This window comes from Arachis stenosperma, chromosome 7, assembly GCF_014773155.1.
Source record: "Arachis stenosperma cultivar V10309 chromosome 7, arast.V10309.gnm1.PFL2, whole genome shotgun sequence".
Taxonomy (NCBI): Eukaryota; Viridiplantae; Streptophyta; class Magnoliopsida; order Fabales; family Fabaceae; genus Arachis; species Arachis stenosperma.
This window is the reverse complement of record NC_080383.1, coordinates 3,785,646-3,902,716: the sequence shown is the minus strand read 5'-3', so window position 1 is coordinate 3,902,716 and position 117,071 is coordinate 3,785,646. Positions and strand designations below refer to the sequence as shown.

The 117,071-nt window shown below is 33.2% G+C and overlaps 16 protein-coding genes and 2 long non-coding RNA genes across 25 annotated transcripts; 6 read left to right on the top strand and 12 right to left on the bottom strand.

Annotated features, from left to right (window-relative positions):
* Positions 1-5,513: 5,513 nt before the first annotated feature.
* On the top strand, positions 5,514-6,671 carry LOC130940569 (uncharacterized). The gene is made up of 4 exons (XM_057868744.1): positions 5,514-5,635; positions 5,733-5,889; positions 6,126-6,180; positions 6,500-6,671. Exons 1-4 carry the CDS (start codon positions 5,531-5,533, stop codon positions 6,540-6,542), a joined length of 360 nt encoding a protein of 119 aa, XP_057724727.1. The 5' UTR covers positions 5,514-5,530; the 3' UTR covers positions 6,543-6,671.
* A 1,261-nt stretch (positions 6,672-7,932) lies between these two features.
* LOC130942155 (uncharacterized) lies at positions 7,933-10,741 on the bottom strand. 2 transcript variants are annotated; one of them, XM_057870848.1, is made up of 6 exons: positions 10,496-10,741; positions 9,565-9,678; positions 9,181-9,463; positions 8,990-9,107; positions 8,510-8,674; positions 7,933-8,194 (listed from the first exon to the last, which is right to left on the bottom strand). In XM_057870848.1, exons 1-6 carry the CDS (start codon positions 10,586-10,588, stop codon positions 8,158-8,160), a joined length of 810 nt encoding a protein of 269 aa, XP_057726831.1. In that variant the 5' UTR covers positions 10,589-10,741; the 3' UTR covers positions 7,933-8,157. The 2 variants fall into 2 exon arrangements, with proteins under 2 accessions (XP_057726831.1, XP_057726832.1); XM_057870849.1 differs by having other exon boundaries at positions 8,990-9,104; positions 10,496-10,740.
* A 1,068-nt stretch (positions 10,742-11,809) lies between these two features.
* On the top strand, positions 11,810-18,092 carry LOC130941579 (probable sugar phosphate/phosphate translocator At1g06470). Of its 3 annotated transcripts, none has more exons than XM_057870136.1 (13): positions 11,810-12,047; positions 12,731-13,385; positions 13,486-13,655; positions 14,089-14,174; positions 14,327-14,376; positions 14,486-14,553; positions 15,160-15,260; positions 15,457-15,469; positions 16,159-16,343; positions 16,728-16,814; positions 17,073-17,167; positions 17,261-17,398; positions 17,817-18,092. In XM_057870136.1, the coding sequence occupies exons 2-12, from the start codon at positions 12,868-12,870 to the stop codon at positions 17,373-17,375; spliced, it is 1,488 nt and encodes a 495-aa protein (XP_057726119.1). In that variant the 5' UTR covers positions 11,810-12,047; positions 12,731-12,867; the 3' UTR covers positions 17,376-17,398; positions 17,817-18,092. The 3 variants fall into 3 exon arrangements, with proteins under 3 accessions (XP_057726119.1, XP_057726120.1, XP_057726121.1); XM_057870137.1 differs by having other exon boundaries at positions 17,814-18,092; XM_057870138.1 differs by having other exon boundaries at positions 12,699-13,385.
* A 362-nt stretch (positions 18,093-18,454) lies between these two features.
* Positions 18,455-20,461, bottom strand: LOC130942222 (KIN17-like protein). Its single transcript, XM_057870930.1, has 2 exons — positions 20,272-20,461; positions 18,455-20,053 (listed from the first exon to the last, which is right to left on the bottom strand). Exon 2 carries the CDS (start codon positions 20,016-20,018, stop codon positions 18,813-18,815), a length of 1,206 nt encoding a protein of 401 aa, XP_057726913.1. The 5' UTR covers positions 20,019-20,053; positions 20,272-20,461; the 3' UTR covers positions 18,455-18,812.
* Positions 20,462-25,384: 4,923 nt separating this feature from the next.
* Positions 25,385-28,954, bottom strand: LOC130939124 (uncharacterized). The gene is made up of 2 exons (XM_057867220.1): positions 27,976-28,954; positions 25,385-25,779 (listed from the first exon to the last, which is right to left on the bottom strand). The coding sequence occupies exon 1, from the start codon at positions 28,839-28,841 to the stop codon at positions 27,990-27,992; it is 852 nt and encodes a 283-aa protein (XP_057723203.1). The 5' UTR covers positions 28,842-28,954; the 3' UTR covers positions 25,385-25,779; positions 27,976-27,989.
* Positions 28,955-29,892: 938 nt separating this feature from the next.
* On the top strand, positions 29,893-33,439 carry LOC130941035 (glucose-6-phosphate/phosphate translocator 1, chloroplastic-like). Its single transcript, XM_057869391.1, has 5 exons — positions 29,893-30,751; positions 31,109-31,334; positions 31,657-31,879; positions 32,339-32,552; positions 33,041-33,439. Exons 1-5 carry the CDS (start codon positions 30,221-30,223, stop codon positions 33,050-33,052), a joined length of 1,206 nt encoding a protein of 401 aa, XP_057725374.1. The 5' UTR covers positions 29,893-30,220; the 3' UTR covers positions 33,053-33,439.
* Positions 32,338-33,821, bottom strand: LOC130941036 (uncharacterized). Its single transcript, XR_009070517.1, has 2 exons — positions 33,622-33,821; positions 32,338-32,833 (listed from the first exon to the last, which is right to left on the bottom strand). It is a non-coding gene; the product is annotated as an uncharacterized LOC130941036 (long non-coding RNA).
* Positions 33,822-34,677: 856 nt separating this feature from the next.
* On the bottom strand, positions 34,678-39,020 carry LOC130941465 (septum-promoting GTP-binding protein 1-like). Of its 5 annotated transcripts, XR_009070647.1 has the most exons (7): positions 38,509-39,020; positions 38,184-38,304; positions 37,717-37,813; positions 37,124-37,163; positions 36,545-36,628; positions 35,548-35,815; positions 34,678-35,042 (listed from the first exon to the last, which is right to left on the bottom strand). XR_009070647.1 is itself a non-coding variant. In XM_057869979.1 (6 exons), exons 1-6 carry the CDS (start codon positions 38,848-38,850, stop codon positions 35,648-35,650), a joined length of 819 nt encoding a protein of 272 aa, XP_057725962.1. In that variant the 5' UTR covers positions 38,851-39,020; the 3' UTR covers positions 35,156-35,647. The 5 variants fall into 5 exon arrangements, 4 of the variants coding, with proteins under 4 accessions (XP_057725962.1, XP_057725963.1, XP_057725961.1 ...); XM_057869979.1 differs by lacking the exon at positions 34,678-35,042 and having other exon boundaries at positions 35,156-35,829; positions 36,545-36,581; XM_057869980.1 differs by lacking the exon at positions 34,678-35,042 and having other exon boundaries at positions 35,161-35,815; positions 36,545-36,581.
* Positions 39,021-46,528: 7,508 nt separating this feature from the next.
* Positions 46,529-50,547, bottom strand: LOC130939233 (uncharacterized). The gene is made up of 3 exons (XM_057867352.1): positions 49,674-50,547; positions 48,380-49,597; positions 46,529-48,192 (listed from the first exon to the last, which is right to left on the bottom strand). Exons 1-3 carry the CDS (start codon positions 50,545-50,547, stop codon positions 46,529-46,531), a joined length of 3,756 nt encoding a protein of 1,251 aa, XP_057723335.1.
* A 5,667-nt stretch (positions 50,548-56,214) lies between these two features.
* Positions 56,215-58,909, bottom strand: LOC130939232 (uncharacterized). Its single transcript, XM_057867351.1, has 9 exons — positions 58,516-58,909; positions 58,393-58,419; positions 58,097-58,137; positions 57,865-57,960; positions 57,668-57,763; positions 57,425-57,571; positions 57,224-57,322; positions 56,964-57,023; positions 56,215-56,256 (listed from the first exon to the last, which is right to left on the bottom strand). Exons 1-9 carry the CDS (start codon positions 58,880-58,882, stop codon positions 56,215-56,217), a joined length of 975 nt encoding a protein of 324 aa, XP_057723334.1. The 5' UTR covers positions 58,883-58,909.
* On the bottom strand, positions 58,908-60,565 carry LOC130939230 (microtubule-destabilizing protein 60-like). Its single transcript, XM_057867350.1, has 2 exons — positions 60,544-60,565; positions 58,908-59,548 (listed from the first exon to the last, which is right to left on the bottom strand). The coding sequence occupies exons 1-2, from the start codon at positions 60,563-60,565 to the stop codon at positions 58,908-58,910; spliced, it is 663 nt and encodes a 220-aa protein (XP_057723333.1).
* A 28-nt stretch (positions 60,566-60,593) lies between these two features.
* Positions 60,594-63,021, top strand: LOC130940642 (chloroplastic lipocalin). The gene is made up of 5 exons (XM_057868848.1): positions 60,594-60,716; positions 60,927-61,068; positions 61,238-61,477; positions 61,716-62,006; positions 62,561-63,021. The coding sequence occupies exons 1-5, from the start codon at positions 60,652-60,654 to the stop codon at positions 62,837-62,839; spliced, it is 1,017 nt and encodes a 338-aa protein (XP_057724831.1). The 5' UTR covers positions 60,594-60,651; the 3' UTR covers positions 62,840-63,021.
* Positions 63,022-64,128: 1,107 nt separating this feature from the next.
* Positions 64,129-66,873, bottom strand: LOC130940794 (uncharacterized). The gene is made up of 2 exons (XM_057869033.1): positions 66,684-66,873; positions 64,129-65,798 (listed from the first exon to the last, which is right to left on the bottom strand). The coding sequence occupies exon 2, from the start codon at positions 65,714-65,716 to the stop codon at positions 65,207-65,209; it is 510 nt and encodes a 169-aa protein (XP_057725016.1). The 5' UTR covers positions 65,717-65,798; positions 66,684-66,873; the 3' UTR covers positions 64,129-65,206.
* Positions 66,874-68,213: 1,340 nt separating this feature from the next.
* On the top strand, positions 68,214-69,194 carry LOC130939229 (uncharacterized). Its single transcript, XM_057867349.1, has 2 exons — positions 68,214-68,270; positions 68,370-69,194. The coding sequence occupies exons 1-2, from the start codon at positions 68,214-68,216 to the stop codon at positions 69,192-69,194; spliced, it is 882 nt and encodes a 293-aa protein (XP_057723332.1).
* Positions 69,195-70,044: 850 nt separating this feature from the next.
* On the top strand, positions 70,045-71,408 carry LOC130942099 (UPF0481 protein At3g47200-like). Its single transcript, XM_057870788.1, has one exon. It carries the CDS (start codon positions 70,053-70,055, stop codon positions 71,334-71,336), a length of 1,284 nt encoding a protein of 427 aa, XP_057726771.1. The 5' UTR covers positions 70,045-70,052; the 3' UTR covers positions 71,337-71,408.
* A 3,825-nt stretch (positions 71,409-75,233) lies between these two features.
* LOC130940345 (uncharacterized) lies at positions 75,234-77,551 on the bottom strand. The gene is made up of 3 exons (XM_057868457.1): positions 76,847-77,551; positions 75,653-76,737; positions 75,234-75,569 (listed from the first exon to the last, which is right to left on the bottom strand). Exons 1-3 carry the CDS (start codon positions 76,982-76,984, stop codon positions 75,524-75,526), a joined length of 1,269 nt encoding a protein of 422 aa, XP_057724440.1. The 5' UTR covers positions 76,985-77,551; the 3' UTR covers positions 75,234-75,523.
* A 22,805-nt stretch (positions 77,552-100,356) lies between these two features.
* Positions 100,357-101,031, bottom strand: LOC130940672 (uncharacterized). The gene is made up of 3 exons (XR_009070356.1): positions 100,880-101,031; positions 100,732-100,786; positions 100,357-100,645 (listed from the first exon to the last, which is right to left on the bottom strand). It is a non-coding gene; the product is annotated as an uncharacterized LOC130940672 (long non-coding RNA).
* Positions 101,032-102,218: 1,187 nt separating this feature from the next.
* LOC130940425 (uncharacterized) lies at positions 102,219-104,580 on the bottom strand. Its single transcript, XM_057868556.1, has 3 exons — positions 104,232-104,580; positions 103,660-104,071; positions 102,219-103,387 (listed from the first exon to the last, which is right to left on the bottom strand). Exons 1-3 carry the CDS (start codon positions 104,409-104,411, stop codon positions 102,219-102,221), a joined length of 1,761 nt encoding a protein of 586 aa, XP_057724539.1. The 5' UTR covers positions 104,412-104,580.
* Positions 104,581-117,071: the final 12,491 nt, after the last annotated feature.

The following is a 117,071-nucleotide window of genomic DNA, read 5'->3' as shown; positions in this document are numbered from 1 at the left end:
ATACACCAAGCATACAAGGCCACACAATTCTCAACCCAATCATCAATTCACATTACATACCAACTATGCATATTAGCATCAACCATTTACACAATCCAAACTTAATCCTAGGGGCATCTATCCTAGGAATTCTCATCACACCACACGGTACTTAAATGAAACTTAAACCGTACCTCTTGTAGCCAAATCAATTGAGTCTCTTCTTTGGAAGTCTCCACCAACCTTAGCCCCAAGCCTCACCAAAGCTCCTCAAGCAACACCAATCTCCCAATTGTGCACCAAGATCATCAAATACACTAACATAACCAATATCACATACATACATCAACCTAGGGCTCATAAAATCACAAATCACAAGGGTTTGAGCACTTCTTACCTCAGCCCATATGAAGTAGGAATAGAACCCACTTGGAATCCATGTTGGAGTATCCCTAAACACCCAAAACCATAAGATTTCAACACTAACTACCCAAAAACGTGTAACAGTGGGGAAATTCGAAAACTGGGCAGAGATGAATGGAATACTCACCACAAAACTTAGATAGAAATGTAGAGGATGAGAAGAGCGACGCGTGGCCGCAAACGGCTCGTCAATCGGAGCTCCGTAGCTCAAGTTATGGTGGTTTGAAGATCAAAGAGAGTTAGGTTTTCTCTCTTCTCTTCTCTCTTCTTAATTCAGCGCCCCAACCCTTCTTTTTAGGGTAAAATGAGCTGAAATGCTCATAACTAATGTTTATATATGTTGGGTCTTGGGCCCACTTAGGCCCGGTTCACTTATTTTTGTCCGTTGGCCCAATTTTGGACCAAAACCTTTAAGATTAGCGCTCTAAATCGCACTTCAAATATTTCTACCTCCCCTAATTATAATTCCTCATTTCTTAATCTTATTTACTCATAATCAACTTTCTCAGCTGCATTACCAGACAGGTCTCAGCTGGTACTACCGGTCAAAATTCCACTGCGCACTTTTACGCAGAAAACTATGTCTTCCGACTCGGAAAAATTCACTGAATCCAAATATCATATTGAAATCATCAAATTCCAATTGCCAAATCTTCCAACCATAATCGCTCCTACTTACTCATTATTTAATTAATTTCGATTAGACCGGGTATTACACCAATAAATATTATTATTATTTTTTGTCTGTATTTAGCCATCAATAAATTGCACTTATATTATATACATTTTACATACAAAAAATATATAATTTGAACTTATGTTTACTAGAATGTTACACACATAAATTAATATAATTTATACCCATATTTTTTAGAATTTACTCACATAAATTAATAAAATTTATTTGTTAAAAATATTTTAGTAGTTGTACTAATCAAATAACAAAAAAAAAAAACTAAAATTGACTGATCCCAAAAAATTTCTCACTAAATATTTATTTATTTCTTTTAGAAATAATATAATCCTCCTAAGTATAAAGTGATATTAAGTCTGGGGAAGAAAAAGAAAACGGACAAATATATATTCAGCCCACTAGCTAGTATTAATTATTAGTTGACTTTCTCTCTCAATTCGTAAATAATCCCCCATAATTCAGTGAATTCGCAACGACATTAATTATTATGAAGTAATTTGAATTTTTTAGAGTATATACTAGGTTTTTAGAAAATTTTGTATTGGACATTTTTTTTTTAAAAAGTTTTTTTACGATGTCGTTTTTGAATGTAATAAAATTTTTTTGGAACGAAAACGTTCGACACAATTTTTTGAGAATCTATTTGAATGTATACTTTTTTTTATTATTTTACAAAATAACTTATCCTTCCTTAAAAAAAAAAAAAAGAAAACCACTTCAGTCTTCTTTCATATTATTCAAGGTTAAAAAGATATTTAATTCTTATCCCGTTATTTGATGGTGTAATTTGTTTATTTTATTCAAACGCTTGAGGAAGAAATATTTATGCAAGAGATACTTGAAAAGAATGTAGAAATTCAAGTGCAGTCGATTTTATGTGAAATTGATATATGAGAGCTATTAGATGATTTGACTGATTTGAGTAAATTTTTATCTAACGGCTCTCAAATATCAACTTCACGTAAAATCGACTTCACCTAAATTTTCACCCGAAAAAAAAAGGGTTAAAACTTAAAACCATCTCCATACCGCTGCCAAAACTGCTGTTAAAGTGTTAAGTGCTCTCGTGATGCTTTGACTTGGTGACGGTTCTATATAGAACCGTTGTGAATGCATAATTTTATAATTATACTATATATGTATATATTAAAATTAGTTATTTATATAAAATAATATATATTTAAATATAAAATATACATTAAAAAAATAAAATAATACACATATCTATATACAGATATAACTGATCTGATAGTAAGTTTTTTTTTTGTGTACATACTATTTTTTTATTTTAACAATATTTTTAAAATTGTTGTTAAACCAGGAATAAAATCTTTACTAAAATGATTAATTTAAATTTTAAAAATTATTTATTATTTATAATTTTTTATTTATTTTGAAATTACATTATTATAACTAGTTCTATTTTGACATTTTTTTTATCATATATATAGTTTATATATTGCTCTGATATTGAGAGAAATCTTCTTAAATGAATATTATGATTTTATCAGTATATAGTTCGAATTATTTTAATATCAATTAAATATAATTTTTCACAAAAAAAAATACAATTAATATTTGGAATATCGGTATTTAATATTTACCATTTATTGTATCTGATAGTCAAAAGTAATATTTAAAATTATAACAAACATTAAATTCCCCTAAAGAAGATTTCTTACCTTATAAAAATAAAGAGAGTTTAATTTAGTGTACTAACAACATAAAATATTATATATATATATATATATATATATATATATAGTCGTTCAATTATATCTATTTATTTAAATGATCATTTACGTAGATATGTAGTCAATATAAAAAGTAATATTTTTGTTGATATAATATTACATAATTGGATATACATATAAAATTATTTTACCTGAAAGAGCATATGAAAATTAAATTCTAATAATAAACAATATATAAATTAATAAAAATAAACATAAAAATTACTCTAAATTTTTAATTAAGTATTTATATTTTAAAATTTTTAATTAAATTCTTACACTAATTTTAAATTTATAATGATATTTTTTAATAATAAACATTAAAAAAAAGTTTTTATTCATCTCGCACCACTAGCGAATATACTCAGCATATTCCGTTGAATTAAATGTTTTTGAACGATAATATTAAGTGTTTATGAATTTAAAATTAATGTATGAATTTAATTAAAATTATTTACAGTATAAAAATTTAATTATAAATTTAATAAAATTATAGGGATAAATAATTTGTTTAAAATTTTGATATAAATAATTTTTATGATTTTTATATGAGTTTTGACCATTTTTTTATTTTTAATAAGAAAAAAATTATGATGTAATTTGAAAGGATAAAAACAAATTACAAGTCAATAATAATGCAGAAAAACTGGGAAGCATGCATGAAAGGAAAGTATCAAAATGGTGTTATTTAATTTCTGCTTCTCATTCTCACTCATTTTTAGAGTTCTATGCTTCAATTCATCATCACTCACATTTCAAGTTTATTTTGATCCAAAAGCTTTGATTTGATTTCATTCTCTTGAGGCCAGAAATGGATTTTGGTTCACATGATGATGATTTGAAAGAGAACCCCAAGATTTCACCATCAACAAGTTTATTCAATGAACTGGTAATGTAACTTAACAATTGTTTGCTTCATCTCTCTTTAATTTGATTAATTCATCATTGTTATAATTATTTTGTCAGCATATTTTTTTGTCAAAATAATTATATTAAATAATATAATTATTGATAAAAATATAGGGGTATTATTTTTGAATCGCCTCTTTTTGATCATCTGTGAGGCGATCTACAACGAATATTATAAATCGGTGTATAATATCTTTTGTTTCGTAGTATTCGATTTTTTTCATATTTTGTTGTGGGTTAGATTAGGTTACAATTAAGTTTTTTTTTTATGTATAAATTTTGTTATATTTTTTTCACTATTAAAAAGGAGTATGACAATAAAATAGTGAGTATAGATTACTACTTGTGATTGGGTTGAGCTACTAATTAAGATTAAATTAAATAACAAAGACTTACGGTCAAGGTTATCAAACTTTCAAGTTAACTCGTAAATTCGCATGAATTTATTAGTTTAATTTTCCAAACAAATTTATTATTTTCTAAGTCAAATTTTACTATTGAAGTTTAGATAACCTTTATTGATTTATTATTATTATTATTGTTATTATTATTATTATTATTTAATTATGTTAATTATGTTTATTAGGGTGAGGCAGATGCAAAAATATTTGAGTTGATGTTTGGTAATGTAGAAAAGAACAAGGATGGAGCCATTCCTGCCATTCCATTGTCTTATTGCCTTCCATCTCAACCTTGCAACAATATCTCCTCACCAAAAGAAAACAATAACAACAATAATAATAATAATAATAATAATGATGTTAATAATAATAATAATAAGAGAAAGAAGGTATTCTTGATATTAATATATCAATGTCAATATATAATGGTCATTTTCTTTTTTAATTTCATATTCTTCATTTTTTTTAATTTGGATTATTCAGAGTGCAAGTAGTCCATCATCAGGTTCAAGCTTATCATCAAATGATAAGAAAAGAGCTAAATTTGAACAACAATATGGTGCCAATTGGAAGTGTGTTCCTAGACAGAGAAAAAATGGAAAATGGGATAAGGTACCTACATATATACATCAATTTTTGCAATAATAATTAAGAATTTCTTCTTTATATACAGGTTTCTAGATTGAAATACATATCTTATTTATTATTGATTAGAGGTGGTCAAATTCAAACCGATTATCAAATCTAATTCAAATCGAAAATCGATTAAAATCTTACTAATAATTTGAATTTGATTGGATTCTATTTTTTGCAAATCTCCAGATTGGATCGGATTTCGGATCTACTTTTTATAACCGATCCAATCCAATCCAAACTGCACAATGTGCTATAATATTATTATTTTATTATTATATTTACAATTATACTTATAACATGTTTAAATTGTTATATATTTTTATATTATTCATGTATTATTATTATTTAAAAATATTTTATGTTCAAAATGTGATTTATTTGTTTATTTTAACTAACCTATAATTTTATTTCTATTGTTATGTTACCGTTGACTTTTTAAGATATTATTGAGACTCGTTATGTTATTGTTAGTTATTTAAAATTTGATGTTAGAGAATTGTTATATATATTTAATTCTTTTAATTTATAAAACCGTAAATCCAATCAAATCTAAACCGTTTGAAATTTGATTGGATCGGATCGGATTTTTTTTTTTACCCAATCCACTGCAAGTAAATTCAGTGTTCGGATCGGATGCGTTTTTTATTCAAAACCGATTCAAACTGTATCGCGAACACTCCTATTATTGACAACTTATATTTATTTTTTAAAAATTTTTATTTTTGTAGTTCTATTATCATACGGAGTCAGGAATTATGTGTAGATCTTTAAAAGAGGTTGAAAGATTTGAGAAAGAAGGCACTCGCCCAGGTCGCAAGCCAAAAAAAGTGAAAATGGAAAATGTTGAAACAACAGTGAAAGTGAGTTTACAAAATTTTGATAAATATAAGATTATATTTTAATTCATTATTATTCAATGTACAAGTTTTAAAGGTTTATTGCTAAAATTTTAATTAGGAAATGGGTGCTACTGTGACTGAGGAAACTTCACCCAAGAAAAAAGAAGAAAAAGAAGAACCACAAACAAAAAGTGTTGAGGTTGAAAATGTTTTGGTAGATGCTAACCAAAACCTAAATCAGCTCAACCCTAATGATCAACAATACTTTTCAGAAGGTAAGTTTTAATTCCAATGATATATCTAATCTAATTATTTATAGTAAATGATAAAATATAGCTTTAGTTTATTGTTGCTATTACATCATTCAATTGTTTGGATTGTAACTTTAATATTAAAAAGTGAATCTATTACAATACTTGTTCAATTTGCATGAAATCTTGGTTGGATTGTAATAACAATTAGTTGAAATATATTATTGATCTTTTTTTTTTCTCCCTATGTTATGTTATAGATTCTGAGAGAACTCCTTCTCCACCATGGTCTCTGTCTCATGTGGTTAGTCCAAGGTAAGATCATATAGTTTTTGTGTTATAAAACTTGAACATATATTATCTATTTTTTTTTCTTAAATAAAAAGCTCAACACAACAAGGTAGAGCATCAACGTCTCAATAGAAAAGTATTAAACAGATAAAATAAACTAAATCGTAATCATCTTCGACCAAAGCCATTAACAATCCAAAAAATCAAATATTACTCTATTATTTGCAACTCTTAATTGACCTGTTAAACACCTGATTTTAGTATATACTAAATATAACTGATATTATTTTCATATAGTGCAAATACTTGTTATTTATTAATATTAAAATTCACATTGAATCAGGGAAGGAACTAGAGCTAATGCTTGGTGGAGGAAGCCAACATGAAAGGCATAACTTGAGAGAAGGCAAAAAAATAAAATTAGGGGAAAACCTAACTCTATAATGGAAAACTTTTAAGTTATGAATAAGGTGGTCATTGTCCCCTTCCTATGTATTAAGCTCTGCTTCTGCGCTGAAGATGTTTTTATGAGTTTTATTATCAAATTCTATTTAACTTAATTAAGGGGAAAATTTTGGACAATTTTTAACTCATTATAGGTTACATAAGCTTTCTCTTTGACTATAAACTACACTTTCCAACATTTTAATCTGATATTTCGAATGATTCAAAGAGAATAGTGGTGTGTTTTGGAACTCATTTGCTTATTAGGGTGACTGATTTAGTTGTTGATTTTTTTGTGCATACACAACATAATTATACTATATATATGGAAATGTCATGTTCCTAAGCATGCAATTTTTTTTCCCATGCTTAGAGTGATTAATATGCAAGGGGTGTTTATGGGCCTAGTTTAATTAGACCTAAACCGCCCTAAAAAACATCAAATCTATTTTGATTCGGCCTAAAAACGACTCAAAATAAATCAGATCGATCTAATATAAAATTATTATATATAAATTTGTAAATTTTATATACTAAGTAATGAAATGTTACTTTTAAAATTAAATTTTTAACAAATATTATCTCATATTTATACCAAAATAAATTATTTTAAAGCAAAAACAATATCGTATAATATAAAATATTAATTGAAGTATAAAAGTATAATATAATATTACCAATTTCACTAAAAAATATTTTTTTTTTACAATAAAGAATTCCAAGCCAAGCGACCCAAAAACCAACCCAAAAAAAGAATTAGGTAAAACTAATAAACCCGAACCCGGCAAAATATGTCTTGGATTCGGATCGGATCTTGAACACCCCTTTGAATATGGTGACTAATCCCAAGCATGGTCTAAGTGAAATTGAGTTTGGCTCTCAATCTGAGTGGTCTTTTCTTTTTGCTTATGTTTTATGTACATGACTATGATTTCTTCCGTCATTTATTTAGGTTACTCCAAGGATATATTGAAGGGAAAGAAAAATAATTACAAATATTCATATATTTCAAGTAGCTATTTACCATAAAGTTTCCTTAGCCAGCGTTGGTTTTATTATCATTTCCTTAATTCTTTTTACTTACAAGATTGCCCGTGTTATTTTGCAAATTAGATCATATAAGATGTGAATCCATAGTCTGGTGAAAGGAGGAGAATGATTCAGTTGCTGCTGCATAAAAGTTGTCTCTATATTTTGAAATGTTAACTATTCAGCTTAATGATACTGAATATAATGGATATTTTAACTTTGGTTTTTATGCATTCATCTTATCCTGTAATAAATCTTCAAATAAATCAACATACAATGTAAAATAAGATCAGCAATAATATCTTGATCAATCAAAATTAAGCCATAAATATGTATATACTAAGGATCAGCCAAATTCTTTTGTTTAGTGGCATATAAAATAAGACATAGATAGACATAATTGGTACAGAAGAAGTAAAAGCATTTCCAAAGCACAACATAGCCTATCTTATGATCTATTTATGATATGATCATAACCAAACAAATGCTCCAAAATATGTTTTGGCTGCACTCAACATTATTGCTCATTCAAATCTTAGGAATTATTATCTGAAGAAATCCATCCCTGAAATTTCAGAAACAAAGAAACAAGATTAGAAATATCAGCTTCAATTCACATGTGTCTACTATTGATGAAGAATGTTAACACAGATTCAATCAAACACTAACACTTGTTTTGTAAGTTCAAATGAACTTATGTGATTGTGAGATATTGAGTCTTTATGAATCATGATTGTACTTAGTTTTCTAGCTGAAATTGAACATTTGATTTTAGAATACTAACTCTAATGAACTATGCATCAGTGGCTAGTTTCAAGAGTTATGAATCTTAAATAGTCAACAAATAACAAGCTAAATAACACTCTAAGGTTTCACTCACTGGAATTCAGCTGATATATGATCCTTGTTCACGCCGGAAGGGAGTGGCCAGACCGCCTCGCATGGTCCATATAGTATCTCGCGCTTGTGATACGAAGAAAACGAGGCATTCGGAGACCCTGCAATTGTCAAGTAGCTAGTAGAGCGTCTACCTTTGACAGATAACCTGCCACACAGTTCACATAACCAAGAATGTTAATTATTGTTAACATTTTATTTTCTACCTACCATTCTTTCTTTCACATTTTTTTATGAAACATATATCATAAGAAATGGTTTAAACACATACATTAACATAATTTGATTTGATCAATGTAGCCGATTCCATCTAGTCAGATAAGACTTACTTTTCGATGCGTATGCATAAATTGGATCACATATGAGACTTCAATAGTGACTTGAGTAAAAAGATTATGCAACATTTGATTAAGCTTTATCCTTTCCTTCAGTTGAGAAGATTATAACAGAAATGGTTACTTACTTTTGATCATCAACCTCCACTCTTATGTCATTGATCCTAACTCCTGGAACTTCAACTGTGATAACATATTTTCCTTTTGATTCCGCGACATCCATCCTCGGAGACCACTCAGTTCCTGCTAAGGAAAAAGTTTATAAATGTAACATGCTTCTATTTAATAACTTTTGGGTTCAAATCTCTAAGATACTAACCATTAATTTCAGAATGTAGTTGGTCTACTCGCGGTAGCGGTTTCCTTGGCCTAGAAAATGAAGGAGGTTCAAGAGTACTAAATTCACCACCCTGCACTGGAGCCAATGGTTGGACCACTGAACTTAAGTAATCCGATTCAGTTCTCGCCGGTCTAGCAAAACACGGCGCTCTTTCGGGTCTGGCAAAACAAGGTGTACTTTCGGGTCTAGCAAAACATGGTGCTCTTGTGTTAGCAGGACTCTGATCAGATGCAGAACCAAAAGTTTTAGGAGCTGGAGCACCCTGCAAAATTTTTCATATTAATTATGCTACTAAGTTTCTTCTTCTGAAAAAGAATCACATAGAAGGAGTATTTCAGCCAACAAGAAATTTGTTGTTATTACCTCTTCAGCTGAAATCTGCCTCATGAAATAACCATAAGATTCAGATGATTGGCGCGCGAAATACACCTTGTTATCGCATCGCCGGAGCACAGAGTTCAAACTACCACTGCAGTTCTGATGAAAAAGGGAATGAAAATGAATTAACAAAACAAGTTGCATACAAATACTAATGATGAATAGGGTAAAGATTATTATATAAGACATCATAAAAAAAATGCTAAAAAACAGAAGCACATGGAAATTCTGAATTAGTATCTTAGAATAGAACTAATTTAATTCCTTGTCTTTATGAAACACATAGAGATCTGATGTTAAATCCTTTTAAATATGTCTTAGAGACTTAGACAAGAGGAGAAAAAATTCTTTGGTTTTATAAAGTTGAAAGTTGCTAGAACTCTATGCTAAGCTTAGGAACTTTTCACATCTTGGATTTCAAGTTTTCAACAATTACTACTACCTATGAATGCAGATATGCAATTATAATGATGTCAAACTGCAGAGTCACAAAGAATTTATGAAAAGCTAGATGCACAATTACATCAATTCATCCAATCTTAAAACCAAAAAGGGAAAACATTATCCAACCTAATATCAATTTATTATGATATGTGTGAATCTCACCAACTGATTTAAAGAATAAATTTTCCCTATCTCCCTTTAGAGAGAATCCAAAAATGAAACAAAAGAGAATTTACTTTACATAAGATACCCAAATCATATTCAGTTAGTTAGATTCTCTCATGATAAAACATGATCCTAAGATTCTTATCATATGACCTCAGTGAGGAACACAAGTTCACTACTCTTGCTCCCTACCTAGTATCAACTTGTCAAGCATGTCAATAAAAATCCATAATTTCAATTGATCAATTCAAACAATTTCTTCAATAAAAAAAATAATAATAAGTAAAGAGGATGATAAATTAATTACCATAGGGAGAACTTGAGTAGCTGAGATGTCATCAGTTGATGCAAAATGGGAAGCAATCAAGTTAACTCTGCGCCTCACCAATTCACTCTCCATATTTTTTTGCACTAAAATTCACTAAACCAAGATGAAGATGAATATGATGAAGTGTGTGACACTGTGTGGATCTGAAGATGAATAAGATTATAAGCAGTGAGAAGCCAATCATTGAGCACTGTGGAAGATTTTTTGGTGGAGCAAAGGAACATGTGGGGCCCATTGAATCTAAATATCTTTGAAACTGAAGGTGTAAAGAGTTAAAGATGCCACATGGTCCTCACCACTAACCTAAATTATCAACTTTAGTAGAATAGAATATTGCTGCTTCAAATTAGTCACATACTCACATGTCACCCCAACTTGCTTCTATTGCCTCCATTTTTGTCTTTGATAGGGGCATTCTTGGGTGAACATTTTCTCCAAATTATCCAATGAATCAAAAATGAAAAATAAAAATTGAAAAGTATAATAGGAAAAATTGTCATGTACTCTTGATATTGATAGTGCACACTTTTTTTTTAAATATTTGTTATAATGTCTAAAATTACAGGGTTTAATTATAAAAAATAAGTTAGATAGTTAATATTTAATTAAAAAATATAAAAAATTAAGAGAAAATGATAAATCGATCTTTAATTTTTTGGTCTGCAGATATTTAAGTCTCTGAGAATTTAAAAATACATTTAAGTTTTTGAACTTTTCAAAATTTGGACATATCGATTCCTAAGTCTAATTTGTCCAATTTTAAAAACTCTCACATGTGCATTCATATTAACTAAGTTAGTACAACAGGAGTCACGTTTGATTAGACCCAAATAAACATGGAAAATCAATATGTCTAGATTTTAAAAGGATAAAGACTTAAATATATTTTCGAACTCTAAAAAATTTAAATATTTGCGGATCAAAAAGTCAATGACCTATTTTTTCTTTTTTCAAAAATTAATAGATTATAAAAACAATTCGGTAAAAATTCAATCCTAAATAATAAGCACTATAGAAATAACTTTAAAAAATATATGTTAAACTTTTACAGCATTTTTTTTGGTACATGTGTAAATCAACTATGTGAATATTGATAGTGATATTCTTTTATATATCTTTTAAATTATAAATTCTATAACTATAAAAAAATATAAATACTGTCTCTTATTAACAATTCTACAACTAAACAAATGAAATTACTAAATATATAAAAAGGGAATATTTGCATATTGCAAAATGTACAATTTAATTACAACATAATTTTTACAATATAATGTAACTAAAAATGCAAAGTAGAGTTATCTTGACATTGTTCAAAGCTGAAAGCATTAAGCTTTAGCAGCAAAATGCAAAAATCGGAATTCACAAATATGAACAATGAATTTGACGTTCATATGATTTGAGGTGCCGTCTTCAACAAACAATAACGACATTCAATCCAATTCCATCTCAAAGACCGATTTTTTTCCGCACACAAAAAAGCTTGATCGCACCGACCCAGATTGGATCTCTCTCTCTCAATCTTCCTTAGGTCAGTTTCATTCATTGTTCCCCGCCAAATGTTCATTTCAATAACTAATTCATCGTGGGTCTTTTCTTATTGTTATGGAATTGGGATGGATGATGATTTCTATATACAAACAAAAGATACATTAATAAAAAAAATAGTTTTTGATCCCAAAGTTTGCATTTTTATCATATTGGTCGCGTGCGAGCTAGCTTTAGCTCGAATGGGTCCTTGTATCTTTGTTTTCAAGACGAATAGATAATGGTCCCAATGATTGAAGAAAATAACCACCATAATTTGTATTTAGCTTCTCTTTCTCTCTGACACACACATTCCGTATTTTGTTATTGTTATTTTCATTGCATTGTCTAACATTGCATAGTTAGCATAAACTAATTTCAATAAAAAATTTGAAGAATTGGTCTTTCCTAGTAGTTTCTAAACAATCAATGTTTATATCATTATTGCTTCATTTAGATGAATAGGGAAGATGTACCTGTCTTCTATGAACATTAAGCTTAATCTAACTGCAAAATGGTGGTGTCTATCAAGGAGCAATTGTTTCTTTTGGTTTTTAAAAATATCTTGGCTTATTGTTCTAAGATGTAATGACAATCAATGTTTAATTTGTTTATTCTTTGATCACTGATCAATGATTTTAAGTCCATCATGCAGGCGTAATTTGATGAATTTGATTATGAAACCAGGTCCTGTGCTAGAAAGGCAGCTTATGCCCTGGCTTTGTTATGCACCCAAGTGAGGTTAAGTAGTTGGTTTTGGTCAAAGAGTATGCTGGATTTGTTGTGGAGTATATAAATGGCAATAATTCGACATACAGAAGGAAATGGTACAGAGTGAATTGGATTCTGACAAGGGCAACTTTGCTAGGATCACTGGTGGCAACAGTGGAAGAGTAGGTTCTGTCTTTGGCAGAGAGCCTTCATTTTCAAGCTGGTGTGATGCGGACGAAGAAGTCCATTTGAATCGGGAATTAGGAAATGCAAGGAATGATCTTGTGGACGAAGACCCTTGTTTTGAATTATTGTTTCATCAGGAGCTACAAAGAGGGCCTTTAGAAAGGGAGAGACTGTTTCACCTAAAGTTTCAGCATAGCATTTTGTATGGTGCTAGTAACATGGATGAAGATTCAATTCATCGGAGAGTAAATGGATCTGAGAAGCATGTGCCTTTTGATATTGAGAACAGGCCTACAGGGGGACTGACTCATGTTGACTCCTCCATGTCCTTGGAAGATCATGGATCTTTGGCGAAAAGCTCCCGCAATCCTATTTCTGTGGGATATATTTTAAAGACCTTTTTTTTCATTCTTATTTGGTACACATTCAGTCTATGTTTGACCCTGTAAGTTTCTTCTTGATACAAGTGGTCATCACATGCATAGATACACTATGTAAGGTTATTTACGATTCACATTTTCTTGTTTTTCTACTAATTTGAACAGGTACAATAAAACTCTATTAGGAGCTGATATGGGGAAGTTCCCGGCTCCTTATATGATGAATACTTTCCACTTCATAATGCAAGGTGTCCTATCAAGGATTATTACCTGGTGCTGGTCTCATAAATTTCAAACTGGTGTTGTCATGTCTTGGAGGGATTACTTTTTGAAAGGTAGCCTTTGAACTCTGCTATCTCATTATCGCTATTGTTATCTGCTCACTTGGTTATGCTGATTGGGTATTCCATATTAAAACTTCTAGATACATTTTTTATTTTTGGTCATTAAGTTTGTGTAATTGACTGTTATAGTTCATTGCTCTTTGTTGTAGTTGTTATTCTGACTTGGAAAATACTAACAAAATGTATAGTTATAACACTACTTGGGATATTTGAAGGCATGCCACGTTTCTGTTATAGTTACCCCCCCCCCCCCCCCCAAAAAAACAAAAAATCCTTCCCCCTTCCTTCTTTTCCTTTTTTTTTAAATTTAAAAAATCTTGTGTCATTTCTTTACAGTGAAGCTGTTTTTCATGCAAAAATCTCATCACTCTTTATATTAACTTTTCTATCAACTAATGCCACAGATGGACTTTGCCTTTCACAGTTGTGCCGACTGCTCTTGGAACAGCATTGGATGTTAACCTGAGCAATGCATCTTTAATTTCCATCTCTGTCACGTTTGCTACAATGGTAGGTGATATTTCTATTCTTCTCTATGTAACCTGAGGGAAATATTTGTTTAAATTCTTTTGTAATGTCACATCTCATTTCACTACATCGCCCTCTATTTTGTAGAAGATATTATTCTTCTTCCCTAACTTCATTGTCCTTTCCACTGGCAGTGTAAGTCTGGGGCTCCAATTTTTCTCCTTCTGTTTGCTTTTGCATTCCGGTAATTTTCTCTTTTCCTCATATGTCATCTGTGTGCGTATTCAAATATAAACAAGTCAATCGTTTCAATTCATGTTTTTGCCATTGAATTGTCAAATATTTGTTGGAAGGTTGGAGGCACCAAGCTATAAACTATCTGGCATCATCGTAGTCATCTCTGTCGGCATATTACTAACAGGCATGTTCAGTCTAAGAGCTTCTCGTTTTAATTTGCATTTATTTGCACTTTCAAAATCAGAACATCTGACGCAATATAGCTTCCAACTGGCATTAACAAAGATTAGCTGAATATGGATGCTAATTATTAATAGTTCCATGGTTCCATCATATTGTTCCATGTTGAATATGCGATTTCTTGAAACATTGTAATTTTTTATGTGAAATAGCTTCTGGAGAGGAGTTGATCTTACATTGTTAATTTACTTAATTTGCTTTTCCATGATATTTTGGAATGTTTATCAGAATTTATAATGGCCCCCTATGTCTTTGTGTGCTCTTGGAAGTTCCTAGTCCATTCTGAATTTTGGTTTTTCCAGTTAATACCTCAACATTGTTTAGCAAACTATTGAACAGTGAACCAGTTAAATATTTCAACTAATATTGGGTTTTGATTCTTTTTTACCGTCATGGTGAATGTTTCTCAGTTCTATATAGTATCACGATTACAAGTTTCTTGATTTTAAATTTTCAATTGGAGCTTGCCCAGCGAACTTTTCAAGCATTAGGAAAACATACCACATTGAGAATTCACACACATACCCATCTTTATTTCTGTGCACTGCAGTTGCAAAGGAGACAGAATTTCAGTTATGGGGGTTTATACTTGTTATGCTTGCTGCTGTTATGTCTGGGTTCCGCTGGTGTATGACCCAGATCCTTTTGCAGGTATGATATTTGCATTTTTTTTCTTTTGCTTAAAAAGTCTGTATGTATAAAATACAAGTGAGCACTTGCAGAACCACATTAAAGTTTCATTATTTTTCTTTGTGCCCTTAGTAACTAGTATTCTTACCTTGTTTTGTTGCCGCGGAACCTAATTTTCATTCTTCTTGTGCATGTTGACACAAAAACCAAATTGAAGAAAGAAACCTATGGTAAGTTCCCTGTATAACTCCACATGAATCATTAGGCACATCTTCATTCATAATAGATTTTTTACAATATATTTGATAAACTTTATTGGTTAAAATAATCTTTTGCTTATTTATTTCTTGTTGGTTTCAGTCAATCAACCCTTAAATTTAATATAACTTAGTGCCTTTTTTTTTGTTCCTGTATAAATTGATAGTAGAATCTTTGTGCGAAAATGCAGATGTACTTTAAAAAAAAGGGTAGATGTGTACTTTATACCTAAGATATCATAAATATTCCTAAGCATGAGAGATCATATGATTGCTAGAAAACTAAAGCAGATGTTTAAGAGATCATTGTACACCATTTGTAGTTGTAAATAGCAATAAATTAGTTTACATAGGTCACTACTCTCTCCATTATTTATTCATTTCATATGTTGAACTAAATCCTCCATACTCCTTAGTATATTTAGGAGATGAAGGCAAATATATATAGACCTTAATGAATAGGCTTAAAATCTCAACCAGGATTGATATCTAGGAGATAGGTAATGGCAAGGATAATTTCATGAGATAAATCAAAAGATATTTTCGATGTTAGAATCTTAGATGTAAGTAGTGTCCTTTATCCCTTACTTCACTAATACAAATTTTATAAGTTCTATTATAGTCTCTAGCAAAGCCTTTATGTGCATTTTCAAATGTTTCAGGTCTAAAAGATCCACTTACGCTTATGAGCTATGTGGCACCAGTAATGGCAGTGGCAACTGCACTTCTCTCTCTTGCATTAGATCCATGGCATGAACTCCATAACAACAAATACTTTGATGATTCAAGGCATATTACTCAAAGTTTCTTCCTGATGATTTTGGGGGGCATTCTTGCCTTTTTCATGGTAATGGTATTCCCTTCAAGATTCATTTGTGCTCTGATCTAACACAACTAGCTTCTTATTGACTTTTTTGAGATACGCTTTGTTAGAAATAAGGAGAATATCTTGTAATGTCTCTATCATATTTCAGCATATCAAATCATATCTCCTAGGATTACCTGAGATATCTACTTATTTCATGATCATTTCCTTAATCCTTACTTAACTAGGATTAGGATTTCACTTCGTTATAAACAGAGATAGTATTCCTCTCTCGTAAACACATCATGTTCTATCAGAATAATACGTCCATATTGTTTAATAATCTTTCTTCTTCTCTTTTCTTTCTCTTCTGCTTAAAACTTACAGTCTCAACAGGCAACTATATGATATTTTTTCTTGTTCCAGGTGTTAACCGAATATTTTTTGGTCTCAGTAACCAGTGCAGTCACAGTCACAATAGCAGGGGTAGTCAAGGAGGCCGTCACCATATTGGTATGAACTACGTTTCGATATTGTTCTTATCTTTTGATATGAATATCCAGTGGTCTCTCTTAATCTTGTATGTTTATTACCAGATCCTTTCGGTATCATTCTGTCAAGATTACATTGCTTCAGTATATGAATTAATTTAGTACTATATTTTTTATAACTGTTGCATGTTATGTTCGAATAGGATAGAGGTTTCTTAGTGTTGCAGTTGCTGATTGTAGATTTACTTGCACTTTCTGATTATATGCTGTTTATGTGTAGGTTGCGGTATTGTACTTTCATGATAAATTTACATGGGTGAAAGGACTCGGTCTCTGCACTATTCTGTTTGGTGTCAGTTTATTCAACTGGTACAAGTAAGTCATCAACAAACTTGTCTTCCAAAATTCTTTTTCCTTTAATTTTATTATGCTTATTTATATGTTTTTTCGATCTTTTTTCTATTTTAGATATCTGAAGCTTCAGAAGGGCCATTTTGGTGAGGGCGAGGTGGCAGTACTTCACACAACAGATTCTGCTGGCAAATATGTTATTCTTGAGGAGATGGATGAGCAGGATATCTGAAACTTCATAGCAACATCTTCAAAGTAAGTCCCTCAGTTGGACTGTTGTTAAGTGATGCATGAAGCTATAATAACTTATTTATCTACAGATATATATAAATTGACTTTCCGTTTTTAATCATAAGATCATTAGTGCTTGTCTTGGCCATCTCAGGGCTTGAATGTTGATGTTATCAACTACTACTGCTATATGGCACTCATTAATACTTTGTCAATGGAGAATTGTACCACTTTTATTGTGCACCTTTCTTGTACACCTTTCGTTTATGATATAAAAGACAAATTTTTTATCTTCTCTCACTTTTTATCAATCACTTTTAATAGGTATATAAGAGAAGTGTATACTAACTACTAAGTAGTGCATATAAGAGCTCTCAATTGCTATATTTGTGTAGCTCCTACGACTCGCCTGCTGACCGACTTCATGTCATGTTTTCAGCAGTTACCTCTTGATGCTTCCATTGGATTTGTGATGTGAAGGTGCTTTCCAAGTTTGTCAGACCGGAGGAAACAAATCGCCCGGCAATGATCAACATTTAAGCCCAATCATTCATCACTTCCATTTTAAAATTTTGTAATTGAATATCTTGTATTCTGTTAGTGTTTCATCGGTAGGACAAATTTTGGTATTCTTGACTTGAGTTGTCAAGATATATTTTGTAGATTAAGGCAGCAGGGTGTAGTAGATCAAAGGTTTATTTTTGTTTTAATGTATCGAGTTACATGTTACTATTTTTTGTTCTTATGTAATAAATGTAACTCTTTGATATTGTTTATTCTTACCTGATGATTCATCTAATTCTGAGTCATGTTCAATCTTATAAAAGGGGAAGTATAGATTCTGAAAATAACTGAGTGGCATCAACGCTTCTCTAAGTCGTCCTGTTCCATACTACATGGTATATACAAATTGGCGTGAAGATTTATCTTAATCAGCTCATGATGAAATTCAATAAACTATGCATGAAAAAGTGTAGTTTGGACACCAAATAAACCTTATAAATTTGAGTAAGAAATTCTTTTATATCTTAATATAATGAAGCAGAAGAAAGAAATTCATAATCATATCCTTTTTCTTCATATGTGCAACTCATAACCTTTTTCTTTGTATGTGCAACTGATATAAGAATAATCGAATGTATATACATGTAAGCAGAAGACAACACCTCAACCTTAACATTGAACCATTGCGTTCTAAAATTGAGTTGTTCATTAATTGCACATATAACATTGTAGTTTGGAGCTTATAATCACCATCTCCCCACAATTTTCTTACTACCGGAAAGTAAAAAGATTCTCCTTTGTCAATAAGCACGCATTCAATCTTATAACAGGGAAGATTATCGTCATGATTGATCTCATATAGACAAATACATGAGAACAAACAGTTATTCAACCAACTTAACACAGAATCACTTGGTTATTATTCTCACCAAACTCATTGTGCTATTTTACAAATGTCTTCATATTCCACAGTTTTGAGTACCCTGCCATCATAGGCACCTTTCTCTATCTGCACCTTTGCGCAAAAATGATCCGTATCCACCCCCAAAAGTTTCGCAGTTGATCCACGATATGCACCATTGACAATTTTTACACGGCCCCCAACTTGTGGAATCACAGTTTCAAGCTCTTCCTGATCGACTCTCAGCACATGCTTGCTTTCAAGCATCTCAATTTCCCCAACATATTTGTCAATCACCTTTCTCACCACACCCTTTTGCTTGTAGTACCCCTTCTCTGCCAAGGCCTTGCTCATAACCTTAACAATGATTCCCTCATGCAACCAATAGTCCTTCCTGTTGATTTTCTCCTTTTTCTTCTCCTCTTCCCTAATCAATTCTTCCAAGGTCGATTTTCCTCCACCGCCACTCTCTTTTCTCTTCAAACTATTTCCTGGATTCCTTTCCTTGTATTTATCTTCCTCATCCTCATCAAACACAACCTTCTTCGATGACTCGTGTTTCTCTTTGATCACAGGCTTAGCCGATGCGCCAAGAGAAAATCCTATCTTAACTCCATCTTCCACATTTAGTTCCCTCGGAGCCTCGACCCTTGAAGCCTGATCAGCCTCAGTGGTATCTGACCGTTGCATCAATTGCTCAGCTTTTTCGATCTGTTTCATAATCTCCTTCTCTTGCTTCTCTTCCTCCACCATATCTGCCTTGATCCTCTTATTCTTCAACCTCTCCTTGAAAAGGGTCTCAGAATCTCTATCTATATACGTAATGAACCAACCCTTAGGTGTTTCCTCAACCTTACACTTCCCCGTTCGACCCAAGTACTTGACAAACTCTGTAAGAGTTGCCCACTGAGTGGAGTTCATATGAACATGATGCCTGTCATTGATGTACTCATTATAAACCACGGTGGCAGCAATGCGGCTGAACCGATGGCTGCGCTTCATGTGCTCAAGGAAAGATGTCTCAAACTCCTCGGAATAACCCTCGATAATCCGATGGGGGTTTTGGCCAAAAATCTGCATCTGGCGCTGGTGGCTTTCACTCATGCAGTGGCATTTGAACCCATTCTCGTCTCGGCATTGCTTCTGGCACATCTGGCAGTACCACCTAAGCTTCTGCAGCCCTTTTGCCTTGATTCGATTCGCGATCGCTTTCGGTGTAAGAAATTCGTTTTTCCCCATGGATTATCCGCTTCAAATGTTTCAGACAAAAAAAACTAAAAACAAACAAAAGAAACCCTAATTCAGTGGTTGTTTTCAGATTACAAACATAACAGAGAAATTGAATAATTCAGGAATTAGAGTCACATTATAACGGTTGCATACAAAGAAATATCAAATCTCTTATCCATAGGAATCATAGGGAATCAGAGATATATAAAAGAGAGAGAGAGAGAGAGAGAGAGAGAGAGAGAGAGAGATTCTAAGAACGAACCTGAAAAGGGGGCTTCGAGATGACTTTGATGGCGGTGGCTAGGGGGGCCGAGGATTTGGTTGTGGTGGCGATTGGTGGCGGAGCTCGCGACGGAAAGGGCGGAGGCTGGAAGATAGATTGGCTACGCGGTCTCTGGATAGTTGCTTTTCGTCGTTGATGTTGTGGGTCTGGGCCACTGGGCCTGTTTGATATAAACAAGGAAAACTATAGGAAAAAGATGATAATTATAAAGAGTTAATAGTGAAGTTAATCCTTCAAAAATAGGTTATTTTTTAAATTTATTGTTAATTTTTTTTAATTAAATTAATTTTTTAAATATTATAAATTAATTGACTCTATTAATAATTTTAAAACAATGATTGTTAACGTAAAATGTTAACTAATAGTATATATGATATTTAATATATTTAATTGGTTGAGTTAAATCCTAAAATGGTTCTTGAGATTGGCGTCTTACACTAAAATCGTCATTGAGATTCCAATTGCACAAATTACGTCCCTAAGATTGAAAAAAGTGCACCATATTAGTCCCTGACCCATTTTTCATTAACGACGTCATGACATGGCATGATGACGTAGACTGTAAGTGACACGTGTCATTTCATAATTTGACCACGTGTAATGGTATGATGATGTGGTGAACAGTGATACGTAGCATGCTGACGTGGATGGTTGTGCCACGTGTCACAATGTTATTTGGCCACGTGTCCGTTTGTGCCATGTGTCGTAATAGTATTCGTCCACGTGTCATCCATTATGTCATCATTGTATATGCACTAAATTAGTCCCTCACTTTGCATTAACTGACTCATTTTAGTCCCTGAAATTGAATGTCGTGCACTAAACTAGTCCCTTCACCAGTTTTTTCTTATTTTTTTATATAAATTCAAAATTCTCAATATTTTTTAATACATTAATTTCAATTCTATTTTTTCACATGTTCTTCAAATAAAAGTGTTTTTATAAAATATTTTTTCTCTTGCGAATACCCTAACCGTCGACTTAGAATTGACATGAAGACATTTCAAGCACCTTCACTACCATCCCCGACCTCTTTCAGTGCTTTTATAAAATATTTTTTTTCTTGCGGATACCCCTAACTGCCGTCTTGGAGTTGACGTAAAGACATTTCAAGCTTCTCTCATTACCATCTCCGACCTCTTTCGTCTAGACTGCAGAGGTCGGAGATGGTAATGAAGATGCTTGAAGTGTCTTCAATCTAGCTCATTTACACATAACGAAAACGTGCATTTCATAAGAAAAAATATTTATTTTAATTATTAATTTTTTGTTAAAAACACATGTTTTTTTATAAAAAAATGTGTCTAATTAATCATATAATTATTTTTTTATAATAATATACTTATAAAATCTACCAATGTTAAATTATTAAAAAAATTATATAATTAAAACTAAAATCTTAAATTTTTTTTATGAAAGCACTTGTATTTAAACGATATATGAAAAAATAGAATTGAAATTAGTCTATTCAAGATATTAAAAATTTTAAATTTAAAAAAATGAGAAAAAATTGGTGAAATGACTAATTTGGTGCACGACATTCAATTTCAGGAATTAAAATGAGTCACTTAATGCAAAGTGAGGGACTAATTTGGTGCATATACAACGATGACATAATGGATGACACGTGGACGAATATTGTTGCGACATGTGGCACAAACGAACACGTGGCCAAATAACATTGACACGTGGCACAACTATCCATGTTAGCATGCCACGTGTCACTATTCACCACATCATCATACCAGTACACGTGGCCAAATCATGAAGTAACACGTGTCACTTACAGTCCACGTCATTATGCCATGTCATCACGTCGTTAATGGAAAAAGGGTCAGGGACTCATATGGTGCACTTTTTTCAATTTCAGGGACGTAATTGGTGCAATTAGAATCTCAAGGACGATTTTAGTGCACAACGCCAATCTCAGGGACCATTTTGGGGTTTAATTACTGACGAAATATGTTTATGAAAATTTATCAATTTAGTCGTTAGATCATAATATATAGTTTATGCAATTGAAAAAATGGACTAAATTAATAAATTTTTATGAATATATTTAGTCAACGTTTAATTAGACATGTCAAGTATTATGTATATTATCAATTATGTTTTATATCATTAATTGTTGACAAAAGTTATTAATGAAATCACTAAAAGATAAATATGACTATTCATAATATTTAAAGAACTAATTTAGTTAAAAAGATTTTTATTAACAAATTTAAAAAATATTCCACATTTTAAGATTAATTTAATTATTAACCTGAATTATAATGTGAATAATAGAATAAAAAATAAAAAATTAAAATTATAAATTAGATTATTAATTAATTATTTTTAATTTTAAAAAGAGGTGCAGCCATAAGAGTGTATCTAAGATATGAATAAAAAAACACCGAACGTCTGAAAATAGGAATGGCAACACCACCCGAACCCGCAGGTACCCACCCCGTCTCTACCTGTTCGGGGCGGATAATTACCCGTCCCGCATCGGGGTGGATTTTTATAAGGACGGGTTCTTGTGCGGGGCGGGGTGGGGTCGGGTTTAGGTAATACCCGCCCCTACCTGCCCCGCTATATATATAATACATATAATTTTAATATATAATCTATGTAAAATAATTAGTAAAATGATTAATAATATTATATTATATTTAAAGTTTTACTTTAATTTATGTTATGTATGTGATGATGGTTATATAAATTTTGAAATTTAATTTTATTTATTGAATTATAATAATTATAGGGACGGGTAGGGGCGAGGCGAGTACCCGCAGGAGCGGGTTAGGGTTCAAGCTTTTTCTACCTGCGGATAGGAGTGGGACGGATTTTATGCGAATTATTGTTCGGCGGGACGGGTTCGGGTAGAGCAAAAACCCGCCCCTACCCGTTCCGTTGCCACCCCTGTCTGAAAATTTTGCATGAAGATGACAAATGCAATTCATAAATTCAATACAAACAAAAAATCACCGCAAAAAAGAGAAAGAGAGAGACAAGCAGAACAAAACATAACAGTGCCATTTTGCAAGCCGAATTCAAATTCTCGAGCTAAAACAAAAGCTAACATATCAAGCTGATCAAAAGAAACAAAAGGAAAAACTGAAAAACCTCGAAACCCCACGATTCTTTTATAAAAAATTTGATTATTTGATGCTACCCCAGATGATGAAACCGTAAGAAATAGATATTGAAACGACGAAGAAGAAAAAAAGACTCGAACTTTGGAATGCCCATAATGCAAAAAACAACACAATGGAGAAAGAGTGAAAAAGCAAGCACCTGGTTCAACTCAGCTCGCTGACTGTGACTCGTTTGACTCGGCGCGTTTTAAGATAGAAAACAGAAACCCCTCACTGAGTCAGTGTCTATCTCTGACTCGCTTAGTGATGAAGGAGGAGTTTGAAACATAAATAGTACTCGCTCGGTGTTGTTTTGAATTTTATTTTATTTTTTGTTCCCATCTTAAAGATTTATTTTATCATATTGTGACACGTAATTGATTTTTAACTTTTTTTTGCGAGATTTCATGGCGGTTCTGGCTTCTTTCTTCCCTCCTTCCTCCACTCCCTTCACCCTAAACCTCATAACGCCGCACAACATGGATCCAAAAGACTACATCTACAACATCATGTTTAGACGCACAGGTCGATGTTGTGAAAAAGTATGCAGTGAGAAATTTTATATATGCATATAAATGTTTATTTTCATACAAATGAGATATTTATTCTTAATGCAAATAAAATGTTTATTTTTCATACAAATGGAATGTATGTTCTTGATTGGTGACGAGATGGTGACACTAGAGAAGAGGTTTAGATTAGAAGATAATGTAACAAAGGCTAAAAAGGAGAAGGTGGTTAAAATTTCCAATGATACGGTTAAAATAGTTTTTTATTTACTTGAATTGGGGTGATTTTTTTTAATCCTCAGTAGACTAAACAAATTAATCCATTGTTTACGTTGTTCAGAATTTTGATTCTCTACCTAACAGAATTGAAACAACAATCATATGTAATTTTAATTTTAATTTTAATTTTATTATTTATTTATTTTTCATGCACACTTGAATCATCATATAAAAATGAGTATTTTCTATACATAAAAAATTAGTTGAATTAATTAACTGTATGAAATATTTTAAATAATAATATGGTGAAAATTCAAATGTAGTCAACTTCACCTAAAGTTGATAGGTGAAAACGGTTAAATAATTTGACTAAATTTTCATCTAACGGCTCTCAATTATCAACTTCATGTGAAGTTGACTGTACCTGAATTTCTACCTAATAATATACATAAAATTCTAAATTCTAATTTTATTAATAGTAATTGACAACATAAAAGGTGGTACCGTGGTAACATTCTAATCAAACTTCCCTATCAAGTCAATTCGTGTTTGCAAATGTGTTTGTAAGATGTTGGAGACAGTGATTTCTGATCCTTGCTTTTACCAAATTGCATCTTAAGTTCAAACGCATTGGCAATTTGGCATGAAACAACCAATTTTACAAACCTCTTAAACTCAAAAGTATGATTTAAGAAAGGTTCGACAATTATGATTTGAATTCTTTTCTGCTATCGTATAACGGGGAGGACAAGAAGATTCATCTTAAGTGATGCGATTATGTGACTACACTAATCATCTCAAATTCATATAAATGTTTTCCAGCTATAAGTTGTGTTATTTTTAATAGTCAACTATTGATTACATTTTTTACTTATTTTTTGAGAGGATGGAAAATATTGGTAAATTAAGAGTTTTGTACAAGGGTGCAAATTATACCAAAAAGATCATTATAAAAATCCAACTTATGCAAATATTAATTGACGGCAAGACACCTATGATGTAAAGTAATGATTAAAAACAAGAAATAGATAATGAAGAATGCAATTAATTCTGCACTAACGAACGTTAACAAATATACATCCTGAGATTTTGACTAACCTTCCATGCTCCATTTCTCTACTTATGATTTGGAAAGATAAATGTAACGAGTTTTATACCCAGAAACAGAGATTTATTGATTCATGTACCATGGAAAACTACCTTAAATATGCAGTATAATTTATAAAAACAATAGCCAAAAATAATTGTAGATAGCTAAAAAGATTGCTCAACATTACCCAAGTCATAAGTATATTATGTAATCAGAAATATATGGGGGTCACAGATCGGTCCTACACTCACAAATCAGTACACTGTCTTTGCAATCCGGCATCATATTTTTGTTCCTTTCTTGACAATCTACACAATTGATTTATAAGTCTAATGCTCAGGCTGCAATAGCATAAGCTCCCCGAAAACATGATTTTCTAACATAGAACTTCTCATCAACACATTTAAAAAAATTCCCTAACAAGAGAATGATCTAGGTTGTACAAGCAACAATCACCGCTTAACTACAAGATGGTTTGCAACATGCACATGTCGAAGGTCCAAATCTTCAATTCTTCAGAGCACCAACAATAACAACTCGAATTTAGCTGCACAGTAATTTAAACATCTCTGTTTAGTAGAGAAAAAAAAACGAGGGATGCTAGTTAACCATAGGTCAGAGCAGATAAGACAAAAATGAACTACAAGATGCTAATACAAATCCAAGTTAAAGATTTAATAAATTAGTTGTAACAAGTGACCATACAAAAAAATGGAATTCTACATAAAAAATTTAGCCCACAAAGATTTTACAATAACCAGTGAACTGGCTGAAAGTAGTGTTAACATGTCAGCAAAAAATAAAGGTTGCTGAAAATGTAGATAGAAAAAAGCAGAGGCACATAATTCAATGGATATGACCGTACAATTAAAGAACAGATTGGTCACAGAGAACACCAGGTAACAGACAGCCCCACTTCTAACTAGTGGGTAATACTTTTATATAGAATGAATAGAATGTACTAGTATAATAATATTAATACCAAATTATTCAGCTCATGTAAAAGTACCCAACCAAAATGAGATAAACACAACAATCTGTATCATGTTTTAATTTAACGAAAGTATAGAGAACCACCTTTTAGTTAGCCAACATTAGTGTTTAGGTTTATAATTTAGGATTTAAGGTTAAAGATTTACGAGTTAGCGTCTAGATTATAAGATAAACAAAATAATTTTAAAAAAGTTGGCTGATGTTGGCCAAAAAAAGTTGGTTACCTAGAATCACTCTTTAATTTATATTCCAAATATGTAGTCTAAGGAGTCAATCAGTTAATTCAGCTTCAATAATTTCTATTATTTGATTAATGAAATGCATTTTTCTATAAAAAAGAATATGATTAAGAATGAGAGAAGATAATAAAAGGAAATGGAGGGTAAGAGATCCTCTATGGAAGATCATGGGAAAAAAGAGAGAGAGAGAGAGAGAGAGAGAGAGAGATTTAAAGTACTTTCTATGAAGTGTAGCTTACAAATCTCAACATGTTTAAGTGGGAAAGTCCTCTAAAAAGAACATTAGCTTTATGCCAAATAGATGTGACAAATTTAATCACATCCTATAAAACATGCTTGTTCTGAAAATCTGTTTTATGCAAGGCAATGAAATATATTCGACAGAAAATGGGAACATATGTGACAGAAGTATACTAAGTTATTCTAATTATCTTCCCCCTCCCCCTCCCTCTCCTTCTCTTTTGATTCTGTTATTTGTCATCCACAGAGAGACAAAAATATTAACCAAGTAAATTTTATTCCGTTATTTATTAGCAAAATACCATTGACTAGCATTGAAACGCCCAAAATAAAGCTAAACAGTTGTGCTGACTAGAATCCTGCATGAAAACCACAGAATGAATCCAGACTTGAGGATAAAGGAGAATCTTCAGCAGGAGGTATCGAGTTTGACCTTGGAATTAATAACAACTTCAATGGCTATGGAAAAGTGAATAAGAGAATAAAATGAAAACTGAAATCTAAGATACATGGTCACGGGTTCAGCTCAACTATGAAAAGTGAGAGACAGTGTATTTCATTTTGGGGGAGAACAAAAGCATCTATAGATAGTTTATTCATAGTAAAGTCATCCATAGATAGTTCAAATTAGCTACATTATTATTTAAATAAACCAAAATTGTTTGACAATGAAGGCTACCTAATTCAATTAGCAGGATTCACAGTCAAATCACAAACACAAAGGAAGAAAATCCATAGAAATTCCCTATAAATAAACCCACATATACAAAGGTACAAGTGAAAGACAAAAGGTTTATCACAAAACTCATGTAAGTTGCTGCTACCAATTATACTAATAAACTTCATACCAACTAACTGATTTCCTTCTGTTACTCAATCATAAACTAACAAAATGATTGATTAGGACTATACCCTATATCCAAAAGTAAACTCATAAACTGTTTATGAGTATGACTATGATATGCCAAACACTGTCTTCGTTGTCTGCAGCTAATTGCTTCTAGTGATAGCATTCTAACATATCTACAAATCATACTACCAAAATACACTATGAACAATTTCATTTTTATTTCAAGACTGAAAATTCCCATCGTATCTTAATTTCATGAACTTCCACGAACCACTCTTCGTCCATCAAGACATCACAATCTTAGACAAAAACAAAAAGAAAAATATAATCCTACACAAATTATGCTAGATAACCATAAAACACAGGCTATATCAGTTATCACAAACAAATCAAAATAGAAGAAGAAAAGAAAAGAAATTACCTAGTTCATTACCACTACTGCTGTTGCTGGTTTTGTGGGTTCGGTGGAGGAGGCATGCCTGGGCGAGGAGGTCCAAACACCGGAACGCCGCTGCCAGGTGGAGGAGGCATCCCAGGACGAGGCGGAGGCGGGGCGGGCATCCCCGGCCTTGGCGGAGCAGGAGGCCCTCTCACCATCTGACCAGGTGGTGGAGGACCCATAGGCCGCTGCCCAAACTGTGGCGGAACAGGGAAAGGCTGTGGAGGCCCACCACCGGGCCTGGGTGGTGCAAATTGCCCAGGCGGCATCGGAGGTGGCGGGCCTCGTGCCATTTGCGGTGGACCCTGACCAGGATACCCCGGCATCTGGCCAGGCGGCCGCATAACCGGTGCACCGCCGGGATAAGAAACTGGTGGCGCCGAAAGCTGCGGCGGGCGCGAGATCTGCGGCTGCATCATGCCGGGAGCTGGTCCACCAACACCACGGACAGGCCCAGCCAGCCCGGGCTGGGCCTGGACAACTGGAGCTGCGGGGATACCTCGGCCTGCGGCACGGCCGATGCCAGGACCGCCCATTGCGGCGGCGTTGACGGCCTTAGCACGTGACTCTTCAGGCGGCGGAGGACCCTCGACGGTCATGGAGATAACCTCCTCGCCGCGTAAGAGAACCAGGCCAAGTGTGCGGCGGTCCTCGCGGTCTTCTCCTGGCGCGGTTTTTTTTCCCTTGGCCGGTGGAAGCTTCCGGAACTCTTCGCAGTCACCGAGGACGAGGTTCATGTGGCGGTCGAAGGCCATAAATTTTCCGACGAGCTGACGGCCGTCTTGGATAGTGACCCTCATTCGGTAGTTAATGTATTGAAGCATCTTGGAGCTCTTTGACATCGACATTGTTGCGGTTTTGAGTAAGGTTTTGCTCTGAATCTGAAGTTGTTAGGGTTTCAGAGCATTGAAAGTCGAAGCAGCATGAGAGAGAGAGAGAGAGAAGGTAAAAGCAGCTTCTCAGTGTAGTAAACTAGTAATAGTACTATACTAGGGTTTAAGAAAATTAGAATTTCAAAAATTTTATTGGGCCTATTGCATAATGGGCCCAAATTCACAGTACTCATGGCCCAATTATTTTATTCTACAAAAATTGAAGACCAAACAAAATATCTACAAAATAAAAAAAGAGGAACGTCCACCACCTACTGTATGATTCCAAAATTGAACGAAAGAGAATATATGAAAGTAGACTTATATTAATTCACCCAAAAGAAAAAAAAGTAGACTTATAAAGATAATATATATAAATATACATAAATACATAATATTGGATTGAGAGATACTGTTAAAAACAAAAAAAATATAATAATTAATTTTAATAGAATATTTTTTATCATAAAATCTATACAAATTTTGGTGGGAACATGTAATTAAACCTAAAAATTTAAACCAAATATTGATTCAAATTTAGTGTTCTATTTAAAATTTAAAATGTTTCAAAACTTAAATTAATTCAATTCAAATTTGTTTTTTTCCTCAAATTTGAACTAAATCAATCCAATTTTATTTTTATGTTGTATAAATATTTCTTGTAGAATGCAACAGAACCACCAAATCCCCTAAACGCCTCCACCACCAAACCTCACAAGTCACAAATCACATCACAATATAGTAATATAATTTGGTTCGTTCATGCATCCAAGCTTGACAATTATTTATTATAATGATAGTACCAAATAGATAATGTAAGCTATCTCCAACCCTGTTTGACCAACCCCCTATATTATTGTTTACTTTTGTTCATTCAGATTCCAATGTACCATTTCTTTAAATAAACTTACAAATTTTCCCTATAATAATTAGATGCCTGATATTTTCCTAAATTAATAATCAATCATTCAATAATAATATATATATTATACGTAATAATGATCTAATTTATGTGTGTGCATTATTGCAGTACACTAACTCTGGTTTTTGCATACACCGTCAGAACTGCATCAAGGTCAAAACCTAGATCATAATAGAGTTTAAGAGATTCTTAAATACCATCATCATCGCATTCACAAATCACAAGTGACAACAGTGTTTAAGGGACAGGGTCCGTGTGTGTGAGAGTTCAGTTCACGGTTCTGACACTGACACGCACATAAAAACAGATCCCTTGTTGCTTTTTTACTGTTTTGCATTCAATCATTATTTACAACAACAACAACCCATTAAGCTTTTGATCGGAAAGTTTTGATTTTTATCATTTTTTTCCCCACCCCATCATCGATCACACAATGATCTGCACGGTGAAACAACCCGGAATAACAGGGATCAGAGGCTCCGGGCTTGTTTTCCGTGAAAAGGGTTCAACCCAGGTTCAGTCACGGCGTCTTGTTTTGCCTTCCATGATCACAAGAGAGAAGAGATCACAGAGATCTCTTGTTTCGGTGCAAAAGCCACTGCACCTTTCTGCTGTTATTGGTGGTGTTGGGAACCTTTCAGTGAGGCGTGAGAAGAGTGAGTTTGTGACTTGTGGTGCATATGAGGCTGATAGATCAGAGGTTGAAGGAGCAGGAGCTTCTTCTCCTAAGGTTCCATCAGAGGCAGCTAAGAAGGTGAAGATTGGGATATACTTTGCAACATGGTGGGCTTTGAATGTGGTGTTCAATATATATAACAAGAAGGTGTTGAATGCTTACCCTTACCCTTGGCTCACTTCAACACTCTCACTTGCATGTGGTTCTCTCATGATGTTGATTTCATGGGCCACAAGGATTGCTGAGGCTCCTAAGACTGATCTTGAGTTTTGGAAGACCTTGTTCCCTGTAAGTGATGGCTGGACTTTTGTTTCTTTGTTTGTTTCCTGAGAATAAAATTAAATTTTGATGGCAAGAAGTGAAAGCAATGTTTTTGTTTGTTCATGCATGGAGTTTTGTTTTGTTCTGTTTTCTATTTAACAATTTTGGTCCCATCTCTGGATTTCTATGTGGTTTGACTTCAGACAAGGTTGCTGATTCTAATTCATTATAAACTATGTAGATCAATAGGATGGAGTTTTGTCTGAGAATTTTATTTTTCATAAATAGTTTCAGCTTTTCCCTGTAATTTTTATGTATATATATATTCATAGATGAACAAGGACCTTAGTGTTTAATTTTTTCTTTATTATTTTTTGGCTTCAGGTTGCTGTTGCACATACAATAGGACATGTAGCAGCAACAGTTAGTATGTCAAAGGTTGCAGTATCATTCACTCATATCATCAAGAGTGGGGAACCTGCTTTCAGTGTACTGGTTTCCAGATTTATCTTGGGTGAAACCTTTCCGGTGCCGGTTTATTTGTCTTTGATTCCGATCATCGGTGGATGTGCGCTTGCCGCTGTGACTGAGCTCAATTTCAACATGATTGGTAAATATGCAACGTTTCTTCTGAAGAACTTTTGCGAATTCCACCATGTTCTTTTGCATTTTGTTATTTTGTCATAGCAAGAGTTTGGAGATAGGATGATAAACTAACATGAATTTTACTTTAACTCAGAGAAATGAAAGTATGCTTTTAAGTTATTGAGTCAACATTCTTGTATTCCTATTAACACAATTTACATGTGCTATTATATATTTGAGTGCATATGCCTCTAGAGGATGTTGTCATGAAGGTAGTTCTCATAAGTTACCAATTAGTAGTAATTTTTCGCCGTTCTAACTTCGATTTCTTGACCTTTTTATTACAGGTTTTATGGGGGCTATGATATCAAATTTGGCATTTGTTTTCCGTAATATCTTTTCAAAGAAGGGAATGAAGGGAAATTCTGTCAGCGGAATGAATTACTACGCTTGTTTATCTATGTTGTCATTGGTAATTCTCACACCATTTGCAATTGCTGTGGAGGGGCCACAGATGTGGGCAGCTGGATGGCAAACCGCCCTCTCGCAGATCGGACCTCAGTTTATATGGTAAATAAAAGTTGACTGCTCAATCTGATGTTATCCCTATTATGTTTGCTATGCCAGCTTCAATCTTCTTAATCTTTGTCTCTATATTTTCAACTGAACATAAGATGATATCTTGAAGTTTTCATGATCTTTGATTAGATACAAACAACTATTGCCTTCTCCATTTCTTTTTTTGTCCTTTTAGGGAAATTCCAAATTATTTGATATTTCTCAAACAGTTAGCTATTTGCTTTTCTCCATGTGTGAGAGTATATAACTAATTTTTTGTTTAGGAGCAAAAGACATGTGATGAGGTACCTCACTTATGCTGCTATGCAATTAGAATTAAGTAATAAACCTATTCTGCAGCTAACTATGAAGTTGACAAGATCTGTTTAATATGTTTGAACTTTTGATTTGGAGTTATCTACTCTTTTGGTTCTATAAACTAAATGTATGGCTGATAACTGTGTTCAACAGGTGGTTGGCGGCTCAGAGCGTATTTTATCATTTGTACAATCAGGTGTCCTACATGTCTTTGGATGAGATCTCTCCTTTGACATTTAGCATTGGAAACACCATGAAGCGTATATCTGTTATAGTTTCTTCAATCATTATCTTCCATACACCAGTTCAACCCGTCAATGCACTCGGAGCTGCCATCGCTATCCTTGGAACCTTCTTGTATTCACAGGTAAACCCAACAAACAAACTTCTTTTTAGTCAGTAATATTGCCATCCAAGGTAACCTGATTAGTTTCTGTAGTTCGAATTATCACCTACTTGCGATTGGTTTGAACTTTAAACCCACCATTGTTTATTACTTGCCTATTACCATCTCTTCTCAAGCTTCAATGGTTAACTTCTCAAGAACATGAGTGGAGAATATGAATTGGTTCCCCTTTTAAATTTGAGGCTTATGATGGTCCCTCATCTGTTTCGACATCTTCAAATGGAGTTGCAAGTTGCAACCACCTTGGAAAAATGAAAAATAGAAAATTGCTTGTCAATATAGTAGCATTATTGTATAGATGGAAATTATTAAAAGAGGTTTAAATATAAATGGTTTAAATGCAGATATGGTTTATGATACGACACGAACTGTTGTTTGATCTATATAGCCGACTTCACTATTGGTATTTTATACTTGCTCTGATTTTCATTTGTACTCGCATTTTGCAGGCAAAGCAGTAGGGTGCAAACTGCAAAGAAGTCAAGAATACTCCAAGGACTCTTTTTTTTCACCTCTATCAAACTCAGCCAATTATGAGAATGTTGGTTTTGAATGGCTTGATTTTGGTAAGACTGGATGATCCGGCTATTTCTCTATTTGTGTATATAGATATTAATAATGATATGCTGAGGAACAATGTCAATTTAAAGTTGGTTAGTCTTTTTTTTTTCACTTTTATTTTGGGGGGAAGAAGGGTGGTTTTTTCAGTTTCTGCATCATCATCATAAGTTGGAGGAGTCCAAGTTTATATTTCATGTAGTTTGAGAATAATTTCTCAAACACACTGCTTTATAATATGGAATTTTTAATAATCTTAGTATGATGCTATTGATATGATTTGCATAAAAGACTATCATCTTTTAAATTACTAGTAAGAATTATATGTAAATTACTTACAATGGCATCAAAGTGCTAGTATATATGAACTATATATGAAGGTGCATATTAAACAAAAATAATTCCAATAAAATTCAAAGTATAAGAAGCATGCCTTTAACATAAGTTGGGGAAGGAAAGAAGAGAGACAAACCAGTTCAATGCTGGAAGCATCAATGGAAGATTGAAGGTCCTAAAATAAAGCCATTGAGCTTGAGCTAATATTGTTTCAGAGTTTCATATGCTAAAGTTTGTAGTAGTTTGTGGATGTCTGGATGATGTTTTTGAGGCCATTGAAGCCCCAAAATAAATTTTTGTGGATAAGGTTTTAAGATGATTATGACAAATCCAATTAGTGCAACATAAGAATAAGTAATTAGAGAAAATCAGATAAGTGTTGAAATTGTATATTGTGATAAAATTGAGTAAAATCTTTAATTGGTTTTTAAACTTTTTTTTTTTGAATGGTCAATTCAATTTATGATCTTTGTTTGTTAGTCTATTATTCTCTAAACTTACACCTGTGAAACAAATTAGTAATTTGTTTACAATTTTCAAGGCATAGAAACTTTGAAAACATATTTAACCTGCTAATAATTATCAAGGTTTATTTAATTTTTTGTATTATTTTTGTAAATTATGGGTATGAACAACCAATTGACAAGGACTATAGAGATTTTGTAACTTACATCATATGTGAGCCTCGTTATCTTAAATTTTTTTTGTCAACGATATTTTTCAGTTTAATAGGTTAAAGATTAATCCGTTATAAATTAAAGATTTATTATTTAAAGATCTGTTGCTACCAATAAATTATTGTATGTACAAGAACTAATCTTGTTATCTTAATTTAATAGTGATTAAACACTAATCTTTTTACTTTATATTATCAACCTCTTTTGTGTTAGAGGAGACTAATCCGGTATTAACAACCAATTGACGAGTACTATAGAGATTTGACTTAGTTCATATCAAATTAGTAGTTAGTATATATAGGATAATTTGTATCCATACATAATAATATAAAATCTACAAAAATAATTAGTATATTTCAAGTAATAGATTATTATTTCATATGTAAGAACAAAGGAATCATGAGGACAAGAAGATAGAACCCAAAAATTTGCCGCTTTGTGACATTATTATTACAAGACAAGATGATGGGTAAGGTAGAAGATAAGGTACTTAATTATCAAAGTTGTAACCACAAATTTATATTTCTTTGAAATGATTAATGATATCAATAACAGAGTTTGTGATCCAAATTCCAAAGTATCCGAAGAGCGCTACATACACATACGTACTTTAGTAATTTTTAATGTAGTTCGTTGTGTACGTATAAATATAATAGATCAAAACGAGGTTTGAAACAGTAAAAACACACACTTTAGCCACAGTTGCCGTACTTGAAAAAACTGTGGCAAACATGAATTGGTCACGGTTATATATATAGAGGATAATAAAACACAAAAAGAAAAGAATAACATAAAACTGGATACAAATGAAGCCAGCAAAGATTACTGCCATCTTGATCTCCATCTTTCTCTCTGTTTTTTGTTTGCTTTTGGGATGATGCTATAAACATTTAACAAAACATACGAAGAAAAATTAGAGTAAGACTTATTGTTAAAAAGATGATAGAATTTCGTCATCAGGTAGTTTAAACATATGAGGAGAAGACCGACAAAATATCTAATTTAGACAGTGAATGTATAAAAATTTTACTGTAAAAATAATATATGATCACACAATAAGAAAATATTAGTGGGTCATTCTATAATATGACTATATTACATGATTATAGTATTTTAAAAAGTGTTGCTAAAATTAAAATAACATTTTAGTGTTATTTTAAAAAAGTAAAAATATAAAAAAGTGTAACTTTAATTTTAACACACTTATATAATCACTATAATATAATTATACTAGAACCTACCACCAATATGAGTAGCTGTTTTGGCTTAGGGGGAACTTAGTGTAGTTACTAGCCCCATAAAATTTAGTCATACGATCTAACCTACCCTCTAAATAAAGATGTAATCAAAATGGCCTAAATTTGAAAAAGATGTAAATTATATACTTTATATAGTGAATGGTGATAGACTTTAGTCAACTTGCATTGATATATTTTTTTGTTCTTTTTCCTCTTGATCCCCAGGTATGTACACACACGAAATGAATCAATAGAAGTCAATAATGGGCTCTCCGACAGTCACATTTCTTTCTACCGTCCATGGCAAATTAAACAGCTTAGCCATGATGAATTTGAAGATTTTGTTGACATTTATATTGTGTGTTGCACTTGAAAAGAATAGGGTTGCCTTCATTGCCCTTGCATAAGCCCTGGCCTGTATCAGTTGCACTGTACTTAGATTTAGAGAGGAAAAAAACAAGGTATATAATATAAAAATAATTTTAAATGTTTCTCAAATACCGATAGTCTAATAATTTTAGCCATTAATTTTAATTATAAAAAATATATATAATATATATTAATTAAAATTAACAGTTAAAATTACTGAAATACTGATATTTCATAAATATTTAAAAATTTTCTTATAATATAAAAAAGTTTTTAAATGTATCTGGAATATTGATTTCAGTAATCTTAATGGTTAATTTTAACTAATATATATTATATATATTTTTTATAATTAAGATCAACAGTTAAAATTATTATAACATTAAAGTGTTTAGTACACTTAAAATTCTTCCTATAATATAATATATACATGTATGGTATATATGATGATAGAAAGTGACAATCTACTTAAAATAATAAACATGTAGGACCAAATTTTTGTGCCAAACGCGGAAACTCAGAGAATTTGATTTAGTAAATGTCAACTAATGATGCTGAGTTTCTAAAAAAGACCCTTGTCCATTACCAAAAGAATTTTTCATCATCTTCACAAGTCAATTAAAGGTTTTTATATTTATGCAAAAATATCATATAGGATGAAGATGAAGATGCATGTCAAAAGTAATAAGATGATATATCAATATATCCTATAGTTGTTTTTTTTTTTATTACCAAATTTTAACATAAATTGCAGCATTATTCTTACATAAATTACCTGTGTGACAATTGTCCATTGTAAATCTGGGGGGAGCCTAACAAAATCATCAAATTTTGTTCCAATTAGAATGGGAATTGCAGTCTGCATGGATAACAATAATGATCATATTTACAATAATCACAAAAAAAATCAAAATAATAGAGTTTAATTTTGATACACTAATAATATAAAATGTTTAAATTAATGCGTTTAAATGACTTTTTAGTAACAAATTTAAAAATTAATTATTTTTGTTACTATAATAACATATACTGAATTATTTATGTAAATTTCTTTTATTCTTATTCATCACAATACATATTAAATAATTATTGTTTATTTAGTCACCAAAAAAAATAATTATTATTTAGTTATTTAGTAGAGCCTCATACATCAATAATAATGTGTATTGTACTTGTTCCTTTGAAAAAGCTTTTGATGCACATGTGAAAAGCATATGAGACTATACACTTTAATTAATGATGATGTTAACTTTACGAAAGTGAATTGAATAATTCACTGAAGAGAAGCAATTCGAAAAGTATAGACCACGTAAAATTATAGTAATTAAATTTTCTAGTGGCTGGTGTTGGGTACCTGATTCCACTTTCTTGCTTCGCTATACCATCCAAAAACACTGCAAATTAAAAAACACACACCCCATTTATATTAGGAAAAAGAAACTCATTACTTGTTCCATCACGTTACTAAATTAAAAAGCTTCCACATAATATAAATAATATTTTGAGTTATTTTATGGTTTAATTATTTTATTGGTATCTATAGTTTGACCAAATTTATAATTAGATTTATATATATATATATATATATATATATATATATATATATATTTTAATTGGATTCCTTTCCGACTTTTAATTTAGTAATTAAGTTTTTTTCTGTGTCAAAAACGGTAAAATTAACAAATTTTTTTTAAAAAATATATGTTCGAAGATCTAATGAAGTATTTAATTGTAGGTAATTTTAATTTGCGAAAAAATATTCTATTAATTCTAACATTTTTTATATTAATAAAGACCTAATTATAAAATTAAAAATAGTGTAGGAATATAATTAAAAAAAATACAAAAATCTAATTATAAATTTAATAACATTATTAAAACAAACAAGAATAATTAAATTTTATTTTATATATATAAAAGAGAATAAGATAATGTTTCTGAATCTACCCATTGAGTGTACAACGACTAGTAAGATCAAACATTATCAAAACTGCATCTGCGTCTTTGCAAGCCATGGGAATTTGATCCAAGGATTTTTTATCACCTATCAACAATAACATACATGTCACAATTAACTTGTCATCAATAACAATTATCCATAAATATATATATTCTTTTTTTCATTCTATTTTTTAGAATACTAATAAGTTAAGTCATGTATTCTTCCTTCATTATTATTAGAAATATTAGATAATACAAATTTGTTTATAAATCTTGTGACAAAATTAACCTAACATATTTCTTAATAAAGTCATCACAACAAAGAACAAACCAAGAAAAAAAATTGAAATAGAAATAAAAAAATGCAAAGTGTAGCAGAACACATGCAGAGAGAAACAGAGAGAAACAGAGAAAAACAGAGAAATGGAATTGAAGAAGTTGAATTAAAGAATAAGCAAAGTATATATATGTACCTGAAACATCCCATATACTAAAAGAAATACGAGCTCCTTGAACAAACAATGTTTTGTCCATTAAATTTAGCCCTTCCATCTGCAACCCCTTCTTCTCTTGTTCATTCCCTACATATTTTATCTGATCACAAAAACCAAGAGTTGAAATGTCCATATCACATTTTCAATGAAAATAAAAATAAATTTGAGTCTAAAGTCTAAACCATAGTTTTGAAGCCTATAAACTAAACACAATTAATAAAGAAGAGTTTGGTAAAGTTAGGCAAAGAGAAACTAATTGAACTAATAATAACATTATTATTGTAATTCATGCTTAGTTGCTTACCACAAAAGTAGTTTTTCCAATATGGCAATCACCCAATAAACTGATCTTCAAGTTAACCAAATCGGAATCCGTTTCATACCCACTTTCGCTAACCAATGTGTGGTGGAATCCCTGGTCGTGGTCGTCTGACACGGCCACGGCCAGAGAAGAATCCCCAAGGGGAAGTCTCGTATACCGAGACGACTTACTCTTCTTCCCAACAGAACAAACAAGAAGCCTATCCCAAATGAAGTGAAAAAATTGTCCAACAAAAGATACCCTTTGCAACACACCCCACCTTATATCAACCTCAACAATTCTCTTGCATAGTTGTGACATCTTCCTTCTAATCTTGTTCGCCATGGAAGAAGAGAACACCAATAGTATTATTCATAATAACAAGTAATTCTTGATAGACATGGAAAAAGAAAAAAAAGAAGAAGAAAACAATAGAAGCTATATTGTTGTTTATGGTGTTGTTATGGTGTGGTGTGGTGTGTTTGGTTTTTTTTCTCTTTTTAGGTCCCACTAACTAACGCAAGGACCATAAGGGGGAGTGTTTATGTGTATGGGACTTTGTGTGTCACTGTTTGATTTAAGGGACAGTTGACCGGTATTTTTCTTATTTGGTTTCCCAAACACTCCCTTATTGCCGGCTACTTTGTTGCTATGTGCACAAGGGTAGTTTGGGAAATTAACATTGCCGTTGGTGGGATAGCACAGGAGGAAAACACCTAACGAGTATATGTTTAAGAGAAGGAAAATACTATTATTAAGAGGTTTTAAATAAAATGCTTATAGAAAAAAATTATGATATAATTTTTTAATTTATTAAGTTTGTGTATGATAATATATATGATACAAATCAATATAGTAAGTATTTTATTTTTCTAATAAATAATTTTGAATTCAATTAACTTAAAAATTAGAAATATATAAAAAAATATTATTTATACACTAAACTCCACTAAATTTATTTATGTAAAGAAGAAATAAATGAATGTGATTTAAATAATACCATGTCAATTTAATGAAATTTATATTATTCAATTTTTATAGGATATATATTTTTTCAATCCAACTATTGAATTATATATAGATGATTTTACTCAAATTTCATTAAAATTAGACATTAATAAATATACAATTGAAGACTTATTTTTTATGTATATTTTGAATAAATTTATTACACTAACTTTCAAATATATAAAAAATGTAATCAATAATTTTGGATTGATATAAATTTTTAACAGTGCTAGAGAACTAGTACTTTTTTAGATTTTGAGCCAGTAAACAACCAGTATTTGAGAAGGAATGAGCGACATAAGTAAAACTTCATAAGGTGCGTGTGAGACATTTGAGAAAGAATGATATTTGTTGGTTAAATAATGACTAAATTTAATTAAAAATGCTGATTAATAAAATTTAAAAAAAATTTAAAATAATTTATAACTTATAATGTTTTAAGTTAACGATTGATTTTTTAAAAAATCACAAAAGAATAAATGATTAATAAAATTTATTAATTTTATTTAATATTTAGTCGATTTTAAATACTAAAAATGTTAATTAATATATATATATATATATATATATATATATATATATATATATATTATGTTTGTGTAGATCCTGGAAGCACTTTGTAATGTTTATATGTGATGAGGTGCTTCTAAGATAAACAATGGAAAGCGATGTTGTTGTGGGGGTAAATATCTGTTGTGGTGAGGATCCATGGTAAAGCCACTTGGCGTCCTCAGTCCTCAGCTCCTCATGGAACTTGATTACATTCTGGCCCCTCCCACTTTATTATTCAAATTTTTGTTAAAATTTGTTTAAAATTTGTAGCCATTTATTATTCTGATTTTGTTACCGAAAAGAATCATTTGTATATTTAGGTAATATTTAGAGGAGAGACTGATCGAGAGAAAGAGATTGAAAAACAAAAATTAAAATAAGTTTTAATATTAAATTTGAGATAAAATGAAAAATAGAAATTGAAATAAGAATGAAATTTTAATTTAATTTATATAAATAATAAAATTAGAATTAATTGCAGGTATTTTAAATATAAAATATGTTTGGGTTGTTCGCTAGAATGATGAATCGGATGGTTGGTGGGTCAAGAGCAACGAGTTGATCGAGGATGTTTTCTGAACTTGAGCCAAGTTTTACAGAGAAGTGTTGTTCCGAGCGTTGGTGGATTGGTGGGTGAGTCTACATATAATGATACTCTAATGCTAAAATGAGCATCCGTACAATAAAGCTTGTTAATTAAGATAAGAGTGGCATACTTATCGAGGGATAAGTCCCTCCCAATTTATACTTTGTATTTCAAGTAACCCTTTGTTTTAGATCCGTCCTTCTGAAAATTTTTACCAGTTATTTAGGTCTCCATCAAGATATGAGATAACACGTAGATTACCTTTGCATGCGGGTCAATGACCCATTAAGTCGGTAATTCGTATGGTGGACCCTTGCCTTTTGTGGTGTTGGATTGGAATAAAACAATGTTATTAAAGTTTCGTTATCTGTTTTTAAAATTTTCAGTCTCGTCTTTATCCTAATATTTCAAAACAAATACTACCTTAATTTCAAAAGTCATGTTAATTAATTTTGATCATTTTTAAATTTTTATTACTTTTTCATATTTATCATTTGTCTTTTCAAGAGAAAATGGATAATTTTTTCCCCTTAATTTGGAGTATATAGTCCTATTGGTGGCACTTTGAGAACTCCAATTTTATATTAGAGACTCATGGAAAAAAAAAAAAAAAAACCTTCAAGATCAAGTTTAATTATGGTTTAGTTATAGATATGAGTGAAAGAAGGCAACTATAAATGTTTTTCCCAAAGGGGAAAAGAGAAAAATATAGTAAAACTGTGTATCGTGCTTGATGATTTTAGTGGAGGGTCCATTAACTATTGAGGCCTTCAATAATCCAATTATCCACTTCATACTCAAATGCTGCATAAATATATGCATTATAATTTCATTAATTTGAGTAAATCATATAGAGATTTTAAATTTAATTAAGGCCATATACCTTGTAATATAGAAAACGTTCGTTTCAGGTACTTCATATTATAAATAAGTTATTTTGTGTTTGAATTTTTAGCTTTAAAAGTGTTTATTTTATAGAAATGTGATAAAAAGTAGTAGTATTATGAAAAAAATTATTTTTTTTATTTCTCTCTAAGCTTTTAAATAGTTTCTTAAAAAATTATAATTTAATTTTAAAAATTATACTAAATATTAATACTATTATTTTGTTAAGTAAAAAATTTAAAATAATTATTTTTAAAACTTTCCAAACTCCCCTAAATCAATAATCAAACTCGTAGCATCAAATAAAGATGGATGTTTACATTTGAGTATAGCCCTTTTCCTATAACTACAGTGACAAATAAACCAATAATTAGGTATAATCATAATAATAATAATAACAACAACAACATAACATATATTAAACGGTCAATTAGATTATAGTATTTAATTACTAATTTCACATTTGAGTTTGCTAATACATAGAAGACTCCATATTGTTTATGTGAGTTTAGTAGAACATCAATATCTTGGTATATATGATTAATGACAAATTATGGAAAAATATAAATGCTTAATTATTTGATTGGTGGATCTAAATCCAAGTTAATTAACATAATCTTCTATTCTATTGGGTAAGAAAAGGTAAAAGCTGCCATGAGCCTGCAAACCTTGCAGAAACTTTATGATTAAAAAACACATTGCACATAAAATTAATTATAAATATGTCAAATTTTGATTGGTTGTCTTGAATCTCCCTCTTAACATATAATATTTTCACTTGTATGAATATTTTTTAAGACTCCATCATTTGATGCACCAACCAATCTCCATGTTATTATTTGCTTTGCCCATTTTCTACTATATTGTTCTTGCTAACAAGTTTACACAGTCTTTTTACTTTTTAGGGTGTTATAATATTTAGCAAATTAACAAAAATATGTGAATAAAAAATTAAATAAAATGTAAAGATAAAAATAAGAAGTTAATTTTAATGTAATAATTTGTAAAGAGTTATACATATTTATCTAATTAAATTTATGTATTTATATGATTTTTAAACTACTAAATTTAAATATTAATTTTTTTATATTGATGATATATAAAAATTAAATTCTAAAAATAAAGAGAATCATCAGTTTAACTTTATGGTAAAAAAAAATATAATTTGACTTGAGGATTATATATTTTAATTTAATAAATTAAGGACTAATTTATTGCGAATTAAAATTTTATTTAAAAATTTATTGTTAGATTGTGAGTTTTTAATTTATATTATATATATAGATAAGATGAGATTCAAATTTTCAAATTAATTATATATATGGGCAATTTACATAAATAAATTGTTTGTCCTTTAAATTTACGTAATTACATTGTTTTTAAAATGAAAACGCAAATACATTGTTTTATATATCTATAGAAACCGTCACAACACAGAATCTGTTGTTGTCAGCCACGGATTACATACAAATGGGACAGTACAGAAACTGCTAGTCGCAGTTTCTGTTTGTTAGTGCTTGGTCATAAACCGCTACTGCCAGTAGCGGTTTATGTGCATAGGGAGACGTGCGTATGGTGTTACCATAAACCGTTATGCACATAAACTGCTACTGATTTATGATAAAGCACCAACAAATAGAAACTGCGACAATCTTTAGCGTTTTTTATGTTGTTCTATTTGCATGTAATCCGCGACTAATAACAGTGGATTTTGTATTTACATAAACCGCTCATTTTTACAGATATATAAAATAATGTATTTACATTTTTATTTTAGAAATAATATAACTGCATAAATTCAAAGGATAAATAATTTATTTATGTAAATTGCTCAATATATATTGTTCAAATAAGTTGGTAGGCTTAGCTTCTATTCCATGGTGTCTTATTCTTGAAAAGATGAATTAATTGTGATTCACGAAACAAGCAACCTTAGCACGAGACGAGTTCGTGGAAACCAATTTCACTTTTTCCAATCTTTCTCACTTTCTGTAAGAGAAAAGCACCACCACATGTCTGATTGTCTGTACATCACATATCTCAAATCTAAGTAGTTTTAATTTATTATTATTAAGGAATCTTACTCCAAACAATGCCCAAGTTAAAATACAATACATCAAATTGAGATTTTCATTTAGAGTAATACTATATGTATAAATAATTTTATAATTAAGTTTAATTATGTTAGTATAAAACTTAATGAAAAAAAATATGCATATGTTATTTTTCTTCTTCTTTAGTGTTTTTTCTAGCACACAATTTTTTGTTAAAGACTACAAAAAAATTTTTGATATAACACATGAATTTTTGAAGTATAATATAAAAATTTTGTACATAATACATAAATTTTTACTGTGAATATATTTTGTTAGTTAGGTGCTATAAGAAAATGAAAAAGACGAAGACGATGATAATAATAATAAAAGAGACTGAAAAAGAAAAAAGAAAAAAAAAGAAATTAAACAATAACAACATCAATATAACAAAAAAATATGTTTATTTATGTCTGAAAAAAAAAGCGCGCGGAAATTTAGTTAAAAACTTGGTTCAAAATATGCTTGGACGCTTAGCATGTCTGTTTCATTTATTTTTTTTTATTAATGGTATTTTAAGATCCAAATATCATGTTTGAAAAGATTCTTATAAGCAAAAACAATATGACATGCCCTTTGGTTCTTTTTATGATCATATTGTTGTATTCATTTGGTACTAAGCCTTTAGATTTGTATATAGATTAAAGGTTTAGTTCAATAAGTATCAATAACTATAAAGATCAACTAAAACCACCAACCTAGCTAGCTAACTTTTATTCTATTTGTTTATTTATTTAATTTTATCTTGTTAGTTACATAGATTGTGGAGTTTGGATAATGAAATGATGAAAAGTTTCCCACCAAACGCTATAGTAAATATAAATAAATAACTCATCAGAATAATTATATTCCACTATAAGACTAGAGTTCCACATATAAAAGTAGTTTGGTATCATGGATAATGACGTAGATTAAGATTCTCGTAACTCATGATCATTTAATTAACTACAATTGGTTTTTCACAAAAGTAGTTTTATTTGATAACATAGTAGAACCTTAACACACGTGTTAACAAAGAGAAAAGAAAGTGAAAAGCACACGAGAATTATTAAAATGATAGTAACTTGAATGAAGACTTTGTAAATGGGTTTTAATTTGAGTGATTAATTAATTCATTAATGGGGTCATTATTTCATTTTTTTTTATATATTCGTGGAAGTTTGGCATAAAGTTATATAATTGTAAAATGCGTGTGTGGTACGTGAAATACTTTCGGTGAGTATCATATATTACCCTATCTAACTAATTAAAATTTGTAATTAGCAATTTTTAACATTCTTAATTGTTTCTAGAAAGAATATCAAAAGATATAATATAACAGTTAGATTTTCATGAGTGTCTGTACTTAGTTAAATTTACCAAATCAAATCCAACTAATTAATTAATTAATATCTTGACAAACTTTCGATTGTGTTAAAAACTTATCGCCAAATAGGGTTAGTTTGGACATTATTTAATTTCTCCAACAAATTAAAGTTTCTGCCTAATACGTGTCCCTGATTTAACCCAACATGAACAATGCAATTGGGAACTAAAATTTGAACACAGTCCATTTTCTTATATTAGAATTCAATCATTAATCTAATGTCCTTCAAAGCTTCTGCAGAAACATGATCACATGTTATAAACATGTATTGTGATTTGTGTGTTATATTTTTTCACTTTTATACTAATTTTTCTCCAAATTCAAGTATTATATACTTCAGATCAATTCATACTTCATCACCATGCATTGTCCTAATATGTTCCATAATTCAATATTTGAAATAATATTTTTACCTTTAGATCTTGTTTAGTAAACACCCATATGAATGTTAAATAACTAGTGTGAAGACCCGTGCAATTGCACGGTCTTATACATGATATGAAAAATAAATAATTTGATATTTCAATTAGAATAAGTAAATATAATTAGTTAAAATAGAATGCGTATATTATTTTATACATTTATAAATAACCAAAAAAATATATATAACAAAATGCATACATATTAAAAAAAATAATGATCGAAAGGTATATTAAACAAAATAAAAAAATTAAAAATTAAAATATAGAAAAAGAAAAAGAGAAAAAAAGAAAAAAAAATTAAAAGAAAAGGATGAAAAACAGTAAAATGTATATTTAGTAATATACATTCCATGAATTTTTTTCATAAATTCAAAAATCATTTAATTTTTTTAATTTGATCAATTTTAAAAAGTGTGAAAAGATTATATGTAAACATGTAATCCATTAATTTGCTATTTTTTTATAATTATCTTTTTTTATTATAAATAAATTATACTATAACATTTTAAAATGTTTTTCAATTATCTTTTAGCAATTTACCACAAAAATATAAATGAAAAATAAAACGGATAGAGAATCAAAATTAAAACGGTAATAATAATTGGTGGAGAGTGGCTTCTCTCTTTTCTCTAATGTGGAGGTGAGAGTGGGTTTAGGATTTCAGGATTAGTGGGTTATTGATTTGAAGGAATTTATTTTGTTAATTATTTATTAGTTCATTAATTATTATTATTAATTGTTATACATATAATATTGATAAAAAAATTTTATTTAATGTTAAAAAATGTGCATTATATTAGGAAATTAATAGTAAAATATAATTTTTATTAAAGAAATTTTGGTAAAATTAAAATTTAATAAATAAAAAATTATTTAAGAGTATATTAAAAAAAAATATTTTACCAATTAAAAAACTTTTTAAAGATAATTTCATAAAAATACAATTTAGTAAATAGAAAAATAATTTTTTAAAACGTATTTGAATAAACTGAATCATATAAAATAAGTTAATATTTTAATTTATCTTTATATTTAATACAATAAAGCAGTATCATTACAAAAAATAACCACCACATAAAATTACATTAATATAAAAACAAAACAAAATAAATTATAAAATCTTATCAAATATTTCTTTAAATACGACATTAAGAGTTAAAGTAGAATCATCATTTTCCTCGCCAGATACCAAAATTCTTAAACCATCTTTGCTCTTCACTCGAGAAATAGCGACATAGAGTTGACCATGAGAAAATACCGGTCGACGCAAGAACAGTCCAACACTGGATAGAGTTTGACCTTGACTCTTATTGATAGTCATTGCAAAACACAAGTTTATAGGAAATTGTCTCCGTTGAAATTTGAAAGGTATCCCAGCGTCACTCGGAATTAAATTCATCCGAGGAATGAAAACTTTATCTCCAATGTGACTCCCTGAGACAATCTCAGCTCCAATCACATTTGTTCCTAGATCTCTAACAATAAGGCGAGTACCATTGCATAAGCCACCAGCTGGATCAATATTTCTCAACAAAATAATAGGCACACCTTTCTTCAATTTCAATGAGTGATTCGGTAACCCTGAACATTTTATTTGATTCAAAAACTCAGTATTTATCCAATCAACATCAACATCACAATAAGCATCACTACCACATATAGAATCAGCTCTTAGATACTCTTTTTCTGTCCCAGGTAGCAATTGAACAATGTGATCATTGATTTCTTCAACAATCTCTACTGTTGGAGCTAATATGGCTCTGTCTTGGAAAAAACCAGTATCATCAAAGTTTCTAACTATCTCAGGATAAATTGCATTTATAATATCATCAATTGGATTATCAGAAGGAAAAATCAGAAACTCATTTGGAATTTGAACTAAAAGCTTTTCGTTAATTATTGTCCCAATACGCCCTTCTCCAATCTGAAGAATCCAATCGGAAAACCTTTTCAATTCTTCCAGATTTGATTGATTTGTAGCACTTTCTAACCACATATTTTTTGTCAACGTCAACACTTCAAAGTGCTTCCAAAGAATTGAATAATTGATTGATGCCATAACAATCTCAGCACGAGAAGCTTTAGGAATAACAGGCAAAACCTGTCGAAAATCACCTCCAAGAACAATGATTTTTCCTCCAAAAGGTAGATCTTTGTTAGACACTGAAATCGACGTCATTATGTCTCGAAAACTTCTGTCTAAAGCTTCAAATGCCAACTTGTTAGTCATTGGAGCTTCATCCCAAATAATTAGCTCAGCAAGTCGAATTAAATCAGCCTTAGGACTATCTTTCGGAATTCTACAAATAGTATCTTCATTCAATTCAATTGGGATACCAAACATAGAATGAGCTGTCTTACCACCAGGTAACAATAATGAAGCAATTCCACTTGAAGCAACATTAATAACAATTCTTCTTTGAGAACGCAATTTGGCAGATAAGAGTCTATACAAAAAAGTTTTTCCAGTCCCACCAAACCCATAAATGAAAAACAACCCGTGTTCCTTGTTAGTAACACAATGTATAATCCTATCATAGATTGACTTCTGTTCTTCATTCAACTTTAAAAAATTTGAATCGTGTTCTTCAAGCATCACAGAAATGTCATATTCTAATTCACGCAACACCAAAGAATTACTAAATTGTGAGACCAAATTAACATTAGGAAGCGGCATACCAGCAAAATCTCTTAATGATTTTCCATTGGCCTGTAGCAATTTCTCTATCTCTATTAGACAAAATGTTTGTAACTCTTCGTCAGTCATTGTTATTCCTGCAATATATTTTTTTTCAGTTAGTAAATTCATTAAGATATCAAAAACTTGTATTGTTTGAAAATTTTTTCTATCATGCTATGTATGTATTCTAAACTTTCTGCATATCATTTTCTATTTATTTATTGTTAAGAGTTTTTCTTAATCCTATAAATAAAAAAGATAAACTAAAGATTAAGTAAATACCTGGAAAATGAAGCTCACTTCGCCTGTAATAAATGATATCATCAGATAAATATTTCCAAGTTTGATTCCAAACTAAAACGGGCCTAGAGACAGAACCAGATATTAACAATGAAACAAAAAGTTTTCTCAATTGGGTGCCAGAAGATAACTCAGCCGCTTCATTAATGGCCAAGACAAATTCATTATCATCTATTAAAAAACCCATGGCAGAACATGCCTCTTGAAATGTATCATATAAAACAGAATTGACAGTCCTTATACTTCGAAAACTGGTGCATCCTCTTTGCACATTGAGAAGCATACGCATATAGAACAGCTCACCAGTTGAAGGATGAACAAAACTTAATCTTCCTATAGAAAATCCCCTTCTTCTTGGTTTCCACTGTCGAGATTGTAAATCATAAACGAATTTACTTGGGAACTCAACATATGTTAGTGTTCGTCCTTCAACATATGTTCGATTAGCCATCATCCAAGCAGTAAACATTGTCATCAAATCTCTATTTCTTATTAAAACAGAGCCAATAGCATCATGATCATCGAACACAACATGCTGCTGATTAGGTAAATGAAATCTGAGTCTTTGCACAGGTGGCCATCTATGATGAATTTCATATGCAAAAATTCTCCACATAGATTCACAAGGTGAAAGATACCGACAATCATAATACTGTTTGATCTCATCAACCACTTCAAAAGAATGAGTTGTCTCAGTTGAATGACTAATAGTTGCAGTTACACGATCTGGACCCTTGTTAATGTACTTGAAAAGATACTTTATAACATTTGACTTGTTGCAAAATTCCAAATTAATATGAGCCTGGTACTTCATCAACAATAATGGATTATATGGAACAACAAATCTATTATCAAGATCAACACCATGACTTTTAACTGTAACACCAATATCTCGACGCTTGTAAATAGGATAACCATCTTCATCAAAACTCGTATAATTAACAAACTGCTTCGGATAAAACTTGGAGCATCTTCCATCTTTCATGCATGGAGAAGTTGGTCTTACCCTACCACAAGGGCCATGAATCATGTATTTACTAACCACACTATACAAATGTGGAAACTTCATAGGATTAGGAAGTTCCGCACAAATCAACTCATCAACAATTTCAATATTCTGCAATCTATTCCTTCCATCAAGCCAAAGTAGAATATGTGCATGTAGCAAACCTCTTTTTTGAAACTCAATTGTATACATACCTAAATAGTAAAAAAATGTCGGTAAATATAGAAATTTAGCATAAATTCAATATAGAATTGTCTATATTCGATATACCTGCATTAAGAGGACAAAAAAAAACACCATTCTTAAGATCATTAAGAAGACACTTCATCTTAGCATGAAAGACTCGGCAAGCAATGTCTGGCCGATCAGCAATTGGAACTTGATCACGATTAGTATATCTTTGAAACTCAAGCCAGTTAGGATTGCAAGTAAGGGTAAGAAATAGATCTGGATACCCAAAATGCTTACAAATAGCCATAGCATCTTGGCAATTATTAAACATGTAACGTTTACCACCAGTGAAGGAAGAAGGCAAAATCACTCGAGTACCAATTGATGATGCTTCAGTATCACCGCGTCGCATAGCTTCTTCAATACCTTGTAAGACTTCTCCTCTAATTGTGCTCTGTTTTTTCCTGATTTCATAAAGCCTCTGTGACTCAATCATAGAGAATGAATCAACAACAAACTGTTGGAATAATCTTCTAGACTTATGAATAATGCTATCCTCATCCTCTCTCATTTGCAAACGAAAACAGATAAATTCTCGCATGGATACTCTAGTCCTTCTCCCTGCAACATTTATATCTTGAATATCTCGATAAGGAATACCCAATTGATAACCATCTTCCCCGTAAGGAAAAATCAAGGGATATTGCAATGGCCAGTATAAAGCATGTGTCTCATATATTCTTTGAAGTTGGCCAGCTGCAGATTTAACAATGACATCACGACCAGTATCAGAAGAATCAAAATCACCAACAACCAAAGCAGCAACTTCATCGCACGAAGGATAATTATAAACTCTTCGATCACGTTCTCTTTGACTAAACAATTTCAAAGAAAACATCTCAGACGGGTGATTCTCATGGAATTCCCTCACTCTTCTAAATGATTGTGCTATGGGATTGTGTTGATCAATCATTTGGGTTAAATCAATTATCAGCTGTCTATCTATATTTGAACTTTGCCTATAATTAAGAAAAATAATAACACAATATTACTAAATAATTTTACTTAAAATGAAGAAACATGCATTTTTTATAATTAGAATGAATCTTAACAACAATATTTAAACAATAGGATACGAACATTTTGATTATAATAATCAAAGTTACATCCATATTAGTATCTTACCAACTAAAAATGAAATTGAAAATAAAAGAAACAAATTAAAATTACAAACAATCATAACAAATTTTTGTAAGAATTGACCTTACCCAAATATTCTTTCTCTATGCGTTAACTCATGTTCTGTGTCATATATGTATAATTGGGCAAATTTCGGAACTTGACCAGCCTGAGGTAATAAACTTCCAATCTTATGATAATTTTGACCACTTATGATGAATTGTGGTGGGCCAGTTCCATCATTCACCGAGTCTATTACTTTACCACCAAGAGAAGTGAAAGCAAACATACTATTATAATACCGAATTTTCTTCTGAAACTGTAAAGACTTACTATCATGACCATGAATCAAATTATATAATAAATCTGGAGCTTTCTGAAGATACGGTAATTGAATTTTTCCTTGAAAACAACAAAGTGTAAAAAGAGGCTGATTAATTCTTGACTGTTTTTCAACCCGCTCTAGTAACCAAAACGACGCACCACAATATAGACAAGTATACACAGGGTCACCAATATCGAGACAACCTACAAAAATGAATAAAAAATTTAAATAATAAACAAATCCTTACAAATTTAACTAAGTAAAAAAATTATATTAAATAAAGACTTAAATGCTTCTTAATTTTTTTTTACTTAAGAAAATATACCAGTAAAACAATTAAAGATTCAGAAATTATTCACTGGATACTCATTGTCTACAAATTGAAAATATAAATATTTGATAATAATAATAATCTAACCAAATTTAAGACACTTGTATTGAAAGTATTTAAAATCAATGAATACTATTTTTTTCATATTATATTTGGTAAAAAAATGTCATATAAATTTTATTACGACCAGAATATTAAAATTATAAAAGGAACATAACGTGACTAAATATACTGAATGAGTAGATTATATCTAAATTAATACGAAAAATGCAAACTCCATAAATAAATCAATTATAAGTATACTGAAATACCTTGAACTTCACTTTGTGAAAAAAGTGGATGATCAACAGGAGACCGAAGCTCATTCCAAGAATTTACAGTAGGATCATATATTTCAGAGTCATCTTGATTTGGGTTTTTATTATGAAACAAAAAAAAAATTATTATAAATAAATCAAATATAAAGATATACACGTCAAAGAAATATTTAAACAGACAATCATGAATTATGAAGTTATTAATAACTAAATGCATAATAAACAACATAAAAAAATATACAAAAATTAATTCAATAATGAAATATATAAACCACAATAAATAGACAAAAAATATAAACATGATAACAATGATTAGAAAAGAGTCCTTTTTATATTTTAAAATAATTGAAAAAATAATGTAAATAATAACTATACTTTCTAAGTTAACGAAGAAATTAGAAAATTTAAAACAATAAACTCATACCTGATAATATAAAATTGGCATTAATAATTGGAGTATCTTGCAAAATAATTGATCCCCCTAAAGAAAAAAAAAGAACTTTAAATGTAAAATTAAAACTATGGGAAGAACAAAAAAATTAAATAGGTAGATTAATAAATACCACATACCAATATATTTGAACTTAAAATAATAGAAATATTAGAAGTAGGAACAACATCAAACAATAAAGCATAGAAATCCAACCAATAATATTAATTGAACACCGATTTTATAATAGTAAAAAGCATTTGTAATGAAAAGATGTAAATTTTAATTTCTTTCAAAAAAATCCAAAAGTGAATATAGCAAAACTGACCTCTTCTATCTTCAACTTGTTGTCCTCTCTTTCTCTTTAAATAATCTTTTCTATATAATCTTGCAGTAGCATAAGATTGAGACATTTTATGAAATTTTAACCAAGCTAAAGAAATTTAGAACCAACTAATGTTCACTATAATGGTATTTCGAATAAAATAGTACTTCCTTCTTAGACACCACTTCAGTTATATATAACCCAAAAAAAAAAAAAATCAAAGAACCTCCATAAGTTCATTTCAAGAGAATGAATGAGAATGAATGAGTATAACTTGTTTTCTCACTGCATACACTTGTAACCTTGACTTTCAGAAAATAAAATCAGAATAAGTAGAAAGGCTTTTCAGAATACTCTTAAAGCATGAAAGTAATGCAGCAGACTTGTGAAACTTAGGATCCAATTTATAGACAGAGAAATGAAACCAATTCAGGATGTAAATTAAAAAATTTGAACCATGGAGGAAAAAAATAAAAGATCATTGTGTATATAACACTCACTTTAAAACCAATCAAAAGTGGAATTGATATATTCATTGGAGGGTATATTTCTTAAGGGAATATATACATATATAAGGACTACGCTGGAAAGAAGGATGAGCACTGATTATGAGGCAAAACAATATGAATGACCATCACATCATCGAAAATTTGACAGCAATCAACACCTACCAATCGAATGTGCAGAAGGCAGATAATCATCCATCGGAAGAATGAAGAGCAGGAGATCTGACGTGATTTGTAGAAGGGGAATGTTTTTTCTTTTTGAAAGAAAACCTATAACCAGAGAGGCCATGAAAGTACCTGCTGATGGGATTGATTTGCAACAAATGACAAAGGAGAGTTAGTCACAAGTAACGATACCTACTCTCATTAACCAAATAACTTTTTTGATAGAATAATAAAAGATAGTACTATTTATTATAGAAGATGATGTCATTTCTCCAACCAAACCACCAAAATCTGATTTTTCATGTGAGGGTACACTGAAAAACAGGGAAGAGAATCACTTTCCCCACCTAACCACATCCAATCCATCTTTTGTTTCTGAAGAAAAATTCAAAAACCAACATCCCATCATAACTTCGAAAGTGACAAAATAAAATGAGGAAGCAACAACTTTGACTGACATCAGAATCATGTATAAAAGAATGAGATGAGATCACAAATAACATCATTCAAACTAACATCCCATCATAACTTCAGAAGAATGGAATTCACATTATATTTTCAACAATTTGAAGCATAAAATAATAAAAATACAACCTGACCTCCCTAGAACTGATTGAGAAACAATCTATACATACTATGATTTGATGAGCACTTTAACAAAAACCAACTCCCATCACAACTATTAGATCTAAATTACTAAAAAAGAACCATTAAATTTGTCTAATTACCACTCAAAACTGATCAATGAAGTATAAAATGAGAAATTGAATTAACTATAATTTGATGAGCACTTTGACAAAAACCAACTCCCATCACAACTATTAGTTCCAAATTACTAAGAATAAAAGAACACCAAATTTGTCTAATTACCACTCAAAACTGACCAATGAACTATAAAATGAGAAACTGGATTAACTAAGAAGCTTATACCCTAAACACCATAATACATATATACTAATGATATCAGCATGACAATGTGCAAAACCAACAACCTTATAACAATAATCCTAATCCAACCATAATTATCAAGAAAAACATAGGATATATAAAAGAACTGATTTTGAACAGATAGATAGTAAAACATATGATGATATGAAGGAACTACATTATTCATAAATGAAAATGAACATATAAACCACATTCATATCAAAATCACATGATTGTAGCAATAAATCAATGAAGTTGTGGGAATCACAAAGTCATCTATGCATGGCTCCCGAATACAGATCCCAAAGCACCAAAACATGATGAAATTTCAAGAAATTGAATAAAATTACAAAGAGGAAGCTGAAATTAAAGAAAACAATAGGAGAATATGACAGAACCATATTACATTCTTCTTTAATATTTTTATAAAAATGAGGAGAAGAGAAGGATGAAACTCTTTTCTCAGTCAAACAGAGAGAGAAAAAGTGAAGTACAATATGAAAAGAATGAATGAAGACATTCTCCTAATGCATCTAAAACAACTTTGCATAACCTAATAAATAGCATACATGCTTGAAATCACATGAACAGAATCCTCTCTCACACCAAAGACCATAACAATAATAAAATTCAATAAACGTGTACCTAACCAATCACATCAACTACACAATTTTCAAGGTTACTTTCTATCAAAATGAACTTGTATCTATAGAGAAAAACTACCTACCTTAACTGTCCTAACCTCCTAAACTATAGTTGACAACTCTACATGAACACTGAGAATAAACAGTTACCCTAAGAATGACTTCATCCTAAATTTCACAGCAATCAACCACTAAAAATTTCAAAAGGCTATTCACTTAGCCATAGCTGATGAGATACTGGGTATGATATTCTCATTCTCATTCAAAAGGAAAGTACACTATTCATATGTACTTATCTCAATTAATGTGATATATTAGCATATTTAAATAAATGAAATGACCTTTAACCCATGATCTGATTTAGCTCTTTCACTTAAATAAAAGAAAATTGCCTTCCAAGACACAAAACTTATATCCATCTGTATTTAATCTGTAATCTCTAGTATCTTATAATAGATATTGATACATTGATATCGATGTCAGAGAAGGCATTTGAAAGAAAACTAATAGATTCCTCATAATTCTTGATATAAAGCCATGCAAGAATGATTAATATGGTAATACTTCTGATAAATAATCCAACATAATTCCTAATATTTATGTAAAAGCAAAACACAAGCCACAATAACCATAGCAAATTAGATTCAATTGGTAGAGAAAAGAAAATGCAGTTAACCCAGAAAAAATTGTTAGCTATCTTCTGTTAATTTTTTGTATAGAAATATAAAGCTCCAGAGATATTGATTTTGAATAAAAGGAAAAGATCATAAAAGGAAATCAATGATAGAATTAACCCACCATACCTTGGTCTTCAACTTTCAGCCTCATCAATCCCCGAATTTGCCACTCCCCTGTTCTTCACAGACCGATAGAACTCCTCACAAAACTCATGAAACTTTGTGTCGGAATCGATAATTTCTCTACTGGAGAATAATCCTTCAGGAGCCTCTGAATCACATTGGAGTAGGTGGAGCATCAGTGGCTGCGGCAAACCGGAAACAATGCACTAGCGGGGTATCGAAGGCGGACGGCATGGAAGAGTTCAACGACGATGATTGCGACGAGAAGCATCGCCAAGGGAGGAGAAGGTGTTGCCGGTTGAGCTTGAAGGGGAATTGTTAGAGATGAAGGACCTGAAACAAAAAAGGTTTAAATAAAAAATAAAATACAAAATATTACAAAATAGAAAGAAGACCAAAGAGAAGAAGAAGAAGAGAGCTACCTACCGTTGTTGATGGGTGAAGAATCAGAAGCCATAGCTGTTTTTCTGTCTTCCTCACCTCTTCTTCTTCCTAACCTCATTTCTTTATTTCCTTCGTTGGGCTCTTGGGCTTGAACTCTGTCCAAAAAAGAAAAATCAATGAAGTATAAAATAGGAAATTGAATTAACTATAATTTGATGAGCACTTTGACAAAAATCAACTCCTATTACAACTATTAGAGCACTTCATATATAATTCACCGTTCTTCTTCTGTGCGGAATCACTGCAATTACATCCCAAGATCTTCATCAAATGAAAGAGACAAAAATACCTGAAGCATTATAAAATAACAAACATCACTCAACAGCTTTATGCTGAATGAAAAACCTTCCACAAAAAAATTGATGAGTTTTGCAAAGAGCATTTATGATTCTATCACTCTATCAGTTTATAAAGCGCAACATCAACTTATTAAAGAAATAGAAAAATGACGAAATACAGGATTCAAACACAAAATAGAACTAAATGAATTAGCAACTCCCATAAAAAATGAAACCCATTCAATGGAATCAGGATGCAACTGACAATTATTAGCCTTGATATAAGTTAACTTTTATAAAATAAAACAGCGCAAAGCCTGGCCAAAGAAAACGCAGCTGAAAACCCTAAATTAAAAAAAGATAAAAAAAATTCAGAAGCAGGGTTTGAAAAGATCCGTACATGAGGGTGCGCCGGTTGAGATCTCGGAGGAGGAGGAGAATGTACCAACCAGGTTTCTTGAGGTTCCAAAGAGCGTCACTCGTTCAGAGTCCCCAGAATCCCACCGGCGTCGTCGCCATCATTGTGCTCTCAGATGATGCATTCGAGTAGCTACGGTTAGGACTGTGGGTGGGGATCATAACGATTAGTGATCTCAGAACAATAAAGGAAGAAGCCCATTGCGGCGCCGGTAAGTCGGTAACGGCAGCACCGTAGGGGATGGCGATGATGTCAATGGTAGATTAGCATAGGAGTTATCTGAATATAGTAATATAGTACCTTTTGTTGCCTCTCCTTCTCCAATTTGTACTGCTCTATCAAACTCAATTTTTCTGCAACCTACATGATTCATGAATGGTTCAACATTTATCAAACAGTGTTCTATTGTCTACCGATTTGTATTTTTCTAAAAATGAAAGATGCTTGCAGTAGCGACAAATCTATGAAATATGGATCCAGAATTTACAATGATGCTGCTCATGACACAATATTACACTTAATGAAGCAAAATTAAACAAAATGAAAATAAGAGTTGGTACCTGATGATCAAACTCAGCACGATCCATTGCCCGCACATCACTGTGAAGCTGCAGGTCAATCGGCTGTGTGATTTCTTTGACAGGAGGCTTTACCAAACACTGAAATATTAGCACAGAAGATAGTTGAGTAACTCAATACAGTCTATACAGCAAATGCAAGCATGTCACTGAAATGGAAAAAGTATGAGTTGTGAACTGAACACAAGATTTTGAGAGCAAAATGGGCACATCAGGTTCATCTGTTGTCCATGGAAGCCCTTGGGCTATTGGTATCCTTTGCTTCTCTTCCTCTGTCATCATTTCATGTATCTTCTTCACAAATTCTTCCTCTTGCACCTTCCCCCTTTCCTGCATTGAATTACAGTATCCATGTTATTATCCAATTCAAAAATCAATGGAAAATTGATTCAATCAATCAATTTGTTGCATTAGAATAGGCATTACCTCAGTTCTTAGCTTGAATGGTTTTTGGCTGGTGACTCTCAGCTGCTGCTTCTTCTTCCACCTGCTTCCCCCAAAGGTGCTAGTTGATTCCAAACTCTGAAAAAAGCAAATCCATTCAATTCAAATTTAGAAAACCCTCATTTGAATCAAATCTTCATTTTTTTTTCTCAAAAAAGGTAAGCATCCAGAAGACTTACATTTCTTCTGCTTCTTCTACCTCCATTAGAAGTCCTGTTAGATACACTGCAGTTTGAATAAAAAGTATAACAAACATCAACACAAACAGATAAATGCTATTATTAAATAAGTAGTATAACATAGATACATATATATCATTTTGCACACACATCTGTATATCATTTAATTGGTAGATATACCAAAGTGTCTCTCTGTTTTTAATTGGTAGATAGTTCTAATTGTATTAGGTACCCAAAAATCAGAACGCATGTAGAGCATATAGAATGAAAACACTATAGAGGAAAAAAAATCACGTTTAATTTTCCATTATCCACAGTCCGTGAAAAATTAATAACAAAAAAAAATAATAAAACTACAAAATCAGGTATGGCTCCTCTTATATATGTCTAAGCATGTGACCCCTCCCAAACTTCTTTTCATTTTACAAATCGAATCAAATTTCAATTAAATCCCACAAATCCATATTCCATAAAATGCTGCTAAGAATCTAAAATTAAAAATGGATTATAAGTGAGAAAGAAACATACCAGGAGCGGCGGCAGGTGTTTCAGACACTGCAAAAAATAAACAAAAAAAAGTCACATAAAAATGAAAACTTTATCTGAGAGAAGATTCGAAAACAGGAAGAAGGAAGTTATAATTTGACTGACATCCACAGTTGGAAGCGGAAGGGGCGGAGACTTTGCATGCAGCGGGGAGAGCGAGGGCCTTGGTGACATTGAGAACGACGCCGAACTGAGCGCTGCTCTTGAAGGCTTCACACAGACACTGAGGCGCTGTTTTCAGAACCGATTTGAGCCCGGAGCAGCAGTTACCTTCCGGCTTGGTGGTGGTGCTGCCATTGGTGACGAAGGACAAGCAATCCGCCATGGTTAGAACCAGGGAGGAGCAATCCACGGCGGGGGCTGGGGCAGCGTTGTGCGAGTGGGACGGTGAGGCTCCGTTAGCTCCCAAGATGAAGACTGCACAGAGAACAATGAGAGAGAAACAGAAACGGGTTGGTGAGTGTGATGCCATTTTTGGGTACCTAATACAATTGGAACTATCCACCACAATCCTCTCCTATGGCTTCTTGTTGTTGTCGTTGTTCTTCTTCAATGATCACTCTCTCAATCTCAGCAGCTCCATCTTCTTGATCTTGCTCTTGTTCTTGTGCTTGCTTGTTCTTGAAGAACTCTTCCTGTGACTTCCTGAGATTCTGGTAAGCCACACAGAGACACTTGTTGTTCTTGTTGCTCTCTTTGCACTTACAAAACGACAGCGTTGAGTTTGAACCCTGATCACCATCACCACCACTCCCTTCGAACTTCTTGTTCTTATTCTTCTTTGCAACAACGAACTTCCTCTGCCTGATCTTGTTCTTCTGAACGGAATTCACAGAATTCACAACACCCTCCTTTGCTGCCGAGGATTGTGGCTTCTTCTGTGACTTGGAACACGATTTCTTCACAACAGGTGAAGAAGAAGGAGAAGAAGAAGAACCACAAGGATTGGATAAGGGTTTGGAAAATGGAGTGGTATTACTGTTAGGGTTGACATTCTCGGAATATTTGGAGGGTTCTTGATTCTTTGATCGGAAACCCTTGGCTGGAGTGGTTTGTGAAGTGAAGAAGAGAAACACAAGATTGGAACTGAGAGTGATGTGAAAGGAAACCACTTTCTTTGACTCAGACCATGTGCTTTCTATTTTTTATTTTAAAGAAAACTCAAAAATTCAAAAAAATTCCACATCAGCGATGTTTCCTCCTGAATTCTAGTATGTATAGATAAACAAATGTATATACATGATTGACATTAGTTTTTTTTTTTTTTTTTTTTAAATGGTGCAAGTCATAATCTTTCCAATTGTCAACAACTCACAATAATTTTATAGTGCTAATAATCAAAATAATTTCTGAAGAATAATGTATACATCAATTTAGTCCTTAAGACTGCATTTACTCACAGGGATAGGATGATAAAGATACAGAAATACAAAATCGTATTTGGTAAATGAGACATGAACAGAGATATTATATCCAAAGACATTGATTAGTATATTTTGTGTCTATTCTAATAGGAACGACATAAAGACACTAATAAGGGACACAAGTCACACAACTTATTTTTTCGTTTATTATTTTTGTTATTTTTTTATAATCGTACCTTTTATTATTAAATTTTTCTTAAATTTTTTCAATGAAAAAAATGAGAATAAATTAGATTTTCATAATTTATTCTACTTTATTATCAAACAGAATACAAGAAAACTAAATTTTATATCTATGTGTTTTATATCTTGTTCTTAGTGTTTTGTCTTGTCATATTCTCAAAAACTAAATGCAGCCTAAAAAATAAATTAGGAACCATTATCATTTTGTAAAATATTATATTTATATTTTTTTAAATATGTTACATTATCATTTAACTGATAGCATGATCAAAATAATTCACAGTTGTATCTTTTGTTGACCATGTTGACCATTAATCCAAGTTTCATAACATTATTAAAGAAAGACTGTTTTTCTTTGGGTTAGGTTAAGTGTTTTAATGTTTTTCTTGGTGTAAGAGTTTAGGCTTAACCGCTTAAGTTGTTTTTTTTTTTTCGGTTTAGGGCTTAAGTTGTTAAAAGAATAAAACGTTTATTGGGCCTTAAAAGCCCAAATTTAAAACATGGAGGCCCAGTTTGAAAATGAAACCTCGGAAAATGATGTTTGACATTGCTAAAAACTAAAAAGCAGTAGAAGAGTAGAAAGAGAAAGATCATGAGAAATGGGACAAGAGAGTGAAGTGAGAAAGGCAAAGACATGGTAGAGGTTCTTCTAGCATCATCACATCTACTTCACTGTTCATCTTATCCTCCTACATCTTGGTAACAACATTTATTCTAGTGATCTTGTTTCCCATTATTGTGGAGTGAATTTTACTTGTTAATTCTTATATGCTCTATGAATTTTTAAGGTTGCACCTTACCTGTTTGTGTAATTGCCATCATCTGTCTATAATGGAAGATATAAATATTTAGTGTTGTGCATTTGAAGTGTGTCCAAATATGGTGAAATTATGGTTGCATATGATGCAGGAAGGTTTCAGGAACAGGAAGAGGAGCATATTTGAAGTGTTCATTGGAGCTGAGGAGGAGTAGTAAGGTGGTTCTGACCAAGAAAGTTTTGTTATCTGGCCTTGCTGCTTCCTTCATACTTCTCTCTCCTACACCATCTCAGGTTTCTTGTTATGAGATTGCATTCAGATTTTAGTTTTAGAGCTGCTAAAATCTTTTTGTGGAGCTACTTCACTCTTGGATGTTTTAATTTTTTATATTCAACATTTTGATTTTTTGCCTTATTGAAGTTCATATAAAAGGGTGGATTTACCTTCTTATTTCATGAACAGTCTGCTGCTACAGATTTTTTTCATCAACAAAATATATGCCAGCTTGCCAATGCTAGTGAAAATTCAGTTGCCCTACCCTTTGAGAATGATTCTGATGGAAAAGGTGCGAACCTAATGATGATGAGAGGTATGACAGCCAAGAATTTTGATCCTGTAAGGTATTCAGGAAGATGGTTTGAAGTCGCTTCGCTTAAACGAGGATTTGCCGGTCAAGGTCAAGAAGACTGCCATTGTACTCAGGTGTGCAATTTAGGAAGATTATATTGTTAACTTGTTAACAATCATTGAATTCTAAGGGATAGACAGAACGTAAGGTTCTCAATTTTGATTGTTTATTGGAAATGAGTTCAATTATGTCATTCATGAACCATGATAACATTCTAGTGCATCTTAGACATAAACTCTGTCATTTACTTGGGTTGTTATGTTTCTTTGGCATCCATAAAGTTCTTGATATTATGTACTAATGACATTTCAGGGTGTATATACATTTGATAGGGAAGCTAAGGCTATTCAAGTTGATACATTTTGCGTTCATGGAGGCCCTAATGGATATATAACCGGAATTAGGGGGAGAGTTCAATGTCTATCAGAAGATGATTTGCAGAAAAATGCAACTGACCTAGAGAAGCAGGAAATGATTAAAGAAAAATGCTATCTCCGCTTTCCTACATTGCCATTCATCCCTAAGGAACCTTATGATGTCATTGCTACTGATTATGACAATTTTGCTCTTGTTTCAGGAGCAAAGGACACTAGTTTTGTTCAGGTATTAGTCAACTGCATAAATATAGCCCATTTCAAGTACTTTTCGTCATTTGTTTTCCCATGACATATCCGAATTCAAAGGCTAAATACTAATCTGTCACGGATCTGAACTCCATTTAAGGGTTTGTCATTGTCTAACTGCACATACATTAAGACGAGATTTGAACTCTCGACGCTTGTTTAAGCGAACTCACTCAATCAAACCAAGTTGGTTTCATCATTATTTAGTTGAGTAGAATAGAGTTTTCTGAAATAACAATAATGCTTAGAAATTGCTCAAGTATCAGGAATGCAGATTTCTTAAATAACAATAATGCTTTAGAAATTGCTTAAGTCTCAGCAATGCATATTAAATTATACTACTCTTATAACAAAAGTACTCAATATCATATAATTTAAATCTCAGAAAGGTTAGCATTCACTCGTCCAAATAGAATTGTATCATGTATTCATGTTTAATATCTTCTAATCTTAGTAGACTTCGGTGTAATTTACCCTATATGTTATGTCAATCTTTTTTTATTGGGATTCATTTTCTGGTTTTGAATACTACAGATATACTCAAGAACACCTAACCCTGGACCTGAATTCATAGAGAAGTACAAAGCTTACTTGGAAAACTTTGGATATGATTCAAGCAAGATCAAAGACACGCCTCAAGATTGCGAAGTAATGTCGAACAGTCAGCTGGCAGCTATGATGTCCATGCCTGGAATGCAGCAGGCACTAATAAACCAGTTTCCTGATCTTGAACTTAAGGCCCCTATTGCACTTAATCCCTTCACAAGTGTATTTGACACTTTCAAGAAGCTTCTTGAGCTTTATTTTAAGTAGTAGCTTATACCTATAATCCAATTGAGTTGCATCATGTTTTGTTCTTTTGTATTATATTTACTAATAATAGTATACAGTCTTGTATGTAACAAATACCAATCCTTGATGGAAGCTATGTTCAAGTATAAGCTACCCATATTTGGTGACATAACTGGTATATGTTTTCAGCTATCTTCATCGTTCCTCTTTTGTTGATGAAACATAATGGAATTATAGAATGAAAGGTTGATCATATTTATAATATTGATTTAGATTATAAATGATTTCAAGTATCAGAAGTGTTTTTGTCAATACTTTAAATAGCCATGATAAACAAAAATAAAGTTTTCTTTGATCAACTGTGGTCGGCCATGCGAATTGAATGAAATTATTATATCCCATATGATTTAGGATTTAATTTTTATACACTGTTAGTACAAACTACAAACAAAAGTTTTACATATCATATAATGTTGTATTGACAAAAATATTTAATATATTCGTTTGTTATCTTAATTGGCTTTTTACAAACATAAATATCTAATTACATGATAAAACACTTTCACTTACTAGTTCCAAGTTGTCCCCATCTACTCCTATGTATCCTTAGAATCCACGAAATGGATAAAATAGCAAGGAACTAGACCAATGACACTTCTTAGTTTTTGGTTTGTTACACTTTATGTTCTTAGTCATCTTGTGAAATGGAATCTAGTTCCTAAAAAGGGTACAAGTATAAACAAACTACACGTGATTGACACCACCAAACTCCCTGAAAGAGGGTCCACCAAGGGACCAACGGTGGTGGTTTCTGGAGAGTAAAGGCACAAGTTCTTCAGAGTTTTCTGTCTCCTTTTCCGGCTGTGTCCATACTAGAATAAAGGGAAGCAAGGATGTAAAGTGAAATTGCCAACAAGAGTTGTTACAAGTAAGGTAGAATATTAAAATCGTAGTGATATTTAAATTGTAAAATCATCCGAATCATTCGAAATTTTTTAAAATTGATTAACGCATTCAAAATTGTAATATCAAAAGATTTTAAAAGTTAAATCGAGATTCTAACTACTACGACGGTTACATGTGATAAAATCCTGAAAATGATCCTATAGAACCACCATTTTGACTTTTGAGTCCATTTTATTCTTATAAGAAACTTCCTTTGATAAGTAATATGTAAATACTTTTATAACTAGTGTTTATTGAGCTTGGAATATGTGCTAGCATAAAATACTGTGAAATTAAAATGTATTACATTGGATATTGGGCCTTTAGACTAAATCAAAATACATGAACAACATGATTGACAACAAACTTAGAATTCATGGAGTAAGATGAATTCTGCTGCATTTTGGTTTATTTTACTAACAAGTGTTTATGAATTACTTCAAAGTAAAAGTAGAACTCAATGATAAACACAGATTTGGTAAACAAAGCAAAATAAGTCCTCAAACTCCTCAAGTAGCACCCAATATAGAAACAAATCACAAAATAGATAAAGCTAACCAAAACAACATCATACCAAAACATGAAAAAAAAGCACTGAAAACTATATAGTTAGCCTACTATCTCTTCCTTGCTATTGAAGACACCAAATTGCAACAACCACCTACTTAAAAAGTAGTGGAAAGATAAAGCTACACTTTTACCTTTCACATGAATCATCCTATCTCATCCACTCAACACTGAAAAAGAGTCCAATATAATGGACCTGTCATGTTCCTAGGAGCATGTTGATGAAACTTAAAGTAGTTAAAAGGGTGGTATAGTTAGTTAGACATTTCCATTTCTTTTTTTCTTAACTGAAAGCACATGAAAGCAGTGATCATGTCATTTACATATATGCCATGCACTTTATATAGAGAGAGCAAAAGGTGAAGGATTCTTGTGAAACCACATCTTCTTGAAATCTAAAGAAAAATGCCTCAGAGTCTCTGCAGTCTCCCAACTAGGACAAAACCACAAACAACCCTTCTCTCAACCAAACAAATCATGCACAAATCCACTACCATTGCCACAAATGACATGAAAGTAACTGCAGAATTTGCACCATTGCAAATAGGCACCAGAGGTACAGTAGCATCTCTTATAATGCAAGAAATCGAGTACTTCAGCCGGATCGAATCAAATTCCCAAGACAGGTCATATAGGAGCAAATCTCAAATTACAGAAGTTGGTTCCTCAGTTAGCACAAACTCTAGAGCAACCACAATTGTGTCCCCAGTTGAAAGTACGAAGAAAAAGCGGACAAGTAGCAGCAAGCTCCTATCTAGCATGTGTTCTATGGTGGATGTATCAAACAACAATAGGCCAAATGGTACCACCTCTGCTTTCAGTTACAGGAATCTGAAGTCAGAGATACAAAATTTTCAGGTTTAGATTAACCAAGGTTTAAATTATGCTCTCTGAGAGCTTTGAGAAACCAAGCTTCTTAAGACGACTTGCTAAAGGAGTAGCCCAAGCCTTATCTGCATTCCCACATCTTATGTCCACAACTTCAACAATGTTAGGTATCTTCTTATCATTCTTCTCCCTGGCAGGACTTCGGTCGACTGGGAAGTTATCATAACCAAGTATTGGAATTCTGTGTGTACTTCTGCCACTAGATTTTGTTTTCTGCACTGCCTTACTGGGGAATCTATGGTTTGTATTTGTGCTTTTACTGCCTCCACTGCTACTTGCTTCATCTGATGATTTTCTTGGTTGTAGTCTTTTCGGCGTTGCACTACTGCAGGCAACCGAAACAGGAAGTGTTCTGTGCTTAGTTCTTGAAGGTACTTGTTTGTGTGGTGTTGAAGAGATTTGATTCAATTCCCTTGTCATTAAGGAACCGATTGTTCCGGTGGTTCCTAGCTTGATGGATCCTCCTCCACCCTTAATACCTTCTAGATTCTGAGGCATTTTCTTCTTCTTAGCACCAATAAACGATCCAAAATTGTTCTAGTCTTTGAAAATGGATACTCCTGGAAGATTTATCAATAATCTGTTGCACATTTGATGTCACCAATGAATTCAGATGTAAATGGTATGTTAAAATTCAAGTCATAATGTGATTAAAATTCTCCTATACTAACATGTAGTTTTCATCTTCCATATACCATGTCAAGATTGGGGGAAAAAGTGATAGAAATACATGAAATTAGTTCAGCATCAAATCAATAACAAGAGAACAGAAAAATTCTAATCAAAATAAATAATGTGAACTGATGGACTTGGCTTCAATATGTTTTATGCTAAAAAACAAGAAATCCTTTTTTATGAAAAGATAAACCAGAAAGCTTTTTATAAAAAAGTTCATATTATTAAATTAGTGAAAAGTGCAGATATCTAACTTCAACCATTGTAGACTGTGGATCATGATCTCTACAAAAACAGGACTACAACATAAAAGATGTAGATACACACACACATACACACACAATACTCATGAACCACACATCATAACCTAAGGATAAGAATGCCAACTCAACTACAATCAGTGTCCGTGATTTTGAAGGGGGACAAAAAAAAAGAAAAAAGAAAAAGAATCAAATGGAAAAAGAGTTCATCCAGAAAACAGAAAGGATGGAGATGAATCAAATCTCCAAAAACTATCCATAAAAGCAGAATCCATAGAAGGGTTAAAACTGAATCCAGCTTCAAAGAGCATTTCACTAAAGACAAAAAAACCAAACTTGAACTAGAATAAATAAATTATAATAAAAAAAGGGGGAAAATACTTTCAATTCAATAAAAATGCTTCACATTACTCGTAACAGATTAGTACTTTTATTCCCAAAAAAAAAAAAAAACACTTTTTTAGATCTTAAGATGGAAAAGAAAAACGCATAAATGATCATAAAGTTGAATACAGAGTTGGTAATCGTACCCAGAAGGTCACACGGCTCTGAAAGTTTTGAAATTGCAGATTTGGAAGAGAACCCAAAACAAAAGTAAGAAGCTTTTGTTTTGGAATGGAATTGGAGGCAAATGTGTTTGTGAAAAAGGGGTGAAAAATATGATCTTGGAAAAAAAAAAAGTCATATAACGTAAGTAGGTGACATTATTTTTGGACACACTCGATGTGTCTCATTTTGGAGTTAGTGTGGAACTGTGGATCCAACTTATGTTTGATTTGACTTATGTAACTTAATTATGGCCGGTGTAATTGAGTTAATTTTCCCACCAAATTTTCACAGTTCATTATATAGATATCAATATGCAATCAATAGCATAAAATAGTGGGTGCAAAATGAAAATTCAAAAAGAAAATTAGATTAGTTGTTGGTGTTACTGATGTGATTTCCTCTTTTTGTTTTCCTCCTGTCTTTTGGGATCAGATTGTGCTATTTACATAGCATGACAGAAAATGAAAAAATATATAAATAAATAAAAAAAAGACCATGACCTTTTGAAAAATGTTATATGTGTATATATTTTTTATACACTCTTTTAAAAACCAAAAGTGATTAATAAGAAGTGAGAAAATAAAAAAATAATTTCTTTTTTGGAATTGAATCACTAATAGTGTTACAATTTAGTGAACACTGTTAAAAAAACAGTGACAGTATTCAAGAGTATAATAGATGGGATGATTGAAATGTTTAAGAGTATTCAAGAGTATTCCAAAGGATGCACTCTGATATATTTGTATATTGGAAGAATTGAAATGTTTGTTATGAACATGTATAGCCTATATATTATATATATATAGGGCCACTATGTTATGTAATTATTGAAGATCACTGCCTATGACAGCTCCCTTCTCTGTAATTGTATCAAGGAAACATGAGCTTGTTTCATCACACTTCCCGGGTTAAATTTTGATTTTCTTTACTTCCTAATTTTTTATTACAAGAAATTATTTGTTATAGCATAAACTCAAGAATTAATCAGGCAGAACCAATCCACAAGGGAAGACAGAGATTTTTCATGAAAAGGAAATATACCTGACCTTAATTCCAATCTTGTTCAATGTTAAGTGGCAAAGCCTTTGATTTTTCCTGCTTTATTGAGGATGAAATGTATCAATGGCATTTGGCGAAGAAGTTGGTAAAGTAGTAAAGTAGTTAAAAAGTATTGTAATATTTATGAGATGGATTTAGTTATCTTGAGTATTAAGCACCCACTTTTAATACATAATAATAGAAATTTCAGTACACATTGTTAGCAAGACCCTTGTTAGATTAACATCTTAAAAGACAATAATTGGCGTTGACTCAAGTCTCAAGGTTCTGGAAAATTATCAGCCACTAATATTAGGGAAAGGAACTGGGGTGGCGGCCACCAATAATTGTTCAACCACCATACTAGATTCTCTTTCATTGCATTATGGTGTGTTTTTCTTTTGCAGTCCTTTCTCTTATCCTTTGATTTTTGTCTCAAATTTTATTCCATGCACTTACCATAATCATAATAGATGGGAGATGAGAATCCTAATGGCGTTGCAATGAAGATTAAAGCAATGTTGGAGAAGGCAAAGCCTCTCTTTACAGATAAAATGCTGCATCTACAGGGTGCCCCATGAGATCCGCAAAATAAATGCAGATGCATACACTATGATTTGTTGTTGCAGGAGAATCAAGTCCCTTTCTTTATTCTTGAGAAGCTTTACAATCTAGCTTTTCCTTCTACATTGAATAGTGGCAACCCAAGCCATTCTTCATTACTAAGTCTCACTCTTCTTTTTATAGTTCCTTCTGATAGTATCATTTCTGGTAGTGATCTTGGGATATTCTTATCCAATGTTGGTAGAATATCTCATTTCACAGATCTATCAAGAAAGCTTCTATTAATATCCTCTCACTTGTTCCAACCATCAGCCTCTACACGCTCAAGAGGAGCAAAGTTAACACACATTTATAGTGCAACTAAGTTGAATGAAGCTGGTGTGAAGTTTGAGATAAACAAAAATACTCACTGCTTACTAGACTTGGAAATTTCAGGTCATAGTTTTAGAATCCCATTTATTAGAGTGGAGGATTGGACTGAAGTTGTTTTGAGAAATTTGTTAGCTTTTGAGCAATGCCACTGCATCGACGAATCCTATCTCGCTGACTACATTGCTGTCTTTGATTTCCTTATCAACACGGACAAAGATGTAGATTTGCTGATTAAGAAAGGAATAATTGAGAATTGGTTAGGTGATAGCAATGCAGTGGCTGAAATGTTCAATGGTCTTGCAGTGAATATTCTGTATCCAGATTTTAATGAGCAATATTTCCACATTTCTGAAGAGTTGAACACTTTCTGCAATCACCCTTGGAACAGAAAAGTAGCAACTTTGAAGCGCGATTACTGCAACACTCCATGGAAGACAGTGGCTTCCATTGCTGGAATTTTTCTGCTTATTCTCACTGTTATTCAGACAGTATTTTCCATTCTCCAAGTAGTACACTAGTACTAGATTAATATTTGTGTTGTGGATGATTATATGTTCAATGCTCAATATGGTGTGGTAGATTTGATATCTTTGTAATTTGCAAGAATTGAAATGTTTGTTATGAACATGTATATTGTATATAGCAGTAGTCAGAACTTAGACCTCCAAATTGCACTCAAAAAAAGAAGAAAAGAAAAAGAAAAATAACAAACTGGTGTCTTAATTTCACAAACATATGACTGCTTGAATGTGCTAGTAATTTTAAAGTATTGGTCTCCTACATATGCCCACCAATTTGTGAGATATCACTCAATTTTGATTTCTTCCAACACAAGAGAATAAAACGAGACGGTCATATGAACAGGAGAAAGAAATGTTTAAAAACTGTGATTAATCACATGGGGAGAAAGCCTTCAATAATTAATTCACAATAAACTAAAAACATGAGAAAGAATCATTACAGTTTACAGATTTAAAAAAAAAATCTATTTATTAGTGAGGATTAAAATACAACTTTGCATGATGTAATATAAAACTAATAAAATCAGGATAACTTGCTATTTTGGCAAAGTTTTAAAGAGCATTCATGATACCTTGATTCACCTTTAATAAGCATTTTAAATTGGTCTAAGCAGAATGATTTGTTGAGTGAAAGCTTTAACAATTGTATATATAAGCCACCAATTAATTGTTCAGTTTTCCATTTGTGTCACTTTTGTTTTTTCTTTTTAAAAGACAGATTCAAGACATAATAAAACATTCTTTTATATTGTTATTCTAAGAAGACCACTCCACACTAGCTTCTTTTAAGTCCTTCTCCATGCTTTTAAACTTTGTCTCAAATTTTATTCCCTGTAGTAACCATAATCATAATAGATGGAAGATCATGAGAGTCATAATCCTAATGATGTTGCAATGGAGATTAATGAAATGTTGGAGAAGGCACAGCCTCTCTTTAGAGATGAATGCTGCATCTACAGGGTGCCCCATGAGATCCGCAGCTCAAATGCAGATGCATACACTCCTAGAGCTTTTTCCATTGGTCCTTTTCACCATGGAGATCAAAAGTTGCTAAAGATGGAGGACCAGAAAAGAATATATTGCAGACAATTCATTGCAAGATCCGAGACGAAGAGCTTGGAAAGTTTTGTGAGTTGCGTGCAAGAGCTCGAGCCACTGGTTCGTGCTTGTTACTCAGATGACATCAAGCTAAGTAAAGAAGAACATGTTATGCTGATACTGGTAGATTGTTGCTTCATATTGGAGCTTTTACTCAGGTTCCCTTCTGAGGAGAGTAAGGAAGATGATTCAATTTCATTATTCCCATGGTTAGATGAATACTTAAGATGGGATTTGTTGTTACTTGAGAATCAAATTCCTTTCTTTGTTTTTAACAATCTATATGATCTTGCTTTCTCTACTTTAAATGGTGGCACTGGCCACCCTTCATTACTAAAGCTCATTCTTGGTTATTTTTTTGGTCCCTATGATGATACTGATTGGGATAGTGGCAGTATAGAACATTTTACAGATCTGTTAAGAACCTTTCACTTGAAACAATCTATAAGTCCACTTTCAAGGAATAAGGAAACTCTGCCATTCCTTAAGAGTGCAATCCAGTTACATGAAGCAGGAGTGAAGTTTAAGGTAATAAACAAAAGGAGTCTATGCTTACTTGACTTGAAATTTTCAGGCCGCACTCTTGAAATTCCACAGATTGAATTAGAGGATAAAACTGAAATTTGGTTGAGGAATATGGTGGCTTTGGAACAATGCTACTATCCTGATGAGTCCTACATCACTGATTACACTGCAGTCCTTGATTACCTTATTAACACAGAGAAAGATGTTGATTTCTTGGTTAACAAGGGAATAATCATCAATTGGTTAGGTGATAGCAAGGCTGTGGCTAAATTGTTCAATGGTCTTGGGAAGAACATTATCCATGAAACTTTTAATGCCGAGTATCTTCGTATCTGTAAAGACTTGAATGATTTCTGTGAACATCCTTGTCTCAGAAAAGTAGCAACTTTGAGGCGCGATTACTGCAACACTCCATGGAAGACGGTGGCTTCTGTTGCTGGAATTGCTCTTCTTATATTAACTGTCATTCAGACAGCATGTTCTATCATCCAAGTAGTTCAAGGTTTCTCCAAGTAATATTTGCTATAACATCTTTTTGTATTTTAATTTCGTTTCATATGATATGGCTGCACATTGTACTTTGTATTCTGATTGTTGTTGTTATTGTTATTGTTATTCAAATAAACATGTTCTATCAACATGATTAAATATTTATATGACATAACAGTTAACATGAGTTAAAAGCATATAAAATTCTTAATAATAAATGATTAATTACATTAGATGTATGATAAGAAGAACTAGTAAAAGTGAATAACAAGAAGTACAAATCAACATGCCATAACTTAGCTAATAAGTAATACACTAGCTATATTCATTAAGATCTCAAGAATTTTATTATCTAAATAGAAAAATTTTCCTCCAAGGACTGACCTTGGAAACAATCCCAGCCTCTGAACCATAACCAATTGCAAAACCATCCAACTTAGACTCTGTGAGGACAATCTCAGTTCTAATGACTACAGCTTTGTCCTCCACAATCTTGAGTTTCTCTCTTAGCTTAGAAGCTTCTTCATTCCAATACTTCTCTTCCTCACGCAATGCTTCGATCCTTGCAAGATCGGCCGAAGATAGGACTCGTTCCATAGTAGGACTCAACCATTCCAAATCGAACTTCATGAGCTTTGCCTGCTCCCAAAACATCTGCAGTTCTTGCTTATGGTTTATCCAATCTCGAATCCTAACATTATGCAACAGAAACAACAACCTCCCTAAGCTATCAAAAGCACTCTGCCTTAACATTTCAGAGTGTTTTCTCTGGCTTTCTATCAGATTTGGATTCTTGGTGCATGCTTCTTTGAGCAGTGGAAGGAATGATTTGTCAACCTGACACAATCCATACAAATCCACCATCTTCCCTGATGGCCTAGGAATTGTAGAGGAGTAGGACTGCGCGACTTGGAGCTCCGAACTTCTTGAAGAAGAAGTTTCTGGATACTCAGTTGCACCATACAACCGACAAAGAAGTCGATGTAATTTCTCTTGCCATTGAAAATGTTCCTCATTATAAAGTGCATTCATAAACTCACTGATATTGTCTCTGTTGGTAGGATTCTCTTTAAAGATTATCTTCCTAGCAGCATAACGGACCAAGTCATGCATTAGCACATGGTCTTTACTTGTAATGGAAGGCATCAACAAGCTAGAGTCCTTGAGGCTAGTGATGGCTGCAGTCACATCAGTTTTGCTGCACAACCTTAGTCTAATTGCATGTTGGAACAGATCTTCAATGAGAATTTCATGATCTGCTGGATACATACCACATATTAAGAATGTGATTTTAGCTTCTTTGCTTGCAAGTATAATATTATAGATCACCACTATTATCTGGATTATAAAATTAGTACTATCATCTTCCCAATTCAAACCCTTCCTTCTTGAACTCATTAAATCTTTTAAGACTTGTTTCCACAGGTCAACAGTTCTTGCTCTTAGAGCTGACCCCAATATTGAAATGGCAAGTGGTAATCCTTCACAATGTGCTGAAACTTCCTTTGCTATAGCAAGTAAGTCCGGCTCGAACCGATCATCATGGATGCCTGCGCGCCTCTTGAACAAATCCCAATTTTCTTCCAAAGTTAAAAGAAATAGATGAAAGCTGCGTTGACATCCCATCAAATATGCAACTTGTTGACTTCTCGTAGTTAAGAGGACTTTACAGTGATTGTTCAAAATCCCAATCTTTTGCAGATCAAGCTTATGCCATAAATCATCCAAAATTATGAGTACATGTTCTTCATTTCTTAATCTAAGTGATAGTTGTCTCTGTCTGTCAGCTAGATCGGATTCCTCTCACAATAGAAGTCCTAACCCGGCAGCTATGTCACCTTGAATCCTCTTGACATTTTCAGCTGTTGTCACATGAACAGGTAGAACAAGGTCAAACATGTTCATCTCCTTTACTGTTTTACCTATATGCATGGCTAAGGTTGTCTTTCCTACTCCACCCATGCCATACAATGCCACACAGGAGATGCTATCATCTTGTAAGGCTTCCAAGATTCCATTGAAAGTGCTTTCTCTTGATTCAAAGTCCAACTGCATAAAAGAACCGCCTTCAGTTCCATCAACTTGAACTCTGTTCTTTACTTGTTCTCGTAATTGCTCAACTTTTGTCTCCAGTTTCCTCCTAAGATGTTCTGGTTTCCTCGTCAGAACATGTCCCTGATGACCCATTAGAAAGCTCACAAACACAGATATGGCAGCAAGTGCAAGGTGATGATGTATTACTCCAAAATTTCCCCCTTTCTGTAGGTATAAACAATTGTTTCTTATCATATATAACAACAACAAATCATTTGATTCGGATAGCTGACTACACCTACATATATATGCTACTGGTCTTAAGAAAAAGTTTTGCAAGGTATATATGAATTCATGAAACCATACCTCAATTTGCTTTCCCAAGTTACTCAGAAGTCTTCAAGGAATCTTCTGTTGATCTCTTCTTGTGGTTGATCACCAGAAACAGAATATGGCAATACTGATTGATTGATAAAGAAAAAGTTACAAGAGATTCATCTCAGGTACTTGAAAAATGAAATCACCACTATGATAGGTGAAAGTGAAACGCGTCTTTCATAATCTGGTTATTGAAGACCCTGGCAAAGTCAATTTTAGACTAAGAATTTTAGTCCATAAACTTTTTTAAAAAAAAATTAGTTGTTTTGATACAAATAAAAAATTTCAGACATAAAATTAAAATAAAATAAAGTTTAAGAATAATTCTAAAATTTTTGGCAAACTTAAAGAATAAAAAATATATTTTATCCAAAATTGTATATAATGTAAAATATAACTCATATTTCATTTTATTTGATATTCATAAATATTTTTAATTTTGTCAACTTTTATTTTCAATATTTTTTTTATAAAATTCTAAATAAATGAAATGTAGAAAAAAATGCACAGCCAACCAAAAATATCTTAAAAATTTGCAAATCTCAGCGCTAATTAAGAGAAACAGAATATTGTTTATATATGTTATAATTTTGATCTTGTACCAAAGTTAAAAGTCGTTGAAGAAATTTTTGGCTATTCATGTAAGAAATAATAAAATGGATGAAGATAATAAGAGTATTGTTGATTATATACATAAGTAGATCATAATAATAATACGGAAAATTATTATTGTTATTATTTTAATATAGATGTTAATTACCATTAACCATTACTTCATAATTAAAATGTTCAATGATTTGTAGTAAATTCAATTAATTAAGGTTATTAATTAATAAAATATTTTTCTATAAAAAATTAAATATAATAAAAAAGATTTTTTTAATGAATGCCACCTATTTAAAATGAGTAACATGATCCAGAACTTTTTATTTTTAATATTGGAGTGGTAGTGATGTTTTTTTTAAATGTGGATTGTTGGGGTGTTATACTCAAATATAGAATCGTTTAACTAAAGAAGTAGAAATTGGACCACCCGATTTACTAAAGGTACAGAAATCGGACCGTCCGATTTCTAGAGGTACACAAATCGGACCGTCCGATTTGTGTTAAAAAAATTAAAAAATTTGAAGTACAAAAATCGGAGGGTCCGATTTGTATACTTCTCACAGTTTTAAAAAACACAAAAAATTACAATATTAAAGAATATCACCACTTCTACTTCCATAACAAAAAAAATAGCCACATGATCCAATGGTAAGATTTTTTTTTTGTAATTGTCACCTATTCAAAATAGTTGACATGACACAATAAAAAATGCTAAAAATTTAACAATATATTTTAACCCATACTTTTAAATATTGATGATTAACTAACGACTTAAAATAATAAATTCTGATGAGATCCTAATATTTTTCATAAAAGATAATTATATGGCATAAATTTATCTCACAATAATTTAGTATTAACTTTTTTTATATAATAAAAATAGATAAATAATTTTATTTGAACATAATTATTATAGTATTTTATATTAAATAATCAGTGCTTGCTTTCCAGGATGGTGATAAAAGAGTATATACATCTGAATTGCACTTAGACTTGGGAGATGTTGAGTCCTGTGTTTCAGGGCCAAAGAGGTAAATATATTTGTATACTTGTAGAAAGGCAGATTGGCATGCATGTCTTGGAAACAAAGTTGGATTCAAGGTGGTTAGAGCTTTCATATGACTTTGGTATTCTTTCTTTGGCTACTTGTCATTGATGGTGAAATTCTAATTCCTAATATCGACCACACCGGTATACTAAACTACAGTCTTCTCTTTATTGCCTTCATCTCCAGCAGCAAATCTGTCCACCGAGTTAAACAAGTAAATATGAAAGCTTAATCAATGGATAGGGTGAAACAAGTTTAAAGAGAAGCGCATACTCACATATTGTATTTGTAATGAGAACCAACTCTAAGATAACCCTTGGATTCAATCTTGGCAGAAAAAGTTCGAAGTTGGAGCCTGACTCTGGCATAAGAAACAAACGGAAATTCTTCCTCTTCCTGTTCATCAGGTTCCGTGAATATATAAATCAAACTTTCTTTGCTATTGTGTTGGCAACAAAAAATATTTGATACCCGCACATCCTCCTCCTCCTCCTCCTCCAAACCATCCACGGCCACTTTTGCCACAACCTGCTTCTCAGACAAGTCATAAATAAACCACGTTGGAGCGAAGTCTACAATCAGAAGATAATGGCTACATCCCAAACGAACTAATTTTCTAGGACAAAATTCAGGAACTGGCGGAAAATTACACTCAACTTCTTCCCATCTGTTAGCCTTGACGTCATATGACATGAGCAACTGATGATTATCATCAAAAGAATACAATACAATGAGGGTCTTCTTGCGACTCTTGGTGCTGTCCTCCCACAGAAAGTACGAGCTAGGGAACGAGTGATCTGAGAAGAGAGCACTACGGGGCACTTCCCTTTTTTCCCACAGACCTGATTTTAGGCTATAGATCTCAACCCAAATTCCAATTCCATACTCACCCCCAAACATGCACAATTTGCCATCGTATGGGACTACTAAGGGACTTAATTCGGAGCAGAACATGGTTCCACATAGACTCCAAACCCAAGTAGAATCCTCATACTTAAGGCACCACAGCTTTGAGTAGCGCCAATCGTCACCCACGTTCGGATGTGTTAAAAGACTATGAACATCACCAGCAAAGTAAAAGCAGCGACCAACAGAACAAAATCCTTGAAAATTTGGTAACACACCGTTGTAGATCAATAGATCATCTCTAAGAGGCCATTGGGCAGGTATATGACATACTTCTTCAGGTTCAACAGTGCCATTCTTCATATAGTTGTCCTCAGGGATAGTTAACATCCTGTAACTGGTGGTACTAGAGAAGCTCACATAAGGCTCGGTTTGCTTTGTTACAAAATCGTCATTATCCACCAACAAATATAAACGCTGTGTCATGGATAGCTTTAGATCAGAAGAACCAACATCCTGGAATTAGGAAAACAATTAACTATTAAATAGAGAGCTCTGCAGTGTGATGATAATAATAAATAGAAACGGCATAGTTATATAAGGATAAGAGGATGCAGAAACGGACCTCAGGTTCAGATTCCCCGCATATTCCCAAAACAGCACCTTGCAAAACCGCAACAACACTTCCCCACCAGCTGTTAAAATCCGCATTCCATTCAGCAGTGTGCCCCAAATCCCTAATCTCATTCGCGGCCTTAGCCATCAAATTCTTCCCACCTTCAGTAACCTCTCTGCCCACCACAAAGGCACTGAAACTGCAAGCATTCACAACAAACGCTCCAACCTTAAAGGCGTTCGCTTTTTTCTTGATCCAATTGAGGAAGAACTTTGCTCCCCAAGGTAGGTCGTGACTGAGGAAGAAATTTCGTGCGGGAGATAGGGGAGATAGGTTCCAAACTTCCGAAGTTGAAGCAACGAGGACGACGAGGTTCTCCTTGGGTAGGGCTTCGGGCTCGTAATTCCGGGCATCTACGAGCTCCAAAACGACGCCTTCCGACTCTAACAAATCGCAGAGGCGCGTCGCTAGGGCTTTTGAAGTTCCGATTTGGGAAACGAATAGCACGCGGATCGCGTTTGGGTTGTTCGGGATTGCGTTTGGGTTGTTGGCGATGGTGTGTTGTGAGGTTCTTTTCGTGCATGAGACGAGACTTGCAGATTAAGAACAAGGTTGTGGCAATGGCCGTGGCGGCGCTAACGGTGGAGAAGAGGTCGGGCGCCGATATATCTGTTTTAGCTTTTCAGGTCACCAAACAGCATGACATTATACAAAGTTTCTAGGGTTAACCACTAAAAACGCCCCTGAATTATTCAAACGCTGACAAAAATACACCCGGATTTTACTATCGACAAAAATACCTTTAAATAATTTAAAAACACAACAAAAATACCGAACAGTAAATATATATTTTCAAAAAATGCTTTAGAAATTGAATTTTGATGCAATTTTTTGTAAGAATAATTATAAAATTGAGATATTATTATTCTTAAAATTTGGTGATTTTTCATTAAGTATATTATTTTTTTATAATTTTTTTGTTAACAACTAATAATACTTTTAAAAAATCACAAAAAAATATATACTTAACAAAAAATCACCAAATTTTAAGAATAATAATATCTCATTTTTCTAATCATACTTGCAAAAAATAGCATCAAAATTCAATTTCTAATGTATTTTTTGAGAAATACATATTTAATGTTAGTTTTTTTGCAAGATTATCTAACATTAAATATGTATTTCTCAAAAAATACATTAGAGATTGAATTTTGATGCGATTTTTTGGACGCATGATTAGAAAAATAAGATATTATTATCTTTAAAATTTGGTGATTTTTTGTTAAGTATATAATTTTTTTGTTAATAACCAATAATACTTTTAAAAACTCACAAAAAAAATATATATTCAGCAAAAATTTACCAAATTTTAAGAATAATAATATCTCATTTTTCTAATCATGCTTGCAAAAAATTGAGTCAAAATTCAATCTCTAAGGTATTTTTTAAAAATATATATTTACTGTTGGGTATTTTTGTTGTATTTTTAAATTATTTAAAGGTATTTTTGTCGATAGTAAAATTTGGGTGCATTTTTGTCAGCGTTTGAATAATTCGGGAACGTTTTTGGTAGTTAACCCAAGTTTCTAAACAAAATATACTCCTTTTTCATGATGATTTGTTCCTTAAATGCTTTCCCCTTTTCTTTGTTTTTTTAATATTTAATTTTACATTACTGATAATATAAATTATTTTATATGTTTATTTAATTATATCTATTTTAAATAATTATTCGTTTAATAATTGTGAAAATAATTATTTTTATTAATATTGAATATATATAAAATCTCTTTATAATATCAATTCTTTTTTATTTTCTTATCAATGCAGACAAAGATGTAGATTTCCTTATTAAGAAAAAAATAATTGTGAATTGGTTAGGTGATAGCAATGCAGTGGCCAAAATGTTCAATAGTTTTGAAGTGAATCTTTTGTATCCAGATTTTAATGTGCAATATTCCTTTATTTTTGAAGAGTTGAATGTTTTCTGTGCACCCCGTTGGAACAAAAATGTTGTGACTTTGAGGCGCGATTATTGTAACACTCTATGAAAAATAGTAGTTTCTATTGCTGAAATTTTTCTACTTATTCTCACTGTTATTCAAACTATTTTCTATCACCCAAGAAAAACACTAGTAGTAGATTAATGTTTGTGTTGTATAATGTGGATTGGATAATTATATCTTCAATTTCCAATATGGCGTGGTAGTTTTGATATCTTAGTATTTTGTAAGAATTGAAGTGTTTAGTATGAACATGTGGCCACTTTGTTATGTAATTATTGAAGACCACTGCATATGCCATATTTTGTATTTTACAACTATTTGTTAAGAGCAAAGCAGTAATCGACTTCTGTTATTTCAAAGTGAAAGTCAGTTTTTTTTTTTTTTTATGAAGGGGTAGTAACACGCTTTTTAATTTGCATATGGATGCATGAGTGGTGTTGGACTCTCGTATGGGAGAGAGAGGTGCTTTACAATTTTGTGGTGTCAGTGAAACCACAACTCGGACCATGCGAGTTCCCATTCATCACACGAACCGTCCGAGTTGCATTTTACTAAACGCACGGTCCGATTTGATGCAGTCTGAACAAGCATCGCGCAATAACTTCTCCCATCTTCTTCTTTTTTTCTCCGTTTAAATTTTTTTATGTTTCGTAATTATAATTATTATTGTTAAGTGGCTAATTATTATTATTGTGGTTAGAAATTGAATTTAGGAATTATTATCATTTTTACCAGATATAGGTTTTTTTGAATTTTTTTTAATATTTTATAATTAAAATTATTATTGTTAGGAAGTTTATTATTGTTGTTGTTATTGTTAGAAGATGAATAAAAATGTGTATTACTTTTATACTCTATCATTTAAAATAATACATTTTCAAAAGTACTATATCATTTATTTTTCTTACTCTACTAAATAATAACAGAAATCATACTAACAAATTTTTGGGTTACATACCATGAAGGAAAAAAATACAGATGCAGAAAAATAGAGAAAGAAGCGAGCAAACTTGAAGAAGAACACGGAATCTGATATTTTCAATAAACCTAAATCGGACTCACCGTTTACCATTGGCAAATTCAAATTAATATTTAAAAAAGAGAACTCGGACCATGTTTAGCTTAATAAAAAATATATATATACAAAACTCACGGTCCGTTTTGTATTGTTAAAATCCGAATTCCAGCCATCAACAAGTCGTACCCTCCGACTTGTTTGTTTATTTTTGCTTAACAAAGAACTCGGACTCTCCGAGTTCTTTCACCTAAAAATGACAAAAAGCTGTCCCACCTTCTCGTTTATCTCTCTCTATTTCCATATCCGGGGAAAGCACACTAATGAGTTCCATAACTAAAAAATTGAGCCGTAGTAACAAAACAAAATTAAGTATTCAATACTTTAGATAAAACTACTTGTCTTTTGTTTGCATCTAACAAAAGAGCAAAAAAAGAGGAATAGTAGAGAAATGACGGATTCTCCGAGTTAGAATTATGTCATTTGAATCTTTGATTAAATTATTACTAGAGTCAGAATCTCTATCTTAAAATAAGTTTATTTTGTACCAATCTTCTTTTATCCGAGTCCATTCAATCAAAATTGAGTGTCATAGTTGTAAATTTATTGACCTCTTTTTCTTAAAACGCACCTTATCTATATACTTAATATCTCTTATATTAACACTTTTTTTGTCTTACATTTGAACCTATATTAGTGAATTTTTTATTAAAAATATTGATCCTTTAGCATTTTTATTCTCAATTTAATTTTTTTATTAAATTAAAAATTGAAAGTTTTATTTAACTAATATATATTTTTTATTTAAATATTTTTAGTGGACAATGATAACTAAATTCCTTTGTAATTTTTGAAGTGATGACTAAGAAATTCTCTTCATACCTATTTTGTCTAATTAAATCAAGAATAAATAAGATATAGAGTCAGTTTGTATTAGTTTTTGAAAAAATATTTAATTTTTTAAAATATTTTTTTAACAGACAAGAATTATTTTATATTTGAATAAATTTTTTTAAAAAAAATTTAAGTATTAAAAATGTCTTTTATTTTAGCTTTTTTTGAAAGCAAGATATTGTTAGTTTTTGAAAAAATCAAATAATTTACTTTTTTTAATAAAAGTACTTTTTTTAAATACACATTCAAACAGATTTTAAATTAAATAAAAGTATTTTATTTAAAAAATAAAATTTTTAATTCAAAAAGTCAATTCAAACTAGTACGTAATAAAGCCTTAGTAAAAAAATTTCTTTTTATTTACATTTTAGATATTGTTTAAACATAATGTATTAAAAATTTATTAAATCTAATAAATAAATAATATATTATCCCATATATATATATATAAATTAAAAAAAAATAAGAAACGATAAAGTCTAAAAATTCATCAAAAATTAAAGACTACTTGTTCATACCCTGACCCAATGTTAAGGGCCCAGGTCCAATCGAAAGGCCTGATCCAATAGATTAAGCCTAGCAAAGCACCCGCCTCCACTCAAGAGGTCGGTGTCAACCCGACTTGGTACGAAGAAGTCGGTTGTGAGATCAGCTGGCAGATAAACACTCATTTAAATGAGTGACCGCCCCTAAAATCTCTCTAACCACTTCATAAAACCATATCTTAACCTCCCTAAGATAATGGGACGGTTACTATCCTAAAGATACGACACTACTCCAACGGTGGTTATTGGCTCACCACTATAAGTACACTGACACGCCTCAGGTATTCCTAAGTCCAATACTCCCTAAGACCTGCTTACACCCTTGCTAACTTAGGCATCGGAGTGTCTTTGCAGGTACCAGCCCCCATTCACACGCGACCACAAGTCGGACGGAGCCTCCCGAACTGCGGACATACCCGGAGTTCTCCTCCACCATACACTTGGGCCGCCAAACGCCATCCATTGGACTAATCTCCGGTTATCCACCGTAACATTGGCGCCGTTGCCGGGGACCCGAGAGATCACCCATCGATGGCGGATAGATTCCACGAAGAAGTCCGTGCGGAAACAGATTCCGAAGAAGAGAATCTGAACGCAGGCAATAACAATGAAGACCTGGCCCAGCACCAGGAAGATAACGACCAACACAGAGAGGGTACCTCCGGAGTAAAGAATCCGAAGGTAAATTCCTCAGATGGGCGTGAATCAGAAAAAGGCGGGCCAGCTCACGTAGCTGAACTAATGGGATTGGTCCATAGCCGCCTGGAGCAATTGGAACAAGAGCGGGAGAGGCAAAAGGAAACTGAAAGGTACCTTAAAGAAGAGATGGAACGGCGAAAAGAGTTAGAAAGAAAACTCTTGCAGCTAGAATCCTCTCTCAAGAACTCCCGCGATGAAGGAGAAGATCAACTCCCAGGCGGAGAAGATCCTTTCAGCGAGGACATAATGAGAGCAAAAGTCCCAAGGAACTTCAAAAGCCCTGATATGGACCTCTATGATGGAACTACGGATCCAAAGCATCATCTTAGCAACTTCAAAAGTCGGATGTATCTAGCTGATGCCTCCGACGCTACGAGATGCAAGGCTTTCCCGACCACTTTATCAAAAGCAGCGATGAAGTGGTTCGATAGCCTTCCCCCAAGATCCATCACTAGTTTCGAAGACCTCTCAAGGAAATTCTTGATGAGGTTCTCAATCCAAAAAGATAAGGTAAAACATGCACCGAGCCTCCTGGGAGTAAAACAGGAGGTCGGGGAGTCTTTACGAGCCTATATGGAAAGGTTCAACAAGGCATGTTTAGAGATCCAAGACCTGCCCACAGAGGCAGTAATAATGGGGTTAGTCAACGGACTCAGAGAAGGCCCCTTCTCACAGTCCATATCTAAAAGACACCCCGTCTCTCTAAGTGATGTACAAGAAATGGCCGAGAAGTACATCAACATGGAAGAGAATGCAAAGCTAAGAGACCTGAGTTCCCGACCCGGACCCACTTCCTCCTCCAGGGAGAGAGAAAGGAAAGTCAAGAAGAAGGAAGAGCTCGGTCTTGAGAGGCCCAGGAAGTACCACTCTTATACTCCTCTAAAGACTTCTATAGTGGACGTATACAGAGAGATATGCAACACTGAAAGGCTGCCACCTCCAAGGCCTATTAAAAATAAAAAAGGGGGAAGTCGCAGCGAGTACTGCGAGTACCATAAAATATATGGTCACTCCACCAACGACTGTTACGACCTCAAAAATGTGATTGAAAAGCTGGCTAGAGAAGGTCGGCTTGACAGATATCTCATGGAGAGGTCGGACACCCATGGAAAGAGAAAGCGAGACGATATGGACAGGAGAGATCCGCCACCACAGACCCCAGAGAGACATATCCATATGATCTCGGGAGGATTTGCGGGAGGCGGGATCACCAAATATTCTCGCAAAAGACATCTCAAAAGAGTCTACCAAGTCGAGGAAGAGACCCCCGACTTCCCCACTATCTCATTTACAAAAGAAGATGGGCAAGGGATAGTACCCGGGCATGATGACCCCGTGGTGATAACTATGATCCTAGCTAATGCCCATCTCCACAGAACCCTAGTAGATCAAGGAAGCTCGGCGGACATCCTTTTTAAGCCCGCCTTCGACAAGCTAGGGTTAGATGAAAAAGAGTTGAAAGCTTACCCCGACACCCTATACGGGTTAGGGGATACGCCAATAAAGCCACTGGGATTTTTACCCCTTCACACCACCTTTGGAAAAGGGGAAAAATCAAGGACTCTAAGCATAGACTTTATAGTCATCGATGAAGGGTCAGCCTACAACGCCTTAATTGGCAGGACTACCCTTAATCGCCTTGGAGCAGTGGTATCAACTCCTCACCTCTGCATGAAATTCCCAACTCCAGGGGGAATAGCAACGGTGAGGGGAGATCAGAAATTGGCGAGGAAGTGCTATAACGAAAGCCTAAATCTGAGAGAAAAAGGCAAAGAAGTCCACACCATAGAGTTGGGTGGAGCAAGAACCAGAGAAGAACTACGACCCCAGCCGGGAGGAAAAACTGAGGAGATACAAGTCGGTGAGGAGGAAGGAAAAAACACCTACATAGGAGCCAACCTGGGGGAAGCCCTGAAACAAAGGTTGGGTGAACTCCTAAGAGCTAATTCCGACCTCTTCGCATGGAAGGCTTCCGACATGCCCGGGATTGATCCCGAGCTCATGTCCCATAAGCTCTCGGTTTACCCAGGGTCCCGACTTGTACAGCAAAGAAGGCGCAAGCTCGGCCCAGAACGAGCCTCAATAGTAGAAGAGCAAGTACAGGCGCTCCTGGAAGCCGGCTTTATCAGAGAGGTCAAATACCCAACATGGCTAGCCAATGTAGTGCTGGTCAAAAAACAAAATGGTAAATGAAGAATGTGCGTCGACTATACCGACTTGAATAAGGCATGTCCTAAGGACCCTTATCCTCTACCGAGTATTGACACCCTGGTAGACTCCAGCTCAGGGTACCAATACCTATCATTCATGGACGCCTACTCGGGATATAACCAAATCCCGATGCATAAACCCGACCAGGAGAAAACATCGTTCATCACACCAAAAGCCAACTATTGCTATGTGGTCATGCCATTCGGACTGAAGAATGCAGGAGCCACGTACCAAAGGCTGATGAACAAAGTGTTTTCCTCCCATTTAGGGAGCCTAATGGAGATATACGTCGACGACATGTTAGTAAAAACCAAGCAAGAAGTCGACCTCTTAACCGACCTCTCACAAGTCTTCGACACTATAAGGTTGCATGGGATGAGATTAAATCCCGCAAAATGCGCCTTCGCAGTAGAGGCAGGGAAATTTCTAGGCTTCATGCTAACACAAAGAGGGATTGAGGCTAATCCCGACAAATGCAGAGCCATCCTAGAAATGAAAAGTCCGACTTGTTTGAGAGAAGTTCAACAGCTCAATGGCCGACTTGCAGCCCTCTCCAGGTTTTTGGCAGGATCGGCACTAAAATCCCTTCCACTATTCTCCCTATTAAGGAAGGGATGCCAGTTTGAATGGACTCCGGAATGTGAGGAGGCGTTCCAAGAGTTCAAAAAATTCTTAAGCCAACGTCCTATATTAACTCGACCAATACCGGGAAAAGACCTCGTCCTATACCTATCCGTCGCAAACAAGGCTGTCTCATCAGCCCTGATCAGAGAAGACGAGGTCGGGCAACACCCGGTCTATTTCACCAGTAAGGTCCTACAAGGTCCTGAGCTAAGGTACCACAAACTAGAGAAGTTTGTTTACTCCTTAGTGATAGCCTCACGAAGGCTACGACCTTACTTCCAGGCTCACACAATAAGAGTCCGCACGAACCAGCCCATGAAGCAAATCCTTCAAAAGACGGATGTTGCAGGGAGAATGGTTCAATGGGCGATAGAGCTCTCCGAGTTTGATTTAAGATACGAAACTCGGACTGCAATTAAAGCCCAGTGCCTCGCCGACTTCATTGCAGAATACGCAGGTGAACAAGAGAAAAAACCGACTGCATGGGAACTCTATGTAGACGGATCCTCCAACAAAACAGGAAGCGGCGCAGGCATAATATTGGTAGATGGAAAAGGAACCCAGATAGAGGTCTCCTTGAAATTTGAATTTCCGGCTTCAAACAATCAGGCAGAATATGAGGCCTTGATTGCCGGATTAAAATTAGCAGAAGAAGTTGGCGCTGCGAAGGTGATGATCTACAGCGACTCACAAGTGGTGACTTCCCAAATAAGTGGAGAATATCAGGCAAAGGACCCCAATATGAAGAGATACTTGGAAAAAACCTTGGAACACCTTGGGCACTTTGCGGAAACCGAGATCAAGCATATAACTCGGGATCTAAATAGCAGAGCTGACGCCCTGTCCAAGTTAGCAAGTACCAAACCCGGAGGGAACAACAGAAGCCTGATCCAAGAAACCCTCAAAGAACCCTCGGTATCAAAAACAGAAGACGAACAAGAGGTACTTGAGGTGGCCGGCCTAAACCTCGGATGGATGAATCCCTTAGTCGAATACCTGAAATTCGACATCCTCCCCAAAGAGGAAAAAGAAGCTAAAAAGATCCGAAGGGAAGCACAACATTATACTTTGGTGAGAAATGTCCTTTACAGAAGAGGGATATCAACACCATTGCTGAAGTGCGTGCCGACCTCAAAAACCACCAAGGTGTTGGAGGAAGTACATAGTGGGATCTGCAGAAACCATCTCGGAGCAAGGTCACTGGCCAGGAAAGTAATCCGAGCAGGATTCTATTGGCCGACCTTGCAGAAAGATGCCACAGACTTTGTGAAAAAATGCCAGTCATGCCAGATGCATGCAAATTTCCACGTAGCTCCACCAGAAGAGCTCATCAGTATAACTTCCCCCTGGCCTTTCGCAAAATGGGGAATGGACTTGTTAGGTCCTTTTCCCCAAGCACCAGGGCAAGTCAAATACTTGATCGTGGGAATAGACTACTTCACAAAGTGGATAGAAGCAGAACCACTAGCCACTATCACTGCCCAAAGAAGTCGCAGGTTCCTCTACAAAAACATTATCACAAGGTATGGAATACCTTATTCCATTACCACAGACAATGGAACCCAATTCACCGATGCCACCTTTAGAAATCTAGTAGCCAGTCTGAAAATTAAGCATCAGTTCACCTCGGTAGAACACCCACAAGCCAATGGGCAAGCCGAGGCAGCTAACAAAGTCATACTGGCAGGATTAAAGAAAAGACTACAGGAAGCAAAGGGAGCTTGGGCTGAAGAGCTCCCTCAAGTACTATGGGCCTATAGGACAACCCCCCAATCCACCACAGGAGAAACACCCTTCCGACTAGTTTATGGCGTAGAAGCCATGATTCCAATAGAAATCAATGAGCAAAGCCCAAGGGTAATTCTTCATGATGAAGTCGGAAATGTACGGGGGCACAAAGAGGAGCTCGATTTGCTCCCCGAGGTCCGAGAAGCTGCCCAGATAAGAGAAGCAGCATTAAAGCAAAGGATGACTACCAGATACAACAAGAAAGTCATTCGAAGAACATTTGCCTCAGATGACTTGGTCCTAATCAGAAACGACATTGGAGTCAACAAATCAGGAGATGGAAAGCTCGCTGCAAATTGGAAAGGGCCATACAAAATCAAGGAAGTCTTAGGGAAAGGTTATTATAAAATAACCGACCTGGATGGCACTGAGCTACCAAGGTCGTGGCATGCTTGTAATATGAAAAGGTACTACAGTTAGAAGCGAACTCTACTCCCTGATGTACTCTTTTCCCAGCTTCATGATTTTTTCCCAAAAAAGGGTTTTTTCTGGAGAGGGGTTTTTAACGAGGCATCATAGTAGAGGCTAAGGGAAAACATGCTGTCAAAGACCCTTAGTAGCAAAAAGGTACCTTCCCAATTAATAAAGATCTTTTTCATTACTATGTCTCTATTAAATATCCTCCTTTATTCTTTATAAGTCTTTCTACGAAACGCGCCGACTTAAGCTCGACAAAACGTGAAAATCCCATGAACCGACCTAACATGGTCGTCAGGATGAAACGACGAGGTACAAGTCGGTGTAAAGAGGTTATATGAGTTGATCGTATTAAACTCGGGAACAGTCCGACTCATAAGTCGAAGACAAAAACCCGAGTAGAAAAACTCGGATATATTCCGAGTAAATGAAAAACGCATCACAAAAATAACCTAAGTCATAAAAACTCACTAAAGCAAAAGTTGAGTATAAAGGATAACAAAAGAGATATCAAAACCTGGAAAAAATTCAAAGGTTGCATACAAACCTTTGAATGAAAAGGGCTTGAGAAAATAATACAAGCTAACAAAAGGTTTTTTCAGAAAAGATCAAACATATCCAAAAAGCATGTGCACACACGAGGTAACTTATAACCCTTATCCAAAAAAGTGGGGCATTTATTTTTCTACGCCCTTGTCCAAAAAAGGGCAATCGCCATAAATATTTTGTTTACGGCCTTAAAAGGCCAAAAAACAATTGTTCACAACAGCCAAACAAAGAAATAAAGTTTAAAAAAGAAGGGGACCCACAGGCCGGGCCCCCATATAGCCACAAAATAAAAATCATTTCTTCAAAGGAGTAGAGGAATCACCACCGCTAGGAGGGGCGCCACCAGGACCGGGAGGAGGAACGGAGGAAGAACCCGAGGCATCCGTAGGTCGAGGAGGAGACTCAATAATCCTCTGTCCCCGAGTCTTTAGGTCTGACTCGGAAACGACCTCGGGAACAGGAGGATAAACAATGGCGCCGTCAATAACCACCTTGTCAGGATGTAGTGGAGAAAGGTCCAAGTCGGGAGCGATAACTCTGACTTGTTCCAAGAAAATTCTCCAAGACTCCTCGGCACCATCGGCGATAGAGTCCTCCAACTCGGCGTATGCGTTCCGAGAGTTCAGCAAGTCCTTCCTCACGGCCACAATATCTTGAAATAAGCTGTGGTAGCTGTCTTGCGCCGTCTTCCTCAGATTAGCCTCCAAAGTACACTGGGCCCGTAGCTTACCCTCCTCCTCCTTCAGGTGATCCCTCTCCTTCCTCAACTTATCTCTCTCCTCCTTCAACTCCTTCTGATGCTTATCATAGAGAAGAAGCCTCCCCTCCAGCTCCTCAACCTTTGAGGTTGCCCCCAAGGAGCTGAGGGGAGCCTTCTCAAAGATGTCCAAAAGCTTGCCACAAACACCCGCCGTCCTAAAACTCTCCTCGGCCATGGTGGTAAGGTGGTTTCGAACAGAAACATCATCCATATGTATAAAAGGATAGATGTTCTTTCGGACGAATGCCATAGCATCCGCCTTAACCCCACCATCGAAGGAAGAAGAGCCAGACTCTGAAGTCTTGCGCTTCTTCTTCTCGGGTTCGGAGAGAATTTGGGCAGAAGGGGGTGGTCGGGGCAAACTCGAGGAAGAGATTACAATAGGTTGAGTAGGAGTGCCAGTGTTCTTAGGAGGAGGAGGTAAAGGGGGAGGAGAGGTGACCGCCCCGGACCTAGCCCGGGACTTTGCCTTGGCCTCCCGGACCCTTTGGTAGGCCTCCTGAGCATTCTTTTTTGCCATATCTACAAAAGAAAACAAATAACAAAAGTTACAAGTCGGTAAAATATAAGTCGGCGGAAACTACTCGGAAATAAAGAATGCATGCGCTACCTATTTGAGATTGAACGAAAGTCGGTGTTCCCTGAAGAATTTTCCTGGTATCCAAATATGGGGACCTCCCCCACGCTTCTCGGAAAAACCCTACAATGGCCGCCTCCACCTCATCCAGGTCATCGGGACCATACTTTTCACAAGAGGAGGGCGGCGACCAATAAAGGGGGAAGCGGGGGAAGGAATGCTCATCCAGGAAAAAGGGATGATGACCCTCTACGGCTTGAACTTTGAAAAAGAAGTTTTTAAAGTCGTGGAAAGATTCGTCAAAAAGGGTGAAAATCCTCCGACCTTGAATGGCTCGGAAGGATACCCATTGCTGTTTATTGTTGAGTCCACTAAAGGGCTTGGTCACATGGAAGAGAAAGAAGAAAATCTTTAGAGAAGTCGGAAAGTCCAAAGCGTGGCTTATAAACTGATAAATCTTCAAAAAACCCCAAGAATTGGGGTGAAGTTGAGTAGGGGCAACATTACAATGATGCAAGACGGATATCTCAAAATCTGAGAAAGGAAGAAAAACACCCAAACGGGTGATCATGCACTCATACATAAAGAAAAAATGAGGGGCCTCCTCATTTTCTCTCCCAAAACAGACCCGGTCTTCAGGACCCGGGATTATCAGTTCGTATCTGGGCTCGTCCTCCTCTGAAGTACAGAGCCTGTGGTGAGTGTGAAGATGAGTAATGAACTCAGCGTCGACCAACGGTTCCTCCCCAAGGACCGTAACATCTACCCATTGAGAAAGAACGTCTACGGAAGCCATTTTTTATATATAAAGAAAAGTGGCAGAAACCTACAAAAGGGAAAAAGAAAAGGAAAAATCAAAAAACGTGGCCTCTAAGGAGAAAGATTCGAAACTAGAATCTACAGGTCAACTTATCTACTTGCAAAACAAAACATGCAAACAAAAAGCATGATATGGAAAAAGCAAAGCTAACCTTTATCCGAAAATGAAGGTTGGAGAACAACAGAAATCTTTGAACGCAAGGATGCAACACGAACGGAATAAGAAGAAGTTTGAAAGATTGCAGAAACGGAAAATGGAAAGAGAGGGAAAGTATTTATAAAAAGGCTAAGGGGCATAATGGTAAAAACGAGGCAGCCATTAATGCGACTGCACCATTACCAAAGCCCTCAATCCCTAAACGCTTCCCCAACGGACACGACGCTTGAATTGACGTAACTGTCAGAAACAAAAGGTCGCGAAAATCACGTCGGTTTCAAAACCCGTGAAAGTCGACTACGAACCCGAGTTGAATACTTGAACCCAAGCCTTGAAAGGGTCTTGGGCTCAAGTAGGGGCACTGTTCATACCCTGGCCCAATGTTAAGGACCCAGGTCCAATCGAAAGGCCTGATCCAATAGATTAAGCCTAGCAAAGCACCCGCCTCCACTCAAGAGGTCGGTGTCAACCCGACTTGGTACGAAGAAGTCGGTTGTGAGATCAGCTGGCAGATAAACACTCATTTAAATGAGTGACCGCCCCTAAAATCTCTCTAACCACTTCATAAAACCATATCTTAACCTCCCTAAGATAATGGGACGGTTACTATCCTAAAGATACGACACTACTCCAACGGTGGTTATTGGCTCACCACTATAAGTACACTGACACGCCTCAGGTATTCCTAAGTCCAATACTCCCTAAGACCTGCTTACACCCTTGCTAACTTAGGCATCGGAGTGTCTTTGCAGGTACCACCCCCCATTCACACGCGACCACAAGTCGGACGGAGCCTCCCGAACTGCGGACATACCCGGAGTTCTCCTCCACCATACACTTGGGCCGCCAAACGCCATCCATTGGACTAATCTCCGGTTATCCACCGTAACACTACTGTTCCTCAAATCTGAGGTAAAGAATATTTATATCAATAAACTTTAAAATTAATTATTAATTAATTACGAAAAAATAGGCAATTAAACATCTAAGTTGACACTACTTTTATTTTAGGGAAAAGAATGTTTTAAATTCAATTAATTAGTGACTTTTTTTTATTTGTAGATTACTATAATAATATTATTATAGGTCAAACCACAATAAAGAGAAGAAAAGCAAGAGTCACAACTCACAAAGATGATGGTGATGATAATGAGCAAATAACTGAATAAGGTATTTAGAGAATATTACAAAAGAATCAAGTGGACCTAGTTCAAAAATTCTTAGTTCAAAAATTCTTGATCTTTATCCCCACCGGACACAAAAAACCAATCCTATCTTGGTGTCTTCAACCGCAAATGCTAAAATTGGTGAGCTAAAACCATCCCAATCTCTTCAAGACCATATCTCTTTTCTAACACTTTTTGTCTTGTTACATGTGCAATCAAGATGACCAAGGCAAAGCCTGCATGGTTTTTGAATTGTGCACAAATCCCTCAAGCTTTAACATATTATTATTGCTTTACTTAATTTTTTTTGAAAAAGATATTGTGCTTAATTGTCTATTAGATAATTATTTATAGGTGTAAGTTTTTTTGCAAATATTCTAACTATACTCAATTAAACTTTCCATAATGTTTCAGGAGGGTCGGAAGCACGTGAGAAAGAAATTGCTATTTTCATATCTTACTGAGCATGTAATGTGTTGTTGTTTGATGAAAAATTTTTCTTGCAAGGTGTTGTTATTTCTCAAGGAGGTGTATTATTTACTTTGATTTGCTCTATTTTTAATATCTTATCTTGCTCAAATTTTTTACTACATATATGTTTATACCATATATGTTACTAAATAATTAGGTCGTTATTTTCAAATATACTTTGCTCCATACTCGTTAACTCGCATTTTTAAATTCACATGTTTATAACTTTATATGGTATAAAAGTATATAATCAACTATAATTTAATGTCTAGATAATGTTTGCAATTCAAAATATCAGATCTGATTCTCTATTATAAATATAAGTATAGAGAAACAAACATTGGAATATATATATATATTATCATTCAAGTGGCAGAAAATATTCATGAGTCACTTTTGAGTTATATATTTACAGAATTGTAGGTAAGTTTTGGTTGGATTGGAAAAAAGTTTAATATATTTTATATTTTAATATATATTTTATACGAATAATTAATTTGATGATTAATTTTTTTATAGAGATAATATTATTTATATACACATGTTATCGAGATAGAAAATGCTCTTTTTACTACAACTAATAAGACAATAGACCGAATTGAAATAATTAATAATAATTAACTTAAGTACTTAACTACTTTACATACTCATAGGATTTTTTTGTGTCTGTGTGAATAAATGAGTGAATATATCTTGAATAAGATAAGTGAAATTCACTATTATTATTATAAAGATATATTGAAACATAAAATGTTAAATTTGTGTCTACTTAAAAATCTTATAGATCAACACATGAATAAAGGGAAAACAATATGTTAGCATAGTGATTGGGAGATTTAAAAAGAAGTTAATTACAACAGTTAAATGTATTAGAGAATTGGTGATTGGTGTGATGCCTAAAGTTTGGTATTTAGTGTCGGTTTGAATTGATTTTTTTGGTACAATTTTTTTTTTAAATTAAGTATTTTATTCATTTTTAAATTTATTTGAATACATCTTTAAAAATAATATTTTTATTAAAAAAGCATTATTAATATTTAAAAAGTCTTTTTAAAAAAGCTATTCAAATGTAAAATAAGCTTTATCTATTAAAGAAAATCTTTAAAAAAAATGAAAAAATAAGTATTTTTTTTAAAATCAATCTAAACTAATTCTTAATTTGCTAACAAAAATTAAAAATCAATATTTAATTTAAAATATATAAAAATAAATCATTTAAATATTTAATATTTATCTTAAAGTAGAACATTAATACTAAATTAAAAACACTAAGTATAACACCCTACCGTATTTAATCTTATGCTTAAGTCACAAGACTGAGATAGTAAGGTATTACGACCTCTAAAAGTAAAAATATATATAATAATAATAAAAGAGATATTTAACTAGGAGCCTTGAAAAACGGATAAAACAAAATTGCAAAATAAAAAAAAACGCAACGCTCAGGAAACAGAATTACTTGCTTGCTAAGAAACCTAAGGGTTAAAGATATAAATAAGCGAATGGAAGAAAAGAGAGCCAAGAATACAGTGAAACTAGCTCCTGACTCAGCCTGCGAAGCCAAGACTGGCTGGAGAATATTTACATATATATACAAGTATTTCAAAATACCCAAAATACAGAAGTAAGCCCCTAACTCTCCTGTAACCTCCATGAGGAACAAAATAAACAAATTTCTTGGAGAGCAAGCTAAGTATATAATATATATATATAGAAACCCAAAATAACCCATGGACTGCTCCGCTTCAGAAATCCAGACGCCTAGCGAGAAGCCTCTCGACCTACATCTGAAAATAACAACACATTATCGGGTAAAAACCGGAGGTTCTCAGCATAATAAAGGTGCCAGGCACCTATTATTTTTCTATTTTAATTCATGTTTTGATTTATGTTTCAAGAATTGTTTTCGTTCTTTATCTTATGAATTTGTGTGGAACGGAAGTATGACCCTCTTTCTAATTGAGTTCTTATATAACTTGGAAAAGCTCTTTACTTGAACAACAGCTTGAAAACATATTCTCCTAAATTTCTAATTATCTAAACTTAACGGGATACGTGACATATAATCCTCTTATATTTGGGTAATTAGGATTTTTGTGGCATATAAACTAGAAAATTAAACTTCACCCTCTAATTGGAATTAAGTGACTAAGGAATTGGCGGTTGATGAATTGTAGAGGAGACTAGAAAGGTCTAAGGAATTAGGGTCTAGTCACATATAGTTTGCCATGAATGGAATCTTGCATGATTAAAATAGTTAATAAGAAAAGTCAATCAGGAAAATAGATATCTCTAAAATCTTAACTGTTTTCTCTCATATTTTATTCCCAACTTATTCACCTGCTTGTCTTCAAACTCTGAATTTACTGTTTAATGTTCTTTGAATACCAAAACACTCTTTTCTGCTTGTCTAACTAAGTAAATTAATCAAACATTGTTGCTTGATCCATCAATCCTCGTGGGATCGACCCTCACTCACCTGCGATATTACTTGGTACGATCCGGTGCACTTGCTGGTTAGTTTGTGGTTGTAAATTTCGCACCAAGTTTTTGGCGCCGTTGCCGGGGATTGACTGTGATTGACAACTAATGGTTGTTTGATTTCTTAGATTAGGCGTTTTTGCTTTAATTTCATTTAACTTATTTCTTTAAATTTTAAAAAAAAAATATTTTGATTTATTTTATTTAATTTTTTTTCTTTTCCTTTTCTCTTAATTCCTGAAATTAAGTTTGGTGTCCCCTTAGTTGTTTATTCTTCCTAGTTATTTTATTTAATGAGTTTAAATTTCTTTTATGTTCTTTCTTCTTTGCTTGCCTGTTTTCCACATGGTGCGTTTAATTCTGTTTGGTGTTTTGTGCTAAGGAAAAATAATGGAGAGAGATCACATGGGTTACTACTCACACCCAAGTAGTGATTCATATTATTGTGGATGGAGGAACTATCCGAATTTTGGTTGGCAAAGTCAAAACCAAAGAAACTTCAATGCTCCATGTTCCAACTATCAAGAGCCACCATCTCCCTATTCATACCAAGAACCATCCTCTTTTTGCACTTATCAAGAACCATCATCTCCTTCTTATTCATATCAAGAGCCACCATCTCCATATTCATATCAAGCACCATCAAATGTTGAGCTTCTCATGAAAGAATTCATACATGATATAAAGACGAGTGTCATAAATGTAGAGAAATATGTGCAGATGATTATCAAGAACCATGAAAAAAAACAAGAAAATTCCTTCCCAAGAGATACATTGCAAGATCCTATGGAAGAAAGTGAGAAAATCAATCAAAAGAGTTTATACTCCAGTGAATTAGAGAACTTTCCACCCTCACATATGGAAAAAGCGGAAGATGCACACCCTCACATGCCCTTGGTAAGCAATGAAGAAGAGATTAAATTAGAAGAAAGCTACCAAGAGGAAGAGGTTGAAATTGAGGAAGCTTACAAAGAGGTGGAAGAATTCAAAGAAGAACACAAAGGAGTGGAGCTTGCAAGACCTCTCCCAAAGCCATTACCATCCAATACAACATTCAAGTGGGTAAAATTTCTATCCTTAACCTTTACTTTCCCACTTGAATATGGGCTACTAGAGACGGATGGTCAACTTAGAGCTCTTTGTGGCATTAAGAGTAAGAGGAAGATGGTTAGTGGTAAGAGTTGTCAAGCAAAGTTCAATATAGTTGCATGCTCCAAATTGAAGTGCAAGGATTGATGTAGAGCTCAATTGAATGGGTCTAGAAGGTTGTTTAGATGTCTCTGTGAGAATTCAGATTGCTTGCCACCCAGTGGAAACAATAGTGATCCACAAGAAGACGGGTGCAAAAGCAGGGTTTGGGACCCTGGAATTCATTCCCACAATCAACACTCTTGGGGCCTTGTCACTTGCTTCAACTTGCTCGAAGGCGTTATGTGCCTAGTTTGGAATCCCGGTGGCCATTGAAATTACAAACATTGGTGGAGATTCCTGGATCAGTACAAGTACAAGCCACCATGACAATGAGCTCACCACATGTCCAACTTAAGGACTTTAACTAAAAGTGCTAGGTGGGAGACAACTCACTGTAGTATGATCATTCCTTTTCATTCTTAGTTTTATTTTGTTTTATTTTTATTAGTGTTCATTCATTCATTCATTCTGTATCTTCACATGCATTCTGCATTAAAAAAAAGGGATCGACGCGCCAGCGCCTAGTGCGCATCCGCATCCTTTGTGGATGCGAAATGGGTTAGATTGAACAGAGAGTGGCACGGGAGTTGGGCACGAAACGTGCCTTAGGCACAATCCCGCCCACACACACGCGTACTGAACGCGTGCGTGCCGTTTCTACTTTTGGCGACCCACGCGTCCGCGTGGATAGGGAAATCGGCGTAAAACCATGTTTTACCCGAGAGTTGTGCGTGCGCGAGGCTGGACTCACGCGACTAGCACAAACCAGAGCACGCGTCCGCGCACTGGATGCCTACGCGTCCCTTCCTTTGGCGCAATGCACGCGTCTGTGTGCTGCACGCATGCGCGTCGCTTGCGCCGCCCCAATCCCCTAGTGCGCCGTCCTATTTTCATTCTCTCCCTCCCAAATCCTAATTCTCTCTCGTTCTTTTATCCTTTTATTCTTCTTTTATCGTACTAATTATTTTTTTCCTCTCTGTTTTCAGTTCTTCATTGCTTGAGGACAAGCAAACCTTTAAGTTTGGTGTTGACGCTTTGCTTATGGCTTTTCTGTTTAGCACCAAAGGGAGATGAATGTTCTTCATGGAGGAATGAGATGGCCACCAGCATAACTGAGGTGGTTGAGTTCCTTTCATTCTATTTCTCTTTCGTTCTTATTTTGTCATCTTCTGTCTTCTGTTGTTGTGATTGCTTGCATGATCTTTAGTACTTTCAATTCTTAGATTTAGTTCATTCTATCATTTGCCTTAATGTTGAAATGTGTCTCATGTATTACCCACTGAGCTTGAAATCAAAAAAAAAAGAAAAAAAAAGAAGTGATGTATTGCATGAGAAATTGAGTTTATATTTAAGAGTAGTCTTATTTACTTAAATGTGATGGTGTTATTTGTGATTCTGAATGCATGACATGACAGTGCATATTTGAATTTGAATCAAAGAATGTTGATGTATAAGGAACAGGAATTTAGAGAACTATTATGAATTTTCTACAATAAGTGAGAGTTTAATCCTTGAAGTAAAAGAATCAGCAAAAGTGAAAAAAATATATAAAAATAAAAGCAAGGTCCAAGGCTCTGAGTATCAATGACTAGGGAGGTCAGACATGATTAAAAGCTCAAAGAGTGGTTTCCCTGGTCATATACTTGTGGTGTGATTGTGTCAAGTAATCCTTGAGACAGAACACTAAGAGTCGAGATCAATTGCATTTAACAGAGTATGCCAAAGGCTTTGAGCACCACTGTCTGGGAGTAACTGAAAGGAAAATCAGAACTTAAAGAGAGTTCCCCAGTTAAGTGCTTGTGGTGTTTTTGTATCAGTAAAACTTGAGACAAAATATTTAAAGTTACGGCTAGACTCAAGGTACAAAGCACCAAAGAAAAAAAAAGAATCAAAGGTAATTTGCTGTGTTCAAGGATTAAACTGAAATATAAAAGACTAGAGAATTCATAATATTATCCAGATTCTAATTCCAAATGACAGTAACATTCTTCTGATTCAAAGGATAATGAGATGTCAAAACTATTCAAGATTGTAGTTGTAAACCCCACTATAAGAAGAGACACGAGCTTAATCGACTTCTCACTCTCATGCAAATTCACATCCTAAGCCGATATTAGTTTTGGTTGCTTGAGGACAAGCAATAATTCAAGTTTGGTGTTGTAATGCGTGAGCATCTTTCCTATCTTTTCCTAGTGAATTTGCATTTAAATTGTTGAGTTTAATCAAGAATTAATTATCTTTCAGCCACTATGGATACTATTTTGAGTCTTGTGCAATTTTGTCTATTTTAAGTAGCATTCAGCTGGATTTGATGGAGTTTCTGTAGCAAAATAATTAAAGGAGAAAACCAGCGAGGAGCAACGCGTACGCGTACCTGACGCGTGCGCGTGGTTTGGCGATTTGCACAGCGATGCGTGCGCGTACCTGACGCGTACGCGTGACACGCGAAGAAGATCATCGACGCATACACGTAACAGACGTGTACGTGTGACATGCGCCACGTGTAAAAAACGCAGAAAAATGCTGGGGTGATTTCTGGGCTGTTTTTGACCCAATTTTCAGCCCAGAAAGCACAGATCAGAGGTTACAGAGTGAAGGAATCAAGTGGTCCCCATCCATCAATTGAAGACTTGTTGATTGCCATAATTAATTCTGATTAAAATTTGAATTTTATTTTAAAATAGGAAAAGATATTATTTAATTTTAAAAATTAGATTTTAAATTAATTAGGACTAGCTATAAAAGAAAAAAGAAACTTCTCTTCTGGGGGGATTCCATTAATTAACTTTTCATTCCACCTTAGCCCAATTTACAATTTATCTGAATCCTTATTTTCTCTCTGTACCATGAGCAACTAAACCTCCATTGTTAAGGTTAGGAGCTCTGTCTATTGTATGGATTGATACTATTATTTTTCTATTTTAATTTATGTTTTGATTTATATTTCAAGAATTGTTTTCGTTCTTTATCTTATGAATTTGGGTGGAACGGAAGTATGACCCTCTTTCTAATTGAGTTCTTGTATAACTTGGAAAAACTCTTTACTTGAACAACAGCTTGAAAACATATTCTCCTAAATTTCTAATTATCTGAACTTAACGGGATACGTGACATATAATCCTCTTATATTTGAGTAATTAGGATTTTTGTGGCATATAAACTAGAAATTAAACTTCACCCTCTAATTAGAATTAAGTGGCCAAGGAATTGACGGTTGATGAATTTTAGAGGAGACTAGAAAGGTCTAAGGAATTAGGGTCTAGTCACATATAGTTTGCCATGAATGGAATCTTGCATGATTAAAATAGTTAATAAGAAAAGTCAATCAGGAAAATAGATATCTCTAAAACCTTAACTGTTTTCTCCCATATTTTATTCCCAACTTATTCACCTGCCTGTCTTCAAACTCTGAATTTACTGTTTAATGCTCTTTGAATACCAAAATATTCTTTTCTGCTTGTCTAACTAAGTAAATTAATCAACCATTGTTGCTTGATCCATCAATCCTCGTAGGATCGACCCTCACTCACCTGAGATATTACTTGGTACGACGCGGTGCACTTGCCGGTTAGTTTGTGGTTGTAAATTCTGCACCACCTGTCCTATGGCTGTTGATATTAACTGACGGTTACGTAGCCATCCCGACATATTCTCAAGCTCAACAATACACCATGGGGAGAATTCCCAAGCTGACATGGGGAAGAGAACGCCCCCAAGCTCAATAATATCTATGGGACGAATCCCAAGCTGACATAGGGAGAAGAGACAACACCTCCAAGCTGACATGAGAGAGATAACACCCCCAAGCTCAATATTGTCCATGGGACGAATCCCAAGCTGACATGGGGAGATAACACCCCAAACTCAATATATTCAATCATTCCTCATAATTATCATTTTCATTCTCGATACTAATTCATGTCTCAATCTCATCATTCTCAATTACACTTAACTCATTGATCATACATCTTTATTATTCTTGATTAATTAATATCACCAAATCTCAATCTCTTACATTACTCTCTTACTTGCCTCATATATTTTGTAATACTTGTAGAAAGTCAATCATTCAAGCCCTAACATCATAATTCATTCCTATATACACCTCTTTCTTATACGATCCATCATTTCTAACCTTGACTTCATTCCCAAGTTATCTCTATTTCCTAACTTCAGCTAATTACTAGGCTTAATATCACATTTTATGACTAAGAGAGTGAAAATAGAGGTTTGGAGATCTGAAATTGATTTTAAAACATATAAACCAGTTTTTCAGAAAATCGGGGTCACGCGTGCGCGTGGGAGTGTAAAAAGGTAGTACGCGCGCGCATTCTCTTATCATGCGTACGCGTAGGTGAGAACATCATGTCGCGCGTACGCGTGGGTCATGCGTACGCGTGGTCATGCATGTTGGCTCATCACACGCACGCATAGGCTACTCGTGCATGCGCATATCAAAATACCATGCCACGCGTACGCGTGGGCGTACGTTGTTCAAAAAAAATTCACAGTTCACCCAGAAAGCTGCAACTCCTAGAAATTTAGTTTTTAGCACCGGATTTTCGGCGTCCATAACTTCCTCTACAGAGTTCGATTTTTTCGCAAACCTTATATCGTTTTCAAGCTTATAAAACCTTCTTTTATTTGAGACAAATTGCATTTTCATCCAAAATTTGAGAAGCAAGTTATGGACTATCAAAGTTCATCAAAAATAAAATTTCACCAAATTACATCAAACCTCCATTTTTACCCAAAATCACATTTTCTTACCAAAACCCAATTCCATTCAACTCAACACACCACAACCATCAATACAACTTACCCTCAACAATAGCATAACAATTCTTGCAACCCTATCATTTTCTTGGCTCAATAACATCTCATTTTAATCCAACTTACAAATCTTAATCACAAACTAACAATTATTCTATATACACATATTGTCACCTTCATAAAATTCTCCAACCATCACCACATTGTTATACATTATATCAATAGCAACAATATCAAACAAACGCCACTCAATCTCAACCATTTTATATATATATATATATATATATATATATATATATATATATATATATATATATATATATATATTGCTCAATTATAACCAAACACCAAGAAACATCATAAATTTACCATATTCCTCAACACATGCCCAATATCAACTTATCCATTAATATAATGAAGACTAATCATTTAACTCTTTTAACCACTTCAACTTATCCTATAATTCTCTAGCCTAAGTTTTCACAGGGCATTACATGTTAAATACGCGAAATCTAAACCATACATTGGCCGATTTTTGCGTATAACCCGAGACACCTCCACAAAGCAAGCTTTCAAGCCTTCCTTGCCACAATTCAGCGTCTCAAGTTTCCAATCAAGCCTCTAGTATATTCAATTTTTACTCCATCTCACATATACTCATACACCTAACACAATTGTCATATATACACATATCCAATTTAATTTCTAACTCACTAAATCTAAGAATTAATTAGGAGTTAATGATCCTTACCATATCCAAGTGCCAAATAAGCAAGGGTAAGCGTTTTTCCCAAGCTAATCGGGTCCTATAACACAAGAGGACCAAAATCTCAATACTCACATATCTAATTTTTGAAAAACAATAGGGGAAGAGAAACTGAATTGAGAGAGAAGCTTACCAATAAAATTAATTCAATAAAATTGTAGAGCTCAACGCGATAGACGCGTGGTCGCAAACGGTGCAACAATCGGAGTCCGGATAAGGAAGTTATGGCAAAGGGGGTGTTTGCATGAGGGTTGGAAGCTCTCCTCTTCCCCTCCCAACAATGGCAGTGTGAATGCAGAAATGAAGGGAAAGGATGCTGTATTTCCTTTAAGCGATGGGTCCGGTTGAGTCTACGGGTCCAATTTAGACCCGGTTCAATCGATTCGGCCTATCCGATTCAATTTTAGGCTAATTTTTTTAAATTTGTATCAAAATTTTCGTTTTGAAGAGCTCTATCATATTTTGATATTAGATTTATATTTTTAATTTTTCTAATTAAAATTTAATTTATTAACTAATTATTTACTAATTTTGTGAGGTTTACACCAAGAGAATTTGTGAAAAAAAGAATGGAAATATATAAATAGAATGCAAACAAATAAAAAATATAAATAATTTTTTTAAATAACTTAATTATTTTAAATAAAATATAATTGACAAGACATAATATTTGTATGACATATTGTTGAAATAATAAATGAAAATGATATTACTTTATAATATAAAATATGAATTTTTTAAAACTAAGATACTTATATAATACATAAAATTGAGAAAATTTTTAGAGCCAAAAAATAAAAAATATCTATTTAAAAAGTCATCGAAAAATAACTAAAGAAATATACTCATATTTTTTTATTGTGTTATATTTCCAATCGATAAAAATTCATTTTTGTGTCACATTATTAATGAATTGAATAAGAAAAAATTCTGTAAAATTTAACGTGTTGTACTTCTATTCGATTGAATAAGATTAAATTGATTGTGTTATACTTATAATCGACACCACTCATTTCTTAGTAATGGATTGGCATCAATCAAATAAATCAATTGAATTAAGACACAATTTCTCTAACTTTTACAAAAAGAGAACAAAAAAATTTGTTGATTCATATTAACAAAATATTTATAGAGGTCACGATTGATTAATAAAAAATTTATTTTGTAATTGTTTCTAATGGTTAATAAACATAAATGAGCCAACGAGCTATAGCTCAAATGACATAATCTCTCTATACTCATTTACAACATAAATAATAAATAATAAAATAATATATCCGTGATTATAAAATTTTGTGGGATTTTTTCTTTGTGACTAAATTTTGTGGGATTTGGTAAATAGGAGAAGAATCCAAATCCAAATTAAATTACAAGCTTAATAAATAAAACTGGAAACAAAACATCCACTCTTTTTAATAACATCTCATAACTCATATTATATAATAAGGATCTTCAAGATATTTTTTTTAACTTTACCTTGAAGATTTCCTAGTAGTCCTTGTACTCCTCTTGATGGACTCGATTCTCTGAAGCCTTATTTGCTCCCTAAACTTGGCTATGAACTCATCAGCTTTCTTATCCACGTCAGAAGAAGGTGCTGCACTTTCTTCTTCTTCCTCTTCTTCAGTCTTTGAAGCTTCTTCAACATGTGGTAGTAGATTTTCCACTTTCTCTTTCTGCATCATCCTTGCTTCTCTAGCAACATCTTCATCTTCATATTCTGAGGACTCATCATCGTCATCGTCCTCGTCATCATAATGATAATTTTCCATCATCCCCTTGTCTAGGAAGCTTTCTTCTTTCTCCTCTTCTTCTTCCTCTGCTAATTCCATTGTTGGAGCTTTTGCCTCTGGCATGAATTTGTCAGTTCTAAAAGACATTTTATCTTCATATCCCATACCTGTTTTGTTATTCTTTCTTCTTAGTTCTTGATCGTCAATTTGTTCTTTGACCTCTTTGCTCTTTGAGAAAGAACCCATGTTCTTGATTTTATTTTTATTATTATTATTATTATCAGCAATAAAAGTTCTTCTCCCTTCACTTGTGAAGCTCCTCTTCAATTCCTTATTAAAGGAACTACCACTTCCATTGAATGAAGAACCGTACCTGAATGGTTTCATAGAGACTGATTTCTGGAATATGGGCGGCGGTGGAGGCGGCGGAGGAGGACAAGACTTGCAGAACACGACCTTCCTCATCACCTTCTCAGAGTTCTTTGCAACTGACTCTGCAGATGAAACGGGACTTGTTCTTGATGAACGCGAATAAGTTTGGGACCTCATCACTGATTTTGATTCCACCTTGTTGAACTCAGATTCCTCCATTGAAGGATACTGAGCTGTTGGGATTTCAATTCCTTTCCCTGACCTTGATCTCCATGGAATTGGAGATGGAAGCACAACATTACTGTCCTTCATGTTTTCCACAATTCTTGGACTACCGGGACCTTCAAGTTCACCATTTCTAGTCTTCATTGAATTACTTGGTGAGAATCTGTTATTAGAATTTGATCTATTAAGAGACACAGAGCTTGTTGTTGTTCCATTAACAGGTTTAGCAATTTCCTCAGCATCATCAACATGTGGATCATCACATAAACGAGACTTCAAGCTTCGAACCGGCAAAAGCAGAGGCTTCTCACCTACAAAGTTAATATCATTATTAAATACAATAATTCTACTGTACGAACGAAGGTAAAGAATAATCACACCATCAACATCACAACTTGAACAGCTTAGGACATGAGATTTTCTTCAAATACAATAATTCTACTTTACGAAGGAAGCCAAGGAATAATCACAAATTTAAGAAGGTAAAAGCTGTGTTTAATCTGTTTCTAGGACAAAAAAACTCGGAATTCTCGCCTCTTTTGAGTTTCAGAAATGAATTCTTTTTTTTATCATAGCTTCTCACCAATAATTCTCGAGCCTTCACCACCTGCGAAGCTGCCACTGCCACTACCACCACCACCACCCTTGTTTTCGAAATTAGAGCGATGTTGTGCTGGTTGTTGCTGATTTGCCACAACCACCACAGGCTCCTTCCTGTAGTGTTGATTGTTCCAAGTTTGCACTTTGTTGCTGCTGGTAGTGGTGGTGGCGGTGGTGGCGCTTTCATCAGAAGAAGAAGAAGAAGGGGTTATTTCAGCTTCGTCCTCGAAAAACGAAGACACCTGAAGGAACCTCGAAACAAGCGTCTGCGCGTTATCAAACTTGGTTCCATTGTTCTCTTTCTCCACCTTCTCATCATTTTTACGGCTGAAGAGGCCATAAGAGATTGCAATACCAACAAGCAGTATGTGAAGGAGTTCCCAGTTTCTTGTTACCTACGTTGCACGTACACAAATACCAATTCTGAGTGCCAAATAAGACATATGAACACGAAGATTTTATTAATTGTATCTAAAACAAACCAGGAAGTATAAGATAGATAACAGTGTGGCATATATGAAAAACATGAATATTTAGTGCAACAAAGATGATTACCAGAGATTGGTTGATGAAGTCAGGAGCTTGTGAAGGAAACATAGGAAGGATAACGAAGAAGATTGCAACTAAGGCTGCTTTGTAGAGAAAATGGTAATAGAACTTGTTGTTGGGGTCATCTTGGTTTTTTTCTGGTGCTAGTTTTTGGTGTTTGGTGTGGATTGCATTTGCACTTGCCATTGAAGAAGGGAAGGGAAAGAATGCAAAGAAAGGAGAGAGAATATTTGAGGGAGAGATTGGAGAAGGAGGAGAGCAGACTTAGAAGCTAAGGTTGAAAAAATTAAAAAACAAAAAAGAGAAGGAAAGAACAGTCATGAAGGAGGGAATGAAGAAAAAGGGGTGAGAGCAAATCTAATGCTTTTTTTTTTATTCCTTGCCTTTACACCGTCAAAGACAAATTGTGCGTAGCCTTGCCCCCTTAATTATTCCACTCGCCTATTGATGCCTTTTTGTCTAATTTAAAAATCAGTCGGGCTAATTATATGCTAAAATCGACCATTATAAAATCAACTATTAAAATTAAAAAAAAAGATTTGTGACAAAAAAATCCGTCAAAGAAAAAAACTAATGTTATATCCTAATTAGGGGTGAGTATGGCCCGACCCGGTCCAAAGATCCGGCTTGGTCCCGAACACTTTAGAGACTAATTTGATGTGATTTCATCGGGTCTAGGGTCGGGTAAGGATCTCAAAAATAGACCCAGTCATTATTTCGGGTCGGGTCCGGACCATAGCTCAGGTCGCCCGAAATCGTCCCGTGACCCGGTCACCATACACAATAAATATTTTGTATTATTAGTGATGGATGATGGCTATTATTATGTGAAATTTAAGTATTATAAACCTTAATATTTTGTGTTATTAGTCATTATATATAAAACTATAAGTTAATATTTTATATTTAAAATGCATAAGACTTTAGACTAATGCATAATATTGTGTTATTTGTATTGATTTAAATATTTGGTGTTATTAGGCAATATTAGTATTGATTATGGTTATGCTTTAATTTTAGAGAAGAGTTGGTTCTTGTTATATTTTTCTAAGTGAATTTTACTATGTCAAATAATAGTTGGAGTCTTGGAAATTTGGATATTTTTACACTTATAAGAAAGTAATATAATGTTAACGGTCCGAAAGGATATAGGTTTTATCGAGTCTAAGGTCGGGTTCGCGTCTCAAAAATGGGTCCGGTACATATTTCTGGTCGGGAATGGGTCACATCAAACCCGGTTTCACCCGACTCATGCACACCCCTAATCCTAATGGGTTTCGTATGATAAAAGTACTCAAACTTTAAATTTTTGTTGACTTTTTAATGAAATTCTCAAATCACCCACATTCTTTATCTTTAACCTCAACTTTATCATCGTCTCTTCTTCTTCAAATCTCAAATTTTTACAAAATCGAATATGAAAGTTTGAGATTTGAAAAAGAAGAGATGGTGATGAAATTGAGATCGAAGATAAAGGGTAGAAGTAATTTGAGAAATTTTATTAAAAAGTCAACAAAAATTTCTTATACATGATAGTGCAGCATATGTATAAATAGCTTGTAGTCTTTTGGATTAGCTTAAATGAAAAGAATCACTTTTGTGTACACCTTTCTTTCATATACAATAATAATAGAGGCATATTCAAATTAGTATAGAGTTGTTGCATCTGTTTTGTTTTCTCAAGCTCTCTTCTGCTGCTATTTGTTCTTCAAGCGATTGCATACCTCTATAGCTGTCTTCAGTTTCTTGGAAAGTTTGCGATGTATTTAAATATATATAATAATATATTAAAAAAAAAGTAGTATTTAACTACAAGTTCCATCTTGGCTGCAAGTTTGTAGATCATTTGGGGAAATTTATCTGGATCTACTCATTTTCCTCACTTTTTCTCCATTTAACTATAACAAAGTAAATATACATAAGAATCAAGAAAACCATGAAACAGATCAAACAAATACTGCAGAAAATATTAGCCACTTAAGCAAAATCATATAGTACATGATACTAATTTCATGAATAAGATTTTATCATTGTTATTTTTTGTAATTTCCTACAAGCTAGGTAATTAAAGTAGGTTAAGGCGGAACCAACTTAATTAATTGCTCTAATAAGTAGTAGTGAAATATGATGATGATGATGGCGTACATAATGCTTTTAATTTGGTACAACTTGTAAGAAAAATCTTACGATGATAATAAACCTTATCATGTAATACACATTTAGTTTGGTTTGATGAACCTTTTAAATCATTTGATATGTCTGTTCAATGGGCACATAGTTTGCATGGAAACATATAAGAACACTCATGAATCTATGGCTTCTCTTTTTTGATATGAACCTTTTAAATCATTTGATATGAAAAATACTCATTCGTATATAACAATTAACAAACTGAATCTTACAAGTAATTGCTAATCACATTGTTGGTTTATCTTCTACATAATAATAATAATAATTATTATTATTATTATTATTATTTTGGTATGAATAATAATAATTATTATTATATTATTATTATACTTCAGGTGAATCCACTAGGCTTTATATAGTATATAGTATCGTTTTTCTTTTCTGGGCCAGGTATATACCATTCAAAAGGCCCAGTTGAACTTGTATGAAGATTATTTACAGAGTTTTTGGACTATCAGGCCCATTTCATTTTAAATCATTGAATACAGTAACATCTAAATACCAAAAATAGAAAGTTTTAGATGTGTGTTGTTGGGACAATTATAAATAATTCTTAAAAATTTTAAAACGAAAATATTATATTTTTATGTTTGGTTTGAAAAGTTATTTTTAAATAAATTTAATTTTAGAAAATAGAATCTGAATAACAAAATAATACTTAAATCACACGCATTCAAAAATAATCCATCCATCCATTTAGTCTTTCAAATATTTTAATTTTGATAAAATAATTTTAAATAAAAGAAAGGCACTCATTTCTCTTCGAATATCATAAAAGTTTGACAAACTTTAAACTTTCGTAATTTTTCAGGAGATAACTTTAATAAAAAAATTTAAATTGAACTTAAAACTTTTAACTTTTTGTAGGATGTTTTCTCCTATCTTCACTTTTATATTGGGGTTTTCCCTTCTCAGACTGAACTTACATTCCATTGATTCCGTCTTGCTACGGCTTATGCGCAGACCATACACTTCTAAAGCTTCTATCCATAACTCCAACTTCTTATTTAGGTCTTCCTTTGACTCTCCAATAAGGACGATATCATCGGCAAAAAGCATGCACCATGCACCATGGCACAGGCTCTTGGATGTGCTCTGTGAGTACCAAGACTAATGTGAAAATGTATGGATTTAAGGATAATCCTTGGTGTAATCCTATACAATAATGTATTAAAAAAAAAGTAGTATTTAACTACGAAGTTCCATATTGGCCGCAAGCTCGGTTGCAGATCATTTGGGGAGATTTATCTGGTCTACTCTTTTTCCTCACTTTTTTCTCCATTTAATTATAACAGAGTAAATATGCATAAGAATCAAGAAAACCAAGAAACAGATCAAACAAATACTGCAGAAAATGTTAGTAGTTGATCAGCAAGTTATCTAGTTAGTTATCAGTTATTCTGTTGTGACTAGTGTTGGAGTTAGCAAGCTGACTCACCTTTCATTTAGCATAGCTTATATATGTTGTACTTGAGACAGATAATAATTCTGATTCACAATACAAACATATTTTTCCATTTTCTGCACAACTCATCCCTAATGTTTATGTTTGCTATGATTTCAACCACTCTTACCTAAACACGAATTCTGGTGCTAAGTGCTATCATAGTAACACCATCATCATGGTTCTGACTTTGTTACTCCCTCTCTCCATGCCACTCTTATTCATTAAATTGGTGCCTTTCTGCTTATTTTTGTCATAATTGAGTTAAGACTTGTTAAGTGAGTCACCCTATTCAGCCTTGATTTCATTTCATATCTGAAACATCACTTATTTGAATGTCATTGTTATTATTATGTATCTGAATTACTTCATTGTTTTCTTTATCATTCTGTATTTGAATGGATTTATAGCACCATCTTTGAACCTCATTTTTCATTTAACATCATTTTAAAACAATGTAGAAAATGAACCTGCTACAAAATGCAGCTGCTATTGCAAGATAAAAAACACAGTTAAATTATAACTATTATGCAGACAACTACTTAAGTGGTTAAAGAAAGAAGCGTCAATGTTTTAAGTATGGGAAAAATCTTTATCAACTTTTATATAATGTGTATTATAGCACATTTATAAACTCTTACATTATAGCATTGGCCCCTTTTTTGGGTATTGGATTCAAAAAGTCGTGAAACTCACTTATCCAATTAATCTAATAGTAAATGCTTACTGGACTTGGAAATTTCAGGTCATACTCTCAGAATTCCATTTACTAGATTTCGAGCAATGCCATTGTATCAGTCAATCCTATCTTTTTCTTGGATTTTCTTATGATGTAGATTTGCTGATTAAGAAAGGAATAATTGAGAATTGGTTAGGCTACCATGTTCTTCGATCCTTAATTGCTTGATGTTAACACATATTCCACTTAATTTAATTAATGATGGATTATTATTTAATTAGTTGTCAACCAAAGAGAAATATACATTAACTATTTTTAATTAGGTCTTAACTCTTAAGCGAATTTGTTTCATTCATCGGATACACACTTTCAATTTCAAGTTTTCAAACCTGTTCTTGCATGGAATATTTTTCTACAATATATACATTGAATGACGAAATAAGGTGGAAAGTTTGTGTAATCCAATACATAAAAATATTCATGGATTAAAATGTTATAAAATTAAATTATGTTCATACTGAATGGTAAAAAAGCAAACCAAACAAAAATGAAACAAAACATAAAACATAGAGGAGGAACATTATCATGAATAAATATTATGCACCAAAACATTATCTCCCATGATAATATCCTTCAATCGAATGAGAGAAGGAACATGGTGAACTATTTGAAAATGGTCATCATACCAAGGAGTAGTCAACAAAATCCTAAACTCTTGATTTTCAGGATCATGGTAGGCAATGCAACCATGTAATCGAGATGTAGAACTTGCAGAATACTGGAAAATAGGAGTCCAAGATTCTCCAACTCCATATCTTTCCATCCTCCACATTGTGCCAAGCAGCTCATTAGAATATAACAAGCAAAGAGAATCCCTGAATTCAAATACGATGACTTTTGTATCTGGATCCATGGGCGCCATAGAGAAGGTTTGAAACTTCTCCGTGTCGAAATTGAAGGCCCATATCGAGACATTTCCATCAACATCTAAACCAATCCAATGAAGCGCCCCATTTTAATTAGTACCAGTCTCATACAAATTTATCAAATTCTTGGGATAATCTATCTCAATATTTATCCATGTCGATGTTCCAACTGTGTGCATTTCAACAACCATACTATGATCGTGTTTAAACATCTGTATTCTCACTAGCTTGTATTGGTTTGTTTTTGGGTGGAAACCAAAACCCCAATGTATTTGCTTGCAGTGTTTCCGAAGTGGAGGGATTTTTGGAAGTCTTATGAACTCACCTGTTATTGGGTTGCAAACAAGTGAAATGTTTCTATACTCTGGACCACTCAAGTAAAAAAGACCATTACAAGAAAGTACTTCAATATAAAGTACTCTACCCTTGAATGGTTTAGGACCAGGAATCTCAAATTTAGGATCAAGTTTTATGCTGCTACTACTATGATTCAGGACGTCAAACACCCTGCAGCAGCATGGATTGTTTCTCCGTTCATGCCATTCAATTGGGTCATATTCAGCAAGGCGAAAAATTCTCGAACGAAAGGGTCGGATCATGGTAGCAGGAAGCGTACGAGTAAAGAGTAATTTGGCAAAGTTTGGATCAGAAATTAATATGTTCCAATCCTTACAAACACATCTACAAATCAGAACAGATTTTATGGGAAGTCTAACAAAAATATCGATAATTATATCGACCCTAAGACTGGCAAAACAAGACATGGTTGAAGCAAGTGAAGTTGATGTTTCTAAGGGTGAAGTTTGCTGATATTTATAAGCATGCTACCGATGTGAAATCAGTTACCAAAAGAATAAAATTGTATCTTGCGTGAATCTTTATCTTTATCTTTATTGATTTTTTTTTGGTTGCCTACGGTATCTCCCACCACGACAGGCCAACGACTAATCCGTCGCGGATCAGAGCTCCATTTAAAGGTTTACTGTTGGCCCATAAATTGCTGCATGCATAAGGCGGGATCTTTATTAAAAATTTTTAAAATTTTATTTATAAATTATAAATTAAATTATTTATTAGCTAGTTGTTTTTTAAATTTTTAAATAGACTTTTTTAAGTCGTTAGATATTTAGTTTTTAAAATTGTAGAATTAATTTAAAAAAATCATTTATAAATAATAAATTAGGGGAACTGAGAAGAGGAAAAGAAAAGGGTGGAAGAAGGAGAAGATGATGAAAAAAGAAGGGAAGCGCGAGAGGGCGATAGAGATGTGTATGGAAACAAGAAGTTTAACAGGTACCATGTTTTTAATGTTATGCATTTGGCAATTTTGTTTGAAGCTCTTTTAAAGAGTGAATACCCATCCGGCTCCCTGACAATTACTTCGAAAGGACAACGAGGTTCTAAAAAAAACATCCAATCCAACTCTTGATATTTTTTTAGAATTGATTAGTCCTTGTGCAAAACAAAAAAAATCAATTTGAATTTTTTTTAGCACAAGAACCTCGTTGTCTTTTCAAAGTAATTGTCAGGGGTCAGGTTGAATTTTTTTTGTTAAAGGCCTCGTTGTCTTTCTAGATGATTGTCAGGGCTGTTTTAGATTTTATTCATCTTTTAAATGATAAATGCTCTTGGTATGTCTACTACCACAAGCTTGGAAAAGAATCATGTAATCAATCAAAAATCAAAATTGGCTTGCTTTTCTTTCATCAAGTAATTTCTTAATTCTAAATGTCGAAATTCATTTAGGATCATATATATTTCTAAAATAAAGTTACAAAATTAGTAGAGATATATGCCCCTGAATGGGTTTGAAATTGGACAATGATTGTTAATTCCTCATTTGGTGACTAGTTATTTTTAAAGCAAGTGATAGAGGTAAAAAGGCATAATCATTGTGCCTGGTGTCCATTCTATCTAGGGTACAAACGAGGCCTTGTTGACTATGTTGCCAAGTGTCACTTGTGTATCAATTTTCATGACAATTATTCAATTATAATATGTACACTTTACTTAAGAAACCCAGCTATTTTACAGCTCCTATTTCCTAATAATAACTAAGCAAAGAATTTTAATTTGGCTGAATTAGACCTTAGCTTCTTATCCCAGGAAGGAGGTTGCTGCTAGTGTTAGTGAGTGTTAAAAGAGAACACACTGTTTAAAGGGTTGCGTTTCACTTTTTATATTTGGCATATTATTTTACCAGGCCCTCTTCTGCATGTGCTACAAGTACAATCTGCAAGTTGAGGATGCTTCAGTTCTTCTTTTACTTGCTGAAATTCACAAGGTAATTTGGATCTTCTAAAAGCCTCTGCTACTCTTACTCTAGCTGAGTTGTGGCTCTCTCTTGGATCAAGCCATGCGACAAGGGCTTTGAACCTTCTCCATGGAGCCTTCCCAATGATTCTTGCTCACGGTGGTTTGGAGCTCCGATACAAACTTCAATGGTATGTGATTGTAAACCCTTTTTTCGGGTAGATACAACCGTCCTCTTCTAATTCCACTATCCTTGCTCCTTTTTCTATTCATACTTTTCAACTTCTATCTTAATGCTTCTTTTTCTCTCTTTAAATATTAAGCAAACTAACTAACCGCCACACTCTTATATAGTTATATGGTGAAGAAATTCAGTTTATACTGTTTCTTCTATTTGATCAAGAAAATCATGGTTAGTAATTCATTGTGTTCTTCATCTAATTCACTAATCAAGATTAATTTTATTGTATTTTTTAATTTAATTACTTTTAATTGTGTTCTTGCTTTTCAGTAACTAAATGCAATTATATCATATCAGTATTTTTTTTTGGTTCGTTCATTTGTCTTTTTAACATGTGTTTGTTTTTTAATATTTATAGTTACCACTGAAAATTATCAAAGTCCAAAAATTCAGAAGTTCTTGAATTAAATAAGTTCATATTCAATTACGCATGTCAAGAATTTAGAAAGAGGTCAAAACTCAAGATAGAAGATCTTTTGATCTCTTGGTATGTGCATATATGCACACACAAAAAAAAACATGAAACATTAAATAAAGAAGGAAATAAAAAGAGAGAGAAAAAATTAGACAAACTAACAAAGGAATAAGAAAAGTGAAAAACTACAAAAAGTATATATATTTACTTTATTTTATGTTAGTATGAATAAAAAATTGCCATTAAAAACATTCAAAAGATTTTATAAGGTAGTTGGTTCATAAAAATTATATATTTTATGCAAGTTGGTTGAGGTTGATATTATGTAGAATTATGTTTGTGAATATTAATTATAAGTAGTTGAAAATTTTTTGAAAGTTTTTTATGACTTAAAAAATGGGATTAAATTTATGATTTTTTTAATTTGATTAATTAATCTTTAAACTAGAAAATAAAATTATGTATTTGTTTAGACTGTGAGATTGATTATACAAGAGATAATTTTATTTTGTTTCATAACAAACGAAAACAGATATAGAATAGGGAGGAGAAAAAGATACAGTCATGTATCCTGTTATTTTGTGTAGTGTAGTTTATATTCAGTCTCCACCACAAAAATAGAGAAATTTTCATTATCTTTTTAAATTTTACATTTACTAATATCCAAAGATTTAATCTAATCCTATTAGGGACAAATCAAACTTTTACCTAAACTTGACTTGGCTAGGTTCACTTCATAGATTTACAACACACTAAGTGCTCACCCAACTTAGTAAGAGACATCTCTCAAATACAAAATACAAATTAGAAATACAATCAAAAGAGATATGACATAAATTTTGACTTTTCTCTCTAAGTTATCTCTCTTTACATTTTTGCTCAATGACTTTTTCTTTATACCTTACATATGCCTTTTTTATTGAAGTAAAACAAAGAAAGATAAAACATAGAAACTAAATGTTCAATTATAAAGCATGAAGGAGATGAAATAGAACAGCTTAAAAGTTATAAGTTTGACCCCGTTTTCGAGTTTTCAAATGTAATTTTTTATCTTGGCAGAATGCTCCCTTTTGTGTATGTGCAATACTTTCAAGACTTCAAATTTTGAGTTGCGAAAATTCTCTAAAATCAGAATTTGGGTTTTCTCTCCTTAAGCAATCTAAAGTTGATTTTTTCTTTTTGTATGGAGTAAGATTGCCAAAGCTAGAATTTGCTAAACTGAATCAACACGTTAAATCTTGAACCGGATGAAGTCTTCCCCTTCTTTTCATAAATTAGACTAGAAAATCAGAGATTAAGATCAGAGTTAAGCAGCACAGAAGAGAGATGAGCAGCAACAGTTTCATTGATTTGGTTTCTCAATGAGTTTGACAAATTCAAACTCTTAATCTTGTGCATGTTTTTGTCCCAAATTTCAATACCAACCATTAATTTACATCAGACGAAAGTAGTCTCCACTTTCTTCTTGTTACCCAAAATGCATGTGCAGAAAGAAGATAAATTCAACAAGTAATTGACTTGCATGTTAATAAAAAATTTTATCTTTTTCTTCTGATTATGCTTTATTTAAACATTTTGATTTTGGCTCCATTAATTTGACATTACTTCCAAAATTTTGCTTTTCCTTCTTTCTTCTTTGATGTTTGATGAAAAGATGAACTTTTTTTTCTGTGTTTTATCCAAATTAAAAAAATTCCACCAGCAATAAAATTCTTTCTTTCATGAGGGTAATGGGCTGGACTATGAACTTGGTCCGAATAGCTATGATTAAGACATTTAGTTCTATCGCATGGGCTGCACAATTGATTTTTGGGTCTGCTACACTAACACATGGATCAAATTAGGGGTGGCAAGTGGGGAAGTCTGTCCCGTTCCTATAACGTTTTGAAATTTTTTTAAATATTTTACATTTGATTTCTTTTATTACTATCCAACTCTCTAATTTTATCAAAATTCTTACACTACCCTTACTTTCTTTTCTCAATCCTAACCCTAATTTTATCCACATTAACCCTCTTCTAACACACTCACACACATAGCTAAGAATGAATGAAGGAAAATGAGAGGGAAATTGGAGAGGGAGAAGAAAGAAAGAAGAGGGGAGAAGGAGGACAATGCCAGTTAGAGCCACGTTGCAGTCGCTATTGTCGTGGTGGCTGCGCGTGGAGGACTGTCGCTGTCGTTGAGGGGAGCCCGAGGAGAGAGAAGAGAACGGAAGAGAGAGGCATGATGAACAGAGGAGGGAGGTTCCGTTGCCGTCATTGCCAGAGCCTTAGCCGCCGCCGTTGAAGCCAGCCTCACTGTCGTCGAATTACTGTGCCACCGGGGAGGGCGAAGAGAGAGAGAGGGACTTTGTGAAAGGGAAAGGAGAACGCGACAGAGCTCGTCGCTGGGAAGAGGGGTACTAGTGGTGCATGCTGTCACTGCTGTTCCCTTTGCTGGGGAAGGAGGTCACCGTCGAGCTGCGCGTCGCCGTCAGAGTCGTTCTTTGCTGGTGCTACTGCTGGTAGTTGCCTCTGCTTCCTGTTTAAGCATCACATCAGAGCTTTTGTCACCATGTTGCGGTTTCTATAAAAATGCCGGCAAAGTGCCTCTATTCTAGTCTAGGTTATTTCCTTTAACTTGCTTGGTTTTTACTTTTGTTCTGCTACTATTCTATTTATGCTATTGTGTTTCTGTTCTGATCTATTTTAGCCACCATAGCTGTGATTATCACAATGTTGTTGATGCAGGATTAGTTGGAGTTGTTGCCACTGTCTCTGTCTAAATTCTGCGATCTTTCGATCCATTCTATTTCAACCATCCTCACCCTTTAATTTGGCACTCCGGATTTGATTTTTTTGGTCCTTTAGGACCAAATTATGAGTAGACTTTACATTTATAATTATTTGAATTTATATCTATAATTACTTTGATATGTGCAACTTGAATTTATGGCTATACTTACAAGTTACCAACAAAGAATTTGAATTTGATTTTAATAATGAATTTATTAGAACTAAATATTTATTTTTGTGAAATTCAGATTTTTAATCTGCACATGAGACTGTATACATGTTTGATAAAATTTTATATTATTTTAGAATATTCGATTTTAATTGAATATGTGTTTCTGGAACATTGAAGTAATATTGATATTCACTTATATACTTTGAATTGGTAAAGTATATTTGACATTTCATATGATTGAAAAGGATTTTTTATGAGAAAGTATTATTTGATTTGATTTGATACTGTATATACTTGAAAGATAAAATATTAGTTGTATTTGAAATTATATGTTTTGAATTGGTATGGGAGGCTCGTATTAGAAAACCGTAGTTAAGGGCGGTTATAACGTTAACCTAGATGCATCTGGCTCAGACCTCAACTAGCAGGGGCGTTGCTAGCCTAACATGTAGGCTATACGTTGGATCTATTATTCCGTATGAACACACTAGAGGAAATGGCTACCCATAGAGGTGGAGTCGCCCAAGTGTGGACTTTTGATTTGATTTCTGTATGAGAACTCCCTTGTTGATTCACTTATCCATATGAACTATTATTTTTTAACTAAAATTATTTTTATAATAATATTTATATGGTCTCATGAGAAATATAGATATACTATCTGATTGCAAAACTCACTCCGTTTTTTCTAAAAATATTTGTCAGGAATAAATATTTGATTATGAGAGCCTTTCTGTTCAAGAGTAATGATATGCAATCGATACCTATTATTTGTTGAGTTCTTAGACGTCATCTGCTCCATATGTTACAGGCAGGATCCATCTATATTTATTTATTTTATCTCTTATTAATTAAAAATATGTAATTATTCATTCTAGATATGTAAATTTATTCAAAATATTTGTAACTTTTTTATTTATCTTATATTTGAATCTGTTAGGCTTGCTAGGGGACTATTTCCCTAAGCGTCAGTCGTGATTCATTTTGGGTTGTGACAGCCCCTCCCCACCTAATGAGGCGGTTTTGAAATCTCACCCCACCCCGTCTAACAGCGAGCAACCTGCCAAATCTCTTTTTATTAAATAATATAAATTACCAAAAAAAATATCAAATAATATATATAATTTCACAACCATTTTAATAAATTTATAATTTCTAAAGAGATAAAAAACTTATAATTTTTAAATTAACAAACATTAAAGTCTTTATATTATAAATATGTAATACATAATCATAAACCAAGTTTTTTGAAACAAAATAATAAAACTAATATTGTCCAAAGTAAAATAAATATTGTCCAAAATATATAATTAACATCTACAAGTTTAGACACAAAAAAACATCTACAATTTTTATTTCTAGAATCATTACATATTTCTAGAAAAACAATCTATTTATCTTAGTGAGGATTGAAAATTTGAAATACAACTTTGCATGATGTAAAATAAAAGTAATAAAATCAGGATAACTTGCTATTTCGGCAAAGATTTAAAGAGCAATGATACCCTCATTCACCTTTAATAAGCATTTTAAAATGGTCTAAGCAGAAATATTTATTGAGCGGGAGTTTAAAGGAGCTAATAATTAATTGTAAAGAGATTGTTCTAATCTAAACTAAACAAATAAGAAATATGACCGGGTGCTATTGCTTTTAAGATAGATCTAGAGAAGGCATATGACCGGGTCGATTAGAGGTTTTTAAACTACGCCTTGAGTAGCTTTGGCTTTCCTACCTCTACTAGAAGTCTT

Excerpts from the sequence above, each read along its gene's own strand:
- LOC130940569 (XM_057868744.1), top strand. The coding sequence starts at position 5,531 with ATGTGTAGATCTTTAAAAGAGGTTGAAAGATTTGAGAAAGAAGGCACT. Across the intron at positions 5,636-5,732 it reads ATGTTGAAACAACAGTGAAA|GAAATGGGTGCTACTGTGAC; the intron begins GTGAGTTTACAA and ends AATTTTAATTAG. Across the intron at positions 6,181-6,499 it reads TCTCATGTGGTTAGTCCAAG|GGAAGGAACTAGAGCTAATG; the intron begins GTAAGATCATAT and ends ACATTGAATCAG.
- LOC130942155 (XM_057870848.1), bottom strand. The coding sequence starts at position 10,588 with ATGGAGAGTGAATTGGTGAGGCGCAGAGTTAACTTGATTGCTTCCCAT. Across the intron at positions 9,464-9,564 it reads GGCAGATTTCAGCTGAAGAG|GGTGCTCCAGCTCCTAAAAC; the intron begins GTAATAACAACA and ends AAAATTTTGCAG. Across the intron at positions 9,108-9,180 it reads ACTACATTCTGAAATTAATG|CAGGAACTGAGTGGTCTCCG; the intron begins GTTAGTATCTTA and ends CTTTTTCCTTAG.
- LOC130941579 (XM_057870136.1), top strand. The coding sequence starts at position 12,868 with ATGGTACAGAGTGAATTGGATTCTGACAAGGGCAACTTTGCTAGGATC. Across the intron at positions 14,377-14,485 it reads CTGTTTGCTTTTGCATTCCG|GTTGGAGGCACCAAGCTATA; the intron begins GTAATTTTCTCT and ends ATTTGTTGGAAG. Across the intron at positions 16,815-17,072 it reads AGGAGGCCGTCACCATATTG|GTTGCGGTATTGTACTTTCA; the intron begins GTATGAACTACG and ends GTTTATGTGTAG.
- LOC130942222 (XM_057870930.1), bottom strand. The coding sequence starts at position 20,018 with ATGGGGAAAAACGAATTTCTTACACCGAAAGCGATCGCGAATCGAATC.
- LOC130939124 (XM_057867220.1), bottom strand. The coding sequence starts at position 28,841 with ATGTCGATGTCAAAGAGCTCCAAGATGCTTCAATACATTAACTACCGA.
- LOC130941035 (XM_057869391.1), top strand. The coding sequence starts at position 30,221 with ATGATCTGCACGGTGAAACAACCCGGAATAACAGGGATCAGAGGCTCC. Across the intron at positions 30,752-31,108 it reads TTTGGAAGACCTTGTTCCCT|GTTGCTGTTGCACATACAAT; the intron begins GTAAGTGATGGC and ends TTTTGGCTTCAG. Across the intron at positions 31,880-32,338 it reads ATCGGACCTCAGTTTATATG|GTGGTTGGCGGCTCAGAGCG; the intron begins GTAAATAAAAGT and ends TGTGTTCAACAG.
- LOC130941465 (XM_057869978.1), bottom strand. The coding sequence starts at position 38,850 with ATGGCGAACAAGATTAGAAGGAAGATGTCACAACTATGCAAGAGAATT. Across the intron at positions 36,629-37,123 it reads AAGCAAGAAAGTGGAATCAG|ACTGCAATTCCCATTCTAAT; the intron begins GTACCCAACACC and ends TTATCCATGCAG. Across the intron at positions 35,816-36,544 it reads AATGGACAATTGTCACACAG|GCCAGGGCTTATGCAAGGGC; the intron begins GTAATTTATGTA and ends CAACTGATACAG.
- LOC130939233 (XM_057867352.1), bottom strand. The coding sequence starts at position 50,547 with ATGATTGATCAACACAATCCCATAGCACAATCATTTAGAAGAGTGAGG. Across the intron at positions 49,598-49,673 it reads TTTTTGTCCTCTTAATGCAG|GTATGTATACAATTGAGTTT; the intron begins GTATATCGAATA and ends TTTACTATTTAG. Across the intron at positions 48,193-48,379 it reads AAGTGAGCTTCATTTTCCAG|GAATAACAATGACTGACGAA; the intron begins GTATTTACTTAA and ends AATATATTGCAG.
- LOC130939232 (XM_057867351.1), bottom strand. The coding sequence starts at position 58,882 with ATGGCATCACACTCACCAACCCGTTTCTGTTTCTCTCTCATTGTTCTC. Across the intron at positions 58,138-58,392 it reads AACACCTGCCGCCGCTCCTG|TGTTTTCATTCTATATGCTC; the intron begins GTATGTTTCTTT and ends TTTCCTCTATAG. Across the intron at positions 57,764-57,864 it reads GTAGAAGAAGCAGAAGAAAT|AGTTTGGAATCAACTAGCAC; the intron begins GTAAGTCTTCTG and ends TGCTTTTTTCAG.
- LOC130939230 (XM_057867350.1), bottom strand. The coding sequence starts at position 60,565 with ATGTCAAACATCATTTTCCGAG. Across the intron at positions 59,549-60,543 it reads GTCAAACATCATTTTCCGAG|AAAGCACATGGTCTGAGTCA; the intron begins GTTTCATTTTCA and ends AATAAAAAATAG.
- LOC130940642 (XM_057868848.1), top strand. The coding sequence starts at position 60,652 with ATGGTAGAGGTTCTTCTAGCATCATCACATCTACTTCACTGTTCATCT. Across the intron at positions 60,717-60,926 it reads TCTTATCCTCCTACATCTTG|GAAGGTTTCAGGAACAGGAA; the intron begins GTAACAACATTT and ends CATATGATGCAG. Across the intron at positions 61,478-61,715 it reads AAGACTGCCATTGTACTCAG|GGTGTATATACATTTGATAG; the intron begins GTGTGCAATTTA and ends ATGACATTTCAG.
- LOC130940794 (XM_057869033.1), bottom strand. The coding sequence starts at position 65,716 with ATGCCTCAGAATCTAGAAGGTATTAAGGGTGGAGGAGGATCCATCAAG.
- LOC130939229 (XM_057867349.1), top strand. The coding sequence starts at position 68,214 with ATGGGAGATGAGAATCCTAATGGCGTTGCAATGAAGATTAAAGCAATG. Across the intron at positions 68,271-68,369 it reads TTAAAGCAATGTTGGAGAAG|GAGAATCAAGTCCCTTTCTT; the intron begins GCAAAGCCTCTC and ends TTGTTGTTGCAG.
- LOC130942099 (XM_057870788.1), top strand. The coding sequence starts at position 70,053 with ATGGAAGATCATGAGAGTCATAATCCTAATGATGTTGCAATGGAGATT.
- LOC130940345 (XM_057868457.1), bottom strand. The coding sequence starts at position 76,984 with ATGGCTAAGGCCGCGAATGAGATTAGGGATTTGGGGCACACTGCTGAA. Across the intron at positions 76,738-76,846 it reads GCGGGGAATCTGAACCTGAG|GATGTTGGTTCTTCTGATCT; the intron begins GTCCGTTTCTGC and ends TCCTAATTCCAG. Across the intron at positions 75,570-75,652 it reads TCTCATTACAAATACAATAT|ATTTGCTGCTGGAGATGAAG; the intron begins GTGAGTATGCGC and ends CTCGGTGGACAG.
- LOC130940425 (XM_057868556.1), bottom strand. The coding sequence starts at position 104,411 with ATGGCAAGTGCAAATGCAATCCACACCAAACACCAAAAACTAGCACCA. Across the intron at positions 104,072-104,231 it reads ACTTCATCAACCAATCTCTG|GTAACAAGAAACTGGGAACT; the intron begins GTAATCATCTTT and ends CGTGCAACGTAG. Across the intron at positions 103,388-103,659 it reads TGAAGGCTCGAGAATTATTG|GTGAGAAGCCTCTGCTTTTG; the intron begins GTGAGAAGCTAT and ends TTAACTTTGTAG.